General features: G+C 46.2%; 2 protein-coding genes across 4 annotated transcripts; one reads left to right on the top strand and one right to left on the bottom strand.

Annotated features, from left to right (window-relative positions):
* The first annotated feature begins 35,480 nt into the window (after positions 1 to 35,480).
* ECHDC1 (ethylmalonyl-CoA decarboxylase 1) lies at positions 35,481 to 87,571 on the top strand. Of its 3 annotated transcripts, XM_075597267.1 has the most exons (7): positions 63,985 to 64,055; positions 73,849 to 73,948; positions 74,452 to 74,673; positions 77,791 to 77,933; positions 78,109 to 78,161; positions 81,554 to 81,634; positions 86,976 to 87,571. In XM_075597267.1, exons 2-7 carry the CDS (start codon positions 73,936 to 73,938, stop codon positions 87,376 to 87,378), a joined length of 915 nt encoding a protein of 304 aa, XP_075453382.1. In that variant the 5' UTR covers positions 63,985 to 64,055; positions 73,849 to 73,935; the 3' UTR covers positions 87,379 to 87,571. The 3 variants fall into 3 exon arrangements, with proteins under 3 accessions (XP_075453384.1, XP_075453383.1, XP_075453382.1); XM_075597269.1 differs by lacking the exons at positions 63,985 to 64,055; positions 73,849 to 73,948 and adding an exon at positions 35,481 to 35,611; XM_075597268.1 differs by lacking the exon at positions 73,849 to 73,948 and having other exon boundaries at positions 63,971 to 64,055.
* A 291-nt stretch (positions 87,572 to 87,862) lies between these two features.
* On the bottom strand, positions 87,863 to 102,390 carry RNF146 (ring finger protein 146). The gene is made up of 2 exons (XM_075597266.1): positions 102,031 to 102,390; positions 87,863 to 90,153 (listed from the first exon to the last, which is right to left on the bottom strand). Exon 2 carries the CDS (start codon positions 90,150 to 90,152, stop codon positions 89,100 to 89,102), a length of 1,053 nt encoding a protein of 350 aa, XP_075453381.1. The 5' UTR covers position 90,153; positions 102,031 to 102,390; the 3' UTR covers positions 87,863 to 89,099.
* Positions 102,391 to 104,863: the final 2,473 nt, after the last annotated feature.

Genomic DNA, 104,863 nt, shown 5'->3' with positions numbered 1-104,863 from the left:
GAAAACGGCGCTGTGATTTGTTCAAATAACGGCCGCTGCATCTGCATGTCTTCTGGAAATGTTGGAATTATTGTTCAAGCCAGATGGACCAGAAGCATGTTTTTCTCCCTATTCTTTTTGTAAAAGTTCACAGTTTAGATTCTTAAATAGCTATTTTTCTTTATGTCAAGTCCTTTTTTCCCTAGTTCAAAAAGCTGAGGTAACATGTCAACAAAGTCAAAGGAAGGTGAATTAGTGTAATTTAGACAAAGCTATACAAATATAGTAATGTTTATCTAGAAAGTACATTATAAAGGACACATGATGTCATGGGTATACCATGTTTCACGGTTTACATCAAAAGCTGCCATGATTTACATGTGGCCCTATTGTATGTAGGGCAAATTAAATTGTATGCTATCAGGCTCAAATGATACAGATTGACACAAAACAGAGAAGCACAATTTGAGATCATTCTGAAACACTACAGTCAGTTTATTTACTAATCTAATCCATTCTATACACAGTGTAGGTCATTTCACTAAATTGTTACAATGTGTTTCATTGTTCTGAAATAAAACGATACAACTAAATCCTACTGCTCAATAAGACGTCTTCTCATATAACGTGTTCATGCACATGAATCCAACAGATAGATGCAAAACGACTCAACCTATGCATAGCACAGTTTGAGAACTGCAGATGTTTGTGGAACATACAGATGTAGCCAGCATTATTACTCCAGTTAACCCGAGTCGCTGACGCTACTGCATTAATATTGCAGGTTTTACCACAAGCATGTATGATCTCTTTAATGCATGTGATATTTACCACATTATTTCTTACGTTATCCCATGTTACTGAGGGCAATAAAATTGGCTACATCTGTAGTGCCCTGTAACAGGGTGGATTACCTGTTGCATAGTGAGACAGGGAAATCCTGTCCACATCAACTGATACAGCACTGAGGAAGTTAATCCCTAAGGAGGCTAGTTTGATTAATCTCCTCAGATGACTCGTTAGGGGCATAAAAACCCACACAGATTCACTACTGGAATCTCTAGTCCGGGCAGATGCCCTTCTCAAGGCATCACAGGGGAACTGTATCTCTCTGGACAGGAAGGAACTGGACCCATGACCACCGAGAAGAGGAACCCTGCACAAGGACTTGCAGAACCCTAACCCAGCAGAAGGTAACTGACCTCCACTATGTTACCTAGTAGTTGTTAGAAAGGAGCCTAGCCTCCTAACCTGTAGATACATTAGGGTGTATAGGGAAGTGCAGTGAGGGCTCCTAACAGGAGTTAGGCTGTTTTTGTTTTCTGTTAAACGCTGGTTTTGCTGATAATAAGCTGTTTCTGTTTTGAACGTGGTGGTGAATAAAAAGCCTATATTTTCTCTTAAAAACGTCTCCTGATCAAAAACCCTCTGCACACACTACCTACATAACCCATGGAACAGATAGAAGAACGGCAGTGCACTGCCAGAAAGACCAGGAGGAGGCTCACAGTTGCAGCAGCAAAAAGTGTTTATTGCATAAAAAAAATGGACTAAATGTCCCCCCTAGCCACAGCAGTGGTCCACCAACGCGTTTCGGGCTCTATGTCCTTTCTCAAGACAACCGTGAGCCTCCTCCTGGTCTTTCTGGCAGTGCACTGCCGTTCTTCTTCCTGTTCCTGCTGAATCATCTGGTGGACTGCACGCCCTTTATGCTACTGCTGTGTGAAACTCCTGGATACAAAAAGTGAGTTCTTTCTGTGGGTTGCCATACCCTGTTATTCTCATTGTATGGGACTTTGTCTGTACTAATTATCAGTGGTGCCAGTGGCATTAAGTACTAGTCCCTTAACCCTATTAGGGCAACTTTATTGTGTATATTCAGTATATTGGGAGTTTCTCTTACTGCAGGCATTATAAATATAAGGACTTGTTCTTCTGATGCACTGGCGTCCTATACATCTACATACCCTATGTAATCTTTTTGGGTCACAACTGATGAAGTCACCAGTCAATATGAAAGGTTGTATAGCTAAACTGTAGCTTCTATATTCTTCAGAATATATCATAGAGTCCTGACATGCATAATTTCAAATTTAATCCTGCATTTATTCATTTTCTATTAGTATTTTATCTGCTGCCTTATCTACCTACTTTACTTGTTATATTGTATGTAATATTGTTTATTTTAGTTAGACAGAAACAATGTAACTTTAATTAATGTATTTTCATTTATGGCACTACCACTGTACACAGCACAATATGTAAAGTTTTGCAGGCAAAATGTGTCCCAGGCTTAAAGAGGTCACAATGTGATTTTGGTGATTTGGGCACAGAGACATAACGTGTCTTACCCATGGTCACAAGAAAACCTGCGACTGGGATTTGGGCCACTAACATCAGAGCCGCCAACAGAAATCATGGGGCCCAGGACAAATGAAAGGAGCAGCCCCCCGCCCCCCCCAAACCCATAGCGCACCTAGCACGAAAAAACATTTTTTAGCGCGCAACTTTTACTTAACTCTTTTCTTATTATTATAATACAGGAAAAAAACATTACAATGCAATGTGTTTATTTTAATATTTTCAACAAAAGACAAAGATACCCAATGATACATCCAATTTCACAAAAGGCCTGGGGGGATTCAGGGTGGGCCTGGGGGGGGGGGGTAAATATGGGCCTGGGGGGGGTTAACTATGGACCTGGGGGGCATTAAATATGTACCTGGGGGCTACATATACATACACACACACACACATATAAGCCTATAGGGAACCATGTTAAAAATGGTTATTGAGGCAAAAAGTGACACTGTGTGCTCATTTGCATGTCATTTCCCGGAATCCCTTGCTGCAGTGGAAGTGCTGTATGCTGGGTGATAATGGGGAAAGGCGGGGTTGCAGACCTGCCTAAGACATGCAGATGAGCATACAGCTATATTTGCATATTTGCTTTCCTGTGGAGGGTTTTTGTCACTTTTTTTACTCACCATAACTTAACTCAGTATTATGGTTTATATATATATATATATATATATATATATATATATATAAAACAATACATTAAAAAAACACTCAAATACATCTAAAAAAGACCCCAATGCATCTAGAAAAGACCCTAATGCGTATAAAAAAGACCCCAATGCATTTTAAAAAGACCCCATTACCCCAATACATCTACAAAAGACACTGATACATCTAAAAAAAGAGAACAATAAATATCACAAATACCCCAATCCATTTAAAAATACCCCAACCAATATAAAAATACCCCAACCCATATAAAAATACCCAACCCATATAAAAATACCCCAAGCTCCCAACTACAAATAAAAATCCCCCAAGCCTCCCCAATACATATAAAAATTCCCGCTTAGGGTGGGCCGGATGCTGTGAAGGGGGGGCCATTGCTACAGGAGGGCCGGTGTTGTGGGAAGGCTGGTGACTGCGAAGTAGGGCCGTTGCTGCGCGGGGGGGGGGAGGCGGTGGCTGACAAGGGGGGTCGGTGGCTGCCGTTGTTGCGGGAGGTCCGGTGACTGCGATGGGGGCTGTTGCTGCGGGGTGGGCCGTTGTTGCAGGGTGGGGCCGGTGGCTGTGGGATGGTTGGGGGGGGGGGGTGTCAGCAGGTCACAGCAGTTGCTGCCTGCCCCAGTTCTCCCTCAGATTGTCCCACAAGGTGTCTGACGAGCGCCGGAAGCTTAGCCCAGCTGACTTCCGTCGCTCACGTCAGAGAGACCTGCCACTGGGTGCCCTGCAGCCACACTGGCAACCCTACCTGAGGCAGCTGAGAGCCGGGGCCCGGCCACGACCGGCAGCAGGTCCTGGCCAGAGGTCGGGGCCGGCTGGGCCAGTCCAGCCAGCGGGCCCGGGACACCAGCCTGGCATACCTCCCTGTTCGCGGCCCTGACTATCATACCCCGTAAGTCTTTGCTAACTGTAGTGTCTAAGATATGTCTCCCTTATATTTTTCCACTTTTGTCTTGGATTACTTGACAGAGGTAATTCCATTTGTGGTCCTGTCTTTGCTTTGAAAATTACACTTTTTTGACAGCTGATACCTTCAACCCTTGCACCAAATAACCAGTGGAGGTCAGTCCCCGGACTAGTAGGACAGCCTCTACCGGTAATTGCACCAATGACAAGGAGTGTTTTTATCTGTTCTTCGCCCGCTCTCCAAGTGTCCCCAGGACTTTGCTGTACCCCATAACAGACTGTTTCCCCAACCCGGAAACAGAGGGACTATTGCAGCTACCCCTGGCACCACCTCCTGGTAACCTACTCTGTGGGGAGAAATCCAATCCCTTCCCAGAGGTGACCCACAAAGTGGATAATTGTGTGTTTTGTGTATGTTTCTAGGTTTCTATTCTGTTGCCTTGCAAATAAACACAGTTTCTTGAACTCCGTGTCTTGGATTGGTGATCCAACGAACTTGCAGGGTCTGCTCAGTACCGTTATGTGACAGTGACCGTAAAGGCATAAGAACACTAGCAAACATCCAAGCCTGAAATGTTTTTTAAAAATAATTATTTAAATTGAATTATCTCGTTCCTGTTGGCTTTAGTAACCAATGTTTGTTTGAGGTACATAGCTTTGTCTGTATAGTTAAGTGTGCCCATGGCTCCTTCTTCTTTTACAAAACTATAATGTATTGAAGATGGGCACACATACAAACAATCTGTGATCATGTGTAGGCTGTGCTTAGGACAGTCAATATGCACAAGCAGCAGTCTATCGCTGGGATTTAATAAGCTCAGGTACAGGTTATTTTACACCGATCCAATCTTAACTGCCATTGACTTGAATGGCAGTTGTGTGTGCAACCTATGGTAGATGAAGGAATGATATAACTTAGGATGGCAATAGACTTTGGCCTCGGGTATGTATGAGTAAGTCCTGAAAAGATGGGCTGAAGGAGTGGCTCAGTGAGTAAATGTACTGACTCTGAAAACAATAGCACTGAGTTTGAAGCAGGGGAGCCTGGTTCATACCCGGTGTCGGTTCCTTGTGACCTTGGGCAAGTCACTTTATCTCCCTGTGCCTCAGGCACCACAACACTCATGCCTGCAAAACATCTATGTACAGTGCTGTGTACATTGTCAGCATTATACAAGACAAACCCCATAAATATTAATTATTATTCATTATTATAAGATGGCTCACTCTAGGAGTAGAGGTTAATGAAAATAAATGAGGGGATGGGAGAGAATGCTTCAGAAGTAGGGAGGGAGTGAGGAGCAGAGCTGGAGGCTGGAATAATTATAATTGTGTGTGCATCCTACGGTAGATGGAAGAATTAATTGATTTAGCAGAAATTAAACGACTTAAGCAGAATGAGCCACTTGGGAGGCATGATGAGACCTTTTTCCTAGGGGTTTGTATGGGTTAGGAAAAATCAAATGAAACAGAAACAGAAGGCATGTATGTATGTATCCTAAAAAGAGAGCCTTTGACATGCAGGCGAGAAAAAACCCTTGTGGATGAATCGTCTGGATATTTCTGATTGAAGGATTAGCCCTCCGACCGGGCTTTAGGATGTTAGGTGGGAAAGGCGAGGTGGATTTCTGATTTTGAATTATTGATATCAATTTCAAATCAGGAGGATCCCTATCTGCCCAGTTTCTTAATAATGTGAAGTTGAACTTTATTTCTGGGGGCAGATGAGGTTGCGCCTCATCACCTTTTGCGTGATCTCAAAATAAGGGGTTAGAACCCTATAGGGGAAGTAGCAATTTTCTTAGTAAGGATCCAAATGCTTTGTCATAAGCAGCTGCTGATCAAGAGGAGGGGAGAGTTTTAATTGGACACCATTGGTTGGGCTTCAAGTAGTAGAGAATCCGTAGAAGGCTAAATGGATTGCTGCAGTAATGGCGAGGTTAGTTGACGGTTCTAAGTGGTGTGTAGCTAGGAAGTCATCCAATTTGATGAAACAGTGGACCATCCATTGGAAGGCGATGGTTCAGGGCAGGTACTGTAGGATGTATGAAAACTTTTTATTGGTAGCTTTGTGGTTTGCCACAATAGAATGTCTGTCGGGAGGCATGATTGTGAGATGGGTGATAATTTGAGGGACCTAAAACAGTAGCTGCAGAAGGCTAAAATTACTTCAGCATATATAAAAAGTTTAAATTGACATTGTCTTGCAAAGTATTTACATGCTCCAATTGAAATACCCCTGAGGAAGTTCATATTTTAGCGAAACGCGGAGGGCGGAGTTTTCCTGAGCATATGAACTTTAGGAGGACATTTGTTTGCTGCTGGAGGACTGCAGCTGAGATTTGGTTCCAGAATTTTCAACCCTGTGATTTCATCTACTGCTGAAGCGGCCGTTTAAGCAGGATCAAGGGCTGATTGGAGGTGCTGCTATCCAGTTCCAGTACTGTGATCTTGGGTGGTCTAAATGCGCGTCTCAAAGTTGCCTATGTAAGTGCATTACTTTGTGTTTTTGATATATAAAAGCAATCTTCACTATATTTGCTTTGTCTTTTCTACCTTTTTACCTTCATGGAATTCGCTATGTATTGACAAAGATTAGATATTAGGGGGTCTGGCATAACAACATAACAGCATTTAGGATGAAGCCATTTTGTGTGAATATTTCAATCCGCCATCTTGTCTTGTCTTTGTGAGTCTAATTTCTGTGTTTCATTTCTGTATAAACAAATGTGTGAAGCACAGGAATGGAATTTTTGCTCCTAGCTAAATTTATTGACCCTTCCTCATCCAATCAGCTTCAAATTAAAAGTGTAAACAGGCTAGATATTATGAGAAAGCCTCGTTAGTAGTCTAAGATAAACTGTTTCTCACACAGTGTGCCAAGTGGCAGAACTGACATCACATTTAACCCCATAATGATTTTTAGCTGACAGACAGTTATCCAGTATTGTTATGTATTACAAAATGACATCAGCTTTAGTATTGTTATGTATTACAAAATGAGGTAATATTTAGTGACGTGCAAGCCCCCCCATAAAGGGGTGGAGCTTTAGGTTTTAGGGTATAAATATATGGCATACCGTGATAATGGTGGAGAGAGCTTTTGTTTTGAAGCTGTCTCCGTTGTGCACTTGACTTGAATAAATTCACGTGTTATTCTGTTTCAAAATAACCTCATACTGTGTTTTTTATTTATGCTTTCCACAGATGGCGCCCGAATAGGGACTCAATATCATCGGAATCGAGCACCCGGATGAATCACTCCTCCATCACTCAAACCTGAGCTCACATATGAATCAAGGTAAGGCTACCTGCATTTTTTAGACAAACAGCCTGATTAAATTGTTTTGAGTGGTGCGTGGAGCTGATTTTTGAACGGTGTCTTATCTGATGTGACGAGTAAGAATCCCTAGCAGTTTCACGTGAATTTATTATTCTCTGTTCCTGTATTCATTTTAAAGTTTAAGAGTTGTTACGAGTTGTTAGGGGCTAAGGTAAGAGTCCCGTTAAAGGTTTTGGTGATGAAGGTGAGTGTTTTTGTGCTTAAAGGGATTGTTTTCAGACCGTCCTGGGTTGTGATAAATATTTTTGTTGTTTGAGCAGGACGGGTCCCTGATTGTACATTTGCTCTGTTTTGTCATTTACATACCAAGTGAGTTATTCATGGAGATCTGGTTAGAACGTCTTATCTGTATCCATGTTATAAAAGTATAAGGTTTATCAGGACTGGGTTGGACCCGCTGAAGTGATTCAAGTTTTTCTTTGGTATAGTTATGGTGAGAAAATGTGATTGGGGAACAGTCTTGTGACAGGTCCTTATCTGCATATTTACACTATTCAGAACAATAACATGCCAAAAGAGTTGTACGTAATCAGCTTGCGTTGATTATTGTAACGCTAAATTGTACAGGTCAATTAACAGTTGATTGCTGTAGCCGATGTATTGTACAGGTCAATTAAATTTGATTTCTGTAAACGAAGAAGTATTGTACAGGTCAATTAAATTTGATTTCTGTAACAGGGGAATAATGGGAAACCAAAAATTCTCAAAGGATTGTGTGTCTGCAGACGAAAATAATAAAGAATGAATACAGAGAACGAAAAGAGACAATATAAATATATTTTGTTGGCCAGTGAATGGCACTGTTTTTGTTTGTACTATTATCAACTAATTGCGCAGATGTTTAAATGAAAGAGGGGTCTTTTTCTGTGGGATTGATAGGCTCAGGAGCGCCGTCTCGTGTGTTTTTGAATCCCACAGTGAAACATACCTTACATTAATATGGGTCAAAAGAATTATGTTGAGGGACAGAAGGGTCCCGCTGTATTAATTTTTACTATTGCCAGGACAGAAGTTAATAAGTTAATATAATAACAAGTGAAAAAGAAAGTGAATAGGAAAGAAATAGCAAGTGAATTTGCCGATAGATAATTAAGGCATATGTGGTGTTGAGGAAGTAGAGGGTTATTTTTATGAAAGGTTTATATGCAAAAATTGGGATAAAATTAGAGACTGTGTGTATATTGTTTGGAAGGGACATAAAGTGTTATAAGTGTAAAAAGGTAGGACATGTTGCCAGTAATTGCAGAGCAGCCCTAAGAGAGAGAGTAGAAGAAAAAGAATGGAATTGAAAAGATTTGTTCGTACTGGCCACACGAATAGGTCTTTTGAACCAGAAAATATTCTTTTTCCTTCTGTTCTAATGGCAACTAGAAAGAGAATAAAAGCAGGTTATTTATATGAGAAGCTGATTCGCTGTGTAGGAGAGAAGTTTGTGTCTATGTTCTTTGGGTGTCTGTATTGTGTGTGTTCTGTAAAAACACATGGAATATTTTGTGTTTAAAAATATGGGTAAAAGCTCATAAGCATTGTTTGAAGTATATATTGTATTGTATGTTTTCATGTATAGAACGCCATTAATAGGCTCAGCGCTTCACAGGAGTGGTGCATGTCGTAATCATATAGTTATCAAATGGTAAAGGTAAGAGGTCATAGAATAAGTGATCCAGACATAAAAGTAAAAGTTGAGCAAAGAGAAGTCACTGCTCTGAGGAGCTTACAATCTACTTGGTAGGTAGGGAGAGCATACAGAAACAGTAGGACTTGATTAGAAGCCAGGAGAGGAATTTCAGGAGGGGAAACGCAGAATCAGAGTTTAAAGAGTAGAGTGATTCTCGCAGCAGCGTTTGGGATAGATAGTAGGGAAGACAGGTGAAAGTCAGAAAGCTGGGATAGCAGGGGATTACAGTAATCAAGAGGGGAGAGAATGAGGGTCTGAATCAGAGTTTTTAATAGTTGAGCAACAGAGGAACAGGTGTATCTTTGTGATATTGTGGAGGAAAAAGCGACAGTTATAGAAATGTTGTGAATGAAAGAGGAGAATATGAGAGAGAAGTTGGGAGTGATCTCTAAGCAGCGTGCTTGAGCTACTGGATGGAAGATTCAAGAGTAATGTGGAAGGAGATAATAGGGTCAGGTTTGGGAGGAAGTATGAGGAACTCTGTTTTTGCCATGTTAAATTTAAGGCGAAAAAGGGTCTTCCAGGATGAGATAACAGAGAGACATTCAGAAAAGTAGGTTTGTATGGCAGGTGTAAGGTCAGGGATTGAAAAGTAAATGGTGGTGTTGTCAGCATAGAGGTGATATTTAAACCTAAGAGATGTTATTAGGTCACCTAGAGAGAGTGTGTACAGAGAAAAGAGAAGAGTGTAGTCCACAGAGGCAAATGCTTCAGAGAGGTGGAGTAATAGGAGCAGAGTGTGATGACCTCTGTCTTGGGCAGCATGTAGTTCATGAGTTATTTTAGTGAGAATTGTCTCCGTGGAGGGAGCAGTGCAGAAGTCAGATTGTAGAGGGTTAAGGAGAGAATGGGTGTGAGAAAATGGAGCAAGCAGGAGAATGCAAGACAAGTTCAGTAGTTAGAAAGAGAGGTAGGGTCAAGCTTGCTATTTTTGAGTCATGGTATAACTATTACATGTTTGAAGGAGAATGGAAATGTAGCAGATTAGAGGGAGAAGAGGAGATCAACAGTGATGGTGACACTCTTTTGAGACAGTGGAAAAAGAGTCAAGGAAAGCAGGTAGAGAGTTGGAAGCAAAGTAGGATAGGAGGAAAAAGAGGGAATGTTCTGGTGTATGGATTCAACCTCTTTCTTAAAAATAGTCAGCAAAAGTCCTGAGGTGAGATGAAGGAAGAATTTGTGTGGGGTAGACTTATGAGTGTTGATTAATGGAAAGAAATAGGTTTGTGTAGCTTGAGAAAGGACAGAATTGCAACAGGATAGCATAAATTTGTAGTGAATTAAATCAGTGAAACTATGAAAGTTCATACAGAAGGCATTAAAGAGAACTGAGTGGAGGGAGATAGCATGAGCGTGTGGCGTTATTTGTGTGTTAAGAAGTTATATGAACCTCAGCTATATAAAAGCCCGTTGGTTAATTTTTGAAAGGTCATAAAAAATGTAGTTCTTAGGGCTCTGGATAAAGCTCCATGTATTTAAACTTTAAGCAAAAGTTCCAATCGAATAATAATTATTTTTCAGGAAGAAGCCGTGGTGTGTCATTATCTTATCTTTTCAGGGTCAATTGGCGAAACGCCCAGAAACAAAATGGCTCTTTGCCCGGAAACAAGTCTTATAGAAAATATTTTTTCTTTAGTCAGATGAATATGCAGAGTGTCTTTAAAATGATAAAGCTGACCGTGTGCTCAGCACTGTGCAAAGAGATTATATAAAGCAAGACATTAGTGTGAAGTCTTATACAAAATCATTTGTCTATTAACTGAATATGTGATATATTTTATAACTTTTAACCATTTATTTTTCCATAGGTGTACAATTTTATTATAAGCAGTAGTTATTGTTAAAATATTTGTAGAATGTTTTGCCAAAGTGGTGCATTGGGAGTCACCTCTCGTTTTTGGATATGTTCTAGGTATAGAGTTAAAGGACAGGTGATACCTAGTTGCAAATACAGTTACATAAGTGAGCAGGGTATATATTATATGCAAGGCATTTCATATTTTTAGCAGAATAGTTACAATGGAGTGTTTGGGGTGGAGGCCTGACTGGAATTGGCTAGGGGCATTTGTCTTAGTATAGTAATTGTTTAATTGGGAGTGAACACATTTTTGTCCATGACATTGGATAGTAGTGTATTGTAGTGTATGAATTTATGTACAGCGTCAAAAATGTACTCAGCACTTCAGAAAGAATACAGTAGAGGGAATTATAATAGAATAATAAGTGCAGCAAAATCAGACAATAGGAAAGGAAATCCCTGCCCTTAAGAGCTTACAATCTATGGTTTGAGGGGAATTTACAGAGATAGCAGGTGAGGGAATAAGTGATGTAGATGGCAGTGCTTGGCCACAATGGGTGGTAGGAATGACTGTGTGTGAAATAATAGCCATGAGTGCAGGCTATTGGGATGTTTAATTTGTGGGGCAAGTTTTAAGGTTAGTTAGTATTTTATGAAAAGGTTGATACCATTTGCATCGGAGGAGATGATAGTGAGGCATGAATGAGAGCAAGTGTGTATTGGGAGAAGAGATATTGGTTTGTAGTTTGAGACAGTGTTTTTGTCCCCACTTTTGAAGATTGGGACAGCTCTGGTAGTTTTCCAGGTCTTAGGGATATGGCCTGTAGACAGGATAGAGTTGATTATGGAAGCAATTGGTTTGACAATGGCTGAGGCCCAAAGCCTTAGGAACTTAGATTGTAGTACAGTCAAGTCCACATTAGCTGCTTAGTTTTAAATATGAGGAGCATTACTAGGAGATACCTCTGTCTATATGCGGATGTTAAGACAGTAGTAAACACATTGATACAAGAATTTGTTCCTAGGTATAAATTATCTCCCTATGAGACACTTATGGGATGACTTATGACTAACAGTAGTTCAAAGGAACAAATTAAGGACCATCTATTGGTAATAAAACAATTAATAAGTATTGTATGCCACTAATACATTTTTTGAGTCTCTCTAGGCATAAGGTATGATAAAAGTGCACCTACACGAGACGGAGTTAAAGGTCAAGTAGTTCCTAAACAAGCATACTCTTCATCCCAGATGAAAGGGCCCATACTAACCACCAATACAGCAATTAAAGTGGCAGAGTTCTTTCCCTGGACCCAAAGTACAGTAAAGCTCATTCCAGCTCCACCAAAGACCAAAGTCACCTAAAGCACAGCCACATCAAGTTAACGTTTTGACGAGACATAAACTTTGACCGTTAACCAACGAGGAAAATAAGATACCAGGCAGAGGCCTGATCTTATCAGGAACATTTCATTTTTTCAAAGACTCAAAACATTCTATTTTTTAGAGACTCAATATTCCTGATTTCTATCAGAACATTTCATTTTTCAGAGACTCAATATTTTTATTCTTTAGAGTGTGTTTAAGTTAGAAATTTAAGGTGTATGTAGAAATGAGCCTTGATGGGAGGATTGGTTTCCTGGAAGCGTGGCTTGTGAAAGCTCTTGTATGTGTTTTGGCAGTACTCTTCACTCTCTATGTATGTGTCATATGCAGCAAAACTTTGATCCAGAAGTGTGTTGCATCTCCAACGAGAGGAGGGGGTCACCCAGGGGGTGTGTCAGCCACAAGGATAGGATCATAAGTCAGCCATGTTGACCATCGCAGACATTGTCTGTTCTGATATTCTGAGTGAATGATGTATACAATGCGTGCAGGGGTGAGGATCATGCATTTAGCTTCCACAGATACCAAACCCCTTCAATTCTCAGTAATAGCTGAAAATATATGATGATAGAGATAGATGCCATTTCCTTTATCTAGCAACTGCATATCCAAAGAAAGGTTGCTTGCATAAAATAAGGTTTTTAGTATTATGTGTATAATTTCTGTATTTTCCAATTTTTTAAGGGAACCTCTTTAAAGGGTGTATCACACACTAGGAACAAGAATCAATTTATGGGTCAAGTGTCTCCACCAACCAATGAAACCTGTGTAAAAATGTATGTTCAGTCAGATAACAATTTACAGGAAGGATGTGGCCTTAATTTTGCAGTTTTTAATTTCATCATTAAACCAAGAACAGGTTCAGATCAGGCTTATGGCCTTACAAAACAGAATGGCTTTAGATTATATTTTAGCATCAAAAGGAAGTGTATATGCCCTAATTAAAGAACAATGTTGTGTTTTCATCCAAGATCAGAGTGGCAAGGTACAACATGAGTTAGATAAGATAGGAGAAATTCAAGAAAGACTTAGGAAGGAAGGTGACACAGACACACATTATGAAATGATGGAGCACCCTTGTGCCTCCCAACATGTTTCTGGACTAACATCATACCAATAATTCTAAAAAAAACAATGTTTTAAAGAATCAGAGGAGGGACTGACAAAGATGAGATATTAGGGGGTCTGGCATAACAACATAACAGCATTTAGGATGAAGCCATTTTGTGTGAATATTTCAATCCGCCATCTTGTCTTGTCTTTGTGAGTCTAATTTCTGTGTTTCATTTCTGTATAAACAAATGTGTGAAGCACAGGAATGGAATTTTTGCTCCTAGCTAAATTTATTGACCCTTCCTCATCCAATCAGCTTCAAATTAAAAGTGTAAACAGGCTAGATATTATGAGAAAGCCTCGTTAGTAGTCTAAGATAAACTGTTTCTCACACAGTGTGCCAAGTGGCAGAACTGACATCACATTTAACCCCATAATGATTTTTAGCTGACAGACAGTTATCCAGTATTGTTATGTATTACAAAATGACATCAGCTTTAGTATTGTTATGTATTACAAAATGAGGTAATATTTAGTGACGTGCAAGCCCCCCCATAAAGGGGTGGAGCTTTAGGTTTTAGGGTATAAATATATGGCATACCGTGATTATTGTGGAGAGAGCTTTTGTTTTGAAGCTGTCTCCGTTGTGCACTTGACTTGAATAAATTCACGTGTTATTCTGTTTCAAAATAACCTCATACTGTGTTTTTTATTTACGCTTTCCACAGAATGTATGATGAGGCTATCTAGATATCCTTCTGAGATGGTTACTCTATATAACCCCACTGCCTTATACATGGAACATGTGAGTGGGACATTCACAGAAACTCCTATTCGTATTTAAATTGTGTATACGGTATGGCACTATTGTTATTATTTTCTTTCCATGTCCTTTGATGAATTTTGCACCCTGAAATATTCTGCTATCTCTGGGTCTGGACTGGGTCTGAGTCCTGTTTGGGAGCAGCATTTTCTCCAAGGATAATAATTTGTTATTAATTTATTTATTAATTATCATCACATTGTCACCTTGATTTTCACTGTGGATTTCTTGGTAAACTTAAGCACAGATAAGTAGTGCTATCTTCGCTTCCACCACTCTTTTTCTCCCCTTTATTACATTGTCTTGCAAAGTATTTACATGCTCCATATCTAACTTGCTCAGAATTTGTACAACTGTAACCCCTATTTAAAACAAAATAATCAATGTACACACCATAAATAAAATTACAAAAAAAACAATACTTTCCAGATCAAGCAAGGTGTATTTTGAAGCTTTTATATAAGTTGAAATGAAAAAAGGCATTCCCTTTTCAATTAACGTATTGTTGTGTTCTGGCTTTCTTTGGTTGTACATTGGGCATCCTCCTGAAGATTTGAGGGTTTTCTAGACTTCAAGGCTTTTTTCTAGTGTACCTGCAGATGTTAAGTTGGTTAAATTTGCCAGTGCGCTTTTCTTCACAAATGTGTTTACATTTACAAACCACACATGCAGTTCCGCCAAAACCAAAATGTCATGTCATAGTCTGTGTCACAATTGCTACTATATTTTTGCCCTACCACACTAAAACATTCCCATAAATAAATACTCAAATATGTGTTTCTTTCATATGGGATAATAATAAATAATAAGAATAAGAAGAAAATGTGTTGTGAGAAATCTAAAATGGAAAATAACTTGTTTTGTTAATGGCTATTATTTCAGCACACAATTCACCATCTGGTAGCAACCAAAACGTTTGTATTTTGTGTATACACCACCCACTACCAAGTTTAAAGGAAACTATATGGAAGACTGAGTATGCTGTCAGAATTTCCATATGGGTGACATCGTATGTATTTAATTACATGTCTCCCAACATAGCATGTATACTATAAGAAGGGAACGTTACCATCTCAAATATCTACACGCGGTTAAAAAAAAAAAAAAAAAAAACACTGAAGGCTTCCTGGGCGGAGGATGGAATATCCTCTGTCATGTTGCTGTAATTTCTTGTAGGAGCCACAGCAGAGATACCTATCCTACTTTCATCATATTTTTAGGTCACATGAGAGATATTGTATAGCACTTCTGTGACCTTGTCAAATCAAAACACAGCTGCTGCTGTCACCATGGAGAGCATGGGCTATATTCAGTAGCGAGAGCATTTAAGCAACAAGAACTGAAGAACTTGAAAGGTTTCTCTCATTCATTGACAAAGCTTTGCATGTTTACTGACTCCTCCAAATTACCCATTATCTGCCACACTATGTTTTTCTGATGTCACAGCTTTTTACTGAGTCATTAAACCTACTTATGCCTCAAATTATTTTAAGATGTACATGAAAACTGTTATTGGCAAAGCCCTTCAGTGCTAGTGTGTCCTTCAACCCATTGCTTTGCAGTGCGCTAGAGGGGTGAAATACAGCGCTGTTACTATTTTTTTTGCAACACTACTGTGTAATAATCAAATCTCCTAAAACTGTTCATTTATCAAACGCTTGCATGAGATCTGCAAAGTAATGTAAAAACAAATCTATCTAAAGCTGGTAATAAAATTGATCACTCATTTTTCAACAGCAACGAGGTGCGAGATCGCAGCATTATGGAAATAATACGAAACTCCATCAATCCCCAAGATTTGGAACAGAATTTGGTTTGTGTGCCAGATGGAGAAATTAACGAGTTTAGTTAATGACACTGGCGTATATTTCCTAAACGTCTGGATGCCTTGGCTGGCCCAAACAGATATCCCAGGGGTGGAGATAAACACAATACAGCAGTGATAGTAGTACATGCGTTCTCGGTCAATTAGTGAGGTCACTAATGAATGCGAGGTCCGGGCTTGGGCTGTGGGTGCAGTCGGGGCCAGTTCGGATGGAAATCCGTCAGATCCATACATTACTAATACTAGACAAAGAGGCATATGGCAGAGGTGTGGCACCACACCTCCTCCTCTGCCCTCCCCCCCGCCTCCCCCTCATCCCTGCCCACTATCCCCGTTCTCTACATTCCGGCTCTTGATTAGTTCGTTAATTACCTTTGGAACAAATGTTAATCCGGCTACTTTAATATTTCCAAAATGATAGATGGAATGTACGTATGTCATTGTTTGACTGTATAAACCTAATAAAAATTGAAGAAATGAAAAAAAAAAAATCTCAGAAAATATAGGGAAGACAACTAGAGATAAGCCAATGCAAGTAACACTAGAAGAGTAGAAAAGTAATGTGAGCTCCACAGTGTTAGATAATTCTGAAATCAGTGGATAAACACTACAATCTCTTATCCACCAGGTCAGCCGACAGTTTCAATGGGGTCTTTAACATTAACTATAAAATGATTGACCGTATGCATTCAAATGTAATTCTCAGTTTTAAATAAAGCCAATTGAAAAAAAGTTTTGGGACAGTGTGAGGTAGTACTTACATTTTACAAAAGTGCATCTTTCTTTGAAAACATATTGACAGTAAAAAGCTACAAATCATATATATATATATATATATATATATATATATACAGTATATATATATATATATACACACAGTGGTGTGAAGAAGAAAGTACACCCTCTTAGAATTCTATGGTTTTACATATCAGGACATAATAACAGTCACCTGTTCCTTAGCAGGACTTAAAATGAGGTAAATACAACCTCAGAGGAACAACAGCACATGACATATTACACCGTGTCATGATTTATTTAACAAAAGTATAGCCAAAATGGAGAAGCCATGTCTTCCGGTCTGTCTGTTCCCATAAATAACCAATTAATTGCATTTTGCGACAAAATTAATTTTCATTATACATTTGAAAAACGTATGTAGGACCCCACAAGTTGGGCCTTCTACAGACATGTATTATCGGCCAAAAGTAATATCTAACGCCAGAAGTGGCCGGCGAGAGAGTTGAAGATAGAAAAGATGCCAGCAGAAACTGGAGAATTTTAAGCTCCAAAAAAGGAAGGTTGTGTCTAAAGTGACATGTATACATGAGATTGATATTTAGTGTATTCTATATGTACTGTATTGTCACTTACCAGGTTTTGCCGCATCCTCCGTGCCTACAAGACCTGGTAGTCCCACTACCTGGGAGGTAGGAATGACCGAGCTGACCTGCTCCTCCATAGGGGTCAAATGTAAGGAAACAGGTGATCCCCCTCCTGTCTTCCTTGGCAGCATGGTCAGCAAGCTTCTTCATTTGCTGTCTGATCAGCGTTTCTTAAGCATGTCAATGCTGCGGACGGCATTCCCTAGGGCATTTATGCAGTGCAGTATGGCCCCCTAAATCCGCTGCTTTTCAGTGGTGCTGGTCCTGGAGCAGAGACCCTAATAGTTTGGAGTGGTTATCTACTGCTGCGGCACAGTTTATTCGAGCATTTGCCCGTTCTGTGCCGCAGCAGTAGCCTGGCGCGCGCCCGAGTGTGACGGGCGCACGCCGAAGCAGCGGAAGAGCGCCCTCCGATCGGGGCGCTCTCCCTACCGCTGCCGGGTCCGCCGGGTCCCCCGGAACCCCCTGCCGCTGTCCCGCGATCGCGGGACACCAGGGCTCCCTCGGGGAGCCCCTGGACACGCGTGCAGCGGGCGCACGCTCCCGATGACGCGTGACCGCGCGTCTATGACGCGCGGCACGCCGAGGGGCGGCCACTAGCAAGCCGGGAGATTTCCTGGCTTGCGGTACCGACCACACTTCAATAAAGTGTGTCGGTAGTGTACCACACGAAAAGATCCATGTGTGCTAGACTCCTCAGACCTGTCTGTGATGGTGAAGGGGTACCCAGGCCAATAATAAAGGTATTATGCCCGGCTGGGTGCCCCTGAGCCGTATTGGGGAGTTTGAAGTGTCAGCTCTGCAACCCAGTTATGGCATGTGCACCGTATTTCCATAAAGATGTGTGTGTGTTTTACTGTTCTAGGAGTGCAAACCAGAGGAGATTGACAGGCATGAGTTTCAGGGATGATTTTACGGTAAAGTGTTGTCAGGGTGTGTTTGAGTAGAAGGGGGCCAGACTTGCTGGTTACCCCAAAAACATGTTCTCAGGAATCCTACCAGAATCATGGGGACATGAAGACACAGACCACCAGACAAAATCTTCTCTAGGAAGCAGTTTGCAGCTCATTGCCAGATCTCCCTGCGTCAGCACAGACCAGAACAGTAAGACCGGGCAGGGGGAAATCACATTCCAGGGTCCCCCGGTACATGCCCAAACCCCCAGAACCCAGTGTAGGGGTTCAGTGTCTTTCCCACAAGGTATAAGGGGGCAAGAGGAAAAATATTTTTAAACTTAGGACTTGAGGAATAAAAGTGGCTGTGTGCTAACTTTGGTTAGAAAGCTCCAAGCGCGCTGAAACGTGCTGTGCGCGTAGTTCAGAGAGAAACACGAAAAACACCCATAGTGTAATTTTTATAAGTTTGTATAAAAATTGAAGAAAGAAAGTCCCCCTCAAATAGTGTATCAAACATGTTAGACACATTTGGGCTTTCATTCAGACCACCGGGGACCGGGAATTACTCATTTATTGTACTCCCAACTTAGTATGCGTCTAGTGACTCACTAAAAGAGCTAAGGATGTGCAGCTCCTCCGGACTTTGTTCTGTCCTTGGGATAAATAGTTCCTTTGAAAGCTCCTTGTACTGTCCCCGAATATATTTGTATATAGTTATCATATCCCCTCTTAGACGCCTCTTTTCTAATATAAATAAATATAAATTAGCTAGCCTCTCCTCATAAGTTAGATTGTCCATCCCCTTTATTAATTTGGTGGCTCTTCTCTACACTCTCTAGTTCCATAATGTCAATTCAAGATGTGGTCTTACTAATGCTTTATAAAGGGGCATAATTATTTTTACTTCCATTCCATCCATTGCCCGTTTAATGCAAGATAAGATGTTGTTTACCTTTGCAGCTACAGCATGACTTTGGGCACTATTGCTAAGCTTGCTGTCTACAAGCACTCCTAAATCCTTCTCCATCAAGGATTCCCCTAATTTATCCCCATTTAATTTGTAAGTTGCCTGTTTATTCTTGCTTCCCAAATGCATAACCTTAAATGTATCTGTATTAAACCCCACCTGCCATTTACCTGTACAAGTTTGGAATCTATCCAAGTCCTTCTGGGAGAAATGACATCCTGCTCTGATTCTACTACCTTACACATGTCAATACATCCATAACTAAACAAATTGGATAAATGCATAACATACAGTAATGAAATACAATAAAACATATGATATAAGGGAAAAAAATAGCAACTAATAACATGAAATCGAAGAACAAACAAAAAATAAAACCCGAGAAACAAAAAACAAAATGTATACCAGGAAAATCAGAGCTAATAATCTATCGATTTATTGGAGGAAAGGAGTTACATCTAAGTCTAAATTTAGTTTTTTGTTTTCTAATTTTTCTTAGTTTTGTGTTTTTTTGTTGCTATTTTTGTTTTTACTTAGGTACTAAACTGTTACACGTTACGTGGCCATGGCATTTTGCACAACCTGGTTTTCCTCGGAAGTCCATGCATGTTTCTAGTGGTTTTGTAGTAACAGGATCCGTGGCAACCAATAGGTCCAACAGATTCTTACCTCTGCTGTGTCCAAATGAAGGATACATCTTAAACGAGGGCTCCAATGTCTCATCAGCTTAATGTATGTGCCAATGTCTGTGTATGGGTCGCCTGAAGTCACTGTAAAGTGAACTAAACATATTGACAATAACGTTGCTTTTCACGCTTTCTCCGGTCTTTTTTTGCACTCCTGACAGGAGTTAATTCCTGTCGCAGTTGAGGGTACGATTAAGGCTTGCATGCACATCTGTCTTACTATAGCCACTCTGTATGAATTTGGTGCTCATTAGCTTAAGTTGTTTCAGTCTGTCTGGTATGCATGTATGTAGATCTTTATTTATATAGCGCCCACAGCTGTACTCGGCACTTTACAAGAGAAACCATACAGTACAGGGAATTATAATACAATAAGTACAATAAGGAACATCAGAGAAATAGGAAAGGAAATCCCTGCCCCGGAAAGCTTACAATCTAAGTGGCATGTTGAGAGATTTATAGACAGCAGGTGAGAGATGGCAGTGTTTGGCCACAATGGTTGGTAGGAGTGACTGTGGGTGTGGGACAGTAGCCATGAGTCTAGGCTACTGAAATGCTTAACTAAACACTTGAGTTTTAAGATTTGTGTTAAATATAGGTATGGAAGTTGCTTGTTGTGCACTGCATGTGAGGGCGTTCCACAGGTAAGGGACATTCTTCCAGATCACTAACGATTCTTACTAGAGATGGGTGAATCTGCCCAAATCCGTTTCCCGGATTTTCTCGCCTTTTCCCTGAAAATCAGTTTTGCAGTGCAAAATGCGCCAACAGATTCGGTTGGTTTTAATCCATGCAGATTCATCAAAAGCTGCCATTGGATACAATTAATTTACGGTTTTGTAGAATCCAATCTGCGGATTCAGCAATCGTTTGCGGATTCTTAAAATATTTAAGAATCCGCAAAAAAGAGTCTTTGAGAGTGTATGTAGATAAATTGTACACTGCTGTCTCTGGTTTCATGGAGGGAGGCGTTTGGATCTTGTGTTAGCTACGACTCCCTCTGCAGCATGGTTTGTTGCACAATTTGGTTCTCTGTTTAGGGCAGTCTGGCTGGGACTTAAGGCTGTTATGGTATTGCGGGAGTCAGTGTAGTCAGAGTCACTCCCAGATGCAGTGAGCTGTAGCTTGTCAGATTCCTAGGGCATCTATTAAACTGATATCTGGATCATTGGGTCCTGAAACCCTGGAGCCAGTGGTAAACACGTTGCTCTTTATAATCTTTAGTAACTTTGCCTAGTTTTGCTCTTTCAAATACCAATAATTTCCTCCTGTATTTGTCAATATATTCAGTGAGTCTGCATCGCCAGTTTGTGTGGTGTCTGCGCCTAGTGTAACTACAGTAGGTGTTTAATTTCAAAGTTAGATATACCTGACTGCACGCTAGCAAGTTCTTTACCCACCTCCTCTATTACGAGTAGAATTAGATCCAGGGAACACTAATTCAGGACTCCACACCACCGTCTGCAGAAGTCTGGTTTGGAACGGATAGTCACAATTTCTGTGTGATCATGCAGGAGTCCAGATCTTGCAGCAAGACCTTCTAGAGGGGGAGGGGGGGAGAGAGGGAGGGAGTAAACGTATTATCTTAGGCTCACTATGGTACATGATACGTAGAAAACTGGTATGAACTACCCGCCAGAAGTGGGATGGTAGTATAAAATGGGTGCACCTACAGTATGAAATCATGAACCCCTGAAGAGGGGTATAAATAGTCCAGAAACAGGGCACACACTTATTGCAGTGTAGATGTCTTGCAGGGTGCATCCCGTCCATGTATTGAGGAATACAGAATCAGAAAACAGAAGGGCAGGCACTCCAATGTAAAGAAAAATTATATTTAATACTCAACATTTCTGTTCTTCCCAATGGAGGCTTTCTCAAGAGCACCACAATAGTTTAACAGTCAACATAGATATACCCTCACTCCCACCTCGTGGCCCAAAAACAGCACACAAATAATGAAAAAAATATCCAGTGATGTCACCGTGTTGACGTGAGGGATGTGGTGAATCCTAGTGGGTGCAAAACAGAAAAGTCTGAAAGGATTGCACTATAAGGCATACCATGAATAACAAATAGATTCCCACAAGTGACAATGGATACATTATAGTGGGATACATTGAAATACAGCAGTATTACTAAACTATCTGTGTGTGAGAACATTTGGTTCAAACATACATTAGAGCCAAGGGTAAGGTAAACGGTATCCAAATAACAGCACTTGTTAGGTGTAACAGGGACGTAGCCCTGTTTAAATAAAGCAGCCTCAGTGCTCTGAGAATCCCACAGAGAGATAGTTGATTGCAGCCACTCAATTAACTAGTCTCCACCTGGAATAATGAGAGCTCTATAAAAAGCCTCATGTGAGACACAGGAGAGGGATTCCTTAGCTCACAATTGGGCTGACACAGGAAAGCTGTATTGGAGTGCCTGCCCTGTTCTCTCTCTCTCTCTCTGTAAGGAATCAGGGAACATGTCCTTTGCGGCATGATCCCTCCTTACCTGCTGCTGCTGCCACCGTGGCCACTGTTCCTGCCCATGCGCGCTCCCCCGCTCTCATTACAGAGCGCACATGCACCCGCAGCTCTTCTAGCTGCCGCACGGAACCTGGTCTCGCCTCACGCATCTCTCCCGCCCGGCGCACACATGCGATGACGTGCAACGATCCCTAGCGGCGTGGCAAGTCTCTCCTCCCTGCCTTGTTGCCTGCAGCCTATCCCAGCTCTGCTGGGGCCGCGCCTCCGCTCCGCCTCCTGTTCCCATTGGTCTGCCCTGTCTGTAAATACTTCCTGATTCCTCCCATGCTTTGCTCAGAATAATCCTATGTAGCCTTGTGAAGCTCACTTCTGTTGTGCAGTGCTCTGTCTCCTTTGCAGTTAACTTCTTGGGTCTAGTTAGTGGACCCTTCTGGGTTTGGCATACCCTCAACTACGGCGATCTCTCCTACCCTTGAACACGGCATATGGACTCGGACTACGCTGCTCTCTACAATCCCAAACCACGGACCCCTACTATCCTATCTTCTCCAATCCAAGAACTCGGCAAGTATACCGCATCTTCTACACTCTCCAACCCAGACCCGACTACGCTAAACTATCCGCCTTCCATGCACGCCACGCTGCTGCGGGTGTGTGGTTTAATACCTGCCCACCTCAGTGCCAGGGTCTTGTCTTGTTTGTGGGCAGCACAAGCGTTACTCTCTCTCTCACTCACAAACTCTATCTCTCACTCACTCACTCACAAACTCTCTCTCTCGCACGCGTGCATTTTGGACCCAATAAACCACTTTTTGTGATTATCTTTTGTCCTATGCTGGTATATTGAATCTCTAGGGATCCTTACAGACTGTATATACACACACGACGAGACTCAAACTCTAGCTGAAGAAATGGATATTATCACTTTCTCATTTTATCTGTTGTGTGCTATATTTAAACAATATCAACCCGGTAAGCAAGCAAAGCTACCAGTTTGTTATTGAATACCAAGGCATTTTAACTTATATTACTTTACTCTTTACTTGGAGTCTCTCTCTTATCTCTCTTCTCTCACGTACTGTATTCACTAAGAAAAAACACATTTTTTTTTTAAAGTGTGGTCATAAACTACTGCCTGGGAGAGCTGCATCTCTGTGCACGGCTCTTACAGGTGATTGAGTGGTTTAAATGTTAATTTTAATAATTGTGTAAAGGAGCAGGGGGTCTCCTGACCTGAACCGCATTGATTTCAGCCCCGGGGACCCCCTGCTTCATGAGTTACAGGCCCCCGTTATGTGGTGCCAGTATCTCCGCCATTTTTAAATCCTCTGTGTCACGACCCACATGACCGGGGGATTTAAATGCTGCAGGTGATACAGGCACCCCATACCGGGGCATGTAAGCTGAGGAGACCCCGCGCTCCCATACACTATTATTAAAAATAACATTAAAGCAGCTTCATAACCTTAGCGGCTAGCAGCTAAGGCAATAAAGGGATTAAGGCACAATAGTTGGTTTATTGGGGGTACGTGGAATGGGTGAATGGGGTTACTTGGCCCAGGGTGGGTGGTTAGGCATACCAGGAATGTTACGGGTGGAGTTAACCCCTTCATTACCATAGCGGTGTCAACCGCTATGGTAATGAAGAGGTTATACCTTCCTGCTACCCACCCGATAGGCCTAACACCCACCCTGGGCCAAGAGCCCCTTCACTCACCCCCTCTACCCCCAATAAACATTAAAATATCTACTGCCTAAACAAGAAACAACCCACCACCTGTACCCCCAACCCATACCCCTGGATATGTGGGGACATGTGGGTCTCCAGGCGGTCCCCGTCGGGTTTACAGTGTGTGAGGGATATGGCTAGTTGGCAGAGAAATATAGAGTCCCATTCTATCCCTCATAACCAAAAGACTTAGACACGTAAAGGTGTAAAAATAATATTTTATTAAACTTGTTATGTTTGGATGTATTATATTTATACACTGTAAATGAGATGGGACTTCCAGAGCTAATGCTCTGACAGCCCCCTGGGCTACCTAGTGGTGCCAGGAGGTCTGGCAGGACATCTGGAGATGAAAGCCCAGAGGATGTCCAAGGTGTGAAGACCATTTGGACAGGAGGGTAGGATTCAATTATCCACATCCTCAGATCAATGGACGCTCTGCGAATTTCCATTTGGCCCCCCCAGATGGGCTCGTCACATTGGGTGGCATGGAGGGATTTCTTATGCCTCTTGGTTCATTCAAATTTCCAGGTAACCCTGTGTGTCCCACCAGCCCTGCTCTGATTAGCTGCTGAGAAATTTCTCAGACTTTCTGATTGGTGTTTCATTCACAAATTACTATTGCCCAGAGGTGTTATAAACCGCTGCGTAACTCAGATTTTAAATTTTCTACATTTTCTCAAAAGTTTTCTAATGTTCTCAATGTTTTCTATGATTCTAAGCAGCCAGTGGATTCCAGCCCTTTGGAGAGAGAGAGGGGAGTTATGCTGTTTGGAACTGCAGTGTGATTTCAGTTCCAAGACTTTTTAGGGTAAGCTTTGGATTGATAAGCCCATACACTCAGGAAAGTATAGTTTTTTTCAATCCCAAATACCAAGTAAGTGTGTTTTCTCTTGTTTATTGTAATCCACGGTGTGTATGTCTGTTTCAATGGAATAAATGACAATTTGTTTTACTTCTTGATTTTGCTCAGTGATATGATCCCAGTAGGAAGGTGTACAGTAATTGTCTGGTCTCCTGTGACACCCATTGAGCACTGCATTTTTCATATAAAACCTGTTCATATATTCAGTTGTAAACTGATAGGGAAGCCCCTGCTGCTGCCTCAACAAGTGATAAGTGAACGGTGCTTTGGGTGTATAATTGGAGGGAAGTAGGGTAGAAATAGAACCCAAATGTAGCACTCAGGTTCACGCTCTGTATGATGAGTGAATGATTTAAAACATAACTTTATTAGTGTACCAATGAGTAAAATAATGGGTATTAAAAACAGACGACCTGAAGGTATCCTGACCTTCAATACTCGAACCGTATAGGTTCAGGGTCTATGATAGCTGTGTGTACCTTGATAATCAGGTTACACACTAAACAACATTCCTTGTAAGGATGATGTAAAAAAACAATTCTTACAGGGTGGCTCTAGGGTAAGTATAGGGGTGCAATTCACTAGTGGCAGAGTATAATGAACCGAATAGTAATGTATAATCGTAGTGGATAAACTATAATTGCATGAAATCTAGAACAGTTCCAGTATACAGTGAGTCTCAATAGAATGTTTCTAAGGTAAGTTGGATATTGAGTCAGGTTGCCCTAAGGTAACCTCCTTCTCTGTGCGGTGGTAGGGAGGATATGACCTCTAATAACCTTATGACACTAATGAAAGGGTTATCTGCAGTGTGCATAGTGACACAGAATAAACTCATTCTCCCATATATCAGAAACTGTCTAGACCACGTGGTAGTGTAACACAATTATAAAATAGTGGTACTGGTTCATACAGTATTAAAACACCCAATAGTGATTGCTGCCTAAATAATGCTCTCAGCTCACTCCTACTGTGATTAGGATAGTGTGATTGTGTTACATTGTATCACTTTGCCTATGTAATCCTGAGGGTTAACGCTGATAGATACCCAGATGTAAGGTCTGTATATACTGGGTCATGTACACACATGTACACACACACCTTGTGATAGTGCTGCTCAGGGGACTCGTGACACACTAGTATTCACATGTAGGTAGGCTGAGTAAAACCGGCTTGGTCTTTACACGTGCACGCGCAGGGGTCTGATTCCTTCCGCATCTATAATCTCTAACCGCGAGTTGATGCGGCTCCCTGCCTGCACGATAAATACAGGCTTTCAGAGTGCCCCGATGGACACTGTGAGCCTCGTTACAATTTGATACAGGCAACTGTTGCTCTTTTGTGGCTAAAGTATCTAAGTGTAGTTCCCCGTTGACTGCTGTTACTCAGGGATCTCCTGACAGCAGCTAAAAGGTGATACTTCACTACCAACACACAGTCTGTTTTACTCAGCCTACCTACATGTGAATACTAGTGTGTCATGAGTCCCCTGAGCAGCACTATCACAAGGTGTGTGTGTACATGACCCAGTATATACAGTATATACAGACTTTACATCTGGGAATCTATCAGTGTTAACCCTCAGGATTACATAGTCAAAGTGACACAATGTAACACAATCACACTATCCTAATCACAGTAGGAGTGAGCTGAGAGCATTATTTAGGCAGCAATCACTATTGGGTGTTTTTATACTGTATGAACCAGTACCACTATTTTATAATTGTGTTACACTACCACATGGTCTAGACAGTTTCTGATATATGGGAGAATGAATTTATTCTGTGTCACTATGCACACTGTGCAGATAACCCTTTCATTAGTGTCATAAGGTTATTAGAGGTCATATCCTCCCTACCACCGCACAGAGAAGGAGGTTACCTTAGGGCAACCTGACTCAATATCCAACTTACCTTAGAAACATTCTATTGAGACTCACTGTATACTGGAACTGTTCTAGATTTCATGCAATCATAGTTTATCCACTACGATTATACATTACTATTCGGTTCATTATACTCTGCCACTAGTGAATTGCACCCCTATACTTACCCTAGAGCCACCCTGTAAGAATTGTTTTTTACATCATATCCTTACAAGGAATGTTGTTGAGTGTGTAACCTGATTATCAAGGTACACACAGCTATCATAGACCCTGAACCTATACGGTTCGAGTATTGAAGGTCAGGAAACCTTCAGGTCGTCTGTTTTTAATACCCATTATTTTACTCATTGGTACACTAATAAAGTTATGTTTTAAATCATTCACTCATCATACAGAGCGTGAACCTGAGTGCTACATTTGGGTTCTATTTCTACCCTACTTCCCCCCATATATTCAGTTGTCAAGCTCCACATCTCGATACTATGCACTTTATTACTCAAAATTAATTTTTCAGAATGTTTAACATGTATAATTATTTGACATGATTTCCTTTTACCAATTATTCTGAAGCTTTATAGCTGCCATGAAGATTCACACCAAGACAACGATTGAGAGAAGTTGTGGAAGAATGTATTGCAACAGTGCCCCTCTGGCCACTATTTCACAGTGAATAAATGTTGCTGCAAAAGCGTCACTAGCTGGGACAGCGCCGGAAGCTGGTTCTAATCCCTCGGTGAGTGGGTCGTTGTTTGAAGGAGCAGGTGACTTGGTGGCCCTGCTAAGAGGTATTTTGTCCACTCGGGAGAGCTGCCCAGGTAAGTGTGTGGTGGTCCAAGGAGGCAGTTTGGCATCCACGCCAGGGCCTGTTGTGGTTCCCCCTGGCATGGCTGTAGTATGGGAGGTGTCTTCCACTGTGGTGGGGGTCAGTTTGGGTCCGGGCGGGCATGAGGTGGTCATTGGAACTGTGACTGCCTCTTGAGGCTAGGCAGTATTGGTGTTACCAGATCTCGGGGAGGGTCTGGCATAGGTAGAAAAGATTCTGATGTTTATTTGCAAGATGCGTACAAATGTACTCCTAGCTCATTGGGGTTGCACTTACCTGCATTTGAAGGAGAAGATATGGAAGGGAGAGTACATACAGATTGCCTGTGTGCAATAAACCAGCACACTGCTGGATTTAGAGGCAGTTTCTCTCAAACAGTGATAAGTCCCTGTTACAGGCATGTTTTCAGGGGGTGGGAGAGTGACTCTAAAGTCATGTGGATTACCTTTTCTGCTTACTCTACTGTCTATTATGATAGCCTACAGCTGTTGTCTTTTTTATTCCTACTGCTGATTAGCTATAAAAGTAAAACAAGGGGATACTGCTAGAACCCCCATCTTTCACAGACAGGAGAAGTATTTTGGGTTACATAGCTATGGGATTAGAATTATTCTTTACAGTTATAGCCAGTTTCAATGACTGCCTTCGCTTCGTCTCCACTGAATAAACCTGTCATGGTATTATTAATGTTCCTTGCTTCTTCTCTTTGGCCTTTACTAAATAAGGATATAAAGCATACAGAAACATATCAAACACAGAATATGCTGATTTGACAGTTAACAAAAAGGAGATACGGCAGAGGGAACTGTATTGCTTACTTCTTATAAATCTGATACTAACCAGCACTACATCAATCACTTGGCTAAAGTACTATAACTTCATTCATAGAAATGCATATTTTTAGGAAGATATATGCTTGCAAAATGTACAGTTGTTAAAAAACACTTTAAAAAGGTGATGCTCCTCTTATAATGGGCAATCTTTATTTTGATGCTGTTTACAGCAGGTTCATTACCTACAGTACTTAATTTTTTTTCCAGCTGTTTTTTATTTACATTTACAGTATTTATAAAAGCCCAAAGTCTCTTCTTGAGTGTGTACATGGAAATGTGGCTTGCAGTAAGTCCAGTGATGTCACAGAGTGGGAGGGGTTCATCAGCCATGTTATCTTATTGTAGCACTGTTTCCCCCACCCTATGGGAGATGAGACGGCTACTACATGTGTGTGGTGCTTTACCTGTGGCTCACAGGAGACCTGAACCTCCGCTGCTGGGAGCCTGGGGTGTACCTGAACCTTCTGATGATGGCGCCTTCACCTGTGCGGGATCCTAACTATGTTGGATAACCCTGTCACAGGACACAATGTAAGAAATACACACTGGTATGGTATAACAGATTTACAGAACAGGTTATAACAGCAACATAACACAGGCATCACAGGGCCAAACCCCCACACACCGTGCACCCAACCACCGTGTCCACACCCTGGTGGGGTTTACCTCAAAATACTGAGGTGCTCTGGGCACTCAACCTCCCAGTGTCCAGAGAAGCCAGCCCACCCAATGTATGTGTGACAGCGCTGCCCACAACCCGTGGAAAAGTTGGTACACTTGTAGGTGTTTTTTTATATATGTAATTTGTAATTTATTTAAAATTTTAAATGTTTTAATTGAGATTTTGTATATAGCTAGTGGTTTTTTTAAAATATTTTTTTAATAAGGTTTTTTAAAGTGGTTTTGTATTCTTTTTAAAAAAAAAGGTGTAAGTTTTTTTTAAAGTGTTTTTTTATGGAATTGTATAATGTTGTCATGTTATATATGTAGGGTGACCAGATTTAAAAAATGAAAAACCGGGACACATTAAAAAATTATTTATAAAACAAATTACATCACGTGACGCACCCCGTTGCCATGCAAACGAGACACTGACATCAGGCCATGACAATGTGGGATGACGTCATGCCTCGGCGCCATAATATGTCCCGTTGTCATGTCAGCTTGATGCCGTGTGATGTCATGAAGTGTCTCGTTGTTATGGCAATGTGCATTACGTGACGTCACGCAGCCATGTTGAGGGAATTTGGAGGGGAGGATACAGCCACACACAGACACACAGATAGTGACACACACAGTGACAGTGAGACACACACTGACACACATACACACACACACTGACAGTGACACACACACAGTGACACACAAACACACACACACACAGTGTCAGTGAGTGACAGTGACACACACACACAGTGAGACACAGACAGTGAGACACACACACAGACAGTGACACACACACACAGTGACACACACACACACAAAGTGACACACACACAGTGCCAGTGACACACACACAGTGACACACACACACAGTGACACACACACACACAGTGAGACACACAGACAGTGAGACACACACACAGTGACAGTGATACACACACACACAGACAGTGACACATGCACACCGTGACACAGTGACACACACACAGACAGCGACACACACAGACAGCGATACACACAGACAGTGACACACACACACACAGAGGGAACACAGAAGAATTCTGCTGCCAGTGCTCAAGGGCCAAAGTGTGTCCTCTCTGTACTCGATTATTGATCACAAAGATGGTGTCAGGGCGGTTCAACATTTTCTTAATTTATCCGATTTATCTATTGCACAATGCACTTTTCTTATAGAATCTATCACATTCCTTCTCACTCACAACTATTTTTTATTTGATTCACGTTTCTATTTACAACTGTTGGGCACGGCTATGGGGACCTCTTTTGCACCCTCATATGCCAATTTATTTATGGGTTTTTGGGAGTTATACTTTTTATATCACGATTCTAATATTTTTCGTAATCACATTATTTTTTATAAACGCTACATTGATGACTTGATTATGGTGTGGGATGGGGATGATAATTCACTTTTTTCGTTTGTTAATTATTTGAATATTAATGATTTAAATTTAAAATTCACTTTTGAGCACAACTGGCACCACATTAATTATTTAGATCTTACTTTATACATTGATACTAACAAATGTATCCAATTTGACATCTATAGAAAAATACATTCTCGAAATGCACTTCTCTCTGCACAGAGCTGCCATCCTAAATCGCTTATTAGGGGCATCCCAAAAGCACCGTTTATTAGGTTGAGAAGATTGTGTTCTAGTGATGAAGCCTTTTTGATTCAGTCAAAAGATATGTTTTTGAGATTTCAAGAGAGAGGTTATTCATTGAATGATATTCAAGAGGCATATATTCATGCTAAATCACTTGACAGGAGATCACTTTTGCTAAATATGAATAAATCCAATAGACGTAATAAAAGATCCACACAACATGTTACTGACAATTCTACTTGTCCATTGTTTATTACCACCTTTAATAGACAAGCACGACATATCAAAGCCATCTTTTATAAACATTGGAACACAATATCCTTAGATAAAGATTTTTCATCTATTGTTCAAAATGGTCCAAACTTTGTATTTAGAAAAGGAAGCTCTTTAGCTGGTCATCTTTCACCGAGCATGTTTAGATCTAATGATAATTACAGAGAGATATGTGGGATTCCTAAAGGTTTCTTTACCTGTGGAAGGTGTTCTATCTGTCAATATTCTAAGTCTACAAAATTTTTCAATTCATATAAATCTCATCATTACATTACTAGTTTTATTAATTGTTATACATCATTTGTTGTATATGTATTACAATGTGGATGCCATAAAAAATCTGTGGGACGTACTACGCGACCTTTACGGTCACGTATTATGGAACATATACGTCTCATTAAAAAGAAGGATGATAAACATCCAGTGTCTCGTCACTTTTCTACCTGCCCTCATGGCGATATATCCAATTTCTCGTTTATTGGGATTGAACATGTCCCATGTCATCCAAGAGGTGGTGATAGGTTAAATTTATTAAATAAGAGAGAGATGCACTGGATCTATATCATGAATACATTGCATCCCTACGGTATTAATACCGATTGGGAGCTTAAACATTTCCTAGTCTAACTAAAGAAATATGTTTAAGTATTTGCTTGCTTCTGCTTTTTGCTTCTCTGGTGTTATTATAATGTCATTTAGATATATGCTGTTGCTCACCATATGGGATATTATGTATACTTTATTATCAGTATATTTATGATATGCTATATTTCTATTATTAATATATTTATTTTTATATTTATTTTCTTTATTATTGTTTTTATTTCTGATAATTTCTTATTTTTATTTCAAGCATTTATATTGATATAAGACAGGTTATTATTTATGATTATTATAATTGTTTTATTATGTTGTGTGATTATAATATACTTTTCAATATTTCTTATTGTAATATAATATATATTTTTTACCTGGCTTTTATCTTTCCTTTTTATATAATTTCTTTATATTCTAATCCAGGGGTGGGCAACCAATTTTTCAATGTAGCCACAGGTGTGGCGAATTAGAAGTGAAAATAGCCACACCATGTAAGAATTTAGGTATTATGTTGCGCATGCGAAAATTTAAAACACACATTGTTTGAACAAGTTTATTGAAAACACGAACACTTTGACTACTCATTAACAACTGCGTCAGACGCAAATGATAAAAACACACACAGCCACACACACACAGCCACACACACACAGCCACACACACAGCCACACACACACACACACACACACACACACACACACACACACACACACACACACACACACACACACACACACACACACACACACACACACACACACACACACACACACACACACACACACGGTGGGGTGGTATGTTATTTATATATTCTCGGTACCCCCCACCCCCCATCATCTCATTTCACCCCCCTCATCTCATTCCCTCCCAAATCCATGATCAGGGGCACAGCCAGGACGTGACTAGGTACATAACAAAGATACAAGCAGCCATTGCCAGCTGCCCGCACGCAGCCACACACACCCTGCCAGTCACACACACCCAGCCAGCCAGCCACACACACACCCAGCCACGCACACGCCCAGCCAGCCACGCACACACACACACACACACACACACACACAGCTACACATACACACACCCAGCCCTTCATCTCCCCCCTGCACCCTTCATCTCCCCCCTGCACCCTTCATCTCCCCCGTGCACCCTTCATCTCCCCCCTGCACCCTTCATCTCCCCCCAGCACCCTTCATCTCCCCCCAGCACCCTTCATCTCCCCCCAGCACCCTTCATCTTCCCCCAGCACCCTTCATCTCCCCCCTGCACCCTTCATCTCCCCTCAGCATCCTTCATCTCCCATCAGCACCCTTCATCTCCCCCTGCACCCTTCATCTCCCCTCAGCACCCTTCATCTCCCCTCAGCACCCTTCATCTCCCCTCAGCACCCTTCATCTCCCCCCTGCACCCTTCATCTCCCCTCAGCACCCTTCATCTCCCCTCAGCACCCTTCATCTCCCCACTGCACCCTTCATCTCCCCACTGCACCCTTCATCTCCCCTCAGCACCCTTCATCTCCCATCAGCACCCTTCATCTCCCCCCAGCACCCTTCATCTCCCATCAGCACCCTTCATCTCCCCTCAGCACCCTTCATCTCCCCCTGCACCCTTCATCTCCCATCAGCACCCTTCATCTCCCCCCAGCACCCTTGAAAGCACCCCCCGTCCCCCACCAATACCTACCAGATCGCGGCGGCAGCAGTGGTGGCGAGCGGGCAGTGGTTGCAGGCGGACGGGGGGCAGTGGTGGCGAGCGGGCAGTGGTGGCAGGGGGACGGGGGGCAGTGGTGGCGAGAGGGCAGTGGTGGCAGGCAGACGGGGGGCAGTGGTGGCGAGAGGGCAGTGGTGGCGAGCGGGCAGTGGTGGCAGGCGGACGGGGGGCAGTGGTGGCGGACGGCCGTCAGCGCGTCACGCTGGAGCGTGCTCGGGGGGAGGCGGGGAGCACGTCATGGAGCGGCCTCGCAGGGGAGGGAGCGCGCGTCACGCGCCTGCTGGAGCGGGCTGGGGTGTTGGAGGGAGAGGAGCGCGTCACACCGCTGGAGCGTGCTCCTTACCATGGAACGGGAAAGGGGGGGTTTGAGTGTCCCGGCGGCCCTGTTCGCCACAGTTTTACTGCCAATTCGCCGCAAGTGGCGAATGGCGACAGGGTTGACCACCCTGGTTGTAATCCATTCCTTGTTTTCGTCTATGTTACTTTAATGTTGGTTTTAAATTATCTCTTGCTACTACTGTTTATACTATTTTACAGTAGTTTTGCAATAAGTTGTTTATTTGTTGTTATATATGTACTATGTATACACTTGTATGTTGTTATCCTTCTCTCCCCTTCTACACACCACTATGCTTGTATAGATGGAACGGCAGTCTCATTAATTAACCTGCAGCTGCATATAGGAGTTGCCGTTCTAAATCAATTTATTATTGACCTATCACAGTCAAGCTGGTGGTATATAGAGGTGTATGAGAGAGTTCACCACTCACTCTTTGACAAAGTCCCTTGAGGGATGAAACGCGTAAGAGGTTCCTAGCTTCATGATGTTTGTTCCCTTTTTTTCAATAAATTAGTCGTTTTTTGTTAGAGCTGCGTGTGGTTCTCTACTTACCTCAGTGCACCGCTTCTTCGTTTGGCTGTTACACACACACACACACACACACGCACGCACGCACGCACGCACGCTCACACACACACACACAAACAGAGACACACAGACAGTGACTCACACACACACAGACAATGTCACACACTCACACAGACAGTGACATACACACAGTGACACACAGACACACAATAAGCCCACGTCTGCAAACACACATAGCAATAAGGCCTCTCCCCCCTTGGGGTAGGTAAGGTGCCTGGAAGGGGATATAAGGGGACATGTGGGTTACCTGGGGCCCGTGGATGGGCTGCTGGAGCAGCATAGATAGCCAGTGCAGATGAGAGACTGACAGGCCCGTGGAGCCTAAAGGGAGGGACAGAGGGGCGGAGCCTAAGGAAGGGGAGGACCCGGCATTACTGGAGGAGAGAAGGGAGGGGGGCAGTGCTGAGGGAAGGGGAGGCTCGGCTTGCAGCACCTCGTCAAAACTCCGCCCCCCACATCCTCCAATCACAGCCGGCATTCTCCTGCTATCTCTGTGCCCCCACCTCCCCTACGCCCGCTTGGGAGTGCAGCCAGTATCCTACGCTCCCCGCAGCCCCAAAAGCTGGGACCCTAAATAAAAACCGGGACAATTTGAGAATTGGAAACCGGGACAGCGCATGAAATATCGGGTCAGCACATGAAAAACCGGGACTGTCCCAGCTAAACCGGGACGTATGGTCACCCTATATATATGTGTCATTCCTGGGTGTATGTGTGTTTGTTAGAATTCACCTAATATGGAGGAGAAATTATCCAAATTATGCACTTTAAGCACCTGAGGTAATTTGTGTAGACCCTATTTAAGGGACACATCCCAGTGTGCTTGGATACCTCCTGAAGAAGCGTATGAAAGCGTGAAACGCATAGAGAGTTACCATACAGTCGCCACAAACCAAATTATATGGTTTATGCGTCTGTGGGATAAGTTCGGCAATTGGAGCTCCCCAAAGATAAGCAACTGTGAGCGCTGCTATAGCTAGGCACGCAGCTCTATCGAGAGGAACAGGTTATTCGTGGTAGTCAGCACCTGGTTTACTTCCGGTTTGACAATCGTGTAGTGATCCGGGTTAGTTGGAGCAGGGGAGACTCTGCGGATCTTGTGGTGCTGATGTCGGTGGTGTGAGGGGATTTGGATCGATCAAGTGGCTGAACTTCACTTTAAGTTTTTAAGTTACTGTGTATAAATAAATGTGAACTATTTATTTGACATCCTGCCTTCTCTGCGCTCCTTTCTTTGTTCTAGGTGTAGGTGTGATACCTGCCGGATGCTCCAACACCCGGTAGCACCAACTGAAGACAAATGGGCCACCAGGTCCCACGCCGTCGTCGTCAGCGATGAGTCCGCCTCCACGTGGGGTGGTGTCCAGCTGGAGGGTCTCACCATGAAGGACGTCTCTTATCTGAGGGGTGATCTGGTCTCAGACCACCGGATTGCCAGTTCGCTGCTGTGTCTGGTCTGTGTTCCTCACACTTGGCACTACAGGGGCAGTGTCCCTATCTAATGGGCCTGTCCCTGCAGCAACCACAAGCTTAGGGGAGGCGGGGCCTAGCTGGGGCCTAACAGGGGTTCTCTGGCCTAGTGCAGGGGCCTACAGACACCCTTCACACACACCCTTACCCTCTGATGTCACAGCTCCGACTGGTGTGGTCTCTTCAGCGCCACATGTATCTATTGCCTGACAGGGGAATCCTGGTGCCCTATGGGCTGCTGTGTGCCACCTGCAGCAGGTAAGGGGATGAAGGGGGACCCAGGGGAGAACGGGCCACTATATTTTGCACTTAATTGTTAGACACAAAAATAACACAATTTCAAATTTAGTGAGTTGGGAAACAACAAGAGAGGTGAAAACACGTACCCCGTTCTACAGTATGGTGAATGGCTATTTAAAAAAATACACATACAGGAGGAACTGCACCTTTCTGAATTGAGTTATGTCTTGTACTGAAACAAAACTATACTTATAAAAAAAATGTAAACACCAATTTAGATCAGCAAGCTTAATTGTTATGTAAAACAGATATAATTTGTTCTTATCTTTAGTACATTTCACAAGTCTGCTTTAGTTAACAATGTGAGAAGTTTGCCTTAGTGTGAAAACAATAACAATTAAAATAACGTGATTTTTACACTGATAAATCTGAACTCCTCAGATCAAATCTACCTTCTTTCGTAGTGATAACAAATGTCTGTCTCCACCTACTGGATGTTATGATAATGACTTCTCAAATCAGCTCCAATATGTGTATGCATGGGTGGAAGCAGCAAAGAATGAGCTTGTTTTTTATCCCCAATTATTCTGTGACAAATATTCTAAAATAAACTTTGCCATGTCATTCACAAAAATATGTTCTTAGGTTTGTGGTGGAACTTACTTGAGCAATATGATTATATGTAAAGGGTGTAAATATTATTTTAAGGTATTTTAAGTTTCTTATTAAGTATTTGATTTTAGATGTCCATGCAGTGCTTGCAAAAAAAGTGTGTGTGTGCCAAGCATGTGAAGTGAAACTTCTTTTTCTTTTGTCGAGAGAGAGATCCCAGTACCTCCTTGGGTTTCTGCTCTTTCCGCCCCACCCAGCTCTTTGTTTTTTATGCACAAGTGCAAGTTGATGAGTGTGTGCAGGTGGCTTCTTTGTAATGTGCAGGTGGCTCTTGCTGCTTCTGTGTAATATGTAGGCGGTGCTGGACACTTCTGCGAATATGCAGGTGGCGGCAGTCGATTCTGCGCATGCGCAGGTGGCGCCAGACACCTCCAGATATCTTCACTAGATATCATATACATCAAAGTAGTGCTTATTACAGTTTATAAATTAATTATTGGCGTATTATACTGTAGTATAGATCAGGGGGGCGTAAACTGGGGGGGCACAAGATTTTTCAGGGGGGGTGCGGTGGTTGCAGAGGCCCCGCGATCTTGCCAAAGGCATTTAAATTAAATGCCGGGGGATCACGTGAGGCCTCTGCAACTATCCTTACCTTGTCTTCGGCGACGCATCGCCACACCATGTCATCTGACGCCACGGAGTCATGTGATGTCACATTGCGTAACCCCGTGGCATAATTTGACACCGGAGACCTGGAGACAAGGTAAGAGAGGTGAGGCGCGAGCAGGGAAGGAAGCAGGTAGGGGGGGCGCAGCGGGGAACGATTGCACACCCCTGGTATATAGTATGGAAAACACAGGGGCATGAGAGGGACACGGCAACTCCCAATGTCAAGATTTTCACAGTCCCTTAAATATTGTGTAAACTCAAATAAGATCTTGGTTGTAAAACAGTTGTAAAAATGAGCTGTTTGCAACTATAGTACTTTTTCCACTGGTCAGGAGAACGAAGCGACCATTCTTATCCTTTTCATGTGACATCTTTCATTCATGTTTAACTCCTATTAGCTCTCCTCCAGTAACAAGCCTCGAATGACACTGTGTGTTCACTGATATATATAATCTTTCTATACTCACATAGCTATTCTCAGGGCAGTGGGTGCAACTTGAATTGGTCTGTCGGGGGAGGGGGGGTGCGCTCACCATCTCCCACAGGCTCTCCCAGCAGCCCCGGCATGAGCTCAGCATCCAGGCGTGATCTGGGAGATCCAGCGCTGCCGAGCCACCGGACACCGACCCCTTTATGAAAAATGCTCCCCCCTGTTGGATGACTCCGGCGCCTTCATGCAGACCTTCCTGACGATCTTCGATTCTCTTGGTTGTGCGGCTTCTGCCGAATTTGCACTCCTACAGAGGAACAAAATGCGATTGAGTTTAGGACCCTGGCAGCGGAGACCGATTTGGAACGACGGTGCCCTGATGTCTGCTTTCCGTCAAGGCATTGAGGAGAGACTGAAGGGTGAATTAACGCACAGTGACATTCCCACTGAACTAGAAGGCCTATTCACCCTTTGCATTTTCCTCGATCTTCGGATGAGGGAGAGACGTGAGGAGCAGGGCCATTATCACAGGGTTCGGTCTGTTCCGTTGGTCCCACCACTTGAGGATCCTCCAAATGATGCCTCCAAAGAATCGGCAGAGCCCATGCAGTTGGGCAATATGCGTCTCTCTGAATGGGAGAAGCAGCACCATCATTCCGTGGGATTGTGCCTCTACTGTGGCGAGAAAGGCCATATGGTACGGGCCTGTCTTAAGAAATCGGGAGTCGGCCAGTGCCCAGCACAAACAGGGGAGTTGCCTCAGGGCATATGCTCCATATCCCCATCTGCCTACACCTGATGATCCCCATCTGTTTATCTTGGCAGAAACATTCGGTTACTACCAAGGCCTTCGTGGATTCTGGAGCCACCAGTATGTTCATGGATAAAGCCTTAGCTCAGCGAGTCAATATTCCTCTCCAGAGAAAGGACATGCCCTGGGGTATCTCTTCTATTGATAGTAGACCATTGGGATCTGGGGTCCTTTTGCAAGAGATGACGCAGCTCAAAATCACAGTCGGTGGTTTGCACCACGAGGTTCTTCAGCTGGATGTTATCCATTCTCCAACCATTCTTGGGCTTCCTTGGCTACACATTCATAACCCTCTGCCTGCGATGGAAAATGCCTTCCACCCCGTCATCCTGTTGGGGTCTTCTATTGCCCAGGATCCAAGAAGGTGAAGGCTGATGCCCTATCCTGCCAGTTGTCCATGGACGACATAGACGCTACGGATAAGGTTCCCATCTTTCCTCCATTTAAGATTGTGTCCGCCATTACCATCCTCAAACGCGTCCATAAAGCCCAGGCCAAGTTGCCCACCTCCACCTCCTCTCTGACATCCCCCAGCCACATCCCCACTAGTCCCAGGTTACAGCCCAACCAGTGCCAGTTACTCCCTGACGTCTCCCAGCCACAGCCCCACCAGTCCTAGTTACAGCTTGACCAGTCGCAGTTACTCCCCAACCCGCCCCCCCAGTCCCAGTTACAGTCCGACCAGTCCCAGTTACTCCCTGACCTCCCCCAGTTACTCTCCGACCTCCCTCAATTACTCCCCGACCTACCCAAGTCACAGCCCAACCAGTTATAGCCGACTAGTCCCAGTAACTCCCCAACCCGCCCCATCGGTCCCAGTTACAGCCCGACCAGTCCCAGTTACTCCCTGACCTACCCCACCCACTGCCCCACTATTCCCAGTTACAGTCCAAGCTCGCACAAAAATTCCTGACCTGCCCTAGATAAATCCCAGTCAGCTCCAGTTCCCCAGAGTACACCTCAACCTTCCCCAAGTACTCGTCCAAATACACCCCGACCTCCCCCACTGTGGACATCCAGATAAACCAGGATCTGGTCGCCCTGGAGTTCGACTATGAAGGGGGGATACTATAAGGGATCTGCCCGGATACCTAAGATGGCTGCCGACAGGAAGTGACCTCTCACCTTCACTGAAGCTACAGTGGCCATCTTGCTTCCTGGCAATTCCTGCTCCTCACTTCCTGATAGGAAGTCAGCCTCTCTCTGGCCCTCATTGGAAGGAGCTGCTTCTGACCTTTAAATAGCAGGCAGTTGCTCCCTTTCAGTGCTCGTTCAAAGTAATCTGTACCTTGTTCTGCTTGAGCTCTGTCTTTGCCTTTGTGAGGTCGCACTGATATTGGAACTGCATAGTGTGTGTGTGTGTGTGTTAGTTAGGGACTGCTAGAACTGTGCTAGGACTTGTGTGTGCGTGTGCTAGGACCTGTCTCTGCTGTGTGTGTGTGTGTGTGTGTGTGTGTGTGTGCTAGGAACTGTCTGTGCTTTGCGTGTGTGTGCTAGGACCTGTCTGTGCTGTGTATGTGTGCTAGGAACTGTCTGTGCTGTGTGTGTGTGTGTGCTAGGAACTGTCTGTGCTGTGTGAGTGTGTAGGAACTGTCTGTGCTGTGTGTGTGTGTGTGTGTGTGTGTGTGTGTGTGTGTGTGTGTGTGTGCTAGGAACTGTCTGTGTTGTGTGTGTGTGTTTGCTAGGACCTGTCTGTGCTGTGTGAGTGTGCTAGGAACTGTCTGTGCTGTGTGTGTGTGTGTGCTAGGAACTGTCTGTGCTGTGTGTGTGTGCTAGGAACTGTCTGTGCTGTGTGTGCTAGGAACTGTCTGTGCTGTGTGTGTATGTGTGCTAGGAACTGTCTGTGCTGTGTGTGTATGTGTGCTAGGAACTGTATGTGCTGTGTGTGTGTGTGCTAGGAACTGTCTGTGCTGTGTGTGTGTGCTAGGAACTGTCTGTGCTGTGTGTGTGTGCTAGGAACTGTCTGTGCTGTGTGTGTGTGTGTGTGTGTGTGTGTGTGTGTGTGTGTGTGTGTGTGTGTGTGTGTGTGTGTGCTAGGAACTGCCTGTGCTGTGTGTGTGTGCTAGGAACTGTCTGTGCTGTGTGTGTGTGTGTGTGTGTGCGCTAGGAACTGTCTGTGCTGTGCTGTGTGTGTGCTAGGACCTGTCTGTGCTGTGTGTGTGCTAGGAACTGTCTGTGCTTTGCGTGTGTGTGCTAGGACCTGTCTGTGCTGTGTGTGTGTGCTAGGAGCTGTGTGTGTGCTAGGACCTGTCTGTGCTGTGTATGTGTGCTAGGAACTGTCTGTGCTGTGTGTGTTTGTGTGTGCTAGGACCTGTCTGTGCTGTTTGTGTGTGTGTGTGTGTGTGCGCTAGGAACTGTCTGTGCTTTGTGTGTGTGTGCTAGGACCTGTCTGTGCTGTGTGTGTGTGTGCTAGGAACTGTCTGTGCTGTGTGTGTGCTAGTAACTGTCTGTGCTGTGTGTGTGTGCTAGTAACTGTCTGTGCTGTGTGTGTGTGCTAGTAACTGTCTGTGCTGTGTGTGTGTGTGTGTGTGCTAGGAACTGTCTGTGCTGTGTGTGTGCTAGGAACTGTCTGTGCTGTGTGTGTGTGCTAGTAACTGTCTGTGCTGTGTGTGTGCTAGGAACTGTCTGTGTTGTGTGTGTGTGTGTGTGCGCTAGGAACTGTCTGTGCTGTGTGTGTGTGTGTGTGCTAGGAACTGTCTGTGCTGTGTGTGTGTGTGTGCTAGGACCTGTCTGTGCTGTGTGTGTGTGTGCTAGGACCTGTCTGTGCTGTGTGTGTGTGTGTGCTAGGAACTGTATGTGCTGTTTGTGTGTGTGCTAGGACCTGTCTGTGCTGTGTGTGTGTGTGTGTGCACTAGGAACGGTCTGTGCTGTGTGTGCTAGGAACTGTGTGTGTGTTAGGACCTGTCTGTGCTGTGTGTGTGTGTGCGCTAAGACCTGTCTGTGCTGTGTGTGTGTGTGTGCGTGTGCTAGGACCTGTCTGTGCTGTGTGTGTGTGCTAGGACCTGTGTGTGTGTGTGTGTGTGTGTGCTAAGACCTGTCTGTGCTGTGTGTTAGGACCTGTCTGTGCTAGGAACTGTGTGTGTGTGTGTTAGGACCTGTCTGTGCTGTGTGTGTGCGAGGAACTGTCTGTGCTGTGTGTGACAGGACCTGTCTGTGCTAGGACGTGTGTGTGTGTGTGTGTGTCTGTGTGTGTGTGTGTGTGTGTGACAGGACCTGTCTGTGCTGTGTGTGTGTGTGTGCGATAGGACCTGTCTGTGCTGTGTGTGTGCTAGGACCTGTGTGTGCTAGGAACTGTCTGTGCTGTATGTGTGTGTGTGTGTGTGTGTGTGTGAGTGACAGACAGAACCTGTCTGTGGTGTGTGTGTGTGTGTCAGAACCTGTCTGTGCTGTGTGTGTGTGTGTGTGACAGGACCTGTCTGTGCTGTGTCTGTGGTAGGACCTGTCTGTGCTAGGACCTGTCTGTGCTGTGTCTGTGCTAGGACCTGTCTGTGCTGTGTCTGTGCTAGGACCTGTCTGTGCTGTTTGTGTGTGTGTGTGTGTGTGTGTGTGTGCGCTAGGAACTGTCTGTGCTTTGTGTGTGTGTGCTAGGACCTGTCTGTGCTGTGTGTGTGTGTGCTAGGAACTGTCTGTGCTGTGTGTGTGCTAGTAACTGTCTGTGCTGTGTGTGTGTGCTAGTAACTGTCTGTGCTGTGTGTGTGTGTGCTAGGAACTGTCTGTGCTGTGTGTGTGCTAGTAACTGTCTGTGCTGTGTGTGTGTGCTAGTAACTGTCTGTGCTGTGTGTGTGTGCTAGTAACTGTCTGTGCTGTGTGTGTGTGTGCTAGGAACTGTCTGTGCTGTGTGTGTGCTAGTAACTGTCTGTGCTGTGTGTGTGTGCTAGTAACTGTCTGTGCTGTGTGTGTGTGCTAGTAACTGTCTGTGCTGTGTGTGTGTGTGCTAGTAACTGTCTGTGCTGTGTGTGTGCTAGGAACTGTCTGTGTTGTGTGTGTGTGTGTGTGTGCGCTAGGAACGGTCTGTGCTGTGTGTGCTAGGAACTGTGTGTGTGTTATGACCTGTCTGTGCTGTGTGTGTGTGTGTGCGCTAAGACCTGTCTGTGCTGTGTGTGTGTGTGCGTGTGCTAGGACCTATCTGTGCTGTGTGTGTGTGTGTGTGTGCGCTAGGAACGGTCTGTGCTGTGTGTGCTAGGAACTGTGTGTGTGTTAGGACCTGTCTGTGCTGTGTGTGTGTGTGTGCGCTAAGACCTGTCTGTGCTGTGTGTGTGTGTGTGTGCGTGTGCTAGGACCTGTCTGTGCTGTGTGTGTGTGCTAGGACCTGTGTGTGTGTGTGTGTGTGTGTGTGTGCTAAGACCTGTCTGTGCTGTGTGTTAGGACCTGTCTGTGCTAGGAACTGTGTGTGTGTGTGTTAGGACCTGTCTGTGCTGTGTGAGTGTGCTAGGAACTGTCTGTGCTGTGTGTGTGTGTGTGCTAGGAACTGTCTGTGCTGTGTGTGTGTGTGTGCTAGGAACTGTCTGTGCTGTGCGTGCTAGGAACTGTCTGTGCTGTGTGTGTATGTGTGCTAGGAACTGTCTGTGCTGTGTGTGTATGTGTGCTAGGAAATGTATGTGTTGTCTGTGTGTGTGCTATGAACTGTCTGTGCTGTGTGTGTGTGCTAGGAACTGTCTGTGCTGTTTGTGTGTGCTAGGAACTGTCTGTGCTGTGTGTGTGTGTGTGTGTGTGTGTGTGTGTGTGTGTGTGTGTGCTAGGAACTGCCTGTGCTGTGTGTGTGTGCTAGGAACTGTCTGTGCTGTGTGTGTGTGTGTGTGTGTGTGTGCGCTAGGAACTGTCTGTGCTGTGCTGTGTGTGTGCTAGGACCTGTCTGTGCTGTGTGTGTGCTAGGAACTGTCTGTGCTTTGCGTGTGTGTGCTAGGACCTGTCTGTGCTGTGTGTGTGTGCTAGGAGCTGTGTGTGTGCTAGGACCTGTCTGTGCTGTGTATGTGTGCTAGGAACTGTCTGTGCTGTGTTTGTGTGTGCGCTAGGAACTGTCTGTGCTTTGTGTGTGTGTGCTAGGACCTGTCTGTGCTGTGTGTGTGTGTGCTAGTAACTGTCTGTGCTGTGTGTGTGTGTGCTAGGAACTGTCTGTGCTGTGTGTGTGCTAGTAACTGTCTGTGCTGTGTGTGTGTGCTAGTAACTGTCTGTGCTGTGTGTGTGTGCGCTAGGAACGGTCTGTGCTGTGTGTGCTAGGAACTGTGTGTGTGTTAGGACCTGTCTGTGCTGTGTGTGTGTGTGTGCGCTAAGACCTGTCTGTGCTGTGTGTGTGTGTGTGCGTGTGCTAGGACCTGTCTGTGCTGTGTGTGTGTGCTAGGACCTGTGTGTGTGTGTGTGTGTGTGTGTGTGTGTGCTAAGACCTGTCTGTGCTGTGTGTTAGGACCTGTCTGTGCTAGGAACTGTGTGTGTGTGTGTTAGGACCTGTCTGTGCTGTGTGTGTGCGAGGAACTGTCTGTGCTGTGTGTGACAGGACCTGTCTGTGCTAGGACGTGTGTGTGTGTGTGTGTGTGTGTGTGACAGGACCTGTCTGTGCTGTGTGTGTGTGTGTGTGTGCGATAGGACCTGTCTGTGCTGTGTGTGTGCTAGGAACTGTCTGTGCTGTGTGTGTGTGTGTGTGTGTGTGTGTGAGTGACAGACAGAACCTGTCTGTGGTGTGTGTGTGTGTGTGTGTGTGTCAGAACCTGTCTGTGCTGTGTGTGTGTGTGTGTGACAGGACCTGTCTGTGCTGTGTCTGTGGTAGGACCTGTCTGTGCTAGGACCTGTCTGTGCTGTGTCTGTGCTAGGACCTGTCTGTGCTGTGTCTGTGCTAGGACCTGTCTGTGCTGTTTGTGTGTGTGTGTGTGTGTGTGTGTGCGCGCTAGGAACTGTCTGTGCTTTGTGTGTGTGTGCTAGGACCTGTCTGTGCTGTGTGTGTGTGTGCTAGGAACTGTCTGTGCTGTGTGTGTGCTAGTAACTGTCTGTGCTGTGTGTGTGTGCTAGTAACTGTCTGTGCTGTGTGTGTGTGTGCTAGGAACTGTCTGTGCTGTGTGTGTGCTAGTAACTGTCTGTGCTGTGTGTGCTAGTAACTGTCTGTGCTGTGTGTGTGTGCTAGTAACTGTCTGTGCTGTGTGTGTGTGCTAGGAACTGTCTGTGCTGTGTGTGTGCTAGGAACTGTCTGTGCTGTGTGTGTGTGCTAGTAACTGTCTGTGCTGTGTGTGTGCTAGGAACTGTCTGTGTTGTGTGTGTGTGTGTGTGCGCTAGGAACGGTCTGTGCTGTGTGTGCTAGGAACTGTGTGTGTGTTAGGACCTGTCTGTGCTGTGTGTGTGTGTGTGTGTGCGCTAAGACCTGTCTGTGCTGTGTGTGTGTGTGTGCGTGTGCTAGGACCTGTCTGTGCTGTGTGTGTGTGTGTGTGCGCTAGGAACGGTCTGTGCTGTGTGTGCTAGGAACTGTGTGTGTGTTAGGACCTGTCTGTGCTGTGTGTGTGTGTGTGCGCTAAGACCTGTCTGTGCTGTGTGTGTGTGTGTGTGCGTGTGCTAGGACCTGTCTGTGCTGTGTGTGTGTGCTAGGACCTGTGTGTGTGTGTGTGTGTGTGTGTGTGTGTGCTAAGACCTGTCTGTGCTGTGTGTTAGGACCTGTCTGTGCTAGGAACTGTGTGTGTGTGTGTTAGGACCTGTCTGTGCTGTGTGAGTGTGCTAGGAACTGTCTGTGCTGTGTGTGTGTGTGTGCTAGGAACTGTCTGTGCTGTGTGTGTGTGTGTGCTAGGAACTGTCTGTGCTGTGCGTGCTAGGAACTGTCTGTGCTGTGTGTGTATGTGTGCTAGGAACTGTCTGTGCTGTGTGTGTATGTGTGCTAGGAACTGTATGTGTTGTGTGTGTGTGTGCTAGGAACTGTCTGTGCTGTGTGTGTGTGCTAGGAACTGTCTGTGCTGTTTGTGTGTGCTAGGAACTGTCTGTGCTGTGTGTGTGTGTGTGTGTGTGTGTGTGTGTGTGTGTGTGTGTGTGTGTGTGTGTGTGCTAGGAACTGCCTGTGCTGTGTGTGTGTGCTAGGAACTGTCTGTGCTGTGTGTGTGTGTGTGTGTGTGTGTGTGTGTGCGCTAGGAACTGTCTGTGCTGTGTGTGTGCTAGGACCTGTCTGTGCTGTGTGTGTGCTAGGAACTGTCTGTGCTTTGCGTGTGTGTGCTAGGACCTGTCTGTGCTGTGTGTGTGTGCTAGGACCTGTCTGTGCTGTGTATGTGTGCTAGGAACTGTCTGTGCTGTGTGTGTTTGTGTGTGCTAGGACCTGTCTGTGCTGTTTGTGTGTGTGTGTGTGCGCTAGGAACTGTCTGTGCTTTGTGTGTGTGTGCTAGGACCTGTCTGTGCTGTGTGTGTGTGTGCTAGGAACTGTCTGTGCTGTGTGTGTGCTAGTAACTGTCTGTGCTGTGTGTGTGTGCTAGTAACTGTCTGTGCTGTGTGTGTGTGTGCTAGGAACTGTCTGTGCTGTGTGTGTGCTAGTAACTGTCTGTGCTGTGTGTGTGTGCTAGTAACTGTCTGTGCTGTGTGTGTGTGTGCTAGGAACTGTCTGTGCTGTGTGTGTGCTAGGAACTGTCTGTGCTGTGTGTGTGTGCTAGTAACTGTCTGTGCTGTGTGTGTGCTAGGAACTGTCTGTGTTGTGTGTGTGTGTGTGTGTGCGCTAGGAACTGTCTGTGCTGTGTGTGTGTGTGTGCTAGGAACTGTCTGTGCTGTGTGTGTGTGTGTGTGCTAGGACCTGTCTGTGCTGTGTGTGTGTGTGTGTGCTAGGACCTGTCTGTGCTGTGTGTGTGTGTGCTAGGAACTGTATGTGCTGTGTGTGTGTGTGCTAGGACCTGTCTGTGCTGTGTGTGTGTGCGCTAGGAACGGTCTGTGCTGTGTGTGCTAGGAACTGTGTGTGTGTTAGGACCTGTCTGTGCTGTGTGTGTGTGTGTGCGCTAAGACCTGTCTGTGCTGTGTGTGTGTGTGCGTGTGCTAGGACCTGTCTGTGCTGTGTGTGTGTGCTAGGACCTGTGTGTGTGTGTGTGTGTGTGTGTGTGCTAAGACCTGTCTGTGCTGTGTGTTAGGACCTGTCTGTGCTAGGAACTGTGTGTGTGTGTGTTAGGACCTGTCTGTGCTGTGTGTGTGCGAGGAACTGTCTGTGCTGTGTGTGACAGGACCTGTCTGTGCTAGGACGTGTGTGTGTGTGTGTGTGTGTGTGTGTGACAGGACCTGTCTGTGCTGTGTGTGTGTGTGTGCGATAGGACCTGTCTGTGCTGTGTGTGTGCTAGGACCTGTGTGTGCTAGGAACTGTCTGTGCTGTGTGTGTGTGTGTGTGTGTGAGTGACAGACAGAACCTGTCTGTGGTGTGTGTGTGTGTGTGTGTGTCTGTGCTGTGTGTGTGTGTGTGTCTGTGCTGTGTGTGTGTGCTAGTAACTGTCTGTGCTGTGTGTGTGTGTGCTAGGAACTGTCTGTGCTGTGTGTGTGCTAGGAACTGTCTGTGCTGTGTGTGTGTGCTAGTAACTGTCTGTGCTGTGTGTGTGCTAGGAACTGTCTGTGTTGTGTGTGTGTGTGTGTGTGTGTGTGTGCGCTAGGAACTGTCTGTGCTGTGTGTGTGTGCTAGGAACTGTCTGTGCTGTGTGTGTGTGTGTGTGTGTGTGTGTGCTAGGACCTGTCTGTGCTGTGTGTGTGTGTGCTAGGACCTGTCTGTGCTGTGTGTGTGTGTGTGTGTGCTAGGAACTGTATGTGCTGTGTGTGTGTGTGCTAGGACCTGTCTGTGCTGTGTGTGTGTGTGTGCGCTAGGAACGGTCTGTGCTGTGTGTGCTAGGAACTGTGTGTGTGTTAGGACCTGTCTGTGCTGTGTGTGTGTGTGTGCGCTAAGACCTGTCTGTGCTGTGTGTGTGTGTGTGTGTGCGTGTGCTAGGACCTGTCTGTGCTGTGTGTGTGTGCTAGGACCTGTGTGTGTGTGTGTGTGTGTGTGTGTGTGCTAAGACCTGTCTGTGCTAGGAACTGTTTGTGTGTGTGTTAGGACCTGTCTGTGCTGTGTGTGTGCGAGGAACTGTCTGTGCTGTGTGTGTGTGTGTGCGCTAAGACCTGTCTGTGCTGTGTGTGTGTGTGTGTGTGCGTGTGCTAGGACCTGTCTGTGCTGTGTGTGTGTGCTAGGACCTGTGTGTGTGTGTGTGTGTGTGTGCTAAGACCTGTCTGTGCTAGGAACTGTTTGTGTGTGTGTTAGGACCTGTCTGTGCTGTGTGTGTGCGAGGAACTGTCTGTGCTGTGTGTGACAGGACCTGTCTGTGCTAGGACGTGTGTGTGTGTGTGTGTGTCTGTGTGTGTGTGTGTGTGTGTGACAGGACCTGTCTGTGCTGTGTGTGTGTGTGCGATAGGACCTGTCTGTGCTGTGTGTGTGCTAGGACCTGTGTGTGCTAGGAACTGTCTGTGCTGTATGTGTGTGTGTGTGTGTGAGTGACAGACAGAACCTGTCTGTGGTGTGTGTGTGTGTGTCAGAACCTGTCTGTGCTGTGTGTGTGTGTGTGTGACAGGACCTGTCTGTGCTGTGTCTGTGGTAGGACCTGTCTGTGCTAGGACCTGTCTGTGCTGTGTCTGTGCTAGGACCTGTCTGTGCTGTGTCTGTGCTAGGACCTGTCTGTGCTGTTTGTGTGTGTGTGTGTGTGTGTGTGTGTGTGTGCGCTAGGAACTGTCTGTGCTTTGTGTGTGTGTGCTAGGACCTGTCTGTGCTGTGTGTGTGTGTGCTAGGAACTGTCTGTGCTGTGTGTGTGCTAGTAACTGTCTGTGCTGTGTGTGTGTGCTAGTAACTGTCTGTGCTGTGTGTGTGTGTGCTAGGAACTGTCTGTGCTGTGTGTGTGCTAGTAACTGTCTGTGCTGTGTGTGTGTGCTAGTAACTGTCTGTGCTGTGTGTGTGTGCTAGTAACTGTCTGTGCTGTGTGTGTGTGTGTGCTAGGAACTGTCTGTGCTGTGTGTGTGCTAGGAACTGTCTGTGCTGTGTGTGTGTGCTAGTAACTGTCTGTGCTGTGTGTGTGCTAGGAACTGTCTGTGTTGTGTGTGTGTGTGTGTGTGCGCTAGGAACGGTCTGTGCTGTGTGTGCTAGGAACTGTGTGTGTGTTATGACCTGTCTGTGCTGTGTGTGTGTGTGTGCGCTAAGACCTGTCTGTGCTGTGTGTGTGTGTGCGTGTGCTAGGACCTGTCTGTGCTGTGTGTGTGTGTGTGTGCGCTAGGAACGGTCTGTGCTGTGTGTGCTAGGAACTGTGTGTGTGTTAGGACCTGTCTGTGCTGTGTGTGTGTGTGTGCGCTAAGACCTGTCTGTGCTGTGTGTGTGTGTGTGTGTGTGTGCGTGTGCTAGGACCTGTCTGTGCTGTGTGTGTGTGCTAGGACCTGTGTGTGTGTGTGTGTGTGTGTGTGTGTGTGCTAAGACCTGTCTGTGCTGTGTGTTAGGACCTGTCTGTGCTAGGAACTGTGTGTGTGTGTGTTAGGACCTGTCTGTGCTGTGTGAGTGTGCTAGGAACTGTCTGTGCTGTGTGTGTGTGTGTGCTAGGAACTGTCTGTGCTGTGTGTGTGTGCGTGCTAGGAACTGTCTGTGCTGTGTGTGTATGTGTGCTAGGAACTGTCTGTGCTGTGTGTGTATGTGTGCTAGGAAATGTATGTGTTGTCTGTGTGTGTGCTATGAACTGTCTGTGCTGTGTGTGTGTGCTAGGAACTGTCTGTGCTGTTTGTGTGTGCTAGGAACTGTCTGTGCTGTGTGTGTGTGTGTGTGTGTGTGTGTGTGTGTGTGTGTGTGTGTGTGTGTGTGCTAGGAACTGCCTGTGCTGTGTGTGTGTGCTAGGAACTGTCTGTGCTGTGTGTGTGTGTGTGTGTGTGCGCTAGGAACTGTCTGTGCTGTGCTGTGTGTGTGCTAGGACCTGTCTGTGCTGTGTGTGTGCTAGGAACTGTCTGTGCTTTGCGTGTGTGTGCTAGGACCTGTCTGTGCTGTGTGTGTGTGCTAGGAGCTGTGTGTGTGCTAGGACCTGTCTGTGCTGTGTATGTGTGCTAGGAACTGTCTGTGCTGTGTTTGTGTGTGCGCTAGGAACTGTCTGTGCTTTGTGTGTGTGTGCTAGGACCTGTCTGTGCTGTGTGTGTGTGTGCTAGTAACTGTCTGTGCTGTGTGTGTGTGTGCTAGGAACTGTCTGTGCTGTGTGTGTGCTAGTAACTGTCTGTGCTGTGTGTGTGTGCTAGTAACTGTCTGTGCTGTGTGTGTGTGCGCTAGGAACGGTCTGTGCTGTGTGTGCTAGGAACTGTGTGTGTGTTAGGACCTGTCTGTGCTGTGTGTGTGTGTGTGCGCTAAGACCTGTCTGTGCTGTGTGTGTGTGTGTGCGTGTGCTAGGACCTGTCTGTGCTGTGTGTGTGTGCTAGGACCTGTGTGTGTGTGTGTGTGTGTGTGTGTGTGTGTGCTAAGACCTGTCTGTGCTGTGTGTTAGGACCTGTCTGTGCTAGGAACTGTGTGTGTGTGTGTTAGGACCTGTCTGTGCTGTGTGTGTGCGAGGAACTGTCTGTGCTGTGTGTGACAGGACCTGTCTGTGCTAGGACGTGTGTGTGTGTGTGTGTGTGTGTGACAGGACCTGTCTGTGCTGTGTGTGTGTGTGTGCGATAGGACCTGTCTGTGCTGTGTGTGTGCTAGGAACTGTCTGTGCTGTGTGTGTGTGTGTGTGTGTGTGTGTGTGTGAGTGACAGACAGAACCTGTCTGTGGTGTGTGTGTGTGTGTGTGTGTGTGTGTCAGAACCTGTCTGTGCTGTGTGTGTGTGTGTGACAGGACCTGTCTGTGCTGTGTCTGTGGTAGGACCTGTCTGTGGTAGGACCTGTCTGTGCTGTGTCTGTGCTAGGACCTGTCTGTGCTGTGTCTGTGCTAGGACCTGTCTGTGCTGTTTGTGTGTGTGTGTGTGCGCTAGGAACTGTCTGTGCTTTGTGTGTGTGTGCTAGGACCTGTCTGTGCTGTGTGTGTGTGTGCTAGGAACTGTCTGTGCTGTGTGTGTGCTAGTAACTGTCTGTGCTGTGTGTGTGTGCTAGTAACTGTCTGTGCTGTGTGTGTGTGTGCTAGGAACTGTCTGTGCTTTGTGTGTGCTAGTAACTGTCTGTGCTGTGTGTGCTAGTAACTGTCTGTGCTGTGTGTGTGTGCTAGTAACTGTCTGTGCTGTGTGTGTGTGTGCTAGGAACTGTCTGTGCTGTGTGTGTGCTAGGAACTGTCTGTGCTGTGTGTGTGTGCTAGTAACTGTCTGTGCTGTGTGTGTGCTAGGAACTGTCTGTGTTATGTGTGTGTGTGTGCGCTAGGAACGGTCTGTGCTGTGTGTGCTAGGAACTGTGTGTGTGTTAGGACCTGTCTGTGCTGTGTGTGTGTGTGTGTGTGCGCTAAGACCTGTCTGTGCTGTGTGTGTGTGTGTGCGTGTGCTAGGACCTGTCTGTGCTGTGTGTGTGTGTGTGTGCGCGCTAGGAACGGTCTGTGCTGTGTGTGCTAGGAACTGTGTGTGTGTTAGGACCTGTCTGTGCTGTGTGTGTGTGTGTGCGCTAAGACCTGTCTGTGCTGTGTGTGTGTGTGTGTGCGTGTGCTAGGACCTGTCTGTGCTGTGTGTGTGTGCTAGGACCTGTGTGTGTGTGTGTGTGTGTGCTAAGACCTGTCTGTGCTGTGTGTTAGGACCTGTCTGTGCTAGGAACTGTGTGTGTGTGTGTTAGGACCTGTCTGTGCTGTGTGAGTGTGCTAGGAACTGTCTGTGCTGTGTGTGTGTGTGTGCTAGGAACTGTCTGTGCTGTGTGTGTGTGTGTGCTAGGAACTGTCTGTGCTGTGCGTGCTAGGAACTGTCTGTGCTGTGTGTGTATGTGTGCTAGGAACTGTCTGTGCTGTGTGTGTATGTGTGCTAGGAACTGTATGTGTTGTGTGTGTGTGTGCTAGGAACTGTCTGTGCTGTGTGTGTGTGCTAGGAACTGTCTGTGCTGTTTGTGTGTGCTAGGAACTGTCTGTGCTGTGTGTGTGTGTGTGTGTGTGTGTGTGTGTGTGTGTGTGTGTGTGTGTGTGTGTGTGCTAGGAACTGCCTGTGCTGTGTGTGTGTGCTAGGAACTGTCTGTGCTGTGTGTGTGTGTGTGTGTGTGTGTGTGCGCTAGGAACTGTCTGTGCTGTGCCGTGTGTGTGCTAGGACCTGTCTGTGCTGTGTGTGTGCTAGGAACTGTCTGTGCTTTGCGTGTGTGTGCTAGGACCTGTCTGTGCTGTGTGTGTGTGCTAGGACCTGTCTGTGCTGTGTATGTGTGCTAGGAACTGTCTGTGCTGTGTGTGTTTGTGTGTGCTAGGACCTGTCTGTGCTGTTTGTGTGTGTGTGTGTGCTAGGAACTGTCTGTGCTTTGTGTGTGTGTGCTAGGACCTGTCTGTGCTGTGTGTGTGTGTGCTAGGAACTGTCTGTGCTGTGTGTGTGCTAGTAACTGTCTGTGCTGTGTGTGTGTGCTAGTAACTGTCTGTGCTGTGTGTGTGTGTGCTAGGAACTGTCTGTGCTGTGTGTGTGCTAGTAACTGTCTGTGCTGTGTGTGTGTGCTAGTAACTGTCTGTGCTGTGTGTGTGTGTGCTAGGAACTGTCTGTGCTGTGTGTGTGCTAGGAACTGTCTGTGCTGTGTGTGTGTGCTAGTAACTGTCTGTGCTGTGTGTGTGCTAGGAACTGTCTGTGTTGTGTGTGTGTGTGTGTGTGTGCGCTAGGAACTGTCTGTGCTGTGTGTGTGTGTGTGTGTGCTAGGAACTGTCTGTGCTGTGTGTGTGTGTGTGTGTGCTAGGACCTGTCTGTGCTGTGTGTGTGTGTGTGCGTGTGCTAGGACCTGTCTGTGCTGTGTGTGTGTGTGTGCGCTAGGAACGGTCTGTGCTGTGTGTGCTAGGAACTGTGTGTGTGTTAGGACCTGTCTGTGCTGTGTGTGTGTGTGTGCGCTAAGACCTGTCTGTGCTGTGTGTGTGTGTGTGTGCGTGTGCTAGGACCTGTCTGTGCTGTGTGTGTGTGCTAGGACCTGTGTGTGTGTGTGTGTGTGTGCTAAGACCTGTCTGTGCTGTGTGTTAGGACCTGTCTGTGCTAGGAACTGTGTGTGTGTGTGTTAGGACCTGTCTGTGCTGTGTGAGTGTGCTAGGAACTGTCTGTGCTGTGTGTGTGTGTGTGCTAGGAACTGTCTGTGCTGTGTGTGTGTGTGTGCTAGGAACTGTCTGTGCTGTGCGTGCTAGGAACTGTCTGTGCTGTGTGTGTATGTGTGCTAGGAACTGTCTGTGCTGTGTGTGTATGTGTGCTAGGAAATGTATGTGTTGTCTGTGTGTGTGCTATGAACTGTCTGTGCTGTGTGTGTGTGCTAGGAACTGTCTGTGCTGTTTGTGTGTGCTAGGAACTGTCTGTGCTGTGTGTGTGTGTGTGTGTGTGTGTGTGTGTGTGTGTGTGTGTGCTAGGAACTGCCTGTGCTGTGTGTGTGTGCTAGGAACTGTCTGTGCTGTGTGTGTGTGTGTGTGTGTGTGTGCGCTAGGAACTGTCTGTGCTGTGCTGTGTGTGTGCTAGGACCTGTCTGTGCTGTGTGTGTGCTAGGAACTGTCTGTGCTTTGCGTGTGTGTGCTAGGACCTGTCTGTGCTGTGTGTGTGTGCTAGGAGCTGTGTGTGTGCTAGGACCTGTCTGTGCTGTGTATGTGTGCTAGGAACTGTCTGTGCTGTGTTTGTGTGTGCGCTAGGAACTGTCTGTGCTTTGTGTGTGTGTGCTAGGACCTGTCTGTGCTGTGTGTGTGTGTGCTAGTAACTGTCTGTGCTGTGTGTGTGTGTGCTAGGAACTGTCTGTGCTGTGTGTGTGCTAGTAACTGTCTGTGCTGTGTGTGTGTGCTAGTAACTGTCTGTGCTGTGTGTGTGTGCGCTAGGAACGGTCTGTGCTGTGTGTGCTAGGAACTGTGTGTGTGTTAGGACCTGTCTGTGCTGTGTGTGTGTGTGTGCGCTAAGACCTGTCTGTGCTGTGTGTGTGTGTGTGCGTGTGCTAGGACCTGTCTGTGCTGTGTGTGTGTGCTAGGACCTGTGTGTGTGTGTGTGTGTGTGTGTGTGTGTGCTAAGACCTGTCTGTGCTGTGTGTTAGGACCTGTCTGTGCTAGGAACTGTGTGTGTGTGTGTTAGGACCTGTCTGTGCTGTGTGTGTGCGAGGAACTGTCTGTGCTGTGTGTGACAGGACCTGTCTGTGCTAGGACGTGTGTGTGTGTGTGTGTGTGTGACAGGACCTGTCTGTGCTGTGTGTGTGTGTGTGTGTGCGATAGGACCTGTCTGTGCTGTGTGTGTGCTAGGAACTGTCTGTGCTGTGTGTGTGTGTGTGTGTGTGTGTGTGAGTGACAGACAGAACCTGTCTGTGGTGTGTGTGTGTGTGTGTGTGTGTGTGTCAGAACCTGTCTGTGCTGTGTGTGTGTGTGTGTGACAGGACCTGTCTGTGCTGTGTCTGTGGTAGGACCTGTCTGTGCTAGGACCTGTCTGTGCTGTGTCTGTGCTAGGACCTGTCTGTGCTGTGTCTGTGCTAGGACCTGTCTGTGCTGTTTGTGTGTGTGTGTGTGTGTGTGTGTGCGCGCTAGGAACTGTCTGTGCTTTGTGTGTGTGTGCTAGGACCTGTCTGTGCTGTGTGTGTGTGTGCTAGGAACTGTCTGTGCTGTGTGTGTGCTAGTAACTGTCTGTGCTGTGTGTGTGTGCTAGTAACTGTCTGTGCTGTGTGTGTGTGTGCTAGGAACTGTCTGTGCTGTGTGTGTGCTAGTAACTGTCTGTGCTGTGTGTGCTAGTAACTGTCTGTGCTGTGTGTGTGTGCTAGTAACTGTCTGTGCTGTGTGTGTGTGCTAGGAACTGTCTGTGCTGTGTGTGTGCTAGGAACTGTCTGTGCTGTGTGTGTGTGCTAGTAACTGTCTGTGCTGTGTGTGTGCTAGGAACTGTCTGTGTTGTGTGTGTGTGTGTGTGCGCTAGGAACGGTCTGTGCTGTGTGTGCTAGGAACTGTGTGTGTGTTAGGACCTGTCTGTGCTGTGTGTGTGTGTGTGTGTGCGCTAAGACCTGTCTGTGCTGTGTGTGTGTGTGTGCGTGTGCTAGGACCTGTCTGTGCTGTGTGTGTGTGTGTGTGCGCTAGGAACGGTCTGTGCTGTGTGTGCTAGGAACTGTGTGTGTGTTAGGACCTGTCTGTGCTGTGTGTGTGTGTGTGCGCTAAGACCTGTCTGTGCTGTGTGTGTGTGTGTGTGCGTGTGCTAGGACCTGTCTGTGCTGTGTGTGTGTGCTAGGACCTGTGTGTGTGTGTGTGTGTGTGTGTGTGTGTGCTAAGACCTGTCTGTGCTGTGTGTTAGGACCTGTCTGTGCTAGGAACTGTGTGTGTGTGTGTTAGGACCTGTCTGTGCTGTGTGAGTGTGCTAGGAACTGTCTGTGCTGTGTGTGTGTGTGTGCTAGGAACTGTCTGTGCTGTGTGTGTGTGTGTGCTAGGAACTGTCTGTGCTGTGCGTGCTAGGAACTGTCTGTGCTGTGTGTGTATGTGTGCTAGGAACTGTCTGTGCTGTGTGTGTATGTGTGCTAGGAACTGTATGTGTTGTGTGTGTGTGTGCTAGGAACTGTCTGTGCTGTGTGTGTGTGCTAGGAACTGTCTGTGCTGTTTGTGTGTGCTAGGAACTGTCTGTGCTGTGTGTGTGTGTGTGTGTGTGTGTGTGTGTGTGTGTGTGTGCTAGGAACTGCCTGTGCTGTGTGTGTGTGCTAGGAACTGTCTGTGCTGTGTGTGTGTGTGTGTGTGTGTGTGTGTGTGCGCTAGGAACTGTCTGTGCTGTGTGTGTGCTAGGACCTGTCTGTGCTGTGTGTGTGCTAGGAACTGTCTGTGCTTTGCGTGTGTGTGCTAGGACCTGTCTGTGCTGTGTGTGTGTGCTAGGACCTGTCTGTGCTGTGTATGTGTGCTAGGAACTGTCTGTGCTGTGTGTGTTTGTGTGTGCTAGGACCTGTCTGTGCTGTTTGTGTGTGTGTGTGTGCGCTAGGAACTGTCTGTGCTTTGTGTGTGTGTGCTAGGACCTGTCTGTGCTGTGTGTGTGTGTGCTAGGAACTGTCTGTGCTGTGTGTGTGCTAGTAACTGTCTGTGCTGTGTGTGTGTGCTAGTAACTGTCTGTGCTGTGTGTGTGTGTGCTAGGAACTGTCTGTGCTGTGTGTGTGCTAGTAACTGTCTGTGCTGTGTGTGTGTGCTAGTAACTGTCTGTGCTGTGTGTGTGTGTGCTAGGAACTGTCTGTGCTGTGTGTGTGCTAGGAACTGTCTGTGCTGTGTGTGTGTGCTAGTAACTGTCTGTGCTGTGTGTGTGCTAGGAACTGTCTGTGTTGTGTGTGTGTGTGTGTGTGCGCTAGGAACTGTCTGTGCTGTGTGTGTGTGTGTGCTAGGAACTGTCTGTGCTGTGTGTGTGTGTGTGTGTGCTAGGACCTGTCTGTGCTGTGTGTGTGTGTGTGTGCTAGGACCTGTCTGTGCTGTGTGTGTGTGTGCTAGGAACTGTATGTGCTGTGTGTGTGTGTGCTAGGACCTGTCTGTGCTGTGTGTGTGTGCGCTAGGAACGGTCTGTGCTGTGTGTGCTAGGAACTGTGTGTGTGTTAGGACCTGTCTGTGCTGTGTGTGTGTGTGTGCGCTAAGACCTGTCTGTGCTGTGTGTGTGTGTGCGTGTGCTAGGACCTGTCTGTGCTGTGTGTGTGTGCTAGGACCTGTGTGTGTGTGTGTGTGTGTGTGCTAAGACCTGTCTGTGCTGTGTGTTAGGACCTGTCTGTGCTAGGAACTGTGTGTGTGTGTGTTAGGACCTGTCTGTGCTGTGTGTGTGCGAGGAACTGTCTGTGCTGTGTGTGACAGGACCTGTCTGTGCTAGGACGTGTGTGTGTGTGTGTGTGTGTGTGTGTGTGTGACAGGACCTGTCTGTGCTGTGTGTGTGTGTGTGCGATAGGACCTGTCTGTGCTGTGTGTGTGCTAGGACCTGTGTGTGCTAGGAACTGTCTGTGCTGTGTGTGTGTGTGTGTGTGTGAGTGACAGACAGAACCTGTCTGTGGTGTGTGTGTGTGTGTGTGTGTCTGTGCTGTGTGTGTGTGTGTGTCTGTGCTGTGTGTGTGTGCTAGTAACTGTCTGTGCTGTGTGTGTGTGTGCTAGGAACTGTCTGTGCTGTGTGTGTGCTAGGAACTGTCTGTGCTGTGTGTGTGTGCTAGTAACTGTCTGTGCTGTGTGTGTGCTAGGAACTGTCTGTGTTGTGTGTGTGTGTGTGTGTGTGTGTGTGCGCTAGGAACTGTCTGTGCTGTGTGTGTGTGCTAGGAACTGTCTGTGCTGTGTGTGTGTGTGTGTGTGTGTGTGTGCTAGGACCTGTCTGTGCTGTGTGTGTGTGTGCTAGGACCTGTCTGTGCTGTGTGTGTGTGTGTGTGTGCTAGGAACTGTATGTGCTGTGTGTGTGTGTGCTAGGACCTGTCTGTGCTGTGTGTGTGTGTGTGCGCTAGGAACGGTCTGTGCTGTGTGTGCTAGGAACTGTGTGTGTGTTAGGACCTGTCTGTGCTGTGTGTGTGTGTGTGCGCTAAGACCTGTCTGTGCTGTGTGTGTGTGTGTGTGTGCGTGTGCTAGGACCTGTCTGTGCTGTGTGTGTGTGCTAGGACCTGTGTGTGTGTGTGTGTGTGTGTGCTAAGACCTGTCTGTGCTAGGAACTGTTTGTGTGTGTGTTAGGACCTGTCTGTGCTGTGTGTGTGCGAGGAACTGTCTGTGCTGTGTGTGTGTGTGTGCGCTAAGACCTGTCTGTGCTGTGTGTGTGTGTGTGTGTGCGTGTGCTAGGACCTGTCTGTGCTGTGTGTGTGTGCTAGGACCTGTGTGTGTGTGTGTGTGTGTGTGCTAAGACCTGTCTGTGCTAGGAACTGTTTGTGTGTGTGTTAGGACCTGTCTGTGCTGTGTGTGTGCGAGGAACTGTCTGTGCTGTGTGTGACAGGACCTGTCTGTGCTAGGACGTGTGTGTGTGTGTGTGTGTCTGTGTGTGTGTGTGTGTGTGTGACAGGACCTGTCTGTGCTGTGTGTGTGTGTGTGCGATAGGACCTGTCTGTGCTGTGTGTGTGCTAGGACCTGTGTGTGCTAGGAACTGTCTGTGCTGTATGTGTGTGTGTGTGTGTGAGTGACAGACAGAACCTGTCTGTGGTGTGTGTGTGTGTGTCAGAACCTGTCTGTGCTGTGTGTGTGTGTGTGTGACAGGACCTGTCTGTGCTGTGTCTGTGGTAGGACCTGTCTGTGCTAGGACCTGTCTGTGCTGTGTCTGTGCTAGGACCTGTCTGTGCTGTGTCTGTGCTAGGACCTGTCTGTGCTGTTTGTGTGTGTGTGTGTGTGTGTGTGTGTGTGTGCGCTAGGAACTGTCTGTGCTTTGTGTGTGTGTGCTAGGACCTGTCTGTGCTGTGTGTGTGTGTGCTAGGAACTGTCTGTGCTGTGTGTGTGCTAGTAACTGTCTGTGCTGTGTGTGTGTGCTAGTAACTGTCTGTGCTGTGTGTGTGTGTGCTAGGAACTGTCTGTGCTGTGTGTGTGCTAGTAACTGTCTGTGCTGTGTGTGTGTGCTAGTAACTGTCTGTGCTGTGTGTGTGTGCTAGTAACTGTCTGTGCTGTGTGTGTGTGTGCTAGGAACTGTCTGTGCTGTGTGTGTGCTAGGAACTGTCTGTGCTGTGTGTGTGTGCTAGTAACTGTCTGTGCTGTGTGTGTGCTAGGAACTGTCTGTGTTGTGTGTGTGTGTGTGTGTGCGCTAGGAACGGTCTGTGCTGTGTGTGCTAGGAACTGTGTGTGTGTTATGACCTGTCTGTGCTGTGTGTGTGTGTGTGCGCTAAGACCTGTCTGTGCTGTGTGTGTGTGTGCGTGTGCTAGGACCTGTCTGTGCTGTGTGTGTGTGTGTGTGCGCTAGGAACGGTCTGTGCTGTGTGTGCTAGGAACTGTGTGTGTGTTAGGACCTGTCTGTGCTGTGTGTGTGTGTGTGCGCTAAGACCTGTCTGTGCTGTGTGTGTGTGTGTGTGTGTGCGTGTGCTAGGACCTGTCTGTGCTGTGTGTGTGTGCTAGGACCTGTGTGTGTGTGTGTGTGTGTGTGTGTGTGTGCTAAGACCTGTCTGTGCTGTGTGTTAGGACCTGTCTGTGCTAGGAACTGTGTGTGTGTGTGTTAGGACCTGTCTGTGCTGTGTGAGTGTGCTAGGAACTGTCTGTGCTGTGTGTGTGTGTGTGCTAGGAACTGTCTGTGCTGTGTGTGTGTGCGTGCTAGGAACTGTCTGTGCTGTGTGTGTATGTGTGCTAGGAACTGTCTGTGCTGTGTGTGTATGTGTGCTAGGAAATGTATGTGTTGTCTGTGTGTGTGCTATGAACTGTCTGTGCTGTGTGTGTGTGCTAGGAACTGTCTGTGCTGTTTGTGTGTGCTAGGAACTGTCTGTGCTGTGTGTGTGTGTGTGTGTGTGTGTGTGTGTGTGTGTGTGTGTGTGTGTGTGTGTGCTAGGAACTGCCTGTGCTGTGTGTGTGTGCAAGGAACTGTCTGTGCTGTGTGTGTGTGTGTGTGTGTGCGCTAGGAACTGTCTGTGCTGTGCTGTGTGTGTGCTAGGACCTGTCTGTGCTGTGTGTGTGCTAGGAACTGTCTGTGCTTTGCGTGTGTGTGCTAGGACCTGTCTGTGCTGTGTGTGTGTGCTAGGAGCTGTGTGTGTGCTAGGACCTGTCTGTGCTGTGTATGTGTGCTAGGAACTGTCTGTGCTGTGTTTGTGTGTGCGCTAGGAACTGTCTGTGCTTTGTGTGTGTGTGCTAGGACCTGTCTGTGCTGTGTGTGTGTGTGCTAGTAACTGTCTGTGCTGTGTGTGTGTGTGCTAGGAACTGTCTGTGCTGTGTGTGTGCTAGTAACTGTCTGTGCTGTGTGTGTGTGCTAGTAACTGTCTGTGCTGTGTGTGTGTGCGCTAGGAACGGTCTGTGCTGTGTGTGCTAGGAACTGTGTGTGTGTTAGGACCTGTCTGTGCTGTGTGTGTGTGTGTGCGCTAAGACCTGTCTGTGCTGTGTGTGTGTGTGTGCGTGTGCTAGGACCTGTCTGTGCTGTGTGTGTGTGCTAGGACCTGTGTGTGTGTGTGTGTGTGTGTGTGTGTGTGTGTGTGCTAAGACCTGTCTGTGCTGTGTGTTAGGACCTGTCTGTGCTAGGAACTGTGTGTGTGTGTGTTAGGACCTGTCTGTGCTGTGTGTGTGCGAGGAACTGTCTGTGCTGTGTGTGACAGGACCTGTCTGTGCTAGGACGTGTGTGTGTGTGTGTGTGTGTGTGACAGGACCTGTCTGTGCTGTGTGTGTGTGTGTGCGATAGGACCTGTCTGTGCTGTGTGTGTGCTAGGAACTGTCTGTGCTGTGTGTGTGTGTGTGTGTGTGTGTGTGTGTGAGTGACAGACAGAACCTGTCTGTGGTGTGTGTGTGTGTGTGTGTGTGTCAGAACCTGTCTGTGCTGTGTGTGTGTGTGTGACAGGACCTGTCTGTGCTGTGTCTGTGGTAGGACCTGTCTGTGGTAGGACCTGTCTGTGCTGTGTCTGTGCTAGGACCTGTCTGTGCTGTGTCTGTGCTAGGACCTGTCTGTGCTGTTTGTGTGTGTGTGTGTGCGCTAGGAACTGTCTGTGCTTTGTGTGTGTGTGCTAGGACCTGTCTGTGCTGTGTGTGTGTGTGCTAGGAACTGTCTGTGCTGTGTGTGTGCTAGTAACTGTCTGTGCTGTGTGTGTGTGCTAGTAACTGTCTGTGCTGTGTGTGTGTGTGCTAGGAACTGTCTGTGCTTTGTGTGTGCTAGTAACTGTCTGTGCTGTGTGTGCTAGTAACTGTCTGTGCTGTGTGTGTGTGCTAGTAACTGTCTGTGCTGTGTGTGTGTGTGCTAGGAACTGTCTGTGCTGTGTGTGTGCTAGGAACTGTCTGTGCTGTGTGTGTGTGCTAGTAACTGTCTGTGCTGTGTGTGTGCTAGGAACTGTCTGTGTTATGTGTGTGTGTGTGCGCTAGGAACGGTCTGTGCTGTGTGTGCTAGGAACTGTGTGTGTGTTAGGACCTGTCTGTGCTGTGTGTGTGTGTGTGTGTGCGCTAAGACCTGTCTGTGCTGTGTGTGTGTGTGTGCGTGTGCTAGGACCTGTCTGTGCTGTGTGTGTGTGTGTGTGCGCGCTAGGAACGGTCTGTGCTGTGTGTGCTAGGAACTGTGTGTGTGTTAGGACCTGTCTGTGCTGTGTGTGTGTGTGTGCGCTAAGACCTGTCTGTGCTGTGTGTGTGTGTGTGTGCGTGTGCTAGGACCTGTCTGTGCTGTGTGTGTGTGCTAGGACCTGTGTGTGTGTGTGTGTGTGTGCTAAGACCTGTCTGTGCTGTGTGTTAGGACCTGTCTGTGCTAGGAACTGTGTGTGTGTGTGTTAGGACCTGTCTGTGCTGTGTGAGTGTGCTAGGAACTGTCTGTGCTGTGTGTGTGTGTGTGCTAGGAACTGTCTGTGCTGTGTGTGTGTGTGTGCTAGGAACTGTCTGTGCTGTGCGTGCTAGGAACTGTCTGTGCTGTGTGTGTATGTGTGCTAGGAACTGTCTGTGCTGTGTGTGTATGTGTGCTAGGAACTGTATGTGTTGTGTGTGTGTGTGCTAGGAACTGTCTGTGCTGTGTGTGTGTGCTAGGAACTGTCTGTGCTGTTTGTGTGTGCTAGGAACTGTCTGTGCTGTGTGTGTGTGTGTGTGTGTGTGTGTGTGTGTGTGTGTGTGTGTGTGTGTGTGTGTGCTAGGAACTGCCTGTGCTGTGTGTGTGTGCTAGGAACTGTCTGTGCTGTGTGTGTGTGTGTGTGTGTGTGTGTGCGCTAGGAACTGTCTGTGCTGTGCCGTGTGTGTGCTAGGACCTGTCTGTGCTGTGTGTGTGCTAGGAACTGTCTGTGCTTTGCGTGTGTGTGCTAGGACCTGTCTGTGCTGTGTGTGTGTGCTAGGACCTGTCTGTGCTGTGTATGTGTGCTAGGAACTGTCTGTGCTGTGTGTGTTTGTGTGTGCTAGGACCTGTCTGTGCTGTTTGTGTGTGTGTGTGTGCGCTAGGAACTGTCTGTGCTTTGTGTGTGTGTGCTAGGACCTGTCTGTGCTGTGTGTGTGTGTGCTAGGAACTGTCTGTGCTGTGTGTGTGCTAGTAACTGTCTGTGCTGTGTGTGTGTGCTAGTAACTGTCTGTGCTGTGTGTGTGTGTGCTAGGAACTGTCTGTGCTGTGTGTGTGCTAGTAACTGTCTGTGCTGTGTGTGTGTGCTAGTAACTGTCTGTGCTGTGTGTGTGTGTGCTAGGAACTGTCTGTGCTGTGTGTGTGCTAGGAACTGTCTGTGCTGTGTGTGTGTGCTAGTAACTGTCTGTGCTGTGTGTGTGCTAGGAACTGTCTGTGTTGTGTGTGTGTGTGTGTGTGTGCGCTAGGAACTGTCTGTGCTGTGTGTGTGTGTGTGTGTGCTAGGAACTGTCTGTGCTGTGTGTGTGTGTGTGTGTGCTAGGACCTGTCTGTGCTGTGTGTGTGTGTGTGTGTGTGCTAGGACGTGTCTGTGCTGTGTGTGTGTGTGCTAGGAACTGTATGTGCTGTGTGTGTGTGTGCTAGGACCTGTCTGTGCTGTGTGTGTGTGCGCTAGGAACGGTCTGTGCTGTGTGTGCTAGGAACTGTGTGTGTGTTAGGACCTGTCTGTGCTGTGTGTGTGTGTGTGCGCTAAGACCTGTCTGTGCTGTGTGTGTGTGTGCGTGTGCTAGGACCTGTCTGTGCTGTGTGTGTGTGCTAGGACCTGTGTGTGTGTGTGTGTGTGTGTGTGTGCTAAGACCTGTCTGTGCTGTGTGTTAGGACCTGTCTGTGCTAGGAACTGTGTGTGTGTGTGTTAGGACCTGTCTGTGCTGTGTGTGTGCGAGGAACTGTCTGTGCTGTGTGTGACAGGACCTGTCTGTGCTAGGACGTGTGTGTGTGTGTGTGTGTGTGTGTGTGTGACAGGACCTGTCTGTGCTGTGTGTGTGTGTGTGCGATAGGACCTGTCTGTGCTGTGTGTGTGCTAGGACCTGTGTGTGCTAGGAACTGTCTGTGCTGTGTGTGTGTGTGTGTGTGTGAGTGACAGACAGAACCTGTCTGTGGTGTGTGTGTGTGTGTGTGTGTGTCTGTGCTGTGTGTGTGTGTCTGTGCTGTGTGTGTGTGCTAGTAACTGTCTGTGCTGTGTGTGTGTGTGCTAGGAACTGTCTGTGCTGTGTGTGTGCTAGGAACTGTCTGTGCTGTGTGTGTGTGCTAGTAACTGTCTGTGCTGTGTGTGTGCTAGGAACTGTCTGTGTTGTGTGTGTGTGTGTGTGTGTGTGTGCGCTAGGAACTGTCTGTGCTGTGTGTGTGTGCTAGGAACTGTCTGTGCTGTGTGTGTGTGTGTGTGTGTGTGTGCTAGGACCTGTCTGTGCTGTGTGTGTGTGTGCTAGGACCTGTCTGTGCTATGTGTGTGTGTGTGTGTGCTAGGAACTGTATGTGCTGTGTGTGTGTGTGCTAGGACCTGTCTGTGCTGTGTGTGTGTGTGTGCGCTAGGAACGGTCTGTGCTGTGTGTGCTAGGAACTGTGTGTGTGTTAGGACCTGTCTGTGCTGTGTGTGTGTGTGTGCGCTAAGACCTGTCTGTGCTGTGTGTGTGTGTGTGTGTGCGTGTGCTAGGACCTGTCTGTGCTGTGTGTGTGTGCTAGGACCTGTGTGTGTGTGTGTGTGTGTGTGTGCTAAGACCTGTCTGTGCTAGGAACTGTTTGTGTGTGTGTTAGGACCTGTCTGTGCTGTGTGTGTGCGAGGAACTGTCTGTGCTGTGTGTGACAGGACCTGTCTGTGCTAGGACGTGTGTGTGTGTGTGTGTGTCTGTGTGTGTGTGTGTGACAGGACCTGTCTGTGCTGTATGTGTGTGTGTGCGATAGGACCTGTCTGTGCTGTGTGTGTGCTAGGACCTGTGTGTGCTAGGAACTGTCTGTGCTGTGCTGTGCTGTGCTGTGTGTGTGTGTGTGTGTGTGTGAGTGACAGACAGAACCCTGTCTGTGCTAGGACCTGTCTGTGCTGTGTCTGTGCTAGGACCTGTCTGTGTGTGTGCTAGGACCTGTCTGTGCTGTGTGTGTGCTAGGAACTGTCTGTGCTGTGTGTGTGCTAGGACCTGTCTGTGCTGTGTGTGTGCTAGGAACTGTCTGTGCTGTGTCTGTGCTAGGACCTGTCTGTGCTGTGTGTGTGTGCTAGGAACTGTCTGTGCTGTGTGTGTGACAGGACCTGTCTGTGCTGTGTCTGTGCTAGGACCTGTCTGTGCTGTGTGTGTGTGTGCTAGGAACTGTCTGTGCTGTGTGTGTGTGCTAGGACCTGTCTGTGCTGTGTGTGTGTGCTAGGAACTGTCTGTGCTGTGTGTGTGACAGGACCTGTCTGTGCTGTGTGTGTGTGCTAGGACCTGTCTGTGCTGTGTGTGTGTGCTAGGAACTGTCTGTGCTGTGTGTGTGTGCTAGGACCTGTCTGTGCTGTGTGTGTGTGCTAGGACCTGTCTGTGCTGTGTGTGTGTGCTAGGAACTGTCTGTGCTGTGTGTGTGACAGGACCTGTCTGTGCTGTGTCTGTGCTAGGAACTGTCTGTGCTGTGTCTGTGCTAGGAACTGTCTGTGCTGTGTCTGTGCTAGGAACTGTCTGTGCTGTATGCAGTTGCCGCCCGGAAGTGTGTTTTTGCAGCACGAGCTGCAGAGGTGAGTGTGAATGAATGCTGTGATGTATTGTGCACGGAGAGAAGAAGTGATCCCAGCGTCCTGTACTCACTGCAGATATTAGACACACTGACACTGACGATCTGTATCTATCAGATGTACACAACAACACCTCCTACAGATTAATAACTAACCCGTCAGCATGACCCCTATTACACACTTCCCTGCAGGGCTGAAACCCATTACATTATTATGGGACATTATAATAAGGCGATTAATGCCGAGTTGTGTGGGGAGGTTTCATGATGATCGTAAAAAATAAGTTAACAGACCCTCAACACAACATGGCATTTGCTGTATTACACAGACACACTTCTCAACAGTTGGGACAACTCCCATGTTACACACAGTACAGCAACATATCAGTTTTACTGACAGATGTGAGCTCTACAGATTAAAACCAATTAGAATAACTCTTATGGTGTTCATCCCACTTTCCCTATGCCAAAATGTGACTCCTAATACTCATATATGCCACTGCATGATTTATATTACATCACTTTGTTTGGTGTGTATTTGTATATATAGATATATCTATATTGCATTTAATTTCCCAGAATCCCTTGGTGCAGTCGAAACACTGTATGCTGGGTGATAATGGTGAAAGCCAGGGTTGCATACCTGCCTAAGGCTAAGGCCCCGGTAACTCCGCTGCAACGCGCACCCGCGAGATTGGCAGCGCGTGCAGACGATTCCCTGGTCTGCAGCTCACTGCAGGAAGAGAGACCGGGTTCGGGGGTGGGGGGGGACGTGACGGGGGCGTGGCCTTGACGTCACCAGGCAGGTTCACCCTCATTGGCTGAACTGCCGGGGGCGTGGCTTATCACTCCGTCGCGAGTCCTGCTCTCAATTCTATTGAGAGCAGGAGAAACTCTCGCCACAGCACTGCGGCCCCCCCTCGCAGCGGGCCCGGCGCCATTGAGGGGAGGGCTCTCGTCTGGCGGGCGCTGCAGTAGGCAGCGGGGGCAAGGCCTAAGGCTGAGTCCCTGCTGGCGCTGAGCGCGCTCATGCTTGGAGAGCGCTCCAAGCATGAGCGCCGGGTGCCCTGTAATTTACGCGCGCACGTGGGGGGGGGGAAGCATTGAGCGTGCTGAAAAGTTAGATTTTTTTTGTTTATGTAGCCTGGAGCTCCCGTGGCTCCTGGAGACCCCCCCTCCCCTTGGTCAGCTCGGTCGCGGGTTCCGACAGACCCGACGGCTGCTTCCAAGGGTGGGGGCTGGAGCAGGGAGCAGCGCGGCTTTCCCCGCCTGCGGCCGGTTGCCGGGGACGCGATCGTGTCTCTAAGGTCCCGGCGGCCGGTGAAGCAGGGCGCCGCCATTGCGATGCGGGTTGCGCATGCGCAGGGACGCGATAGCGCGAAAGGCCCCCAGATAGCTCGCGCGAGAGCAGGGAAAGACCAGGGAAGGTCGAGGCAGCTAGAAGAAGCTTGCGCAAGAGCAGTGCAGGGTAGGAAAAGCCCGCGAAGCCCTAGCCTACCAGGGAAGGCTCTGAGCTGGGACTACATATCCCAAGAGCCTTTGCGCGCCCCACGTGACACCAGGGAGCCAATAGGGCTTAGGGAGCCCCTGCAGAAGAGATACATTTGGCGGGCTTACAGCACGTTAGCTAGCAGTCAGAGACCGGAGCAGCCCAGGGAAGGAGGTAGGGTACAGGAGTCAGGGACTCCCTGTACTAGGCCAGCACCCCCAGGGCCCAAGATAGCTCAGCTCCCCAGTGACGTGAGTGTTGCCAGGGACAGCCCTCAGGTTAGGGACCCTGCCACTTACATTAGTGGGAGCTGGGAAAGAAAGGGTAAAGAGAGTTGGAGTCAGGGAGCTGTGAGGGAAGGAAGGGTGCGGGGAGCGAGTGCAGCTCCTGCCCCATATAGGTACCCACACCCCAGGTAGGCCCCAACTCCCCACTAGCTTAGTGGGTAAGTGCTTAGGGAGGCCCAAGATAGGTACGCTGCCCTTAGTGTAGAGTGCTGCCTTGTCAGAGTCACGGCTGTTAGTGCTGTGAGGTCTGACAGGCAGGCACCTTGTTGCGCAACACGTTGGCTGGCAACATCCAGTGGGTCACAGCTTGTTGCTGCAGGCGCTGGGATTAATGAGGCTTAGGGGACTTGGTTAGTTAGGGGAGTGGGACAGGTCATTACCCCTGTAGGCCCCTAGGAGTTTCCCCAAAGCCACTACAGGTTGCTGTGCCATAGGGACGGCCTATAGTGTAGCGAATGCCACCTAGATAGTTAGGGACTGAGCGGATGCTGCGGTTCCAGTGACGGAGTTCGGACCCACGTTGGGGTCCACAGAGAATATTGCCAGGATAGGATCAGACGGAGTCATCGCACGTCTGACCCTTTGTGAAGCGTTGCTGATCCGAGCACCGGAGTGCTCGGCAGGTATCTACAGTTCTAAGTGCACCACCGGGCCCTTAGCTTAAATAGTGACTGCGCAGTCACCCATTGACTCTCTGCAAGAGTGCGGGACATTGGGTGGGGTTCTTTGGACACTGGGTGGGATCACCTAGTGTTGGGGAAGCGTCCTGCGAGACGTCACGGTTAGTGTCTCCTCGTGAGAGGGACACAGGTTATGATTGATGTGATGATATTCTCTATGCATGTAGTAAAGGTATTAGTTAATATAAATCACTGTGTATGTGTTTATTGATTGTCCTGCGAGGAACCACTCCCCCTTTGGTGGGAGCCATCGCAGGTGGAGGCGCTGCATCATTGTAAGTATTATCCCTAGTGTAATTGCCCCAGGTTCCCCGTGGTGGAAGCTCAGCCCTCCTGTGAGCCAACAGGTAAAGCACCACACCTATGGTAACACCGTATGTTCCTGCACCCCCACAGTATAATCTGCGATTGGGGGGGGGAATACCCGTTACATTTGGAGGCGCTGCTGAGATAGACCTGGGGTGCCCTGTTCAGATTTTTCCAAATTGTCCAATTCCAATTTTTGTTGTCCACCATGTTTGTGAAGTCCGGACGCGAGGTCCTTGCCTGGGCTTTGAGGCAAGATTTTAGCCCCCGTCGTGTGGTGGCCGTAGGAGGCCTTCCCGCACATCTATCAGATATAGAAGTCTGTAAGCATATGCGTAAAATCCCCGGGTGGCCATACGCATGTGACTTAGCTGCAGAACAAGATCCCACGTCCACCTGGAAAACCATACTTTTTGTGGCAATCCCCTTTAAGGATATATGCCTGGCAGAGGCCCCGTCCGTATTGTTTATGCCTGGGTGCCCCCCTGAGGGCTACCCTTTAGTATACGCTGACCCCGCGCCATGGCAGCTTTCTCCCAGTTGGCAACATGCACGTGGCGCCGCGCTCAAGTCACAGAATGACTTTGCAGAAAACAGTCCGGGAATGGCGGGAAAACCTAAGCCCCACCCCCGCCAAGTGAGTGACACAGTGCAGAGCCCGACTTGCCCGTTGATAGAAAGCGCCCCTCCTCTAGAATCCACAAGGGGGAGAGGACGCCTTGAACAGCTATCCGCCATAATTGTTCACCCTATGGGAAGTAACGGATGCAGTATACCACGCCCTCCGTGGTATGGCGAGTGGCGACTAAAAGGAATGAATACGATCGCTTTGGTGTGTCCTTGCTTCCAAGATGAATTGGGTATGCCTGCGGGCGCTGAATTGCATCCCCTTGCTTTACCAACCGGGGTTGTATCAATAGAAGTGGAAGGGAAGACTTGTCTTAAATGCCCGTGTCCTGACTGTGATGTCCCAGTTGTGAATGGACCTGGGGACCCCGGTGTAGTGACTGCGGGGTACAGTTCCTTCGCCCGAGTTGCCGCAGTCTACAGAACCATCAGAGGTAGGGGAGGAAGACACTGATGCGGAACCGGATTATCCTTCCTCTGAGGATGAGATGAGGTATGAGGAAGACGAGCTAGACTGTCAGGGGGTACACCCTGGCGTGTATGTGGCCTGGCGTGCGTCCGGAGTAGATGCTCTTCTCTTCCTGTGCCCCTGCCTGCAAGAAGCCCATGCCCAGGGAGCCACCATGTCTCAGTTACCACTCGACTACAGGACCATCGAGGTGGAAGGAGAAACGGGCACACAGTGTTTTATCCCCACGTGTGGTTGTTCTAGAGAGACATTGACATGGTGGTCCCACTGTGAATGCTGCGGTTTGCGGCTATTGAAGCCTATTGTACCCCAGCTTGCGGAACCAGCAGAGGACGAGGAGTCGGTCAGTACAGCTAACCCCTCTACCCCTCTCATAGACATTTTTGAGGGCCCGAGTGCTCTCGTGAACATTCCAGATCCGGTTCCTGAGCAGGAACCACAGAACCCAGATCAGCCCGTTGCGGAGGGTCCGATCGTAATATCCCCAGCGGACGAGGTTGAAGTTCCACCGGTGGTGATGCGCCTGCCGGCGGAGCACTTTAGTGAAATCACCGGACACACTATCTCGGCGGATGCAGAGCCTGCTGTGGGCCCGTGTGCCCTAGAGGAAGTGTATCCCGATGTTGCGGACCCTGCTGTGGGCCCGTGTGCCCTACAATGGCCGGTCCGGCGTATTCCTATGGTACCACCGGTCCTAGAATGGGGACCAGTACCTACCGACGACAAGGGTGAGTTGACTGCCCCAGGGGTGTTGAGGGTGAGCCTCCAGGTGACCGCGGAGCACGATGGCTCCTTAAGTCTGGTCGCCCGGGCGAAGGGCTCCCCTCTGCATCACGTCCTGGTGGAGGTGTCCTCCTTAGAAGGTAGCTGTCCAGTGATGCGGGTGGACCAGTGCCCACCGCCTATCGTGCCTGAAGAAGAGAAACCCATCGCAAGCCAGCCGAGTGGCAAGGAACCCCCTTGCTCCCCACAGGCGCGGATGGAGGTGGCCGTGAAGAAGGCCAGAGTTACGGCTCCTGAACGGAGTATGAGCCCGTGCGCTCCGACCCAAATGGTCCCAGGACTGGGATCCAACACTCCCGAGTTCCAAGTCAGTGAGTGGACTGTCCCAGACGTGTTGTGGACAGGTCCCGATACAGCCGAGGTGGGAACTAACAGCGTCCCCGAGGACCTGTTGGCCACCGTGAATCACCGCAGTGGTAAGGTATCAACCCTTTACCCCCTGCCGGGTGAACCAGCGACTTTGATGACAGAGACGTTGTTCAGTTTTCGCTTCCCAGTGGAAGCCTCACAGGTCCGTAGGGACAAGGACTGTGTAGTGAAAATTTTCTCCTTGGAGCCCAAAGAGGAACGCTCCATCCACCAGGTAGTGGACCGCGGGAAAGGTCCTGGCCTCCTGGTCTACCGCATCCATGCCGCGGATGACCGGGTAAAGGCCTGCTTAAAAGACATTGTGCTACTCCGTCCACCAGGGGGAGGAGGTAGCGAAGAACCAGTGACTGTCACTCCAGAGTGTGCTCTCCAAGAAATTTTTCTGGGGGAGGCTCACGGACGCAAAAGTGAGGTACCCCCACATGTTCAGATAGGGGCACCCCACAAATGGTCTCAGCAAACAGCTGACGCTCAGCTGGCCTCGGGTATGGTATGTGAACTGTATTGTAGCCTGATGTTTAAAGTCACCAGTGATAAGTTGAACATATGCACTGCATTTTCATTGTATAACTGTGTACCAGGTTATGTCTGCCATCCAAGCGAGGATGTTGGAGTTTCACCAGGGGGAGAGTGTAGCCTGGAGCTCCCGTGGCTCCTGGATACCCTCCTCCCCTTGGTCAGCTCGGTCGCGGGTGCCGACAGACCCGACGGCTGCTTCCAAGGGTGGGGGCTGGAGCAGGGAGCAGCGCGGCTTTCCCCGCCTGCGGCCGGTTGCCGGGGACGCGATCGGGCCGTTGCTAAGGCCGTGATCGCGTCTCTAAGGTCCCGGCGGCTGGTGAAGCAGGGCGCCGCCATTGCGATGCGGGTTGCGCATGCGCAGGGACGCGATAGCGCGAAAGGCCCCCAGATAGCTCGCGCGAGAGCAGGGAAAGACCAAGGAAAGTCGAGGCAGCTAGAGGAAGCTTGCGCAAGCGCAGTGCAGGGTAGGAAAAGCCCGCGAAGCCCTAGCCTACCAGGGAAGGCTCTGAGCTGGGACTACATATCCCAAGAGCCTTTGCGCGCCCCACGTGACACCAGGGAGCCAATAGGGCTTAGGGAGCCCCTGCAGAAGAGATACATTTGGCGGGCTTACAGCACGTTAGCTAGCAGTCAGAGACCGGAGCAGCCCAGGGAAGGAGGTAGGGTACAGGAGTCAGGGACTCCCTGTACTAGGCCAGCACCCCCAGGGCCCGAGATAGCTCAGCTCCCCAGTGACGTGAGTGTTGCCAGAGACAGCCCTCAGGTTAGGGACCCTGCCACTTACATTAGTGGGAGCTGGGAAAGAAAGGGTAACAAGAGTTGGAGTCAGGGAGCTGTGAGGGAAGGAAGGGTGCGGGGAGCGAGTGCAGCTCCTGCCCCATATAGGTACCCACACCCCAGGTAGGCCCCAACTCCCCACTAGCTTAGTGGGTAAGTGCTTAGGGAGGCCCAAGATAGGGACGCTGCCCTTAGTGTAGAGTGCTGCCTTGTCAGAGTCACGGCGGTTAGTGCTGTGAGGTCTGACAGGCAGGCACCTTGTTGCGCAGCACGTTGGCTGGCAACATCCAGTGGGTCACAGCTTGTTGCTGCAGGCGCTGGGATTAGCGAGGCTTAGGGGACTTGGTTAGTTAGGGGAGTGGGACAGGTCATTACCCCTGTAGGCCCCTAGGAGTTTCCCCAAAGCCACTACAGGTTGCTGTGCCATAGGGACGGCCTATAGTGTAGCGAATGCCACCTAGATAGTTAGGGACTCAGCGGATGCTGCGGTTCCAGTGACGGAGTTCGGACCCACGTTGGGGTCCACAGAGAATATTGCCAGGATAGGATCAGACGGAGTCATCGCACGTCTGACCCTTTGTGAAGCGTTGCTGATCCGAGCACCGGAGTGCTCGGCAGGTATCTACAGTTCTAAGTGCACCACCGGGCCCTTAGCTTAAATAGTGACTGCGCAGTCACTCATTGACTCTCTGCAAGAGTGCGGGACATTCGGTGGGGTTCTTTGGACACTGGGTGGGATCACCTAGTGTTGGGGAAGCGTCCTGCGAGACGTCACGGTTAGTGTCTCCTCGTGAGAGGGACACAGGTTATGATTGATGTGATGATATTCTCTATGCATGTAGTAAAGGTATTAGTTAATATAAATCACTGTGTATGTGTTTATTGATTGTCCTGCGAGGAACCACTCCCCCTTTGGTGGGAGCCATCGCAGGTGGAGGCGCTGCATCATTGTAAGTATTATCCCTAGTGTAATTGCCCCAGGTTCCCCGTGGCGGAAGCTCAGCCCTCCTGTGAGCCAACAGGTAATGCACCACACCAATGGTAACACCGTATGTTCCTGCACCCCCACGGTATAATCTGCGATTGGGGGGGGGGAATACCCGTTACATTTACATAAGCGCCGGTGAGCGTGTGTGCCCATGCGCACCGCGTGAGCGGGGACTTACATATATCTATATATGTAAGTAACCGTGGCAAGCGTCGCCCGCTCAGCGCTAGCGGGGACGCAGCCTAAGACATGTGAATGTGCTCACAAGTGATAGATAGAGATCCAAATCCACACAGCTGGCACTCCAATAGTCTTTCAATCAAGGTAGGTGCATGTCCCATAAAGTAATAACAAAATGTACGATACCGTTTCCACTAAATCAGCAGACAACACTTCCAACGTTTCCAATGGATTTTCCTCAGGGCAGGACCCTACTATATTAGTATATATATATATATATATATATATATATATATATATATATATATATATATATATATATATATATATATATATATATATATATATATATATATATAGTGGTTGACAAATCACCAAAAAATCTACTCGCCACACAAAAAAATCTACTCGCCACCTAGTACCAAACGTGTGCTGCTTGGGCCAATATTTACTCGCCCGGGGGTTAAATCCACTCGCCCGGGGCGAGCAAATGTATAGGTTTGTCGAACACTGTATATATATATATATATTGCATTTAGGAAATGGCTGCACACTAAGTTTTAAGTATACAGGCATACCCCGGGTTAAGGACACTCACTTTAACTACACTCGCGAGTAAGTACATATCGCTCAATAGGCAAACAGCAGCTCACGCATGCGCCTGTCAGCACGTCCTGAACAGCAATATTGGCTCCCTACCTGTACCGAAGCTGTGCACAAGCGGGGAGACAATAGAGCCTGTTACAAATGTGTTATTTACATCAGTTATGCACGTATATGACGATTGCAGTACAGTACATGTATCGGTAAGTGGGAAAAAGGTAGTGCTTCACTTTAGGTACATTTTCGCTTTACATACATGCTCTGGTCCCATTGCGTACGTTAATGCGGGGTATGCCTGTACTACAGAGGGTGTCTGTGCTAGATAGAAAAAAAATATATAGGGCTACTGTGTGCTATGGGTCAATAAACACCCTCTATTTTTGCATATATTTTGTCTGGTGCTGATAATTAGACCATTCTGGTCTTTTCTTTAATTATATATATATATGTCAGTATTCCTGACCGGAGGAAGAGAGGAGAACTCTCGAAAGCTTGTCCTATGACATTTGTTTGTTCTTGTATAGCGCTGCTAGTTTTTAAGTAGCCCTTTACAGAGACATTTTGCAGATACAGTCCCTGCCCCGTAGCCGCTCCTTCTCCATGTATGTAGGCACTCCGAAAGTAAAGGTCATAGAACATACTAGTGTGTGTGCTAGTATCATATGGAACAAAAAGATATACATCGTCCAACCAGGAACCTATGGAGACAACACAGCACAATGGACATCGCGATTAAAAATCATTGCAGTATAATAAGTGAAATCATAGAAGATATCCCCGCCGCACATGGTTGTGTATTAAATATTTTCTTTTTTCTTTTACACATTTTTAATTTTTTTGCAATGACTCACAACACAACGCTTTGAGGTCTGTGCCATTTCGTCAGGTGCTCAGTGTCAAACATGATACCCGACGAAGGGCCACTGCTCCCGAAACGTGTTATGGGGAATTGCAAAGAATAGAAAATGGATTCAACACCAGATTTAAATAGTTTTTACACAAGCTATGTGCGGCGGGGAGATCTTCTATGATATTTATCTGTGTGGCAGCACGGGGGGGGCTGCCTGCCTAGCTCCCGAGCCAGCGCCACACACATTTTACATAAAAGAGGAACCAATGAATTAAACTGATTCTCCAACAGTGATAACAGTAAACACACTTTAACAAACAAATATGAATAATCTGAGCTGCAGTGTGTGATGAATTTACCCTTTCATTGCCTCTGGCCTCTCTGAGCAGCAAAGGGTTATTGCCGTTTTGCATCTGTGCTTTAAACAGGAGTCAATATACACAGACACTGGGCTATTCGCACTTATTAAAGTAAACCAAGGCTGCTAGTTTTTAGAAGTTTAAGTCACTTTTTAATAGGGCAGTACAGTTTAATAGGGCTTATTTTCAGTGACTCATCCCTTCACATAAAGCTGGGCACTTTGTGTGGCGCAAACGGAGGGTAGCCATAAGTAGTGCGCTGAAGCCTGTCAAGTGGTTTCTGGCAGGGATTATGGGGCACTGACCACGGCAGTGATTGACAGATCACCACTGTGTGTTTACTGGAGAAAATAGGAGTTGCGGTCTTGCTGGAGCAAAGTCACACTGGAACAGTTTTGGTCAAATCGAACAGGTTGGTAAACACAAGATATGGGCTGAAACGTACTATTCTTGGCCTGCCTATGGGAGATGTTTGTATAGATCTTCACAACACTGTTTTTTTTACATATAGATCTTTTGAGAACCACTTTGAACACTGTATTCTGAATGGAATACTCTGCATATACATTTACCTCTCCGCAGTATCTACCCCACAAACATGCAACTGTACAGTAAGTCCTCGTTTTACGACGCTTCGCTTTACAACGAATGGCTTATCCGACGCTGTCCAATGCATCCCTATGGCCGGTTTTACGATGCCAAAATGGCTTATCCGACGCTCTTACGACGCTTTGCAAAGTTGCAACATTATGTCAATCAGAAAGCTGCAGTCAGGGAAATCATCCAGATCAGTCCGTGTGAAGGTTTTGTGGTATATTTATGCCTTTAAACATGTCTAACAGTTTTATTATACAGTTCTGGATTCAATAAATAGAATCTTTACATCCTAATGTATGTGTGTGCAGCATAATCTTATTGTTTGAGTAAAATATTTTGTGTATTTTAGCATTAAAAATGCCTTCAGGAACGGAACGTTTCATTTAAACAGTGTTCCTATGGGAAAACGGGTTTCGCTTTACAACGTTTCGCTATAAGACGCCATTTTGAGTAACGCATTGCGTCGGATAACCGAGGACTGACTGTATTTATATTGTTTGTCATGTATTTCTTTCAGAAATGGCCTGTTCCGTTTGGAGATGCTCACTGAGCCGAGCAAAAGTCAGAGGGCTCCATCAAAGAGGGTTGTCCCTTTATAACAGCAGCCATGGCTTTATAGAGGAGAAAATTAAGGAGAAACTTGCACAGTTCCCAGGGGGAGCTGTGAACCTCTCTAAAGGAGATAATGGCATTGCAGAGCTGTGTTTAAATAACCCCATTCGGATGAATGCGTTCACAGGTACAGTCTTCCTAAAAAAAAAAAAGTTGTGTGTGTGCTGATTACGCGCATTTTAAGTGTCTTTTGTCACAGAAATTGTATTTGTAATGGGGATGTTTTTAATTAATAATCAAAACACAATTTCAGTGCCAAAATGCAAAGAAGTTTGACTTGGAACGCTATTTGCACTTCTATATTTATAGTAACTGAATTGTGTGTGTCAGTCAGTCAGTCAGCGTGTGTGTGTGTCAGTCATTGTGTGTGTGTGTCTCTCTGTGTGTATGTTATTCTCAGGGTCCTGCCCCCCCTCTCTCCTGACTCCCTCCCCCCCACCCCCCTGGTGGAGGTGCGAAGGTACGGAGACATGGGGAGGGAGTGGGTCTGTCTGGGCCCCTGGCCCGAAGCAGCCCCCACTCACTCCCCCAGCTGTGTCCTGCTGCTGGTGCCTTCTGTTGGAGCCAGCCCTCCGGCGGAGGTACGTGGACATGGGGTGTTCGGCGGTGGCTCACTGGGTGGGGTCTTGGCGGCTCTGGGGGGGGTGCTCGGCAGTTCGCGGGAGGGAGTGCTCCGCTGCTCACTGTGTGCTCCGCCGCTCACTGGGGGGGTGGGTGTGCTCGGCGGCTCACAGGGGGGGCTCGGCGTCAGGGGGGTCGGGAGGGTGTGTTTGGGGGCTCACTGGTGGGGGAGGGAGTGCTCCGCGGCTCACTGGGGGGGGGAGGGGGGGCTCTGCGGCTCACTTTGTGTTTGGCGGCTCACTGGTGGGGGTGTGCTCAGCGGCTCACGGGGGGGGGAGGGCATGCTCGGCGACTCACTGTGTGCTCGGCGGCTCACTGGGGGGGGAGGGAGTGCTCCGCGGCTCACTGGGGGGGGAGGGTGTGCTCTGCGGCTCACTGGGTGGCGGGAGGGTGTGGTTGGCGGCTCACTGGTGGGGGAGGGTGTGCTCAGCAGCTCATGGGGGGGGTGGGCATGCTCGGCGGCTCACTGGGTGGCGTTGCTCGGCGACTCACTGGGGGGGTGTGCTCGGCGGCTCACGGGGGGGTGCACAGTGGCTCACTGAGGGGCGAGAGGGCGTGTTTGGCGGCTCACTCGGTGGAGGGTGTGTTTTACACATGCTGGTGGAAGCTGGCAAAATTTCAGTGAATGTAGCTAATGGCCTCTTCTGCTGCAGTGACGTCACTTCCGTCTCCATCAACTCCATTCTCTGCCACTGAATTGTGCTCATGTGGTAGGTGCCACTGAAGAAGTTTCACTTCAAAATACTGTAGTTCACAGTTATTCTGCAATGTATTTTTTATTTGTTTATTTGTGAATGAAGATACAGGTTTTAAATATCCTTTGTGCAGTTTCTGCTTGGGTGCAATAAATATGGACTATATGATGAACAGAATAATTGTACTAAAGTACACCAGAGGAGAAATCCTATACAGTATGCAGTGCACACAATAAAATAATAAACTGCATGTAGAGTGATAGTATTCAATACAGGCATACCCCGGTTTAAGGACACTCACTTTAAGTACACTCGCGACTAAGTACATCTCGCTCAATAGGCAAATGGCAGTTCACGCATGCGCCTGTCAGCACGTCCTGAACAGCAATACCGGCTCCCTACCTGTACTGAAGCTATGTGCAAGCGGGGAGACTATAAAGCCTGTTACACATGTGTTATTTACATCAGTTATTCACGTATATGACGATTGCTGTACAGTACAAGCATCGATAAGTGGGAAAAAGGTAGTGCTTCACTTTAAGTACATTTTCGCTTTACATACATGCTCCGGTCCCATTGCGTACGTTAATGCGGGGTATGCCTGTAAGTAACTTTTATTAACAAATGAGTTTACTTTATTACCGTACCTTAGAATCGGATAGGTCAAAAGTGTGACCAACACAATGATGAATACAGTCAATGTGTGAGAAACATCTTTGTACTCTATTGTCAATGCAAAATATTTGGACTTTTAAACCACAATTAAAACAACAAGTTGCATGAAAATATAATAGCAAAAAGCCAGATTCCTTGTTTTTTTTTTTTTTTTTTTATCTGACAACTATTTAATAGGACGTATTGGTGATCGCAAAAACATAAACACCCTAGCAAACTTACCACTTGCAATTAGCTTTCGTAAACACAATGTAATAATCTTTAAAGCACTGTTTATACTGTTTGTAATATTTTTTTATTTTTATTATCCCTCTTTTTCTTTTGGTGTTGTTTCGGTTCAGCTATTTATTTAAACCGGACGTAGGGGATAGCGGGAAAAAAAGGGGTGACCACCGCTGCCCTAGGGGGTAAAAAGGACCGTCACGTTTGGCTATTTTCACATTTAGGGTTCCGTTTTGTATTATTTTTTCATTTACAAAGTTGCAATTCTACTTTCATTTAAAAGGAAAGGGAATATATTTTAGAATAAAATAATATAATTTTATAGCCTCAATATTGCTTAAACCACTGCATGGAATTGTAAAAAAAAGAAAACCTTGCATCGCCAGCCTGCAATACAAGACTTTTACAGCAAACTTGTATTGTAAGCTGCTGATGTCAATATTTTTACTATTTCCCCATCAAATCGTAGTTTCTTCTCTGATATTAAAAGAGCAATGAATGCCCGTATTAAAAAAAATATTTTCTTAACATAGGATTGAAGCAGGGCGTCCCCAGAGCTGAACCCCATAAATGTAAGCTCCGGGGGCTTCCCGCTTCTCGATATACAGACACCCTGCATGGGTGCCGATATCTCAGCACAGTTTAAAGCTCCTGCGTTGTGAGGGCCAATAGGAAGCCAAACCGGATGATGTCACTGCTTCCTATTAGCCTGCAGGGCGCGGGATCTTTGAAATGTCGCCATTACGTGAACCCTGCTAACCGAGCGCAGCGGCTGCCAGCACCCCCTACCGAGGTAAATATCTTCGGAAGAAGGGGGTCCCCGGAGCTGAAATGAACGGGGTTTCAACTCCCCCGCTTCAATGCTATGTTAGAAAAAAAAACTGCACATAAAATGGTCCACTTGGATTGTTTCTTTAAGCTTCCTGGAGATTTGAGTGTCATTGTTCCATTTTGTAGCACTGCATATTAAAACCTCTCCGATGGTGCTGTGCGCGGCTGGTGCAATGCATTTGTGTCTCATTGTATTACAGGAACAATGATGATACAGTTAGCGGAACGGATAAGCGAGCTGGAAAGCTGGCAGGTTGGGAAAGGCCTCATTGTTTATGGCGCGGAGAAGACCTTCTGCTCCGGGTCTGATTTGAATGCTGTTAAAGCCATCTCTAGTCCGCAGGCAAGTGTGATACGTCTCAACCATGATTCATTGCATTGCGTGCACCTCCGCTTACTCTTGAAGGGCACACTGTAATTTACCAGGAGACATAAAACAGGTACTTGTGGGACACAAAAAGACAACTAAAAGTGTATGTTGTATCTTCCCCCCCTCCCCTCTCTTTTCTGTCCTTTAGGAGGGGATGATGATGTGCATGTTAATGCAGAACACATTGACAAGATTGCAGAGGTACTGATCCTTCACTGTATTATTATCGTTTTTATTTGCAAAGCGCCTACACATTCTGCAGCGCGGTACAATGGGGGTACAGAGATTTCATATTAACATAAACAGTTACACACAAATAAGAACAAACATGCACAAACAGATACAAAGAGGTAATGAGGGCACGGCGCGTGAGAGCTTACACTCTATTTTATTTTATTATTTTATTAAAATTGTTGTTAAATTACCATTACCAAAGGCCAACATCTGATTCTTTTTTGCAATTAAGAATGTAAACAATGAATATGTGCACCAATATATATAGAACACTTTGGTCCCTCCTTTTGTTGCACTAGGCTGAAAATCAAGCTTAAGTTGCTTTAAATATCTGTGTATAGCTGTCTTTATTTGCTACTAGCTAAAGTACCCTGGCTTTGAATGGGATACAGTACTCTGGCGTCATCTTTTCCATTGCAGACTTGAAACTGTGAATTAATCAATAATGAAGCACTCTTTAACCCGATCAATAATTCCACATCCAGTGAGCAAGGCTGCACTACCAAACCCCAGTCACTGACTCCCACCCCAAATTATAGTGACATCCACCCTCTTCAGTGACCTTCCCCCTCAGTGACACTCACTCCTCATCAGTGACCTTCCTCTCATTCACTCCCCCCCATATATTTCTCCCCCCGCTCACTCTTTCTCCTCCTCTCTTACACCCTATCACTCCCTCTCTTAAATGCCCACCTCTCCCCCCTCCCTCTCTTACACCAGCATCCCGGCGGCCTACGCTCTGCCCCTAAGGAATGCCCAGAAGGCCTCCAGCTCAGCCTGGCGACCAATCACATACCTCCCTGCAAAGCAATTGGCAATCGGAGGCCTCGCTCCGAGAAACCGACCACTCAGCGGACTTGAGGAGAGGGAACAACCAATCGGAGGTGGAAATGAATTAACCCCCAGTTGCACACCCCTTGGCATGCAAAGTTTCAGGTCTCTAGGTTTCATGGTCCTAGAGCTCTATATTTACTAGTGTTGTACCGGGTAGTGATTTAAAAAAAAAAAAACGGGTACTTGGCCAAAATCAATGGTTCTACCCGGCTACCCGGTTTGACACTTACCTGCAGGGTGGCGGCGACATCTAGGACAAGCAGCAGGGGTCCTGTGGCGGTGGCAGCATCGGAGGTGTCTCCTGCTCCACCTCCGCACCTGTTCCGATTCCGCCCGACCTCCGCTCCCTCCCGACCTCCGCTCCACCCAACATCCGCTCCTCTTCCGCTCGCCCCACCTCCGCGCCCGACTTCCGCTCCACCTCTGCAGTGCACCTCTTCCGCTCCCCCAACTCTGCTCCACCTCCGTTCCCGAATCTTGCTGTCCCACGCCGGTTGAAAGGTAAGTAATAAGATTTTCAGCTACCCTGACATTACCCGACGCCGGCTATTATCCGGGGCGAGCCCACTTCTCAGTTGCCGGGTCCGGGTAATGTCCGGGTAGCTGAAAATCTTATTAATTACCTTTCAACCGGCGTGGGACAGCAGGATTCGGGAACGGAGGTGGAGCAGAGTTGGGGGGAGCGGAAGAGGTGCACTGCAGAGGTGGAGCGGAGGTGGGGCGAGCGGAAGAGGAGCGGAGGTCGGGCGAGCGGAAGAGGAGCGGATGTTGGGTGGAGCGGAGGTCAGGAGGGAGCGGAGGTCGGGCGGAATCGGAATAAGATTTTCAGCTACCCTGACATTACCCGACGCCGGCTATTACCCGGCGCCGAGCCCACTTCTCAGTTGCCGGGTCCGGGTAATGTCCGGGTAGCTGGAAATGTGCCGGGTAATTCCAGGTACTCGGTACATCCATAATATTTACTAATCGTTATACCTTCCTACGGTCAATCCTTGCGTGCACATACCTCCTCGGCTGCAGCAATACTGATATTGATATAGAGCCCTGTGTTGGGAGTGCATGGTTTATTAATAATTTGTATGATTTAAAATAAGATAATTTTTTGTAAATCATTTGAACCATAAAAAGCACACTGGGTTGGTCCTTAACAAATTCTAGCTTTTTTTTTGTTTTATAGCAGGGTGCGATCAGGAACACAATGAATTAAACCAAACTGCAGTACATATACTTAAAGTTCAGGCCACCTGACCCTTTACTCACCTTCCCAAACATTACTGCATAACCTATGTTAATTACGCTGAAGGGATGCAACATTCAGTTTATTGTAATTACAAGCGAAATGGAAAAGTACATTAACATCAGTATTTATCTCCTAGGTGAAGGGCATTGTTTTTTTATTTTGATCCTTAGTCTTATAACAAAGGAGTCAGTTGCATCTTTTGATACTAAAAATTATTCAAGCCTGCTAACCCCATAAAGGTAGGTAGTAGTGTTGTACCAGGTCCCAAAAATGACCGGGTAATTGGCACCGGGTACCCGGAAAAAAAAAATTGCCCCACGGCGACATCCTTCAGGCGGTGGCAGCATAGGATATCATTCTACAGCCTGTGGGAGCAGCTGAAAACATTCTTCACAGCCGGTGCAGATTGGAGCAAAGGAACGTGACTGGAGCAGGAGCGTTACTAGTGGACAGCCGGGGAGGCTGTCCAATAGTAAAGCTCCCACTGGCACTGGCTGTGAAGGATGTCTTCTGCTGCTCCCACCGGCTGAAGAACGATATCCTCTACTCCCACCGCCACCAGGATGTCGCCGTGGTCCTCCTCACCCTCCGCCGCCGGCTGACTGTAAGTCTTCTGCTGCTCTGCTCCTGCCGTTCTCCAAGAGGAGGATCGAGGGAGCAGAGCAGAACGGAAATTACCCGGCGCCCTGGGCCGGTTCTAAGTAATTTTCGGGTCCTTTAAATATGGCTGAGTACCTGGTACATCACTAGTAGATAGCATACATCAGGGATGGCCAACTCCATACCTCAATGGCCACCAAAATGTCAGGTTTTAAGGATATCCATGAATGACTAGGCCACCTCTGCTGAAGCACAGATATCCTTAAAACCTGAAATTTTAGTGGCCATTGAGGACTGGAGTTGGCCATTCCTGACCGGTGCTTCCTTCATTAACCCTTTAGGTACTTTCACATATTTCACTATGTTTAGTCCACAAGACAAGAAATATTATGTATTTCGGGTGGGTACCTTCTAAAATGGGGTTTACCTTGACGTGGTTAAAAGCATTGAATAATTTTTTGATCAAAAGATGCAACCTTATGGCTCCTTTGCTATAAGACTTAGGATCAAAATGTAGAATTTCACAAATAAATTGCAAGCCAATTTGGGAGGAGGGCAGAATTTGTGTACTTGCTTCTCAAAAAATGGATGGACAATTTTTTTTCAAGTACCAAACAAGTTGCTCTATTGCATATGCAGTTTGTCCACTTGTGGCATAGTAAAATGCTGTTTCTTTATCTTGCAGATTACCTCTCATTAGCGTAGCATTAGTCCAAGGTAGAGCACTGGGTGGAGGAGCCGAGCTCTGTACAGCCTGTGATTTCAGGTAAGTTGCATACAGTATGTTGGGTTTTTTCCCCACTGCCATCTAATAAAAACGTCTACGTTATGCAGACCAGTTAGCCAACTCCAGTCCTCAAGGGCCTCCAGCAGGCCAGGTGTTGGGGATATCCCTGCTTCAGCACAGGCGGCTTAATCAGTGGCTCAGTCATTCTGACTAGTAGAAACCCGTAGGGCACTATGGGGTAGCTCCTCAGAAGTGCGTTTAATATTTTATTGTTATGTTACTGCCATTTTTAGTATCGATACCCATAACGCATCAGATCCACAAAGGAGATTCATGCGAAACTCGAGTTAGTGCGAAACATATCGCATTGATGCAAATCATTTGCTAATGAGCCGTTTACCTAACAACGCAGATCGTCCTGCTAATGTTAGCGCATGGAAATAACGCAACAATAATTAGGTCACATCAAAACATGTCACTATTCACAGCCAAACCCTGATTATGATAGCGTTATTTCTGGGAATAGCCTACAAGCAATGTATACTGAGTATATGACTTAACTTTTTCATTACAAATAATTACGTTATACAAAGATGTATCTTGGGGATCATATAAATGCCAGAAACACATTCTAAACTGTAGTACTGTATGGGATTTGGTGATTAAAGTGAATGTAGGTTATGTTTGTGTGACTAATACAGTCATGATTACAGTATATCTCATTAAGTAAGGGTGTACAATGTTCATACATACCTCTACAATAATAATTAACAAATAACTTGTAATAATGTACAATTAAAATAAAGAAAAGACACTATAAATAATGAAAAAGTTGAAAAGTGTAAATATGTAAATGTTATTCATATTATAACAATAATTGCATTAGCTTTAGGTAACGCACATGAGTAATGCGTCTGTATCGCATCCGTTAATAAAGCACGTTAAAGTTTGGCCATTGCGCATGTGCAGTGATCTCCTTAGTTTCTTGAGCTGATAACCCTTAGGATCAGAGACTGGAAAGGTATAGGCCAAAAGTCACTATCACATCACTATGCTCCAGGCTGGTATATGTCTTTTACTCAGATGAAAAGATAAATATTCTATTTTGTTGAGTTAAGGAGAGACTTATTGAAATACCTTAATATTCACATCACCAATATAGTCAGGATCAGAGCTGGGGAGGGGGGAGAACAGGGACAAGTGTCTTGGGCCCAGTGGCTGTGGGGGGGCCCAGTGGCTGTGGGGGAGCCCGGTGGCTGTGGGGGGCCCGGCCGGTGCAGCAAGTTGGGCCCGACCTCTGCCGGTCCTCTCATTAACGCCAGGGCACGGCTCTCCCCAGCTGCGGGCCTCCTTTACTGACACTAACTGTGCAGCGCTGAGTCTGATGTCGGCGTACACACCAGAAGCAAGCTAGGTTCAGCTTCCGGTGCGCACCAGTCTGAGAGGCCAAGCGGCCGCCGACGTCACAGACGCGGCATTGAACAGAGTTAGTATCAGTGAAGGAGGCCCACAGCTGGGGCCCGACGTCAATGTGAGGACCGGCAGCTGGGCCCGGCCTGTGACCCGAGACCATCACCAAGGCAGGTAAGATGGTATTTATTTGGGGCGGGTGTTTTTTTTTCACTCAATGTATTTTTTGACTGCATTTGGGGGTGTGGGAACAGGTTTGTATGTATTCGGGGGGTGTTTTGATGTGAAACTTCTTTAGCGGCACCTACCACATTTCCCTGGCAGTAAATTGCCTTGATGGTGACGGAAGTACAGTCCAAGAAGTGACGTCACTGCTGGCAGAAGATGCCGTCAGTGTTGCCAGCTCCCACCAGTCACCGGAGACGAGGACGACACCCCCCCCCCCCCTTCCGTACCAAACTTCTGTACTCCGGCGCCACAGAAATCTCCTCTTTTGACGGGGGCTGCGAGATCCGGGCGCTGTGTCCCCGCATCAACGCCATGGGGAGAAGAGGGTGGTTGCTCCGGGCCGGGGGACTCAGATAGTTTGTGTCAAAAATTACGGGTCATTGCTGAGTGGATAATGCCCGGAATTTTAACCAATCAGAGCAGGGATTTCAATAATGCCCAGAATTTTACAGCTTCAGTCTACAATTAAGTAGTAATCCCCAAAGAACAGGGCATTAGAGACCAATAATGCCCTGGCTGGAAGAGTTGAAGGCCCAGGCAAGGTGCGTATTTACTTGATGATCAAATATGTGCATGAAGCACAAATTATCATCCAGAGTGCATTGAGTTTGTTGTGATATTTTATAATATTGAACAAGTACATTCTCCTAATTTAAGAAGCTGGAAAATCCAACAATCCTGTGGGTGTCTGAGTAAAACAGTTGTTCAGAAAAAATTGCATTTTTTTTTTTTTAGCGATGGGATTTCTTTCCTTAAATGATTTTCTGCTTGGCCTGACATTTCATCAATTATATGTAAAAACTGGCTCAGTCAAAATGTGATCCTCGTTCGTAAAGAAACAGTACCTGAAAAACTAAATATAATATTTAGGAGAAATTAAAGGATGAGATTAGTGTATGTTCTTTATTAAAGAAACCTTGATGGTTTCTAGGGTTAAGCTTTCCTTGCCTCCAAAACCAATGGGGTTTTAATGCAATTTATGTTACCAATGTACATTTATAGCACCGTCAACTAACACACACTATTTTGTAAATTGCTCACCTAAAAATGTTGGATATCTATGGCCTTGAGTAAATATGAAACTAAGTATATAGGCTGTCCTACAAGGATCTTGAAACAATGCATGTTTGATTTATCAAATTATACACACACAGCCAGACTTACTGTCCCAGTGTCCATGGTGGGGTGCAAAATTACACCAGAGTCAGCACTTTGTTGTCCGCAGTCAGCTGGCATAATTATTTTTGCGGTTATTTGTTATTGCAGTTCAGTACTGTATGTGTATCTTCGCCTATGATACTCAGTAGCCGCAAATTGCAAATAAAATGCCGGGGATTTACACATGGTGTTTTACTGCACCTAGCAAGTCTTGCTACATCTGTAGAATTCATTTATTGCAAACAATACAGCAGATGGCCTTGTACAGTAGCTATGCCCTTTCATGCCAGGAAACTTGACACGTGTTTCAATACAGTGTAGAAATGTCTCACTTTAGACACTGCCTTTGTTTGTTATGACCTTGTACTTTTCATCAAAACGCTATGCATTTAGCAAGTTTGTATAACATCAATCACATGCCGTTCCATCTCATACATTGGAGAAACATAACAGTGATCAAACTTGCCTTACCTTTACAGCCATTCAATTAGTATTAGTTGGCGTCAAGAGAGGCAATACATTGAGAAAGCGAGCCTTTGGGATAAGTACCCTAAATACTTAAAAGTTTAAATAAAGAATTGGCTTAAGTAAGTTTTGGGGGAGTTCTTTATATTAAGCAGGTATCTTTCCATGTTTGCATTGGTGTGGGGAAATTCTGCCCCTGATTGGTTAAACATTTCTTCTATAGTGGTGGGTGTTGGTTATCTCCCTGGATATAGATACAGGAAGGTGTGGGTACAGTATGTATCGTGTAAGCCCTTGTCAAAGCCTAAGGCTCCGCTGCACGCGCCAGCACGGCCGCCTTGCTTGCCGGCGGCGCGTGCAATTCACTGCACCGCGATCTGCAGCTAATTTTTTCCAGCACGGGGGGGGGGGGGCACGGCCATGACGTGAGGGGGCGGTACCGCAGTTCAGCCCCTCACACTCACACACACACACACACACACACACACAGACAGGCACTCACAAATACACACACGGGGGGGGGGTGTATCGGAAGGGGGAATCGCTGACACAGCTCGGCAGGTGAATTAACCCCGTCACTGCTAGGGGGGCCTTCAACCCAATACTTAGGTGCTGACATTGTCCCGCAGTACATGAGCAGCGCGTACAACGGCGATGCCCCACACTACAGTATGCTGGCAGGTGTGTGTGTCACACACACACCTCCCGTGGCGAAGAGGAGAGAGTCTGTGGGAGGGAGCAGGGGGGCTCCCTTGGTGCTGCAGAGTTTATTTAAAATCGCTGCTTTCCCCTACCCTCTCCTCCCCGCTCCCCGAAGCCTCCCCTGCTCATTGGCTCACAGCCACACCACGTGACGCGTCGCCGCTTGGGATTACAATTCTCTTGCATCCCCTGGCGGCTGACACGTCACAGCGTGTAGTGAGCCGTGCAGGAAGGAGGGACTGGGACCTGCTCGGGAGAATAACATCAGATGGTGCGTAGCGCGCACGCCCGCACCGCCAGACGCAGCGGGACCAAAGTCTAAGAACCACGTTGGGCTCTTTGCCTTAAATGCTGCACGTCTCGCAGTAGTATTACTGTAGTGTGTCTGTATATTAAGTAAAATATGATTATTTGTACTTTAGACATGTTATTGAGTATATTCATGCTTGAAATATAGTGTAGAAGTGTGTTTTATGGGTGAATATACTAAAACATTCTCTTATCTGTCAATAAGATTAACAAATTCTGATTACTAGTCTAAAGACCCATAAAAACAGTAAATTTGAAAAAGGTAATATGTCACCATAGTGAAGGCATTAATATTTAATGTACAATGCATTTGGTCAAGGGATTTAAGAAGAAGTATTACTCTATATGATGTCTAGTCATGATTAAACGTCACTGACCATAAGGCAATATGCCCGGATGTATTTAAACAAGTCAAGCACTGGAAAGTTGAATCGCCGTCTCCTACATTATGGTTGTTGCTCCAGATCGCATGAGAACTGTCAAGGATGGCATTTCTGTTTTTGTATGCATCTCAGACTGCATTATTTCTTCAAGGTCTGTGAGCGTAAAACTGAAATTGTATATCAATTTAGCTTTAGCATACATAGTACCAGTAACAAACAGTCATTTTTAAAAACGACAGAGAGATAGACCAAGTATAGAACTTAAATTATCCCTGCAATGACACCTGGAAATAAGACGTTGTACTTATTCTATGTATTTTTTGGTCACATGTATTTCTCTATCTGAATTTCTCTATCTGAATAGAAATGTTCACCTGCATTAAGTGCTCATTTACAGGGCTGGTGGTTCAACTCTGTGCAGGGACTCCTATTTATATCCATAACAGTGACATTTTCTACCGCAGCCATTGTCTATCCAAAGTAATATTTTGCAAAGTGCAAGAGTTCAGCGCTAGCACTGTATAGTTGTAAGACTATTAGTAATAGGTATGGAGTTGTGAGCAGTGCCCATAGGTGAATTTTAAAGCTAAAATTTGAGTCAATACATTCAGTATATGTATTGATTTTCATTGAGTGGCTCTTATGGGGACACAGTAAATCTATAAACACTGTTCTAGTAAAAATAAATAAAAAAAAGGCTAATTCTGTCTGTTTTTCTACTGCAGGTTATTGACTGAAGGAAGCGAAATAAGATTTGTCCACAAACACATGGGGCTAGTTCCCGGCTGGGGTGGAGCAGCAAGATTAATTCAGCTCATTGGAAGTAAACACGCTCTTAAACTACTCAGCGGTGCTCTCAGCGTAAATCCTGAACATGCATTAAACATTGGTCTGGCTGATGACATTTTATGCACTGGTGACAAGACATCATTGGAGGAAGCGCACAACTGGTTAGCTCAGTACACTAAAGGCCCATCTGACGTAATCAGAGCTATAAAAAAAGTAGTTATGTCAGGAAGAGAGCAGAAGTTCGAAGATGCCTTAAGAACAGAGAAGGAGATATTTGGAACCGTCTGGGGTGGACCTGCCAATTTACAGGCCTTGGCAAAAGGAGCTAAACACAAATAGAAGTAATATATTGATAAAAGGACATTAATTGGCAAGAATTGCCTAAAATGTGTTTTTTTTTTTTTTTTTTTTTCATACTGGGCAAATAACAGTAATGGGTAGAAAATCTTAATTGTTGACATGTATATGAAATGATTTTGAATTGTAAGCCAAATATAAAAAGTAGTGAATAACTTTAAATAAAACTGAATTCAAAGTAAATAAGATTGCTTACATAAAGTTTGCATTTCATTTCTGCTTTTGTTGCTGCAACAGGTTCTTGTCTACTACACATGGATATTAGATGATCTTAAAATTAGTCCCAGCATTTAGCTGAATGCATTTTGTAAAGCACTGGCGTAATCTATGAATGGGGTCAAAAACAAAAACACTGTGCTCTATTTAAAAAAAAAATATATATATATCTGTTCACTAAATGTTTCTTTTGGGGGGGGGGGAGGGGTGGTTCAAAGAGAACACATTGAGAAAAAGACAGAAGAGCCACTTTTTCCTCGCTGGTAAAATGTAGTCTTTATTAAATTACAAATCTTGTAACAAAAACAAGACAACTTTCAGGGGAAAAGATTCTAGATACAGACTAGACAGCAAAGTCTAAGAGGATGTGTAAAAATGTTCAACAAAACAATATTAGCTCTTTTTACATATGCCGCTGGAAGGTTGAACTAAAAATGGTAGCCATTTGTCTATTAAACCACATCATTACTTCAAACTTACAACTACAGCTCATTAAATTACACATTTGCCAGACTCCTGGACTTTTACATTTGGTTTTTCGTGTTCCTCTTGTAATCAAACCCATGCAGAATGAAATGGGATACACTGAGCGTCTTCAGTGGTAAAGGGGCCTGCAATGAGTTCTATGCTGCAGCCCATCTAGCATTGAAGGAGTCAATTCAACAATCACACAGTAACAGTTTGGTATGCATGCTAAGCTATACACTGACAGTAATACGTGATATTCTATAGTAGAGAGGGTTTGAAGAAATATCTTCTTGTCCAATTCAACGGAGCACTTAATTATATTAAACTTAACATGGAAGCCTGTAAGAGCCCAACCACTATTAACCTAGCATTAAGTGAGCAGATATTTAAACGTTAAAAGGCATTCATTCTTCACAAGGGACCAAGTTAAGCAGTTACAAAACAAACAGACATACAGGAAAGACATTTGAAGACAGAGTGGTGCTAGGAGATTCATCTTAAGTGCTGAAGAGGTCTGAAACACATTATGCCTGAAGCCGAAGAACAAAAATGGCATTTCTCGCCACTATCCCAAAATACAGAACGGGAGGGGGGAAAGTAGCTGGTAAGAGATGTTTCATACAAATGTAAATAAATAGTGCAAGCAGGTAGGATAGTCTATACAATGTGCTGCCTATGCTAAAATGGACAATAGGGAGAATAACCAATGTTACTTTTCTAGACATACAGGGCTATATTTACTAAGCAGCACTAAACCATAAGGGACCTTATGGCTGAGCGCACTTCGTAAATACAACCAAAAATGTGTTTCTGGCCCTTTCAGCACTCAGGAGGTTAAACCTACCTAGTCTCTGATTCTACACATATAAATAGATCTTCCAGCTAAAAAGGGAGATATACTTCAGGTTAGGGTTCAATATTTCCTTTTTTTCTTCAATAAACAGCTATCTAGGTCTGAGCTCAATTCTAAAGCAAATAGAATCTTACAAGGAACAGCACTTCTTTCTCTGGCCAAACGCCTAGACCTCTGTCACTGTACACTGTCCATCAGGCCTTCTGGATCTCACAATGGTACTTTGTGCACCATTAACTGCCGGAGCTGTGCGATCTGGAATTGCCTGGGTTGCGCTGGTTAATAAATGTCTCTGCGGCACAAGAAATGCATTCTGTCGCAGAGGGGGAAGGCCTTGGTCACTGCCATCATCTGATTCAGGTTCATCTGCTGCAGCATCGGGAGCTGGCACTCTGCCTCCTGACTGTAGCTGTCCCTCCTCACCTTCCCCTCTGTTATTCCTCCCTGTTGAACTCTCTCCGTTGAGCTGAAGCTGGGCAAATGAGTTCTCAAGTGGCGTGCTTCCATCAGAGTGTGGGATAACTGGACTTGTAGGCTGGCCACCCAGGGACACGTGGGGCCTTGCAGGTAACACAGCAGTGAGTTGGCTGGACGAGGCCCCAAGGGCTGCCATGTTGTCTGCACCGTCAGCTGAGCTCTCTCTTGCTGGATTTACTGCCGCTGAATCGCAGTCCAATCGCAGCCCAGCAACACCCTTCTTTGGTATGTCTACAATGTCCCTTTTGATCTTTCGACGACGTCCATGTTCGTTGCGCCTGTATTGTACCATGTTCTCCAAGTCAGCCACATAAAGGAAGCCGGCGATCAGCATCTCTGTGTTCTTTTTGCCTTTTGTGAAGGCATCTTCTAGCTCCCTGCTTGTCCTCTCGTCATACTGCCACCACCCGTTTCTGCCCTCATAGTACCAGGCGTACTCCCCATTCCCACGGCTGGCTGATTTCAGTTCCTCAGGGGACAGCAAGGTGGGCTTATCCAGGAAGTCCTCAGGGATCTCCTGCCTGCAGAGGGCGCAACGCCTCCCAAGCCATGAGGCCCCCTTCACACACAGGTAGCAGAAGACATGCTTGCAGGGAAGACTGACCGGGTGCACGCAGGTTTGCAGGCAGATAGCGCATTCAGGAACGGTAAGAGAAGGGGCACCATTGGAACAAGGCTCACCCAGCATTTTATTTGTGGGCAGCATGTTTGCAGAGTGGCTAACCTCACCACAACCAGCCATCCTGTAAAGAAGTTAAGAAAGGAAATGTTAAAAGTACTGTTGCATTCTGAACTGTTTAGTTGACAATATTAAATGATTGCTACTGGCTTTTCAGCACCACCTTGATTCCTACCCATGATATTACCTCGTGTTTGGATAGAAATGGGCATGCATGATTTTCGACTGCTTTAAAAACGCTTGCTCCTGGTCTACTAACTCTTATTCAGAAAGCAAGAACGTTCCACCTCTCAAGTATTAAAAGGTGAAAATATCTGCCAGCAATGTCAGTTGTTTGGGGCGTTCACCCTGTTCTAGACTAGAGGACGTGTGCTCAAAGAAAAATGAATCTTACCTTCACCTTACTTGTATCTGCAATCCGTTGTGCATTTGTTGCAAGACATACAATGTGTCTTTATTGTAGACTTCACTTTCCCTTACCCATCATGAACTTGAACAGTTCAGATTTGAAGGAATACCATGACAGACCTGTACTGATCAGTGATATTTTGTTTTGGGAGGGGGGCTGTTAGTCAGCGTGCTGTTTGGGGAAATAACCAGTTAAAAAAACAATTGAAGTTCAATACAGAAATGGAGCTACATAGAGGAGTGTGTTCGCCAGGGTTGGTAAAAAAAAAAAAAAAAAAGTCTAAAAATTCAGTTCTGGTGCCTCGATTGTTTTTTATTTTGTTCAGCTTTGCTATGGAGACGTCCCGTCGATCAATGCCACTATTGGCAAAATCGCCCCCCATCAAGCTTTGCACTTGCAAAGTATGATGGCGTGTAATTTTGCCAGTCCTTGCGTTAAAGCCTCTGTGTGCTTTGGAATCAACATGGTGTTTGCGCGTTCCCTGCAGCTCCCTCTACTCTGATCACATGGTGCATCATGAAACATGTGACACTGCAGGGGCTTCTTTCACTTTCTGCACCGTTCTCTCTAATGTGAACTACACCCAACCCACCTCGTTAAAACACCACATGTAAAAGCAGTCACTAATAAAAAAAAAATTAAAAAATACATGACAACCAAGGGAAATGTCATTAAAAATAAGAAATACAAAAGTCTACATAATCATCTGATCAAAACACATAGGTTTTTTTTTTAATGCCCCAATTTTTTTAATTCCTTTTATTATGACGCGTAGGTTAAAAGTACCTGCGACACCACATGTTCAATGATGCACCATGTGATTGAAATGGAGGACACTGAAGAGAGAACACAAGTAGACGGCTGGCTCCAGGGCATAGGGAGGATTCAACAGAAGGACATACGGAGGCCCCATGTAGCTGGTGACCTCAGTGTCAGACCCAAACATTTGACAATATATCCCACATTTATAGGTTTATTATTTAGAATATTTGTGTCACAATTATAACATCCATCAATAGTTCTACCCCTTAGTAATCCATTTGTTGAATAAAATCATATAATTGCCAGGTGCTAGCCCAATTTTGCAGTCAAGGAAGCAGAGTTGCAATGTTTTTTTAGCACCATTATTTTGGTCCTGACAATATTGGCTTCTTTAGGCTCTTCCCTCTGTTACCTGCAGTCCAGTCAAAAATGAGAGTTCCCATCGGCAATCCTGACCTTGATGGCCCTTTGTCGCCACAAGCTTAACATGGCTAAGGCCCCGCTCCCAGAGTCAGCGCGCCCGCACTGCAGACAGGCGGGCGCTGACATACACAGACCGCGATATGCAGTCTGTAGGGAGCGGGAGGTGGGCGGGAGTGGGAGGCTTGAGCGGGAGGGTGGGCGTGGCTTGAGCGGAGGGACCCGCTACTCTCCCCCCCCTCCCTCCACGGCTCGGGCTGCTGATTGAAGGTAAGTAAAGCAACACACACACACAGACAGAGGCAGGCACTAACGCACTCAGGCACACACATACACACACACAGACACGCACGCTGCTTTCACTCCACACTCCTAACCGCTCCACGAAGCCTCTCCTCCTCCCGAAGCCTCCCCTCCCCATTGGCTCACAGCCACACCACGTGACGCGTCAACGCTAGGGATCACCATTCTCTTGTATCCCATAGCGGCTGACGCGCCACAGCATGTAGTAAGCTGTGCAGCCAGGGGAAACCGGGACCGGCTCCGCAGGATTCCCCTGCTGGTGGGGAACCTAGTGTGTGGTCACCCGCGTCACCGAGCGCAGCGGGACCGAGGCCTTAGACAGAAGTTCTCATATTCCCTCCCAAACCAGGTCCCATTTTTCCCTTCTCCATTATAGTCAATAACACAACTATCCACCCAGTCTCACAGGCACACTGCCTACCGGTTACACATTCCTCTCCTCCGTTTCCTTCTCACCACATATAAACGTTACTACATCTTACCGTTTTCCCTTCACAACATTGCCAAGATACGCCCCTTCCTGTGTTCCACTACCACTAAAACATGCCCTTGTTCTCTCCTATATTGATTACTGCAACATTCTTTTATCAGGCCTCCCTGCCTAACACCTCTCCCCATTACAGTCCATTCAAAATGCTGCTGCCCCAATCATCTCCTGCTCTTCTTAGCGCTCGCTTCTGACCTCCTGAGCTCTCCCTGCTGGCTTCCTATTCATTTCCGCATAAAAACTAAAAAATCCCTCTCCTTTATTTTAAGGCTCTCAACTCCTCTACATATCTCAACTGATATCTTGTTACACCCCTACTCGGTCTCTTACACTAAACCCAGGGGTGGTCTAACCTTTGCACCTTTTAGCACTACAACCCTCTCCCGTCTGAAAACCTTTTTCACCAACCTTTTACCAAACATTCCTACAATATGAAACGTTCTTTCACTTAATACTCGTTAACCACCTTCTCTTTTCATATTCAAAGTCCAGCTGAAAATCCCCCTCTTAAAAAGCAGCAGCTCATTAAACATTTTACACCTCTGCTACAAACTCCAGATGCCCTCCGCTATCTGCACTTCTAATAATGCACTTTTTACGCCTAGTGTGTCCAAGGCCTCGTCCAGGGTGACGAGTGGGCGCTCGCGCTGGCCGCGATGAAACACATTGCTGCAATGTGTGTGGTCAGCGCCTGCTCGGCGCTTAGCTGCTTGCCGAAGCAAGCAAATTTGATTGTGGTGCATCATGTGAGCGGTTCGCCCAATGAGGGCGAACCAGCTCCGTGACATCATGGCTGTGCCCCCGACGCCCCCCGCACCTAGCTGGCCATAAATCGCCCAGCAGAGAGCGTGACATCACGACGCACGAGCGCCAGCATGCTCGCTCCCTGCAGCCCAAGTCTCCCAACATAACCCTTATGCCATGTCCCCCCTGGCTACTGCAACGCCCGCTGTGGCGGATGCTGCAGGGACAAGAAGCACCCCACAATGGGGCCGGGCCTGCTGCGAGGGGGGGCCGCTGTGCGGCGAGTTTTTGAGGAACACATGAAAATTGAGATGGAACTACCGACGGAGCACTAGGCCACGCCCCCCAGCGGTTCAGCTAATGGTGGCAAACCTGCCAGGTGACATCATAGCCGTGTCCCCGTCACGCCTCCCCCTGTAGCTCTCTGCAGACCGGGGAATTCGGCCGCACATGCTGCCTGCCTCGCAGACGCACAGGCAGCGGGGCCGCAGTCTTAGATGCAAGCACTTTAGGGCAGGGGCGCCTTTAACCTTTATGTTGTCATTTACCTTTTGCACATATTCCCAATGTTTGTGATGTATTTACCTCCTGTTGTAATGCTCTGCATAAAATGGTTAGCACGATTACACATATATAGTTCAGTTACTGATAGTTGTAATGTTTCTAGGGTCACCAACAGCCTAAGTATTTTTATATATCCCAATGAATTCAGAGCAGACAGCCCTTGCATTTAAATACCACTCACCACCTTGGCTAAGGCTGTTTAGTAGCCAAGTGTCTTTTTTTATTTTTTAAATATGACATATAGATAAGGGCAAGTACAACTGATTCAAAAAAGGTTAGAAAACTCATTAGCCACAAAGAAAGAAACAGTTCTGTAAAATATAGTACTAGATAACATTATACCAAAAACTTTCCCACTCTGTTTATCGAAAAATAGAGGAGATTAAGCTGCTCCAGTCTTGCATATCTGTTAAATAGAATCGCGTTATGGAGCCAAAATGGCGATCCATCAGCTGGCAACAAAGCAGAGGCAGGAACATACATGTGTCAACATCCGCTATATAACCAGCACTAGATGGGATCTCACATTCACAAACCACCTATTTTAAAGCTGCAATATCCTACATGTGTTTCTTTTTAATAAATCAGTTCTGTACTATGAGAAAATACTTGTAGCATTGTGTTTTTAACAAAACTCTGACATTTGTAAATGTATTATAAGGTAACAAGCATTTTTGTTTCTATAGCAACCATTTACAATGTCACATTCCCTTCCTCTTCTGAAACAGGCTTTGGCACACCACTTTTTGGACCCTGTCTCTAGCAGTGCACCAATTGTATCTAGTGACTGCGTGGTCATATGATCTTCCCCACAGAACTCTGCATCTTTGGTCCTCTTATGCTGCACTGGCAGCCATTTAATGAACCCCCAAGCCGAATCTTCGCTGATCGATCACAGAGAACGTATGCACATATTAAAGGGAAAATAAAAAACAGCTTGGACTGCTGCTTTAATCGACAACCCTGATTATGAACAAGTATCTGCTTCCATATCCATATTTATCCCTTTTTTAGCAACTACGAAAAGCTACCAACCATATTTTGCTTTCCCCAAGTCTCTGTTATCTTATACCTAAAATTTACAGTAACTTGTACTGGTGTCTGGCTGCTTTACTTACAAAATATTTACACCAATGTTGCTTTTTCTCCATTGTGTAGTCAATTACTGAAAATAGTCTTTAGATTGGTGGATGAGCTGTATTACATCAGACTGTGCTACATGCCATCAGCTAGATGGCAGACATTCATAAGAGACAGAATATGAAACACAGACAGAGCTCAGTGCACATCCAATGAATCTTATACATGGTACAGTCAGTCAGTGATATAGATATATATATATCTTTTGAATAAAATTGCCTTTTAGTTTAACTCTTTGGCCAAAGTGTTGTAAGCCCTTGAGCCCCTACACGGCACACCACATTTCAAGGCTTACAACACTTTGGCCAAAGAGTTAAACTAAAAGACCATTTTATTCAAAAGATATCTATACATATATATTTAGGCACTGTACCGTGTATAAGTTTCATTGTATGTGCACTGAGCTCTGTCTGTGTTTCATGTTCTGTCTCTTGTTTTAAATATAAATATATATTGCCATGCTCAGTAGCACTCCTCGGTGACACGTGTGTGTGTGTGTGTGTGTGTGTGTGTGTGTGTGTGTGTGTGTGTGTGTGTGTGTGTGTGTGTGTGTGTGTGTGTGTGTGTGTGTGTGTGTATATGTATATATATATATATATATATATATATATATATATATATATATATATATATATATATATATATATATATATATATATATATATATATATATATATATATATATATATATATATATATATATACTGAGTTAAGTTATGGTGAGTAAAAAAAGTGACAAAAACTCTCCACAGGAAAGCAAATATGCAAATATAGCTGTATGCTCATCTGCATGTCTTAGGCAGGTCTGCAACCCCACCTTTCCCCATTATCACCCAGCATACAGCACTTCCACTGCAGCAAGGGATTCTGGGAAATGACATGCAAATGACCACACAGTGTCACTTTTAGCCTCAATAACCATTTTTAACATGGTTCCCTATAGGCTTAAGCTTGCTGCATGGTCACAGCTTTGAGCACAGCCAGGGTTAAGGTGCATACCCAGAAAACCACCCACAGACAGCTGTTTCGACCTTGATGGGTCTCATCAGTGTGGGGTTGATTTTACTGGGAATGCAAGAGAGGCTTATGGGATAGGCTAAACCATAATACTGAGTTAAGTTATGGTTATTGAGGCTAAAAGTGACACTGTGTGGTCATTTGCATGTCATTTCCCAGAATCCCTTGCTGCAGTGGAAGTGCTGTATGCTGGGTGATAATGGGGAAAGGTGGGGTTGCAGACCTGCCTAAGACATGCAGATGAGCATACAGCTATATATATATATATATATATATATATATACAGCTATATATATATATATATATATATATATATATATATATATATATATGTTATTTTGGGGGTTCAATATGAGCTTGTAGGTGTCCTGTATGTTAGACATTCATAAGAGCCTGAATCCATGCTTATCTATCCTCAAATAAGCAAATCATTAAACGAAGGCTTGGTTACCAATATGAAAAGATGGCATAGATACATTAACTTTACACAAACCCCAATAGAAAAACAGATAGTCAACCGACTGAAAAGAAATCTAAACAAATGAATGGATTAACTCCAGTCAGTGTTGCAGAAGCCTGAATCATCACTAAATCAATGCAAAGCAGACACCTCCGTCACTGACCAGGTGTTCTGCGCATGAAGTAACCAAGCTTAAAAACAAAGGGGAATGCCGTCTCCTCCAGCTCATTTTCTTTACTTTAGAATATACTATTGTTTTGTTAATGTCTCCTACAAACAAGTTTTTGTGCTGCAATTCTCCCTTGTTAAGCTGCAGACGTTCCAATATTTGTATGTAAAGTCCAGAGTTATGACCAGATGGAGTAAATAGTACATTTGCAAATGCTTTTATTTTCTCACCAAATTTGAAAGAGTGCAGTTTTAATACTTATTTGTTAACCATGCATATTGTGTCACAGGAACAGCAGGCAGCATATAGCAGGATGGATAGACACCTACTGCAACCCCATGTTATCTGCCATTTAAGTTAATAGTAGATAACGTGGGCATACCAGAGGCCAGCAAATCTCTCACAGACTATAAAATACGATAAGTAGCACACCAATGGTCATTTTGGTAATGTAAACAGCTATTGGTACTTCAACACAAGGAATATGCAGTGAAATGTGGTACATAATTGCAGTATATGTCCCAGCTGAAAGCTACAAGCTATGAATTTTAAACTAACTAAACAGAGTGGGCAAATGGTTGAACCCTTTCGCAATGTATTGCTGGCAGTAGAGGGATTGTGATATGCAACAACACTGGTGAATGTCACGGACTTTTCCCACAACTGGTATTGAAGAAAAAGGGCATCCATTTATTATTTTCCGTGTCAAATAGCAGCAGATTTGTTAACGTATCGACTGTATAGAATAAACCCCATAGCGCACAAACTCTTATTCAAGCTGCCTCAGACTATTAAACATAAACCCCTTTAAAGGGACAATCCCACTAAGAAAAAAGTGAACTAATTCCAGTCCCATGTTATGGGAAAGGGAGGGGTCTCCCCATGATAATTAATACAAATGTTACCCAAATTTGACACCACGCTCCTACGCATCTATGCACTCCTCACCCTACAACCTTCCCAAATTACCCTATTCCATCACATCTTCTCCACTCCCTTTCTTTTGCCACACTATGTCCCTACATAAATCACCCTTTTAGCCGCTCTTACATCTGGCACATTCCCATCTTCCTCTAAACATGGAATCACACACATTGGTAAAAATAAATAAATAAAAAAAAAAAAAATGTAGACAAACCTCTTGACCCATTGTGTTCTCTCTCTCACTCACTCTCATATGGGTTCAATCCTTTACACTCCACTGCAACAGCACTAACAAAGTGACCAATTCAGAGCCAAGTGAAAGGGTCATTTCTCCTTACTAGTTCTCCTGGCTCTTACTGCGACACTGGATCACCCTCTCCATTCCATTAGCCTTCATGATACAGCCACCTCCTGGTTCACTGCCCACCTATCCAATCACTCCTTCAGTGTTTCCGTCGCTGATGTCTCCTTCACTCGCTCTTTCGGGGTGCGACAACGAACGGTCCTTGGCCTTCTGCTCTTCTCTTTGTGAATAATCTTTTGGCTTTCAGGATCAGTTCTATGTTAGCAATACCCAAATCTACCGCTCCTCAGCTGACCTCTCCGCCTCTCTTGTCCCGTATCTCCAACTGTCTCTCCACAATCTCCTCGAATGTATCCTCAGTCCATCCCTCTTCAAGTTCTCCCACTTACACCTCAGAAATAATCGCTAGAATACACCATTTTCTCACTCTTGATGCAAATTTCTACTGGTTAGCATTACCTTTGTCCGCATGTCCCAAGTCCAATCCATCCAAAATGCTGCTGCCAGACTCAAACTCACCCCTCCACAAATTCTAGAATTACATTCAAAATCCTACATAGCTCTCAATTATTCTACCACCCCTCACCCCCCCTCCACCTCAGCCCTCGACTTCAAATATATTCCTAAACGCCCCTGCTATTCTGTCCATGACCTCCACATCTCCCCTACGGCTTCTCTCAAACAACACCCTCTCTCTGAAATTCCCTACCACGTTCCATCAGACTCTCCTCCAGCTTTCAGACTTTAAACAATTTACCTTTATAAAAGGAAGCCTATCTGGCATCCTCCCCAACCCCAATGGTATCATTTACACGGCTGAACAAACCTTCATACCAACATCCCCACACCTTAGGAGTAGTTATGTGGCTTGGCCAAACTTCATCTTGAGGCGAGCTCCATCCCACAATGAGCAGCCACTTTCTCTTTTGTTTCAAATTGTATTCCCTCTCGATTGTAAGCGCTCATGGAGTAGGGCTCATTACCTTTTCTATCTGTTTGCACTTGTTTGTCCTTTATTTGGCATTTCATTTTATGTAGTTGATATTATGTTCCCCTATTACACTGCACTGCAGAATATGTTGATGCGTTAAAAAATAAATTACAAATACTCATGGTTTATTTAGAATGTTAGACTGGAGGGGTTTCGCTTCCTCTGGCTACTCCCTGTTCAGCAGGACAGGATGGGAAAATAGGAAAGAAAACACTTAATTGACAAACACTTCCCAATTCAGAGAAGAGGGAGTTCAACTGGCCAGCTATGTGGGATTGCACCTTAAATGTTTCTGTAGGAAGTTGATTAAACGACCCTGCAGAGCAGCATGCAGTCCCATATGTGCTTTCCTTAGCAACATATACATCCTATTATGTAATTCTCTGTTTTTGTTGAAGCAGCTTTTGAAGAATTGTATCCCGTTAGTTGAGAAGGGAACTTGAAAATAATCCGGTTCCAAAGCTTACGACCACCTTCTAAATAGAAGGAATTCCGTTTACAACCAAAAAGGAGTTGTGAGAACTACTTATTAAACAGATTTCTGCATTCACCAAAGGGCACAAGCTCTATCCTGAAACCAGACAATCCACATTAAATCAACAATGCAAACCCTGTACTGTATAATGGAATATTTCTTTCAAGTGTCTTTCGGGGCTATAACCAAATTGTGCCCACTTCAATCTCATGGTTCCTTAGCCATTAAGAATAGTATGTTTTGATATGACTCTTGATATAAAAAAGAGACACTCTGATGTTCTTTTATTAAACTCGCAAACTGTCATATACACACAAAAAAGTGGGTAACCTAAAAATGTGTATTCTGAAAAATCAAATTAAAATCAACCCAATATAATTAAAATGCCAAACTAAAAAAAAATATTTACATAGACCATAACACTATGGGCTTTACCAGAGGAAGAGGCATCAACACCATGAAAATTATTTTGCCTTTTTACCCAGACTCATTTTCAAAATATAAATGAGTGCGCTGATTCTTGTTTTTGATGGCTATTTCTTTTGGTACTGGAGAGTGGTCACCTTGAAGAATGTCCTAGCACCCTATGATAGGCGCAAACAAGTTGTTTCCTCTGGTTCCTTGATGCAGTCTGCGTAATGAGATTACGACTGTTTGCTGCTGTATATACTTTTCGAACAAATAATGACATTGCAAAATAATCACTTGATTAGTGTTGGGCTTCTTTTTAGCACTAGGCAGATTATCAAGAGATGAAATAACTTTCAGCCTGTATGGAAAGACATGATGTCTGATGCAAGAGATGGCAAAGCCATATAGTATTGTAAGGCTACACACTAAGGCTGCGCTTATAGTGCAGGCAATGCGACCGTGAGACAAGAGACAAGAGAGGGGGACCGGGGGCGTGGAGGAGGTGTGGCAGTGAGCGTTTTGCCCTCATTGGCTGAACTGCTCACGTGCCCCTGACGTCACGCGGCTATCGCTGAAAAAGTAAAAATCTTTTGACTACCGGCAATCGCGACCGCTCCATCTATGGGCACCCACGACAGACTGCATGTACTTGCTATGGCGCTTCGTCGCCGTCCCCAGCACTATAAGCGCAGCCTAAGGCACCAAACAGATTGTAAGCTTATCTGGGCAGGGACTGTGTCTAACAATCCTTTGTGCTGTGTACCACGCACTATACTGTAATTGTGAAGTGCTTTTAATTCTATTGGGAGAAAAGTGCTATATGAAAAAGTTATTCTTATTTGTGTATATTCACAGAATACAAACTAAGCACATCCCTTCAATTGCAAAATGAAGTGATATTTATTTTATCATTGAAATATCACTCGAGTTTGCAAATGGAGATAAATTCACAATTGTGTAATATATATATATATATATATATATATAATATATATATATATATATATATTATATATAATATATATATATATATATATATATACATATACACACACACAGTGGTTGACAAATCACCAAAAAATCTACTCGCCACCTAGTACCAAACGTGTGCTGCTTGGGCCAATATTTACTCGCCCGGGGGTTAAATCCACTCGCCCTGGGCGAGCAAATGTATAGGTTTGTCGAACACTATATATATATATATATATATATATATATATATATATATATATATATATATATATTTTTTTTTTTTTACAGCACAGTTTGGGCACCACTCCATAGAAAGGACATTATGGAACTACCACTCCATAGAAAGGACATTATGGAACTAAAAATAGAGCAGAGAAGATCCACCAAATTAACAAAGGGGATGGATAATCTGATTTATGAGGAGGCTTGCTAAATTACATTTGTTTACCATTATAAAAGAGGCAACTAAGAGGGGATATGATAACTATATACAAATATATTCAGGAACAATACAAGGAGCTTGCCAAAGGACCATTCATCCCAAGGGCAGTACAAAAGGACACACGGTAAACTAAAGGTTGGAGGAAAGCAGATTTCACCAGCAACAAAGGAAAGGGTTCTTTACAGTAAGGGCAGTAAAAAAATGTGGAATGTATTACCCATGGAGACTGTGACGGCAGATACAACAGATATCTACCAAAAAAGGTTGGACATCTTTTTAGAAAGGAAAGTTATACTGGTATGTACAAATTAGTAAACATGGGAAGGATGTTGATCCACCGTGCGCACTCCTGCAGCCCAAGCAGTTTGTGAACTAGGCTGCTGGAGATCGTACACGCGTTGCTGGGGCTTGGCGGACGCATCACTAAGCTGGTTCGCCTTCATTGGCTGAACCAGCTCACGTGCGGCAGCCGCCTGAAAATACAAAATTTGTTGTATTTTCAAAAACGCGGCTGCGTCAACGCGCCTGTCGGCGCGGGAGTGTCCCATAAGATAATAAAGCAGAGTGCTTGCCGAGTGCACGCACACCAGTACCGTAATCTGGGCCTAAGTCAGGAAGGAATCTCCCCCCGCCCCCCTATGAGACATTGGATAATGTTTCACCGGGGTTTTTTGTTTGCCTTCCTCAGGATTTATATACCGTCAGGATAAGTGATATTTTCGTGGGAGAACTCAGATCCATCACCTTTTTTAGTGATCAACTCCAAACTCCATATAGTGCTAAGTAACATGTACAAATGCTCTTCCCCAGCACATGTATCCAGTAATTAATAATATTATTGGAACAGAGTTTGACATGTAGCTATTATAATGGCTTGTCTCTCTCTCCCCTCCTCCCCCGCCAGCTGATCGGACAGAGAACACCTGGATACCCGGACACATACTCACCAGATCACCGCTCCCCGCTCTGCGCCCTCCTGTATTATATCTCCCTCTTTTCCGCCCGTTTGTTGCTGCTCTGAGTTTGAGGCCCCGGTGGAAGCTTCCGGCGTCACCTACGTCATGTGACCTTTGCATTGACGTCACCGCGCACAGCTGAGAGGGTGAGTGCAAATACACCACCGAGACGTCATGAAACCGGGTGCGCTGTTTGGTCTCAGTGCGCGGGAGCTGTCAGACACACTGCCAATAACTTACACAGGGGCCGTGGCCACGGTTTCTTTATTCCCGGCTTTCTCGTTCTGATTTCGGGAGACGTTATTCCTGTTTCCTTCGCGTGGTGTATGTTTGGGCAACTTGTTCCCTTACTTAATATGGCTGCCGGGCCATTTGTGACGTGGTTGGTGCGCGGGAGGGCGGTCTCACAGAACCCGTGGTGCCAGTCGCCTGAAGGAGCCAACCAATGGCAATGCAGCCCCCCGATTCTGTGATGTCACCCGCCACACAGGGTGTGACGGTCGCCATGATCTCCGTGTCGCAGTGCCTTTTTGCCGCCGAGGACGTCCCGAGAGAGGGTGATGTTGCGGGAGCATTGATCTTTATTTACCAGTTTGGTATTTTGTTCTATCACGTGGGGCTGTGTACATTATAAATAAAGATTGTGTGTTTTTGTTTTTTAACCGATCATTGTAGTTGTCGATGTATGCTGTGTCGGATTGCCTGTGGGGTTGAGCGATCTGATTGGCTGATGCATTTTGCATGATATTGGCGCGTGGTTGGAACCTTGGCTGATAAGTCACAATTTTCTGCTGAGTTGTGATTGGCTGCTGGATATAGCTGTGGTCATTGCAGTTGTTAAGCACTAAATCACTGGTCTAGTTCTATGTGTAAAACAGCAGCTGCATTTGTTCACAAGGTTATGGAAATAGTCAAAGGAATGTCTTTATTAACCCAGGACATACTTGAAAACGAGAGGTAACTCTCAATGTATTACTTCCTGGTAAAACATTTTATAAATAAATAATTCAGGGCTGCGCAAACGGGGGCGTGAGATTCTCTAGAGCATGCGCAGAACGGGGGGTCCGAGGTCACATGCGCAAAATGGGGGGGGGGGGGTTGCCGAGGTTGCGTATGAAGGGCGAATTGCTGGTCTACGCATGCCCACACACTGAAAATCGCTGGTTCCGCTTTCTGGCGATTTTCGCTTTGCGGCGGGCCCTTAGAATGGAACCTGCAGCATGCCCGGGGCCCTCCTGTATATACAATCCACTTGTATCCCCTGTCGGCTGGTGCGTCACAGCACACAGTGAGCCAGGAAGCGAGGAGGCACCGGGGACAGCTAGGGAGCAGGTGAGGGGTGCGCACGCCGCCGGCTGCAGCGGGGATCTACCCTTAGGCTAAGGCCCACTGCACGCCTGCCTGGTGGCGCGTCCACGGCACTTCAATGCGGTCTCTAGGCAGAGTTCCCAGGCGCGGGGTGTGTGTAGCCAAAATGGGGCGGGTGGGTGTGGCCATGATGGGGGGCGGGGCCATGCAACCAACAAAGCTGTAAAGTACATTCAATGTCCTTCATTACATAGATGCAAAACGTATCATAAAAATCTGACACGGAGGCACATATTTTGGAAACCTGATATAAAGTATTGCTTACCTTTTGTGTCTTTGAACATGTGTATTATTCTAGTGACTTACTATATAAATCAGCATGGTAAACAAACTATCCTAATTAAAATATTAGGTCTGCAACACTGATTAAATTAGTGCAAATATTTTTTTCATTTATGAGAAAGATTAGCAACATTTATACACACTCATCTCAGTTTTATGCAAATAAATTACTCTTTTAATCAAGTTGCTATAAAATGTTCTAGTATAAACAAAGCTGCTCAATCAACGCAAAAAAAAAAAGGGCACCTCTGATTGGCTCCCTGGCGCAACATGTGATGCGTCGCCGTGTTGTATCCCCTGCTGGCTGACGTGTCGCAGTGAGGAGGCACCGGGGACTCGTAGGGAGAAGGTGAGGGGCGCGTGCGCCGCCGGCTGCAGCGGGGACCTACACTAAGGTCCCATACCTTTTTATCTCCGGTGGCTTCTGGAGACGCAGTGCCATGGCAACTCGGCAGCATTTGTCACATGAGGCCACGTTGTCGTGACGTCAGAACACCGGAGACGAGGCAAGGAGGGGGGCGCGAGCAGGCAGGGGGGTGCAGACTGAAAAGTGTGCGCACCCCTGTCTTAATTGACGCTTATGAAAATATTGGTGTTAATAATGTTATTGGTTTTGAATTTCGATAAAATGTAAAGTTGGATTGATTGAAAAACAAACATACATTTTTTTCTCGCGTAGGTTAACTAATAGTATTTTCCAGAAACTTGGTGTTTTTCCTTTCAAATGACTCCTTGTAAAATGTTTTCTACAGTAATTAATCAGAACCATTAATCAGAAATCAGGCTGCTTTTATTTTTACTTGCTTACATTTCAATTTGTATGTAGCTATGTTGCCAATTAGAGCATGTTTATGGTAATATCAGCTTGTAAACTGTCTTACTCCTTTATATTCTTGTGTAGTCCTTTTTCGGAACCCTCCCAAAGGAACTACTGGTCACTGTACGATACCTGCGGCTCCAGGAGATCTGAGCCTCCGCTAGCTGGGAGCCTGGGGTAACACTTATACATATACTTAGCGCAGCGCCTCCACTTACCCAGGATCCCCGTGACGTAAGATTCCCCTGGGCAAGAAACATACAACACCTTATGATTGTAACTGGTTTTTACTGTAATAATGCATCGTAGCAATAACACATAACATGTACTTATACTCTAACAGTATAACCTTAGTGG

The sequence above is a fragment of the Ascaphus truei genome, chromosome 4, assembly GCF_040206685.1.
Source record: "Ascaphus truei isolate aAscTru1 chromosome 4, aAscTru1.hap1, whole genome shotgun sequence".
Classification (NCBI taxonomy): Eukaryota; Metazoa; Chordata; class Amphibia; order Anura; family Ascaphidae; genus Ascaphus; species Ascaphus truei.
Note: the sequence above shows the minus strand (reverse complement) of the source record. Positions and strands in the feature narration are given on the sequence as shown.

Bases quoted from the DNA above. Each gene is read 5' to 3' on its own strand.
- RNF146 (XM_075597266.1), bottom strand. From the start codon at position 90,152: ATGGCTGGTTGTGGTGAGGTTAGCCACTCTGCAAACATGCTGCCCACA.
- ECHDC1 (XM_075597267.1), top strand. The intron at 78,162-81,553 runs GTACTGATCCTT...TTTATCTTGCAG, and splicing joins ACATTGACAAGATTGCAGAG to ATTACCTCTCATTAGCGTAG. The intron at 81,635-86,975 runs GTAAGTTGCATA...TTTCTACTGCAG, and splicing joins TGTACAGCCTGTGATTTCAG to GTTATTGACTGAAGGAAGCG.